This window comes from Puntigrus tetrazona, chromosome 6 (assembly GCF_018831695.1).
Source record: "Puntigrus tetrazona isolate hp1 chromosome 6, ASM1883169v1, whole genome shotgun sequence".
Lineage (NCBI taxonomy): Eukaryota > Metazoa > Chordata > Actinopteri > Cypriniformes > Cyprinidae > Puntigrus > Puntigrus tetrazona.
The window spans coordinates 1657982-1797981 of NC_056704.1; the positions used below are offsets into that span (position 1 = coordinate 1657982).

The window sequence follows — 140000 nt, forward strand, 5'->3', positions numbered from 1 at the left end:
GTTGAGACGAATCTGTTTCGGCTTGAGATGAGGATGCTGGAGCTGAGCAGGAGTTTTCACGTTTCTAATCACAGAGATTTTTGTCCTCCAGATAGCGACAAGATTGAGGGCTTCTCTTCAGCGAGGCAGGCGCGAGAAAAATACTTCCTTTAAACAAGATAACCATCGCACGCGCACAGCTTTAAATGAATGAGACCCGTCAGCGAGAAATGAATTGCTCAAAGGAAGTGAAAGATTTGGGATGGCGTGCAGGCCACTGATTATCTGAATTTATGGAGGAGAGTCGTGACAGTCGGAAAACGCCTCCCTCGGACTCTTTTTGCTTCTATCTATCTCCTTTGCACCCCGTAGCTTCCTCTATCCAGTGGTTAATGAGGGGTTCTCGCGTTCACGCTGTCTATGTTATGCGAAAGCCGCCAAGGTCAGGGAAAGAAACTAGTTTCCAGTTTTCAGCTCCGAGGTGCTGCACTATGTCTTCAGGGTTGGCCAGAAGCATCATATCGTTCAATTCATTTGGACTACAAAACAAAGTTGCCGTAACGAACCTCCTTATCTTCAACAGAAGCGTGTCTCCATCATTAGAGCCGGTCCCAGTCGAATTTATGCGCGGGGTTTAAACGAGCATGTTAAGTGCTGTAGTCTGCACCGGTATCCATCATCATTAGGTTGCCATGGCACTTACTATGAGGGATGAAAAGAGAGCAGTGCGTTAGTTTATCAGAACTCTATTAAAAGAGCATTACGCCCTAAGAGTTAAAAGAGAGTGCGGAGAAAACAAATGAACTAAGAGCCACTCAATGACTCAACGCGTTTCCACACGAGTCTCTGGAACGTGAGCGAGGGTTGTTTTCACACGATAATGAGCGCACTGCAACACACGAAGTGTACAACATCAGAGAACAAAACTCAAAACTCGTTTCTTGTCACTCTCGTTTCGATTGCGCTTTTCATAAGAGAAGGACGTTATAGTACCGTGTAAAGCGTCGATTTTGTGGTTTTTCGGTCAAAAGTTACAGTTAGGGCATTTCTAATGCTGCAAACGATTTCTAGCCATCTTTTTATGGATTAAAATGTAAAATTGTTTTCACCGTTGTTAATAACAGGAATGTTCCTCGAGCGGTAAATGATTTCTGAAGACCGCAGTCGCCACAGGAATAAAATACGATTCGTTTAGAAAAAACACGTGTTTTGAATTGTACAAATATTTCAGGATATTACTGTTTTTACTGTATTACTGTTAAAATGAATGCAGCCTGTGTGAGTAATTACTTGCAAACCGGCTCCAAACATATGATGCACTACACTAAAAATAAGGACGTTTTAAAAAGTTGAATAACCCTTCAATATTTTGCTGTTACACAAATATATCACATTATTCTCTGAATGCATGAAAAAATCTGTTTTTGGAAAGTTGTTTAAGAAACAGATGAATAACTTCTAAAGGAAAAGGTTGTGTTAAATGAGGATGGAAAGAGAGCTGCGAGTGCATCCTCTCTCTGTCAGAATGATCTATGATATATTGTTATATGTGATGTCTCTGTTACAGTGCTGCGAAAATAAGGGCAACTTTCAGCTCTCACTTGATATCTATATCGAATGAAATAAAATGACGTACTAAAGCGTAGATAGATAGCGCCTGAGCGCGCGTGTGTGTGTGGCATTAAATCACACGTGTCCAGATAAAGGATGTGTTCGCGGCGGGAAGAGAAACAGAGAAGGGAATGATGTGAGAGAGGGATGACAGATATTCAGCCTGAGGAATGATGGGATAGTCAGATCCCACCTGGGGCTCAGAGAGAGAGAGAGAGAGAGACAGAGAGACAGAGAGACAGAGAGAGAGAGAGAGCGACAGAGAGAGAGAGAGAGAGAGAGAGAGAGAGAGAGAGAGAGAGAGAGAGAGAGAGAGAGAGAGAGAGAGAGAGAGAGAGAGAGAGAGAGAGAGAGAGAGAGAGAGAGAGAGAGAGAGAGAGAGAGAGAGAGAGAGAGAGAGAGAGAGAGAGAGAGAGAGAGAGAGAGAGAGAGAGAGAGAGAGAGAGAGAGAGAGAGAGAGAGAGACAGAGAGAGAGAGAGACAGCTGGAGAAGAGATTTGTCAGCAGGGAAAAATACAGAGCGTGGTTATAGGTCTTCAGATTTGTATTCTGGTGAAGAACGAGAGAAAAAGACAAATGAGAGATGAGATGCTCTACTTCATTCATACTTACACACAGATCTGGATTTTTGTCTGTATCTGTGCCTGGTAAATATTTACAAAATATATGCAGTAAATTTGTTTTTAATGAAATTACCAATATATACTAATATACTAATATATGATTCGGTTAAAAAGTATTAAATACTAAGACAATATAAAGATGATAACATAATAAAAAAAAAAATTAAATAAGTTTTTTTAATCTGTTATCAGCTTTTGCAAACTCTTTATTCTTCATATATATATATATATATATATATATATATATATATATATATATATATATATATATATATATATATATATATATATATAGTAATTTTGTTTTTATTGTTGTTTTTTATATGTATAGTTTTACTCATATATTTATTTAAGTTTTTATTATTATTTTAAATGATCTTTTTATGTAAATTTATTTTGGTTAATTAAATATTTAATGTTTTGTTCCAAGTAATTAATTTATTTTATTTGTGGCTTTAGTTTTAGTAAATACCACTGCATGCTTTGAATAAAATATTAATCTGCTGCTAGTGTTGGATGTAGCATTACAGACATTGTGTTCAGACAATAAAAAAACAATTGACTTTTATTTTTCTTAAATATATCTGTCTCTCTCTCACACACACACACACACACACACACACACACTGGTTCGATAGCAGTAAAGCTCATTAACTCATTGATGCAGTGTCCTGGGGGAGATGTTGCTTTTAATTATAACAACAGTGAAATGTGTGTGTTCTCTGCATAACACACCCTGTGGATTCTATCACAAATTTATTATCTGTTAAACACTTCTAAGCACTAAAACACTTTTAGGATTCATCAAAGCCTTATTAAAAAAGATATTGTAACTTTTTGATCTGCCTTGACCAAATGTGGCTGCTATGAAAGAGTTATTTACTGTAATATTGCACTTCTGTGTGAAACCATTTGTCTTTGACATTGTATGACGTGTAAACGAATGTGACAGGAAATACAGATCAGAGAGATGGTGATTTGAGCACGTTGATAAATCTGTGTAGGTCTTTCAAGGTCAAAGAAATGTATATTTCAGCTCATGCTTCAGAGTAATGGGATGAATTTGCTATCATTAAAATGACAGAAATAGAGAATAGAGCCAGTTGTTACTGTTTTATCTGCAACATTTTGGGGTTGAAGTGATTTTTGTTGGTTTAAAATGTAATATTATAATTATAATTTTTTTGTTATTTGTGAACTGTTTATTAGGGCAAATTGTCACTTGCAATAATCTCTGTCAAAACGATGGTTTGAAATTTTTGTCCTTTCTCTTTTACAAGAGAACAATTGTTTTACTTTTTAAATTGTACTGTAAACCTGTTTAATATCAGTTTACGCCATTATTTTGTCCATAACTCCATATATTGTGACAACATGTCCTGCTATTGCATGTTTAGTGAACTGAATCCTGTTTTTTTTTCAATGCATTAAGTGTGGATAAGGGTGAAAATGTATATATATATACACTGTGTGCGTGTACTCGCTCTAAAAAGTGTGACAGTCTCTGTACATTGCATGTATAAATATATATTTTCAGGCTTGTGATGAAAACAAGCACAAATGAAAGGAAAAGAGCGACCCGTATTTTCTCCACACTTTGATTTGACCTGTTTTTAGTTGCTTACATCACATTTTGCCATCAGCGCATGTAGCAGAAGTCTTTTCTTTGGGCATGTTTAAATGAAACGCACCACATCATAAAGATTGTTGAGCGTGGAGGTCATAAAAAGCTCCTGTCTTGTGTGTTTGAGCCTCAGGCCGCTCTCACTGCTACGCTACTTTCTGGTTTTATGCAATAGTGTAAGCTCAAGGATCTATGATTTATACCTGATCTAATCCATGCAATTGACTTTGAATATTCAAATAATAATTTGGACTTGCATAAAATCATGTAAATGTTGCCACTTTTTTTTTTTTTAATTGCTAGAAAAAACACACTTTTTCCTTTTTAAATAAACATTTGATATGGTATTAGTTACATTTATTAGTGTGGTATGTTATGATATTGGAACATATTTAAAGTATACAGTATCTGCAGTGTATACAATATACACATAACAATGTGATTGAGAAACATGACATTTTTCAATTATTTTCTATTTTAATGCATTTTAAATTGTTTTATTAGCATACATTATGCACGAAATTTCCCATTTTATTTTATTTTCTGAATGTCTTAGTAGTTACTTATGTCTAGATTTGGTTTTGTTTCTTCCATTCCTTTTGGTCGATCCGCATTATCTGGTGATTGTTCAGTATTGAGTGGTGGAAAGACAATTCGCAAACTTTAATCACCTCTCGAAGCACAAATCAATGAGATGAAGACCCGTGCAAATATAACTGAGCTCTCTAACCTTCCCTGTTCGTGAAGGACTGATGTAGTTTGTCTTCGGTTGTTGGACTGAACTTTTAAACTTTGCTGAGTCAGCACTGGCTCTTCATTTGACAGATCCACATTCAGATGGGACGCTGTGCATCAAGTACATTGTCTGTGAGTTAGGACACTGTGTGCGGAGAGAAAAAAGAGAAGAAGAGTGAAGGAGATTGTAAACAAAGCAGAGTGGCGTTAAAAGGACTTGTTCGCCCAAAAATGTAAATAAGCTAAAATGTATTCATCCTCAGTCCATCTAAAGATGTTGATGAGTTTGTTTCTTCACTAGATTCGGAGAAATGTAGCACTTGCTCATCAATGGATGCTCTGCGGTGAATGGGTGCCGTCAGAATCCAAACATCACAATAATAACCCACACCACGAAACGCAATCCATCATCAAGGTATTTTAACATTAAACGATCCCATCCCTAAAACATTCATTATTATGCTTCCTTCTGTATGAATGTCTCCTTTGCCCTCTCAAATCAAAATCAAAAGAGCTGTTTTGGACTGTTTTCATTGATTTTCATTGAGATCGATCTGTGCGTATTTCTCTGCTTGATCAGGTGAGACAACCAGTCCAATATTATAGGACTAGTTTTAGAGCATTGGGTCATTGTGATGTTTTTTATCCGCTGTTTGGACTCTGACGGCACCCATTCACTACAGAGCATCCGTTGGCGAGCGAGTGATGTGATGATAAATTTCTCCAAATCTGTTCCCATGAAAAAATGAAGTCTCGGCCTGAAGGCAAGGAATTTCTTTAGCATTTTTTTCATATTCAGGTCAGCTATTAACTTGCCTTAAATAGCCATATTAAATTGTGGAATAGATGCACAAGTATCAAATGAAAAAGAAACTGGATAGCATCGTTACTTTGCCAGTAAAGAGTCCTGAAATGTTCTGTTTCAGAGGACACGAGATGCACACTTGAGATGCAGAAACCGCGGGCTGATGGGGGTAAAATAGTTTTGTTTCCATGACAACAAAACGGAGCCGTTGCACAGGCGTCGTAGCGAGGGGTATTTTGGTGTGGGGTTGGAGGGGGACAGACAGTGATTGCTGTAATCATGCTGGGAAAATATTAAGCTAATGAGTGGTGACTGAATAGCGTTTCTTTTTTCCCCGGGGCTGTATATCTTTAACCTTCCTCTCGTCACAGATGCCTTCTTTATGCTCTTTGGGTTTCTCTCTCACATGCTGACTGAAGCTGCTCTGTGCCAAAATCTGTGTGTGTCCATGTGTGTGATGAGCTCTCACTGTGGCAGTACCAGTGCATACGGAGCAGTATACATCACTCTCAAAAATAAAGGTACAAAAGCTGGCATGGGAGAGGTGCCTTTTACCAATTATGTACTTATATGTGCCATTAAGGATTCTAATATGCACCCTTAAGAGGTAAAACTAAATTAAATAAAAATTAAGTAAACTGTAAAATATTAGATCTTTTTATATATATATATATATATATATATATATATATATATATATATATATATATATATATATATAAAAAAAAAAATACATAAAAAAATATAAATGTTAGCAACTTTAAATGTTATTTTATAAAAAATTTTAAAAATAATAATTTATAATAATAATTGGTTACAGTTCATTTTAAGGCGTCCATGTTTTAAGCAAAGAAAGAAGGCGGAACTATTATTCTCGCTATAGTGTTGCTGTCAACATATTTAACACAAACTCACGACCAATTTGTGCGTATTTTAAACGAGATGGCTAATTTAAGCTAATTCATACAGATGCATGCATCTCTCTAAAACCCCAGTGACAGTAGGTTCAGGGGCGGTGTAAGGTCAACAAATTCATACAAATTGGCAACTCATAAAATACATACGATTTAGTAAAAATCATGAATTTGTACTAATTAGTCATTTCATAAAATATGTACAAAGTGCCTTGAGATCGAGCTCTGCAGGAACAGTCTGGCGCTTCTGACTCACAACCCTTAAGTAAGGTACATTTTCTTATTACAAAAACCTGCTACTTCAAACACAAAGGGTAGTGTTTGCTGATTTCTTCAATCACAAATGCAGACGGTGTTACGTTGACGAGGCACGGTGCAACTCAATGCTTTAAAAGACAGTACTAATCAGTCATTATAATCAGTAATTATGTCTCCACTGGATGTAATTTGTAATGTGTTTTATTGTGTTTATGTCGTAGCGCCCGGGACATTGCATTACGTGATGATAACTGGCATAATATTTCCGTCACACTTGAGGTATTCGGGCCAATTACAATGTACTGGGCAGCTGGCCAATGAGAATAAAAATGACATTTCATTCAAAATATTAATAAATGTTAGAATAGTGTTTATATAGTTTAAATATGCTACATTCCTGCATTATGACATCACGTATTTAAAACTAAGTTGCCGAATTAATACTTTTTGCATTTTTATTAATCTGATATAATGTAAAAATGTCTCAACATCTTGCACCAAAATATATTTTGTGGCGCTGCAAGTTTGTTTACTTGATTATACAGCACTAGTCTAATGTAGGTAGCGACATTCTTTAAGCATTTGGAGATATTTATGCCGCAAAATTAGACAAATCCACTTCTTTGTTTTTGACTAATACTTTTTCTTAGCGCCGCACGACCTTGACAAGGCTTTAAAATGAACTGTGTAAATGCAAGTCTAATGAAGTGCATTGTGGTCTGAGTATATATGGCACACAGTAGCAAATACAGTCATCCGGAGAACCCATACAGAAAAATTCACTGTATATTTTCGAGTGTATTTCTCTGTACTGAAGTTGTAAGCGTTATGCTACTCCAAATGCACCCAGATATTGCGGTGTTTAAAGCAGCATTGTTTCTCTGACCGTAAACACCGGTATTGTTTCCCGTGCTAACGCTCTTCCTCTGGCTAAATCTGAACAATGTTCCTGTTTGCATAATAAGCAGAGTGCTGATTGCCTAAATGGCTCTGAGCGGCTCAGGGCGAACTTTAATTTTAGAGCACACAGGGAAAATCGAACCCCCGCTGAACAAACTAAATGTCATGATGTTTTATCCTGACAGGACTTACAATAGTGTTATTACCCCGACTTCATCATCGAATGCTTTACAGGCCTTTCTACGATCCTACGTTTTCAATAATCAATATTATGCAGAAGGTCTCAGCTTCGTTTGTCTTGTTCATCTCTATATAGAAAATTGTGAGAATAAGCTTTCGTGATTTAGGTTATTAGTGTTAGAATAATATAATGTTATAGGCTGTACTAGCATTATATTGTATGTACTTTACTATATGACAAATGGACAGACAGACAGATAGATAGAGGGATAACAAAGGGATGGATGAATAGACGAATGGATGGATGGACGGACACATAAACTGATAGATGTCATGCAAGAATATTTAACATTGTATAAAACAGCGGACGTTTATTGTATGTCCTTCTTTAGATAGTGTTATAAATCTCTGTACAGATGTAAACAGGCTGCACTTCATTATTTGGTATTCCTCTGCGCGCATAATCAAAAGTAGAGGTCAACTCAAGGTTAATAAGTGGGCGTGTCACTCGATGCACGCGCACACACACACACACACACACACACACACACACACACACACACACACTCTGTCCTTTATGTCTCTCTCTTGCTCTTTCTCTTTCTCTTTTTTCATACATACGATCACACTGGCTCTATGTTTGGACATTGTTTTATCACACACACACACACACACACACACACACACACACACACACACACACACACACACACGCACGTGCCCTCTAATGACATCACAGCACTCTTTTTCCTCCGGCCCGATCGCTGCTTCACACACATGTGCAGGAGAAAGCACTTGAACGTGACTCAGAGGAAGGAAATGTCTTCTGCACTAACTGATCTCCATTTATATGATAATAGGCAGCCCGAGGAAAGGCAATTAAAGTGACAGCAGCCTGGTTGTTTTAGGCACGCTTTGTCTCGTGGTGAATAATGGAAAATAAGGAATGGTTTTGTTTAACAGCTCTGTGGCCAGAGATAAGACACACACACACACAAACACACACTCATTAGGGTTTCACCACTCTAATTATATCGTCTAGCCGCTCTTAAAAGAGCATGTCAAGAGCTGTTTTTTATTATGAGGTGCGTGTGATCTTCTCTGAGCATGTCCAGTGTGAGTTATGTAAGCGTTGTTGGGAGACTCGGCTATGACTGACAGCTTTCGTTCGGTGTGGGTGGGATTTACCACAAGGTGGCGTGTTGCTCACACACTGAGTAATGAGAGCGTTTTCAGAGAGAAGCAACTGTATATGACTTTATTCATAAAAAGGTTTCGTTTAAAGGCTTCATTCATAAAAGTCTATGCAATGCACTTAAAAAATTATTTATAGACTACAACAGCAAGACAACGAACAGGACAGAAATCAAGAACAAAAATCAGTCATTGCTCAGATACTGAAAAACTAAACTTTTGAAAAGTCGATAGCCTTGTGCAGATTTTTTGTAGATGTGAAAAATAATAAAATTTGCTAATACTTGCTAATTTGCTAATACTGATGTTTGTGATTTTGAATTTCCTCCAAAAAGATGTCACTTCCTGGGAGATGTCATTTGAAACAGCCTTTTGGTCATTTTCACCAGGATGTTTAACAAGAGGGAATATATGGGAACGGCCACAGGATAAAGCATAAATGAAGTTTTAGGTTTTACGGTTTTAACTTAAATGTACAGTAAAATATTGTAATTTCATTAACTGATGTAATGTTAATATACCAACCTATTAAAGTCCTGAAATCTTTTGTACCTTTGAAATACGCTGATAATCACCAAAAGTAGGTGGTCACACGATGAACCAAAGCCCATAGCAAGCAGCTTTTAAATAATAACATATATAGAAGGTGCCCAGTATCATTCACACAAACACTAAACACCATCATGGTTGTTAACTGAAATATGCAATAAACATTAATGTAAAAAACATTAGATGTAACATACAACCCAAATACACATGACTGATAAAAAAAATTAAGATGAAACATAGTAATATTAAAGTAAAATTGTAAATTTTACAGTAATTTACCGTTAACCATTAACAGGTTTTTACTGTACCATATAAACGTCACCCTTATTTTCTTTTAATTCTCTACTATGATGCCTTAGTACGTATTTCAGATCAGTAGAAATGAACCTTTTAAGTCAATCTCTGTAAGTGCACTCAAGCCGAAACAGAACTTTATAGCAAACACATAAAGCTCAACCTGACCCTTTATGATGCAGGTCTGTGATGCATTCAGCATGACTTTAGCGGTATAAATGTTTGGCAAGTGCTTAAGGAAACGATCACATTGCATTTACATAACAGATGGCGCCTGATGGTAATTTTCACGTGCAATTAACTCCATTCATGAAGATGGCGAGCTCAAACACCGCATTACGAGACTGTTTGTGTGTATGTGTTTTATGGCGTTGGGTATAATCGAGAAACAAGAGGTCATAAGACAGATTATGTATGTTTGGATACATTTTTCGACATACTGTTGTTATTTTTATGTTCAGCGCTTTGATTCCGTCTCATCAGTAGTGGACGCTCTTTCTCCTCATGTTTTTATATGGATTGGAAAATGAAATAAATGGGAAGGAGAAAGGCGAAGGGAAAGTGAAAATCATTGTGTATGGGTGTGTTTGTGGGAGCAATCGGAACAGGCTCTGTCCCAAAACATAGTGAGTTCACTACATAGGAGTCTCCCTTAAAACAGCTCCCTATTTTATCTGACGTAAATGACATTATATTTGAGGCGTGCAATTTATGTCTCTGAGATTCAGACCCATGACCTTGATGTCGCGAGTCCACTAAGCTACAGGAACCACTAAAACATAATGTATTATAACAAACTCTGCATTGCATTGAAATTCAGTTTTACATCATATTGAATTGTGGATAACTCAGTGTTATTTTAGTGTGTGTGTTTAGCTGAAATTTTTGTCATTTAGTAATTAAAAGTCATTGTTTTTGACTCTCTTATTTTTAATTTATTTAATTTATTTTTATATATTTTTTATATTTATATTATTATTTCATCTTTAGTTATTTTACATTACTTTTAACTTTTATTTGAATAATATCTATTATATTATATATAATAACATTACATTATATTATATTATATTATATTATATTATATTATATATAAATTTTATTTTAAACAATGAATATGTTTTTTTGCAAGGTTTGAGTTAACTATATTCACCATGCTGTAGTCAGCTAACTAGGGTTTAGAACGGAGCCGGTCTGTGTGCGTGCACACACACACATCTGTGTGTCTGGGAGCGAGTGCAACCAAGCGTGAAATGATTCTGTTAGTGTCATTTCTATCACACACACACTTCCAGCATCCACGCGGCGGCTCTGCATGCTGCGTCTGAGAGGCTGTGACGGCTCCCCGCGGCCTCTCACATCGCAAGGTGTTTGCGTATCCTGACATTTTTTTGCAAGGCAAAAAGAAAAAGGTACCACTAGCTTTGACAGGGATTTGGAAGCAATAGCACCGTCCCCTTGGACTGCTTTTTTTAAATGAAGAGTAATGGATACAGCCTCGAACACAGATTTAGAAAATATACAATAATTGCTACTATTACTCACTCTCGGGATTCGAACAAATCTAATAATTAAACATCAGCAGGTAAAACATCCCAGCATTGTTTGTGCCGCAGACGTCAAATCGTGAAACTAATGTCACAGTTTCGAAAGGGCTCTTTGTGTTTCCTTTCTTTTGCTTTAGGTCAGAGTTTGTTGCTCCCAATTTTATTTTTGGAGTTAATCTAAAATGTGATCTGGTTTAAAGCACCCTCAGATTTTATCGCATAACAAACCGTTCTGCTGCAGACTCTTCACAGACTCCTGAGCAGCTGAAAAAAGGTTAATTACTCTATACTAAGACCACTTATGGATGATAATTGATGTGTGGGAGGCATTATTATAGCAGATGACGCTTCCATAACCCACTCTTATGCATAACCTACATCTATGCCAAAATACACACACGTTTGTTTTTGTGAATTGTGAGGACATTCCATAGGCATAATGGTTTTTATACTGTACTGTTTGTGATATTCCCTACACCAACCCTAAACCTCACTCTGTATGAATTATAAGCATTTTGAAAAGTGAGGACATGAATGTCCTCATAAGTTACCTTCTCTTTGTAATACCTATATCATACCCATGTCCTCATGCTAATTTGTGTTCTCATATATCACAAACATATGCGCGTGCACACACACACACACACACACACACACACACACACACACAGCATTGGAACAAGAGATTTGATACAGACAACAACTATGACTAAGTAAAAAGGTGTGTGTGTTAAAATATCTGTTTAAATCTATAATAAAATTTCACAATGTTACTGATTTTACTGGGTTTTTGATCACATGCATGCATATATATGTGTGTGTATATATATATATATATATGTGTGTATATATATATATATATATATGTGTATATAAAAATCTGTAAAATTGTGAAATTTTATTATAGATTTAAACTAACATTTTCTATTTTGATATATAATAAAATATAATTTATTCCTGTAATTAAAACTGATTTTTCAACATCATTACTCCAGTCTTCAGTGTTACATGATCTTTCAAAAATCGGAAACATTTCTTATTTTTACCAATGTTAAATATTTTTGCAAAATCTGTGATACGCTTTTTCAGGATTCTTTAATAAATAGAAATTTCAAAAGAACAGCATTTATTTGAAATAGAATACCACGCTCTTTTGGTCAATTTAATGCATCCTTGCTGAATTAATAAAGAAAAAAAAGACAACAAACGTTTAAACAGTAGTGTATATGTAATATGTTTTTAAAGTGCAATGGCATATATGTTGTATATGTTGAAACTCTCCTTCCCAGCTCTTTTAATGAGAGTCCTCTCAGCTCTGACATGCAGCTCTCTGCTGGTGTTACGGAGCTCCTTGACTTTTCCTGTCCCCTTCTCTAATGAGGGGTCAGGTTTATGACTGCGGCCGACAGAGACTAATTCTGACCCCTGTTAACAGCTTCTATCTGTCACCGCCACCGGAGTCCATATCATTTATCACTGCTCACTCTTTTACTTTTCCTCCCTCCAGAGAGAACTCTCTCTCTCTCTCTTTCTTGTGTGTGTGTGTGTGTGTGTGTGTGTGTGAGAATATGTATTGTTTCCAGAATCATGTTAAAAGCTAAAATTCTGCCAACATCTGCTTTCAAATCTCACTGACAGTCATATGCACAATATCTTTCAAAAGGATATGAAAACTTTATGTTTCTCAATCAGCAAATCAGCATATGATAATGATTTCTGAACGATCGCGTCACACTAAAGACTGAAGCAATGATGCTGAAAATGTAGCAATGGCTGCAGGAATAGATCGCATTTTAAAATAGATTAAAAAAGAAAACTCGTTTTTATTCAGAATGTTTTACAATATCGTAGTTTTTATCAAATAAATAAAACATTTGTGAGCAGAAGAGACTTGAAAAACATCTTATAGACTTTTCTCTATGGAAGTCATTTCAAGGCAACTGTTCCTTTCCAAATAAAATGAGGTTTTGTTTTCTCGTGATTGTCTTCTCTAAGCATCTAATGAAGGTCTAGACCTTTCTGTGCTTTTTCTTGTGTGTTTTGGAGAACTCAGAGCTCCGTCTGTCATGCTTTGCAGGTTTCATAATGCACATGAACAACCAGTCAAACTAATAATTGTCTAAGCTGTCACTCACCTGCCTGCGACGTATGAAGAGGAGGGAGAGAAATGATGTGTGTGTGGCCTAACAGAGCCTGACAGTTTCTTTACGTTTCCCAGCAGTCAGATTCACTCATATTTCTCAAACAGGATTTCTCTTTCTCCTCCTTTTTTATGCAGTTCTTTTATACAGAGATTCCATTCCTGGGGTTTTGTGTGTGTGTGTGTGTGTGTGTGTGTGTGTGTGTGTGTGTGTTGTTTTACATGTATATGCAATGATTTTTTTTACTTCATTCTAATTAATGAAATTACCTAAATTAAGAATTGTGCGTTTTGCTGAATGACATCAAACAAGAGTAAGCAAAAACCTTAAATGTACTTTCTATTTTTGTTTATTTTTTTAAATTAATTAAAATGGTTTAATAATAAATGCACTTTTGGATTTAAAATGACTTAGACTGGATTTACTGGATTTAAATTTGAATTTAAAATGACATTTTATATCGCAATTTATATTCTGAGGTATAAACTAAACTCCAGCCAGAATTAAAATGTTCTTTCTCACAGTTCTGGGTCTATTTCTCACAATTTAAACCTAACTGTTACTTTTTTATCTCACAATTCAGATTTTTTTTATTTTGATTTTTTCATCCTGCGGCAGAAGAAAGCTTCCATGCCCATCTCATTTGCACTTCTGCATATTCAAATGCGTGATATGTCAAAAACAAGATTTATTATGTGTTTTTCATGATGTCACGAAACTTTATGAGGTGCATCTTCTTGCAACATTTTTTTTTTTTTTTGTGCATTATGACTGAAATGTGTCTCTACAACAAGCTATCATTTTGGGAATACAGAATAGAGATCGATTTAAAATGCTTCATGACATGTTTTCTAGTTCTAGAGGCCACGGTCACTTGCTTTCATATAAAAAGCAACCCAGAGGTTCTCCTTTTGGAAGCTGTGCATGTACATGTCCCATCCTAATCAGTAAAACGCGACGCGGAGCATGCAGATAATAATTCCCGTAAAGGCTGGCAGCATGCCGCGATACAGTATGTACAACACTCTGTTTGCTTTCTCCGTTTCCAGGCTGTGTTTGTCATCAGGGCTGTAACACACTGAAAGACACAGGCTTGTTATTCCATTATTTATAATGAAAACATCAGGCAGGTGAAGCACAAGCGCACGGCGCGTCTCCTGTAATTGACTCATTTATTCCCGTTAGTCGCTCATTCGTCTGTGGCCTGTGATGAATTAAGCACCCAGGCCGTGTCCTGTCCATAACGTGTGTGTGTGTGTGTGTGTGTGTGTTATTATCAGTATGCCACACAACTCTCCACGAATGTGTTTCTTTCCAGAAATCCTCAGCATCCTCAGATGCCTGTAACCCGCCGTCCATCTCTCACCGTGGTAAACGACATCTCAGAGCCAATAAAACACCTTAATAAAGTCTGCGCCGTCAAGGTTTAAATCACATATAACACCCACACAAAACAAAATCGATGAAAACTCATTATTTTTGGGAAATTAGTATCTCAAAAATAACTCTAAGCCTCAGAGGGATATACTGGATTTCATTATTATTTAGTTTTAAGACTAAGAGCTATTTATAGTCTACAGGTTTTAATTTTAAGGAGATGTCTGAGACAGATTGAAGCTAACCCTCTCTTTGTTTTAACGTACATTTCCTCCACATGAAAAAATATCATTTTGATAATTAAATTAAGCAAATTCAATTAAATACTAAGTCAAACTTACATCCTGTTATAATTATTATGACGTATGTCAAAATGATGGCAATATTGCTGTAACTGTTTATTGTCGTAGTTGTCTTTTTCCCAGACTAAAATGCATGTTTAAGCTGTCTCAAACTTGCTCTGACATATCATATTTTACAAATCTCGTAAAAATTGCTTAGTTATCTTAATTTTACTAAGCCCTAGTCCTGGTTTAAACTAACCCGCGTTTGTGAAACCGGGCCATAATGTCACAATTGTCACAATTTATCTCTTATGATGTATATCAAAATTCGAGCTTTATCATACTCATTATGATTATAACATTAAAAGTCATATTTCTGACGTTTTATCTCATGTCACTTGGTATCTCAATTTTGACTTTTTATGCCATATGACTTTATCTAATAGTTATGACATCTAATGATTTTGACTTCACTTAATTTCTCAATTATGAATTCTGTCATAATCATATCTCATTAATTTTCATGATTCTCAGATTACTTTTACAGTATTTACAGTAATTTACAGTACATGCAAACAATGTAGACCAAATTTTGGGGAAGGAATCAGATTCGGAGTTCACCTGCATCTCTCTTCTTCCGATTTCAATCAGTTTATGATTCGATGCAGTTTAATTTTGTGCATAATTTTGTACGTTTATGACTGACGGTATTCAACGTCAAGGTGTTTCCGGTGTTCCCCCGAGGCAGACATGAAGTTACCTTGTGTTTCCCTTCTCCTTTTTAACAGCGAAAAAATATTACAAGTCCCTGAAGATGAAGTTTAGTGACATTTCTCTATTTCAGAAGCTAATGATCCATAGAGAACGAGGTAGAAAAAAAATGTGCGTTATTGATTCCATCGTTTCTCCGTTATCGCTGGGTGTATGTTCTGCCTCTTTTAGAAACGACTTTGACTTTTAGCCAAAACGAGCTCATCTCCGCGGCTTACAAATGATATTCAAATGCTACAGGGACAAAATAAAATAGACAATTGGCTGTCAATTCAGCAGCAGCTCCGTGATTGGCTGGAGGGCAGAAAACAAGCATCTCTCCCGAGAGACAGAAGATGAATAGAGAAGCTGATTCCCCAAGAGCCAGCTGCTCCAAGAGGCCCTCGGGAACCTTCACCTCTCGGTCTCCCGGGACAGTCAGGGTTAATAGATGATGAAGAGTAATCTCACGCTGGATTAGAGAGAGACTGTGCACATCGGAAAGGCAGAGTGCTGAATAACGGAGCTCCGATGTATTTCATCAGACTTTATTTGGCAGTTCAGTATCGCAAATGCTGTAAGAATGAACCTGAAAAATATTTTCAAGGACAAATTCCTCTTTAATATGTTCAGTTCACTTTGAAAATAAAACTGTTTGAAACGTGAGCTCATTTATTTTTGCAATTAGTAATTCATTTGTACACATTAAATCTAATTTTAATTTGATTTGGACGAATCAGCTCGTAAGTGGACGTTTTCATACGAGAGAATGTGGCTAATCGATCAAATGTAAACATTATTGCTATTAAACATTATTATTATTACAAAATATGTTATTAGATGCTAGGTTATAGCTATGAGATCAAATTTGAGGCTTGTGAGAGAAACGTAAATAATGCAAAGCTGAAATTGAAGGTCACGATTATGAAAATACAGCTCTAAATTATTAAATACGGCTGGAATCTCAAAAGAGACCGCGAGATGTTATACTTTAAAAGTAGAATTTTTTCTCATTATTGTAAGTGATTTGATAGTGCCATCATTTTGGCATTTTATTTAATAATTTTTCGTTATGTCATAATTATGTTTTCCCTTTATATGTAACAGCCTTCCATTTTCAAGTTTGAAACGTAAATTAAATAAACTGACTTAACTTAAATAAAATCCACATTTTGCACCTTAGTGTGCGTTATTTACATAATATGCATATAATCGTGATAGGTATGAAACTCGAAATTATTTCAAACAACAAATCCATCTTAGAAGGTTTTATACGCATTTGCCCTAGAAAACAAACGGGCTTATTTTGAGCTAGTTTGATGCATGCTGTCACACCAATAAAAGATGTTTTGAGATCATTAATGAATTATAAATCATTACGTGGAGTTATTTGTTTCTTCAGAACTTTTCTGCTTAATGTTGTTTCTGGATGAGAGCACACAATGTTTGATGAGGGTCGGGCAGCTGTTGTTGTGCCGCACTGTATTTTATTCAAAGGACGGTTCATTAGAAACATGCAAAATTCATATTTAGTCTGAAGTTGGTTATTTAAAGGAACGCTGGAACTGCACTTTCGTTATTTATAAGGGTTGTTTCTGGGCTGAGAGAGTTTTGTCTGGAGGTTTTCCGAGTTCAGAAGCTGTGAAGAGAGAGATACCTGACATGTTCGGTGCTGTCGTCAGTCATATTTTGGGGGGGTATTAAAAATATCACCTAGCCACCAGATGCTAAATGTGACATTTTGAGTCGTTGTAACCGTAGCAATAGTCTAAAAAAGTATTTTCTTTAGCTAATTATTTCAGAATGGCCAAACTAATGTGCAGGTGTCCTAGAGCACACCGATGAATGAAGCCTCATCAGAATCAGAAGTTTATTCTACTGAGTGAAAAAATCCTAAGTGTTTTATGATCCCCTAGTTTTTAAGTGAATTTATCAACACTCTAAAACACATAGTCTCTCAATTATTGGGTAAAATGTCCATTATCATTAGATAATGGCCTCTGAATGCTTTTGGCTGCTTTTATCAATACATTTCATCTAATTAAATCAATGTTTAATGTGTTATATATTTCACTGGCTTTGTCCACTATATTTTCACAATGCAAGCTGCTATGCTGCCTTCAAAAACAGACGATTTCTGGCACTTTAACATACATTCATGGGTGTGTAAGTTATGATGGTCACCCGTGCTTTTACTGCAATTTACTAGCAAATATCGTTCTTACAATAATTTTGTTAAATATGCAATTGTCTTAGAAACCAAAACTCTTTAAAGGTGAGCTTTATTAAATAAGATTTAGCTTAAATGAACATAGCACTCAACTAGTTTGGGATCAAGTGTTGGTTCAAACATGCAACAAGTTGTTTTTGTCAGACCTCCACCTGCTGTAAAGGCTTCGAAGGATTATTACATTTTTAAAAATGACATTTCGGGTAATCGAGTGAAAATCATGGTCTGTCTGTAGCATGGGTTACTAAACGGTTTGGCCAGCAGACAGCAGAAGAAGCTCTGCCCTTCTTGTTGAGTTTGCATGAACGTTATTAATCTGTAAAGCCGAAGTCCTGGATATCAGTCCTAGCTCATAATCACCCAGCATTCCTACAATTCAGTCTTTGGACAACTTTAAGGCTATTTGACCAAAGATGGCGACTAAATATCTAGCTCAGGGAAACAGATCTTAGAGACCAACTTAAAACGACATGAAAGGAAGCTCGGTCTTTGTCATTTGGGGAAATCTTCTTAGCATCACAGAGACGTGTTAACAGGATCCACTGCCCGAGTGCTTATCGTCAAACGCTGTCAGATTTGCTCTCAGGTAATCTGCTGCTAACACACGTCGTTCCTCTGAATGCCTCTCACCTGTCTGTGAGATAGCAGGGATATTCTCTCTGGTTTCGCTCGCTTCTGTAGCCATAAGCGTCTCTCTTTGACAGGAAGCGCAGATGCTGTTCCACAAGGTTTATCAGCGTCTGAATGCAGGAGCTGAAGTAAATCTTCAAGCAAATATGTTTAAACCAGCTGACAAAATTTCATCCAAGATGCCTTAAAAGTTACAGTTTGCCTTAAAAGTGACAGTTTAGTCCTGCGGTGCATGAATGGACTGCAACTTTGAAAGAAAGATTTGTAATCACGTTAATCATTTCTCTTCATTTTTTTTACTGTCGGTTGCTTTGGATAAGTGTCTACTAAATGACTCTTCACCGGTCTCGCACTGGAAGGTTTTTAAAGTTTTAATGTGTAAAGTTTGTTTTGTTGTTACATGCATTTTTGAAGCAATAGTTCCCCTAAAAATGAAAATTACCCTAGGTGCATAAGACTATTTTTTTGTTACCAAAACTCAGAAGACATCTGTTGACTCCCCGGAGGCGTATAGGTTAGTTTTACGGCACAAATATATATATTTTTACGAAGCTTTAAAATAAGAGCCACTATCCAAAAGCATTGGGATATTTTTTAAAAAAGCTCTAGCTATGTTCGTCTGAAAGAAGAACATCTCCTGTCTTAAAGTTACACACACATATATATGGTTTGGGGGTGATCATTCCCATATTTTGGGTGAACTATTCCTTTAAGATCTGACGTCAGTGAAAATAATCAAAGTGAAAAAATGTGAACCCACACAAATCTGATTGAAGGTTGCACTTTAAAGCTTTCAGCTTGTCTGTCGACTGATTGATTTAAGAGATTTAGATCAGAAAGAATGCATTTTGACCAATCGACCAAAAGCATCCTCAAGAATCCTCAAAAATGATATCAGTTTCCACAAAGATATTCAGCGGCACAACTGTTACGCTGATAGTAATAAGGAATAACCGGCATATTAGTTCTAAAGGACCATGTGACAATAAATAAATAAATTAGCATATATTTGCTTAGAAAACAGCTAGTTTAAATTGTAATGATATTTCGCAATATTGGTGTTTTTCCTGCATGTTCGTCCAGATAAAAGCAGCCTTGGTGAGCATGAGACTACTATAAAAAAAACACTTGCAAATTGCAATCTTGTTGAATCTAAATCTGCTGCTTTAAAATGTGTAGAATATCTCAAAATACCAAAAACAACAGTCCAGTCCCTAACTGATCCTGATTTGATTGCCGCCGTTCACAAAGCACTCCCTGTCTCTTTGATTATATCATTTCAGCTTGTTTGATTGGTTTCTATTACTACTAAACAAATCAGTGCTTTTTAGCATCTTGTAGCGTTTTAATGAACATCTCCCAGGTTTTCCTCTAAATTAAGAAAGGCCTTCAGATTTTGCCTGCACGCAGATATCAGCATGGTCTTTTCAGCGGCAGGTGTTTGCGTCAGAATACCATCTCAGCGAAGGCATTCAGAAACGCAGCATTGCGACTTAGTTCAAGGCCACGGCTGGTGCTGTAATTAACATTGATTGTGACTTTGATGTGCTTTCTGGGGAAATGGAAATGCGCTCATCAAATCAGGTTCAGACATCGTTAGCCGAGCAGCTCCGTCTTCTGTCAATTACTGAAGCGCCTCATTCACACGCCGCCTCTAATGGCGGCCGGCGCTCCTTTATCACTCGCTTTACGCTGATCTTCGGGGGAGAAAATCCCTTGTTTCGTCATTAAACAGGATTTATTGTAGTTCCTCAAGCCAGCGTTGTGGCACTCGTTTCATGCAGTTTTAGAAGCAAGTTTAGACTGTTATACTTTACACACAGAAGGTCAATTTGGCAAATGAAGCCATATACACATAAATATTAACAATCCACAAAAATGTCATAATGTTGGTAAATGTAAAGCACTGCAACTCTTCTGATTGGTCCGTGTCTGATCTGCTCTAATAACCAATAACACAGGAATAATTACAGACTAGACTAAATGCTATCATTCCTCTCTCTCTCTCTCTCTCTCTCTCTCTCTTTCCCTCTTTCGTGTTCGGTGTCCCTCGAAGGAAAGGTCTGATGTAAACTGGGTCACTCTCACACCCTGGAGCGCATGTTAAAAGCGTTCTGAATCTATTAACAGGCATCTTCCTCCCCAGGCTCTTCTGACCCCATAACGTGATTTTTTAATTGTCATGCGTAGTGAATTCCAACATTTGCCATAAAGAACTGCTTTTTGCTGAGAAGCCAGCCCTCCTATAAACCAGAGCTTTCTTCTAGCCTGTAAAGTTATTCATTAAATTTAGTTTTAAAGTCTTTATCACACGCGTAAAAAGAGGACGAATCTTTTTCAGTGAACTGTAAAAAATGGTGTTTTATGATTTAAACGAAGGTACATTTTACAAGGAAATACTAATTCAATCTGCTTTAAATATTAAAAGTGTTTATTTAATAACAGTAATTAATTGTGAAATTAACTAGCCATAGATTTGTTTTAAAGTACATTTTCACCAGACTGAGCACTTGGAGTCAAACTTTACTCATAATTGTGTTTTCTTTCTGCGCTGATTAATAAGTTATGGTAATGTATTGACAAACAGCCTAATATTTATTCATTTATGCACGCATAAAGTATTTGCCAAACAATGCATCAAATGTAAACAAGAGCGTGAAGAAGGGAAGTCTATTTTGAATTGCAGCATATCATTTCTCGAAGGATATTCTCTTTCAGGAGTTTAGGACCTTCTACTGAAGCTTCTTGTAAAAGGTCCTAAATGTTGTGATACATTACGACTATAGGGTTAAAAATAAATCAATAAATAATATGGGTTGCAAATCGTTCATCCAAAAGGTTTAAACAAAGTGACATAAAAAGGTTTTTTGGGGAAAAAGTACAAAGGCTGCAACTGGGGAAGCAGCTTATTTTAAAATGCCCGTTTATTAACAGTAACTCCTGAGTTATTACATGATCCCTGCATTCATCAGCCTATGCACTCTTATACCACACACACTTAAACCGGTTCAAACGGCCCCACAGTTCATGACCCAGGGCTAAAGTACTCGCCAGAACTCTGGCTTTTAAACACAAAACCAGGCTTCACCTCAAAGGTTCACCGAGGGAAGCAGGAGAGAAATATCACGTTACCGGGGGAAACTTTTAAATTAAAGAGACCCAAGTCGGAGGGCCTTCATGTAGGCCTGAGAGAACAATGGCCGCTTTCTGTCTTCATGAGACTTCAAAGCTGCGTGCCGTGAAGGAACAGAGTTCTGCTTTGTTGTGGAAAGCCACAGATGTTGCTCTAGTTCTAGACACTCTTGTAAGCACTTCAAGAGGTTTTCAATAGCCCAGCCTCCCACACGCTGCCTCTTAACCGTGTCCTTCTCTCTCGCTGCGTCACCGTGAATGGGCCGCCGGGTTACCATGCTGTTCTTTTTAAATCGATGTCATATTATTAAACTGTAAAATCTTTTAAAATGCTTCAAAGTTTCACAAAAAAAATAAATAAAACTAATTAAATATAGTTTTTACATTTTGTGTGCAATGTCATTTTGCATTTTATATATATATATATATATATATATATATATACACACACACACACACATATATATATATATATATACAGATTTATAAAGTGTATGATTTCTCAAAAATACAGAAGTTCTGCATTTGTCCTGTTTTGAAATCTGTTGTTAAATATATTATTAAAATAATAGTTTCTTTTTTAATCCCAATCTTGATGAAGCTATTTAAATTAAATCAAAACGATACATCCATAATGCTTCGTTATTTGTTTGTTTATTCCAAATGAAATATAGGCAAATAAATACTAAAACTAAAATGCTTTAAAACTAAAATCAGTCCAAAAAAGCAATTCAGTTTATATTTTGATACGCATATACATTCAAATTGTATTTCAAAAACTAAGCTGATGTTCTTGGGCATTCCTTTTAAACTCTTTGCATGTAATTGTATTCTTTGCTTTTATTTTTCTATATATATATATTCTTACTGTATATGTGTGTTTATTTATTTCTATTTTATGTGTTTGACGAAGCAGACCTGAAACTGTGTTGGTACCCCTTTATTTAATTTAAAGTTGCATCTTTTTTATATTTTGCCACATTATCCAACTAACATGCATTAGCCAAAGAAAATAATTCAATCACGACATAAGCCACAATTACTGTACGTTTAAATCTCTTCAGCGACATATACTCTACGTTTTTATTATTTCTTTGATCCCTTCAACTAATCCAGATTAATTAATTCATTAATTGCACCTCCTTCATCTCGTCCTCCGAATAATCAATTCTTTTATTATCCAAAGCAGCAAACACTCAAAGGATCTGAGCTCTTCCGTTATTCTTTGATGATTGGGCAGCGGCGAACTTCAAAGGGAAAACTCTTCCTTCTGACTGGCTGGAGTTCTGATCAAACTCAATGCAATGATGCCGGTGTGTTCACTTTGCTCCAGGATTCTCCCGTGAGTTGTTTGAGGTGCGCACTTAAAGGGTTCTGGCTCGACAAGGCTTCATCTGAGAGAGTCGTAATGCGCAATGACCCGCTACAAGCTTTCCTTCAGGTGCGTAAAGAGCATTCTCTGAGGCGAACTGTGTGGAACTTATCTTTTAACCGATTTAAAGCATGCATGTTGATTTAGGGGGGTTCGTTTTTCATGCATTAACTCACACTAGCATTTATTCACACAAAACAAGCGCCGGTGTGATTCAGAGCACTCTTATATTGGCTAGGCGTTAGAATAAAGAACATGATTGGAATGCCAATCAATCAAACGCCCGTTTTAAGTATTGATCGTTGATTTCTTAGGATCGGACGCCCAACTCCACCCCAGAATCCATTAAAGGATCCCCCTTGATGTTGCTGGAAGACACCTGTAATCGCATCGGCCGTTCCCGTGCATCCAGCACCATGGAGCACCACCAGCACGTCTCACACGATGGCTCTCCACCAAAGCTCTTCCATCCCTGGAGAAGTGATGCAACTTTCTCACAGCACCTCCAGACCCACTTAAATCCACACCACGAAATGCCACTCACACCCCCGGCGGAACACTACGAGTTCTCGCCCCTAAAGATGTTACCTTGCGCGTCAGCTTGCGCCGCGTCTTACGTACCCACGCACACCGGGCTTTTGGACCAATGGTGGAGCGCCAATCACTCCTCTACACATCAGTTTGAAATCCCCCGCGGGTGGGTTCTGGGCCACCCCGAGCTCGGCCAGTACCAGGCTCAAATCGCCACCCTGTTGCACTCCAAGTCTCGCAGGTGCCGGAGGTGCGCGTGCCCCAACTGCCAGAAGAGCAGCGACGCGCCGGGGAAGAGGAAGCAGCACGTGTGCCACGTGCCGGGCTGCGGGAAGGTGTACGGCAAGACGTCGCACCTGAAGGCGCACCTGAGGTGGCACGCGGGCGAGCGGCCGTTCGTCTGCAGCTGGATGTTCTGCGGGAAGAGCTTCACGCGCTCGGACGAGCTCCAGCGGCACCTGCGCACGCACACCGGCGAGAAGCGCTTCACCTGCCCGGACTGCGCCAAGCGCTTCACGCGCAGCGACCATCTGGCCAAACACCTGAAGACGCACCTGATGCGCAAGAGCAGACCGCTGTTCCCCGTGCTGGATCAAAAAACTCTTCAGCAGAAGTCTTAGATCGCGTTTTTTTCGTGAGCGCTTTTTGCGCGACGTAAAATGTTGCGCTTAGTTTTTTTTTTTTCAATTCGAGCACTCTTTAATTTGGGGCAAGTTGTCACGTTCGTTTGTAAATGTTATGCATATTGATTACAATATTCGTTGGACAAAACAATAATGTGTGTTTGCTGTTTCATTAATCGGTTTAAATATAACAGGAAAACACGTTGTTTGATGTCTTTGAGACGTATTAAGCCATATAGCGACAAAATGCCCAAAAGAGATGAGTTAAGCCAATCATATGTAATATAGAAAGACTTCTAAAAAACGGTAATTGACATTTACCTTCGTTTTCAAAAAGACATAATGCTACTTGGAGGCTATGTCAAAGTGTTTATTTATATTTAACCACCCCAAAAACAAGTGTTAATATTTTTTGTTGTTGTTGTTTAGTTTTTTTGATAACTCGAAAAGTAAAATACTTACGGACCAAAGAAGAGCACCGTTGTGCACAGTTTATTATTTAGAAGATTATTATGTATACTGTATATTATTATTATTATTATTATTATTAATAATAATATAATAATACAATTTTATTCTGTAACATATTGTGTAATACAAATATATTGTGTTTGCATTTTGTTTGGGACTGGGGCTAGTATCTTAAGTGTTAAAAGTGAGACGTTCCGTAAGGAGCATGTTGCACACGGATTATTTAGAGGTGACGCCCCCGGTTGCTATAGAAACGAGACGCGCTTTCAGCCGCAAGCTTCCAGCGCTCTCAAACTGCGACGAGGCTTGGGAGTCGAAGAAACTTCAGAAAAGTCTTACTTTAGGTTTGAAATTTGATGTCAGACTCAGTTCTGAAATACAGCCGATAGCCTAGAGCTTTATAAACAATAAATAAAGTTCGCACAGATGAACAGGTAAGAAAGTCATGTATGGCAGTTTAACGTTAAGTTATTAGCCGTTATGTTTTACACGACTAACGTTTTCTGCGTTATTTTACACCGTTTTTACCAGTTTCTTCTTCTTTGGTTTGCTGTGAATATGCAGTAGATTGTGACTGATAGCGATCAACGCTTAAAAAATTCAGCAGACTCTTGAGTTACAGTCAGTACTGTACATAGAGACCGATCTGACTTGGACTGTCAGCTATATATATTACAATAGCATCAGGGCCCTGGCCAGTTAACTGCATTTTAGACATTTGTATGATTCTGATCAATTCGTGTAACTTTATAAAATGGCTTTACCATTTCTTTAACACAAAAAGACCTGTTTATTATTGATGCAAAGCTTACAGTGTGTTGGAAGGCCCTCAGAAGTCTCATCCAAAGTCAGTGAAAAGGTCAGTGTTAGCCTGCATTTGTGTTTCAGTTCGATACTGATATTGTGTCTTCTTTTGTATTAGAAAAGTGTATGAAAGTTGTGCTATTTTAGTAATATGTATGCTTTATTTTAAAGCATTTTTTTTTACACATTTTGTCTTTTTGCTTAAGGAGGTTGCGCCGTTAAAACCAGCGTTTGGCAGCTCAGCAGGTAAAATAATATAACAATTAATAATATCTATTTATAATGACATTTAGCAGCTACATGCACGCGACAGTGGCTTCCTTAAGGCTTATTTCTCTCCTGAAAGAGTTAATGAAATCAACTGCTTTGTTCTGTAGATCCAGAGGCAAACGAATCAGTGGAATGGAAACCGAAGTAGGTTTAAAAGCGTGTTTCTTGGCGACTGCTGTTATATAGCGTGTTGTTTGAATGCTGAGCTCTGAACAATGAAGGTTTTTATAGGATTTGCTGATCTATCAGGTCTTTTCAGGTGTATCAAGCTAGACGATAAATGCGACACACTTTACTTGATGTAAAAAGTGTCCACGTCAAATGTATTAGGTGCTTTTGTTTGATTCTGCGTAGGCACCTCCAACCGAAACTCAGCGGAAAGACAGAAGGACAAGGGCCCTCTGTAAACTCTGAGAAAACAAATACGAAACTCAAAGTCCCGAGTTCCATAAGGTAAATGCAGAAAACGTAATGACCTCAGGCCGACCTTGATTTAGTTTAATCCTTCATTCGAACAGATTTGGAGAAATTTAGCATGCATCGCTTGCTTGCTTTCTTCAGTGAATGGGTGCCGTCAGAACGAGCATCCAAACATCAAAAGCAATTCACACCGTTCCAGTCCATCAGTGTCTTCTGAAACCAAATGTTGCATGTTTGTAAGGAAAAAAAATGTGCAGGGGGTGTTATTACTTATGTTACTTATTGTAATGTTTTTATCGGATGTTTGTGCTCTCATTCTGACGGCACCCATTCACTGCATTTACATTTCTCCAAATCTTATATGGGCTGAGGCTATAAGCTCTTTCTTTAAACCTATTTACTGGAAACAAGAATGCGTGTATACAACATTTTTATTGTTAGTGATCCAGTTTTGGTTTTGTGTGTATAGGCAAACGAAAGCAAATCCGGGTGAAAAGCCAGAGGCTCGCGATCCTTCTGTAAAGACAGAGGTCAATCCTTCATCAGATACCACACTCAAAGTGCACACTTCCAAGGGGTAAAAACAAAAGCAATAACTATTAGCAACAGGTTGTCTATACTAGAGAATTAGGATAGACGCTCAAAGCTGAAAGGAGCTTATTTTTAATTTTAGTATATCAGTTGCTTTTTGTATTCCGGTCAGCGTGCTCTTTGGGTCATGCATGGGATGGGGTTTATGGGCCGTACTTGCATAAAGCAGGGAAGCTGATGGCATTCATTCGCTCCAGTGATCACTAATAGTTTACCTTTTATCACCTATTTTTTTCAGCAGCGGAGGGTGTAATGCCTCTAAAGCTCCGTCCTTCAGAAATGTAACCACGCATGGACATAAACTACCTAAACAGGTTCCACCTATTATGACAGGTACTGAATCTGTTTTATCCTTTAGTCCTTTTCGGCACGTTTATTGTTCGCCCTATCTGTCACAGAGGATCTGAAGCATTTTGTGATACCCGTGGTGTTCAAAATGGATTTTTTTTTTCACTTTAAGCTTTAGAGAAACGAGAAGAATGCGATGTCCAGACGGAAAGTGTGCGTGAGGTACATACCCGGGCCCCTCAAGTAGAGCTGTCTGCGAGTGACCGGGATCCTCTTGAGGCACAGAGTGAAGAGGACGAAAATGAGAGCGCTGAAGGACACGTGCCGCTAGAATTGTTTGCAGAGGTGAGGCGTGTATATATATATATATATAGGACAAGTGATATACCTGATGTGTTAAAAATGATTACTGACTAAATGTTTTGTTTTTGTTCCTGTGAATCCAGTTTCTACAGGCCGTGATGACAAAGAATTACCAGCTTGCAAAGAAGCTCTGTCAGATGAGTGAGTGACCCTGTGAATTAGTGCTGTTTACTACTGACTTTTGTCTTATAAAAGATACTGATGTTTTCATCATTCTTTAAATTCAGTTTTAATTTATGAGCCTCAGAACTCAGAGGCCAAGAGCTTCCTGCCCCTCATTGAAGAGAAATTACTGATAGGTGAGATCTATCTGTCTATCTATCTATCATCTATCTATCTATCTATCCATCTATCTATCTATCTATCTATCTATCTATCTATCTATCTATCTATCCATCTATCTATCATCTCTCTATCTATCATCTATCTGTCTATCTATCTATCTATCTATCTGTCTATCCATCCATCTATCTATCAATCATCTATCTGTCTATCTATCTATCTATATATATATATATATCTGTCTATCTATATATCTATCTATCTATCTATATATCTATCTGTCTATCATCTATCCATCCATCCATCCATCCATCCATCCATCCATCTATCTATCTATCTATCTATCCATCTATCTATCCATCTATCCATCTATCTACTTATCTATCTATCTATCTATCTATCTATCTATCTATCTGTCTATCCATCTATCCATCTATCTATCTATCTTTGACCATAAATTTGTTTTAGAATTTTACAATTCTTATTACAAAAACATAAGCTTTACTATAATTTTTCCTCTTTAAATGAACTTTAAATTAACCCAGTGATATGTATTTCTAAATTGCTTTAACCACAAAATGTTTTCATAAGCACTGCAGACATTAGTGAAAATTAAATACCATTAATTAATTAAAAGCGGCGTTCCAAATGGCTAACTTTAATAGCGTGTGAGCAGAAGCTTGAAAAGTAAGTGCGTTGAATTCACCTTCTTCTTCGGGATATGATTATTAATTCCAGAAGCAGATGAGGAATCAGATGATGATGATGATGATGAATCTGATGAATCTGATACATCTGATGATGATGATGATGTTGAAAATGATGATGATGAGTCCTCAGATGATGAGTCCTCTGACACAGATGAAGGGTCCACTGACAGCACAGATGATACATTATCATCTTCATCATAAACAACACACACACAGACTCATCTAGTGCTCCTAATCACGTACAGTATTGTTTTAGTACTAACATATATAATGTGTGTCACATTTAGAACCTCATGCATGCTCAGTTATGTCTAATATTGACTGGACTTTAAATTATATTTTGCGTGATTTGTAATCTATATGTTTTAAGAGAATAAAGTAGCTGTTTATTACGTTCTGTTTAGTTGTTGAAAAGTGTAAGACATCGTAGCGCCATCTAACGGTGGGGAAAAACACTTTCACAGTTTGAACCGGGGTAAGTTGTCACACTGGAAAGTTGTCAAAAAGTTCCCCATCTAACAAGGAACGTTCTGGAAAGACGATCTTTTTTTTTCTTTATTGTAACGTTAATGTTTGCTCAAGGTTATCTGATCTTTAACAATGTTCTCAAAATCTCACACAAAACGTTTTAATTCGTCGTTCATTAATTCGAATGTTTCTTTAACGGCGTTTTGAACGTTAAGACAACTTTCAGAAATAACTTCTAAACTGAGTTGGAACGTTAGAAAATATTAGAAGATAATTCTGTTTATGTCGTTTCTATAATATAGGCCATAGTAAAATTTAGAGTAGTCCGATTATATATTTTTTTCTCTAGCAGTGGTTGTGTGAAATCTCGACGTCTTCAAATTAATTGCATCTTATTATCTTTAGTCAGTTTCAAGTGTAGTATTAATTTTGAATCAGACTAGCTGTTGCACGGGTGAACACAAAAGAGGAAATAGCTATTTTTGCGTTCGCTGATTTTTTTGTGACTGCAGTGTTTTGATTGTGAAAAAAAAACCACCCGGAAAAATACCGACTGACTGCGAATAAAAAATAGTGACAACTAGCCCCGGTGTGTTCTGATGCATGGAGCGAGCGGAGCTGTCCAGGTGCTGAAAAGGAGGTAAGGACATGCACCGCTCTTACAATGAACAACAACCAATGAAAAGTTGTCTCTGGCTCTGATAAACGTGATCAGCAGAGGTCATGATGTAAAGCGTGAACGCGGAGGTTCAAGTGATTTTCCAGGGCGCTGCCCCAAAATCCTTCACTCAAGTTCAAGTCGGTCTGTTCTCTGTTGCCACCTCGTGGATGTCGGTGTTCTTCCAGACTTCTCGTGCAGGGTATACTGGGGCTGATCCACAAGTCACGCAATTAACGACAAAATCAATTCAGAAATGCTGTTTCATTACAATACAGTAAAAATCGCTTATGGTTCCCCTCCAAAATAACAATGAAAGACCTGAGCTCGTCCTCGTGAGGTCTCTCTCTCTCTCTCTCTCTCTCTCTCTCTCTCTCTCTCTCTCTCTCTCTCTCTCTCTCTCTCTCTCTCTCTCTCTCTCTTTCTCTCACTCACCGGTTTCTCACTCCCACGTTATTTTGACGTGTGTGTATATATATATATTTTACTCGGGGAATTAAACTTCATGTGTCAGATGGCTCGAGTCCTTATAATAATCTCGAGACAAACCCGTGGATATTAACCGGTGGAAAAATACAGCAGAAGTGAATTTTGGGAGATAGTCCTGCGCGTCGCCTTTTGAAGGATAAACACCGACTCAAGAATTGGGCGCTGGATGGATTTTTATTTCCTTCTTCGATCTCCTGCTTTTCTGACATCGAGCGTCTCACGGAAACATCAGGCGGTGTGAAACATCCTCCCGTTTTCCCCTGGATTTTACTGTGACACCTGTGACTTCGCAAGGTAAGCGCTCACCTTCTGCGTTTCGATCTGAATTCAAGCCCTTTTTCTTTTTCGGAGGACAAGGACAGCCCGTTTGAAAGAGCGCCTCAAACTTAAGCGCGCGTTCTTTTTATAATCGATCATAACGAATTCATGTGCAGATGTAAACCAGTTTGAGCCGATATTGGGATCTTACAGAAACGGGTCTGGCAAAATAATGATCTAAAAACATGGTGTAATTTAACGCATGAGCGGCGCAATGATTTCTGGCCACATTTGACTAACCCCGACAGTGATTGATGCGCGTTATTTGAAGATATTTAAAGATCATCTTAATTGAGAAATCAATAAGTCGCTCTTTTTTTTCTATTTCTCTCTTTTTTTTGGGGAGGGGGGCGAGCATCGGTTAAACGGGCTGAGCTTCTGACCTTCTGTAAAATCATCTGACACAAAGAAACACATTTATCATCGTCACCTAATAATGCGTTCAGAACGATCGTTTCCGTCCCGACTTCGTCGCCTTCGTTACGCCGCGGTTGAAGTGAGCAGATTCTTCATTTCTGCGTTTTAAACGGTTGGATTTAAAGAGCTCGTTACAGAGCCAATTAAGTCAGACTTCACGGTCTGCTGCGCGCCGGAGCTCAGAGGCGCGTCTGGACCGCCGTCCGAAAGACCAACTTATATAGGTCGGGTTATTTTCGGAACTTACCTACAATTCTTTTCGTTATTTCTTGACGTGACAGAACACGAGACAAATCATCCTCGTGACGGGGGAGTGAATTACTGCCGTGGCGGATCACAGACGCGTGAAATCATGCCGGAGGTTCCTTGAAAACAAACCCGCTTGCTTTTATTTTTTTTACCAGCAGCCCGCGAGACGCAGCACGGCGTCATTTGGTCTTATTCGTGCCGTCACTTTGTTTTGTCCCGATTCTCTGTATTTTCCCGTGCAGCGTGGGGTGTTTTTTCTTCAGTCTGGAAGCTGTGAGGTGTCTCTGCTGGACCGATGGCGTCTTCTGCACCTTCTTCCTCGGCTCCTGATATGGACCCGAACGCGGCTAATTTACGACAGCCTGCCACAAGTAGGTCTCTCTGGATAACGCGTTTTTCACTTGGCTTGTTTACTCCGTGGGGTGGCGATGTTCATCACTGCCTTAAAAAACACACAGCGCCGTGTGAAATGTCTATTAGCTGACAGAGACAGCTGAAATGATAAATTAACTGATAGATAGATAGATAGATAGATAGATAGATAGATAGATAGATAGATAGATAGATAGATAGATAGATGTTAAAACGCAAACTCCTAATTTAGCTTTTTGTTAATAATTATTATTATTTCAGGATTAAACTGAAGGAACTGAGAAAGATGGATAAATATATGATGTGTGCAGATAATACTATTACTTATATATACGATTATTTTATCTCTTGTAAAAAAAAAAAAAATTATATCATTTTCTATCATGAATTCAGATACGGAGATAACAAATAAAATCATATTCTTAATTTTACTCTCGAATAAGAGCATCCTGCTTCTGGCTAATTGCGTGTAATTATGGTACCGAGCTCGTAACAATGGTCCCGCGTTTTTGCTACGTTTTTATGGCAGCTTTAATAACAGCAATCAACCATCGTCTGCTCTCAACAGTCCCACCTTAATGGCGTAATTACAAAAATTACCCGCCATCACGGTCCGGTTCACGGTTCCCTTTTTGATTTAAAAAAAAAATGCACGAACGAAAAGGGTTTGAACTGATTTGATAGGCTTTAATAGACCTTAGTTTGTATTTGTGCATATATGTAAAAAATAAATAAATAGAAATAAACGCAAATAAACGATGCAATAATATAACGACGTGGTATATATTTTATGTTATATGCATTTTGTTATTAATCCATGTTGTCAAGAGAATTATATGCTGTGCTGTTTTATTGTGTGTGTGTGTGTGTGTGTGTGTATGTTCTGCGTGTTTTGCTATTATCTCCCTGCCGAGCTCTATCTCACGCTCACTGACCTGAGGGGCGCGCGCTGTCTCTGCCTCGCGCTGACAGCGCGCGCCCGGGGCAGATAGAGCCAGATCTGCCTCCAGACACAACCCACCCCGGAGGATGAGATCGATTCATATCAAAACGATTGATAACAGGCCTAATGACAAATCTGCTTCGTTTCCTTACCTATGCGCATTTCATCCCAACGCGCTATTTTGTTTAAATAAAAAATGCAACGTTATGAATATCGTTGTGCGTGCTTTTCGATATATGAGAATGCTTAATGTTGCGTGTGTGTGCATTTTTGTTTCATCGGCATCTGCCTGGTCACTAATGCTGGAGGTCATTCGTGGTATATTTTCTCTACAGTCTCACTGTATGACGGCTGGCAAGTCAAACACAAGCGTCTCACTCAATTAATTCCGAGACCTCATTTCATGCCCGCTTATTTTAAACCGCCTCTTTGCCGGATGTGTGCCACCACCTATTAGCTGCCTGCCTCTCCGATAGCCTCTATTGATTCCTTTCAACAACAAAAAAGAAAAACCTGAAATAGACACAGAAGAAGAAATAAAGCCACAGAGCCGGCAAAGACCCAAATCTGTTGCGCACATTCATTGCCTTCTGCGTCAGTGCATGTTGACCCTGCTTTATCAGGCGCACGCATCCTCACCCACAGCATAAAAAAAAATAAAAGTGAATTATAGGATGTTGAACAGCTCTCCAAACGTCTCGTTTTAGCCTGCGACGCGTGGTACGGGGTTGCGCACGGATGCACGAGGAAACTGGGCATGAAGATCTGTGGTAAGTTTCAGCCAACATCATTTTCAGTCAGTGGGTCACTCGAGGTGCCAAAACCAAAGGCGCCTTTATCCATGCTGTCGTTGCTCTGTTGACCCAGGTGTGAATGCATTTGTGCCCTAGATAGGGAGCAAGTGACTGTCAGTGCGTCTTTCCATCACAACAAAGGTCAGCGAGCTGATATTTACCCTGTAGGCTACTGTGTGAACAGGGTCTTAGTCTTTTGTTCCTCCGTATCGCCCCTTGTTCGCTCGCGTTATTATATTCCTGACAAAGGAACAGAAATCAGCCCGAAAGGAGCGAGAGGAGAGGAACAACAGCCCAGAGAGCGCCGAGAATATCGTCAAGGTCTGGATGGAAATACTCCCTCGCGGTCAGTTAGATAGGTTTTCGTAACCGGATTTGTTCTACAGTGAAACTCTATACATCAGGAGAAAAAAAGGGCTGTCGGTGTTGCTCTCTAGTCTATTAGTTTCCTAGTGGGTGGTTCTCTGTCTGCCTCTCTCTCTCTCTCTCTCTCTCTCTCTCTCAACGTGTCTTTTTACGCTACGCTGCTTTTTATAGCCTGCTAAAAGATGTAAAGAGGATTGGGTGTTTTTAAGACGATGACGTCCGGGAGGATGTGGCCATTTCTCCTGGTCAACTTTAAAGCGTCTCATTCACGTTTCTAAAGGCGGATTTAATTTCTCCTTCCTTTTGACACGCAATGATATCACGCGCTGATTATCGCAGCTAATTAATAACAAAACGCACACGCGCAGGGAAACGCGTAATTATCAGTCTTAAACCAAATCGAGCGAATGCGTAAAGAGAGAGAGAGAAAAAAAACGTCTAATAAAAATATACTAATAAAATGCATTTTTTTTCCTTTGTGAGTTTTTTTTATTTATTATTTATTTCCTTGGTGAGAGTTCATGCAGGAACAGATTTTGGTTTAATCGGAAGAAACGGAGAGTCGCCGAGTGATCGTAAATAATCGTGCTATTTAATCAGAGTGTGTGTTTTATTTAAATCGCGTGCGCGATAAACACGCTTAGCGTGCTCGCGAAGACCAAAAAGCCTTTGGTCTTTAACTTGAGAGAAACAAGAAAAATCCATTTCGATAGGCGCAATAAAATCGTGTCGCCTATTGATGTTCGGCGCGTCGCCGAAGATTTACGGCATCGAATAGTCATTAGCTCTTATCAGAAGCGAGCCTGAATGAGAGAGACGGGCTGCACGGTGGGCAGATGGGAGTATTAACGGGGGCTGTTTTCTCTGATAATATTGTGTGATATCCCTCTCTCAAAATGAGAGAGATAACCTGCGGGCCCTCGTGACCGAAAGACGGATGCTCCGAGGAAAACCTGTTAAATATTGAGAAACATTCATTATAATCCATCCAACCATCTATGACCCATGTCCTACAAAATTTAGTGGCTCTACGCAGTTCTCCATAAATAAAACCATATAGCATATGAATTATGATTAGCTCTCTTTCACATAAAAAATGTTTTGATTATTTGGGTTCCTCAAGGAGTTCCTTGGTTCTAAAAAAAACATTTTTGGAATGCGAAGAACATCGAATGGATTCCTGAAGGTTATTCGTGGAACATCCGATGCCAAATAGAGAACCTTCATTTGTAATTATCTTCTAGTTTTGCCTAAAGCCGTCCGTCCGACCCTATCTCGTAGGGTTTGTCCATAAGATGCTGCGATAAACCCTCCTCGAGATACAGGAGCTCGGGGTGTACTGAACGTTAATGGCGTGGATCATCTAGTCAGTCGAGCAGGATCCGTGAAGGATGACAGACCCAGACTCAACAGTGTCTCGCATCTAAACACACACCCTTCATGTCCTCTGATGTCACGGCTACAGTAACACCCCTGAACCTCCACCAATCCATAAATAGCTCTGTCCTACTAAAAGTCCAACCGCCGGAATCACCCTTAGGTATAAATATCAGAGAGCGAGCCTGCTGTTGGTCGCTTGCGTTAGAGCAACCGGTTGGAGATACAACTTTCCCCCTCTGGCGTCCAGGATCGAGGCTGAGGATATGTTTTGCAATTCTTCCCCGTGTTGTAACGACGCAGGCTTCCTGCAGAAGAACAACAGCCTGGATGAGAAGAGCCGGATGGTGGGCGCCTTCAAGGAGAGCGCGAGGAACCAGATGTCGTGTGACAACAGCGAGCGCTTCACGCGCGCGGAGACAGACTTCTCCAACCTGTTCGCTCGAGGTAACCACAAACATCGCTCTGGAGCATTATACGCGCCAGAAAGTGTTCGGCTTCTGAATCGAATGCTTTGTGAATCAAACACTTGAAAGATAAAGAGAATAAATTTGATTCCTCGTATTTGTAAACTACAGCTATGAACACATATATCAGCAATACAGATAGATAGTATACAAGCACAAATGTTATCATTTACTGCTTATATTTTCGCTGTTCGTTACCTCAATAAATAATGAACATGAACAATATGAAGAATTTATATATTTTAATATGCATTGGTATTTTTTCTTTCCAACTTACATATCAATAAAACATTTAAATATTTGTTTTAATTAATTAATAATTATTTTTATTTTAGACATTTTTATTATTTTTATTATTGACACACAAATGATGCAGATTCTTGAAATCTCTTTATTTTAAATTATATTTTTCTTAACCATTTTAAAATGAGAACCAGGTTTTATTTTAAGATTAGATAAAAAAAAATCCAATGTGGGTTTTTAGACTTTTCACCTCCGCAATATTCTTCTTCTTATTAAAATTATTATTATTATTGCTTCACCTGTCAACGCGTTGTGCGTAAACCACAGACATGTCAAATATGCCGACTCGCTTCAATCCAGATCTGCTGCCCGCTAAAAATGGCGAGGAACCCACGATCCAGTTTCTCCTCGAGGTGGTGGAGATCCTCACCAACTACGTGCGCAAGACCTTCGATAGATCGACCAAAGTGCTGGATTTCCATCACCCTCACCAGCTCCTGGAGGGGATGGAGGGCTTTAACCTGGAGCTGTCTGACCAGCCGGAGTCGCTGGAGCAGATCCTGGTGGACTGCAGAGACACGCTCAAGTATGGAGTCAGAACAGGTACGGGCCCGTCCAGCCATCGCTTACTCCCAACATGAGCTTTAACTTACAGCTGATTTCTGATGACAGAGATTTGAGCCGATTATGAGATTAAACGGTGATTCATTTATGACAGGCCTTTCCTTTTTATGCACTAAGCTGTATCCTGATCAGTTTTGGACATTGTTTACAGTCGAGCAATTTAAATCCAACGAGTTTTTTTATTTTATAATTTTATTTATAGGCAATAGGAAAGCAAATAGAGAAGGCCAATGATATCTAATGATCACATTTATATATAGTACTGTACAAAAGTAAAAAAAAAAAAAAAAATTGTTATATAGAATATAATTCTTTTATTTAGCAGGGGTGCATTAAATTGACCAAAAAGGACAAAAATCCTTTTCACTATATATATATATATATATATATATATATATATATATATATATATATATATATATATATAAAGACAGAGAGAGAAAGAGGTTATTTATTGGTAATTATTTTAGATTATTTATTTTTGATATTATATATATATATATATATATATATATATATATATATATATATATATATATATTTAGTAGTGAAAAACATGATACATACACACACACATATATATATATATATATATATTTTTTTTTTTTTTTTTTTTTTTTTTTTTTTTTTTTTTTTTACAAAAGAAATGAGTTATATTAGGTAGTCTAAAAAAATTTCACAATATTACAGCATTTTTGATCAAATATATACAGCCTTGGTGATTTTCAACATCAGTCTTTTGGTGTGGTTGATTCATCTTACGATATTAAATAGTACGTGTTTGCAATGTGTACTTATAGTTTCTGTAAAACCTCTTGTTCTCAGGTCATCCCAGATTCTTCAACCAGCTCTCATCTGGTCTGGACATCATCGGTCTGGCCGGAGAATGGCTCACCTCTACCGCCAACACTAACATGTGAGTGACTCGAACCCCCCGACCTCTCGTCCTCTCTCTGGGGTCGTTCGGCAACAACAACACGTTGTCTGTGTTACGTATGTAAGTGTTTCCGTTGCTCAGAGGTTATGTAAAGGGTTTGTTTGAACGCTGCGGCTCGAGGCGCTGTCTTTGTCAAGGCTGTATCGAGTGCTGTGTCTGAATGCTGTAACCAGCGCGCTCGCCCTCGGGGCCTGTGAGATTGCATATTGATCAGCCCCGTAGAGTTACACATTTCACTGCCGATATAAAGAGCAAATTGAACGGTGCTGTTCTATTGGACATTTCTGTCTGATGAGTTGCTGATGCGATTTGCAAAGAAACGGTATAGATCGCACTGACACACTGAATATTTTCCTTTCCATGTAAATGGCAGAAAACACATTGATATTTTTTTCAGGGAATATTTCTTTTTTTTTATTTTTTTATGGCATTTTGTGTCCTTTAAATACACTTATAAATGTTCATAATGTTAATGCTAAAATACAGTGAACACTTTTGTACCTATTAGATTTAAATGTGCACACTTTAAGGACTAATATGGACCTTTAAGGTATCAAAATGGACCCTTTAGGTACAAACATGTCTGTTTTGAAAAAGTACTGCCCCGGTGACAGCTTTTGTACCTTTTTTTTTCTGAGAGTGCACTGTACAACTTCTACATTTTAAAATTTACCTCATCTTGTGCCAGTGTTACTTCAGCATCATTGAAATATTAGCGTTTATTTATATCACGAATAAGTTTTTACTTATGTGCATATATTTATATTATTACTATAATTTATATTTTTATATTAGTATATATTTATATTAGTTTTGCAATTTTCAGTAGCTCTTATTTATTTAATATATTACAATAAACATTTTTTCTTCTTCGAGTTTTTGTTTTAACCGTGAAATTATTATTATTATTAACTTTTTTTCAATTTTAATTTTGGTTTTAAATTTAGTCCACCAAAGCCAGGCGTTTCTGCTGAGAATTGATTCATCGTGCGTCTTTTTTTGTTAAAATGTCGTTGCGTTATTAGTTCATATTACCCTACTTTAGCAGGTTGCTATATATTAACTTTACAGTGGTTTTTGTTAAAGTAAATTTGAGTCAAATCCCTAAAACGTTGTTATAGTTTTTGGTAAAGCTCCGGCCATAAATGAACATAAATCACCCAAATTATTACTAAAAAGAACAAGCATTTGTGCAGCCGGACATTTGGACTAATATCCCTGTACTTAGCAAGCCTTAACCGTTCCCCAGATTAAAACTAGCCCCTTCTTCAACTACACAACAGAAGCTGATGGGTTTTCTCCTCAATCTTACGCTGCTGCTTTTAGTGCAGCACTGAGGAGTCTTACTAAAGCACTAAAGCACAGAATGGACTTGTACCAAATCTATTTAACAGCCCATTGATTGCGTGTGACTGTGGGCTGGTAGGAAGTGTGTGCCAGCTGGGACCAGCCAGTCGAAGAGCGTGTCCCTGCGGGCCGAGCAGTCTGGCCATCGCATTTCGCTCCCGGAGGCCATTTTGATCTCAGAGGACCGAGCACTTCATTACAGCTGTCTTTCTTAATATAAATAGAGAGCTTCTTATAATAGGAGTCAGTTAAGATGAAAAAAGCCTTGTTAAATTGCCGTAACTATGAACAATGGGTTCTGGCAAAAGGAAATTACTTTGATTAATATCCTCTTAAGCTAATTCATGCCACGTATGGAGAGGAAGAGCTGGGTTTTTCGCGTTCGTGCCGCGTTCGTATCATGTTCACGTATCACATTTGCAAACTTGCATTTCTGTAGCGCTTGTTTCTCAATGGTGTGACGTCGAACGTTCGGTCTGTTCCATCGTGAGCTGCCTACATAGGCAACCTTTTAAGGCGTCGTATATGAAATCTGTTTGAATAGATCAGCATAGATATGTTTATCAGCATAAATATGTTTCTCACAGACTTTCAAGGTCATGTGTAAACTTAAAACACAAAATTAGTTTAATATATATATATATATATATATATATATCATATATAATCATATATATATGATATATATATATATATATATACATCATATATATATCATATATATATATATATATATATATATATATATATATATATATATATATATATATATATATATATATATATATATATAATAATGATACTGTGCAATAATATTCTGCAGTTATTTTTAAAATTGAATTTCACCATTAAAAATGACACAGTAAATTTGTTTACTTATACATAATTTTTATGAATAAAGACAGAAATATTCTCAAAAAAAAAGATGGATCTTCTTTTCTCTTCCATACGAAGGAAAGTCATAAATTCTTGTCAGTGCGTGAATGTCAATCAAATAAATTGCAAATAATGACGTTGTTCCATTTTTCGGTTACATATACTTCAAATCTCTCTGATATCTATATCTAGCATCTCTGTATTGTAGCTCGGCGTTTCTGCGACGTTTCGTCTCGACCCGCTCCTTTAACAAACATCACAGCTCAACAAGTCATGTATCGTCTAACAATTCACTTTGAATTTGACTTTGCTTGGTCGTTCATGTACTTGGAACCCATAGTTACGATATTTCCTTCTCTGCTATTAAGGGCGCATATAAAAAGGTATTCCCAGAGAGCTGTCTAACAAGTTCAATGTAATATGGCAGACAAACCAAGAGCGTACGCTTATATAATCGTTGCCTATTTCACCCTGTGTGTGTTTGCAATGTATTTTAATGCCATTGTCTCTATAATCCGACGCATAAAAAGTCACCACGATATTCCTTTTGCACACGCAGCACAGATACTAAGTTTTCAGAACGGCTTGCAGTGCTGTTGTTGCTTTGGGTTATGTGATTTTTTTGCCACGTTATAAATAAAGGATGTCCTCGAGTGCCGCTGACATTTGAGAAGTCAAGAGGTGATCGATGTGTCGGCCGGTTTTTCTGCATCAAACCTTGAGTTTCGCCCCCTCTTCATGTCGCACAAAGCACCGATACGAGGTTAAAAAGCGCTGCATTTGTATCTGAAGGCGGATGGAGCCCGGCCGGCTCTCGTACATGAAGCGCTAATGGCAGAGGTGTGTTCGCTCGGCGGATGAGAGCGTGGGAGTCTCTCTGGGAGGAGGATGTTGATTGGTGCTTCACTCCGAAGCTGAAGCATTTTTTAGAGTCTCGGGATAAACATTTCTCCATCTCTCCCACGTGATCGTCGTCGTCTCGCTTCAGGGATAAAGCTGTTCTGTCGACCTCCCACCGCTCCATGCCCCGTTTTTGAAGGATTTCACCTGCAATGTTTGGAAACGTTTCATTTGATCGCTGCTGAGAGAGTCGCTTCTGCTGTTGCCACACACACACACACACACACACACACACACATTGAGAGAAGAGAAAGGGGAGTGTCCTCGTGTCTGAGTCAGTGAATGGACGGGATGCAAATGCTGCTTATTCTGTCATTATTCACCGTGACTAATTTAGACCCATTATTTCTCATCAGCAGTGACACACAATGACCGGCAGCTAATGGACTGACACACACACACACACACACACACACACACACAACTACCCCTACACCACTAAAATAGCTTCACATAAGAAGAAAAGATATTTGCATTATATTTCAGTCATATTTCCAGCTGGTTGCTAGACTTTAAGGTGGTTGTGTATGTTTCTACAGTGTTGCTAGGTGGTTGCCAAGGTGTTTCGGGGTGGATAATATAGGGACCTTTAGCTCTTTGACAAATGATTTTCAATGGTTGATATGGCAATAAAATTCTGATAATATTTAATGCATAATACAGTTAATAGAAATCATGCATCACACTTCAGAAAAGATTTTCTTACTCTATATTTGTATTGTTTCGCATCACGAATATCGAATAATTTTTTAATGAACCTTTATTTGAGAAGCAAAATTACATAAAAATAATTTTTGCTTAAAATAAGAATATTGCCGACGCAATTAATTTAAAGAAAACTAAATAAAAAAATCTCCCATCCCATTTTTATGCAACGGAAAACAATACAGAAATGATTTTTTGCTATGATATAATTGATAAGATAATCTAGACTGTGAATACAGTTTTTAAAAAAATTAAGATTTATAGTTCACTTGACCAGGGTGTCGTGTTTATGTTAAAACATTTGATTATGATTTTGTTATTCAAACGTATATCACGCGATGCATTTTAATTTCACAACATAGGTGAATATATAATGCATATATAATGCAATAACGCATTGTGCATTCAGGCAGATATTAAATTTCCTGTTGGTTTCTCCTCCTTTGTACACGAAAATGTAATTTGTCAAATCCAACACGTGTTGTAGGCCTACGCGAGAAACATTGTTCTATTTCTACGACATCGTGACAGCTGGAATCATGTTTTCTCCGCGTGTTATTGATGATTCCCCGTTATTTTACTGTCTCCAATCTTTGTTCCTTTTTGTGACGGGGCTGAACAATGAGTCCGCCCGAGGCTGTTCCGTGTCCTAGTTGTGCTCCATCACACGTTCGTCCACATTCGTCCATCCTTTTCTGTGAATGAGACGGATTCGTGCTGAAGCGCGCGCGGGTCTTATCTCGCGCGCGCAGCCGTTGCCTCGCCTGTCCCCCGTCAGCCCGAACTCCTCCGTTTAGACGGACAGATAGCCATCAGAGCACTGACTCCCTTCATTAAAACAGCCTGAAATGAGCCCTTATCTGGTCTATCGCGGCCGTCTTTTAATTAGCGATATTCAAAGCGGCCGAGAGGGACACAATGCGTCTCTGATGGAACAGCGCGCGATGTCTGCGGGGACTGCGATAATCTGAAGCAGCTGTTGGCAGATTTTGACAATTTGCAAAAGTGGAACGCTAATATAACGTTGCTTCAATGGCATGAATATGAACATCATAACCAGTGTCTAAATTTTCCATTTTCAGTCCAAAATCGAAGTAGAGTTATAAAAAATAAATAAACTAACAAGCAAATACACGTTGTCCGCCATATTTGCTAGACGCGATTAAGCTCTTGGTTAAGGCTGGAAGCAGCTGCGGCTACTGCGCATGCTCACATCAATTTCGTATGCAATTTCGTAAAACAATAACTGTTGTTGCATTATTTTAGGTTTAGGGTTGGGGTAGGTGTAGACCTTAATAGCTCTGCTGCAAAAAAACAAAAAAAAAAAAAAAAACAAACAAACATCAGACATCATTACAACATTTGTATTTATTTTTTTCTGGTTGCGACTTGGACTTGCATTGGTTTTAATGGAAACCGAAATGGACCCTGTGGGTTTTTGCTGATAATTGGTCGCCTTCTGTTGGTGTCTTGTTAAAATAAATGGATTATAAATGTCCTAATGGATTAATTCCTCAAAGCACTACAAAAAAAAAAAAATTAATGGTTTTAACGCTTAAAAGTTGATGGTAAATGTTTGAAATCGTTAGAAAACAAACATTTGTTTTTATTTAATTTCAATTTCCGGTTTTAGTTTATGAAAGTGCAATGTTTCGATTTGGCTTTACTTGCGCAAAAAAATTGGCGCAATTCGTAAAATTAGGGCATGCACATTATATGTACACGAAAACTGCGCCAAATAATTTCGTATCACGTGTACTGCATACGCCTATTGTATGCACGTTTGACGTATCATATGCACGCCAGAGTCATTTTTTTTGCTTATCAATACCACAATTTTGGGGGGAATGATCCACACTTCCGATTCATCAACCGCAATATAAATAAATAGCATAACTAAAAGTACAGTACTATTTGCTCTACTGGTGTTTATGAATACGATGATAAAGTTTTATGAAAATAAATAAATCTGCACAATTAAAAAGCAACGAGCATTTATTTGTACAGTTAAAACAACCAATAACACCGGAAGTCTCGCACATAAAATGTACAAACGGTTATATTAAAAACAAGGAGGATACGAGAACTAAACTTAGAGATAATTTTCTGCACTGTAAAAGATGATTGTGCCGCCAGTAGCCTAGCCTAAATAAACGTTTTACAAGAAAATATAAGTTTAGTCTTTATCGGCTTCAAGTCTCATGTGACCAAATATGGTCTTCCTGTGTGTCGCTCAGGTTCACGTACGAAATCGCTCCGGTGTTTGTTCTGATGGAGCAGCTGACCCTGAAGAAGATGAGAGAGATCATTGGCTGGCCTAATGGGGACGGCGATGGACTCTTCTCACCAGGTACACCGCTCCATAACAAACCCAAAAGACATGATTTGTTTTCTAATGCTGTGCTTTCTAAAAATAATCTTAATATTTTGACGCTATAATGTGAATCTGTTCGCAGGTGGTGCCATATCAAACATGTACAGTGTGATGGTCGCGCGGTATAAGTATTTCCCGGAAGTCAAAACCAAAGGCATGTCTGCAGCACCACGGCTCGTGCTTTTCACTTCTGAACATGTAAGTAGGCCTACGCGCTTTCACTGAAGGGAAGCAGAGGATTTGTCTCCCTCTGGGGTTCATATAGTACACAGACAGCACTGCATCTCGAAAAAAGCAGTCGTCTAATTTGCCAGGAACGCGTAAAATTACCTCATTTGATGCAGTGCTCCAAAATATATGAGATATTTTCTATTTCACATTTCGGATTTAATGCACTTACGACAAAAGCAGTCAAAAGTTTTGGTTTTAATGTCAAAAATAAATATTTCAATTGTATAATTTAATATGCAAAGGACTATAACAATTATTACATATTCTATTATATACATTATATATTCTATTTAATGTCTAAGAACTGCAAATTAAGTCCTCCCCCTTTCTAAAAAAACAACATCTGGCTCATGTTAACGTTTTCTTCTGTCTGCTGGCCATAATTCTAACCTCGAAAACCAACTCGAATTTCAATCGACAGGACTTACTGTACAACTGCATTAATTTCGTGCTATCTGATTGTTTTTTACAGAGTCACTATTCAATCAAAAAGGCAGGATCGGTGCTGGGATTTGGCAAAGAAAACGTAATCCTCCTGAAGACAGACGAGAGGTATCATCATCTTTTGAGCTCTTACTGCATTACTTTTTATTTCAAAGCTCAAGTTTTATGTCCCTAGCAAAATAGCTTAAACTTAATTGGCCGTCTCGTTTCAGAGGGCGTGTCATACCCGCTGACTTAGAGGCCAAGATCATTGATGCCAAACAGAAGGTAAGTAGATGCTCTGTTCTGCGTTGCTAAGACATGTGAGCGAGTGCATTTAACCTCAGTGCCTGAAGAGTTCAGTGGATCGATACTGGAGCAGGTATTCTCAAGCTGATGGATGATTTAAGCTCCAAGCACTAATACTAAGTCTCTCTGTTAATAAAGTGGGAAGTTGCTGTTAGGGCACTCCCTTAGGCCACGTACTATCCAGCGAATGTCATTTTGAACGTTTGTTTTAGGGTTACGTGCCACTGTTTGTGAACGCAACGGCTGGAACCACAGTATATGGAGCCTTCGATCCCATCAACGACATCGCTGACATCTGTGAGAAGTACAACCTGTGGTTGCATGTGGATGTAGGTTTGATTCAGATACAGTATATTACATTTATGCAAAATATGCATTTCCAGCTTTCGGTGCTTTGATGGATCAATATAATAAAAGGAGCATTGAATAAATGAACGAATGCGTCTTAAATTATTCGGTCAACTGTGTTTGTGCGTGTCTAGGGTGCTTGGGGAGGAGGACTGCTGATGTCCAGGAAACACCGTCACAAGTTAAGCGGCGTTGAGAGGTATGTGAAAATCACACGGGATGACTGAGTATTAAAATAAAGGTGCGGTTCGACCCGAAAACCCACATGTCTGTTTGTTTCAGAGCAAACTCAGTCACATGGAACCCCCATAAGATGATGGGCGTGCCACTGCAGTGCTCAGCCATCCTGGTTCGAGAGAAGGTGAGACGTCTATATACATGACTGTTAAGACCTTTGGGGTCAGTAAGATTTGTTTTGTTTGTTTTTAAAGATATTATTACGCTATTAAGACGCAGATTTGACCAGAAGACATTCGTAATCAACAATTTCAAACCAGCGCTGTTCTTTTGAATGTTTCTGTTCATCAAAGAAACAAACCAGGGGCATTAACAATAAGCGGAAAGGTCTCCTCAAATCAGCATGTTAGAATGATTTCTGGAGGATCATGTGACGCTGACAACTGGAGCGATGATGCGGAAAATTTAGCTTTGATCACGGGAATAAATTATGTTTTATATATGGTGGATTTAAATAGAAAACAGTTTTTAAAATGGTAATGTTTTTATTGTTCTTACTGTATTTTTAGTCAATTAAATGCAGCCTTTTCTTTCAAAAACAATAAAGTGCCTCTATTATCGGTTCTGAAAGGTTCATATTTTGCTTGCAACTATAGTGCACTTTAAAACTTTGCAGGATGTTTCCATTCACTTAGAGCTGCGTTACACACTGCATGGTGATTTTCAAAAATCCATAGTAGGGACACTTTATAAATCCTGTACTAAACAGATCAGTAATTTTAATATGCACGCACGCACCAAGCTCATTTGCGTAAATGTGTCTGCTAAATGAGTTTGTGTAGACTAAGTCGATTCAAATCCATTTAAAGTTTAGTTATACGGCTACTAATTACAGGAGATGTGTTTCTGTCGCAGGGCATTCTGCAGGGCTGCAACTCCATGTGCGCTGGATACCTCTTCCAGCCAGACAAACAGTACGACGTGACCTACGACACCGGCGACAAGGCCATCCAGTGCGGCAGACATGTAGACATCTTCAAATTCTGGCTCATGTGGAAGGCCAAGGTGGGTCACAACAGCTGCTGTTATGCCAATTCAAATCAATTAATATATAGCGCTACTCACAATACACATTGCTTCTAAAACAGCTTCACAATAAAATTGCGATGTTTCTTAATGCCCTCATGCCTTACGTTTGCATTTAGCAGTTAGAGCTGGGCAATAGTAAAGTTTACATTTAAATAAACAATCAACCAGGTATTTACAAGGATATTTGAGTACACTGTATGCATATGGATAAAGCTGGACACATTATTATGTCCAACATTATATATAGTACTTGGTGATATATTTAGCAACAACATAGAAAAAATTAGGTAGTTGAGAGTTGCTATGTATATGTTGCTTTATATATATATATATATATATATATATATATATATATATATATATATATATATATATGCACACAAAGAAAGTTGGATATCTGCAATAATAACAATTTTCGCAACAATATAAATAATCACCAACCCAAGATTTGCTATGCAGTATATTTCTTTATATATATTTCCTGTGTATACTGTTTGTATAATTATGCATTTAGGTGAAGTGTTATATATGCACTATATTTTTCAATAAAAAAAAAAAGCAATTATGTAGTTATAGCAATGAGTGTTTTGCTGAGAAACACAGGTTTTTATTCTGACTGGTGTATTTTACTGGTGTAGGGCACAATCGGGTTTGAGCAGCACATTGACAGATGTCTGGAGCTTTCTGAGTATCTCTACAATAAAATCAAGAACCGTGAGGGATATGAAATGGTCTTTGAGGGCCAGGTTTGTATCAGACACACGCATGAAAAATAGACCGAAAAAACTGCTTGCCTAATACTGAATATAATGACTTTTCTTATTACTTTCTTTTGTTCTCTGCAGCCCCAGCACACAAATGTTTGCTTCTGGTATATTCCTCCAAGCTTGCGTGGCATGCCACATGGAGACGAGCGAAGGGAGAAACTGCACAGGGTACTATTAAATAAAGTTCATTTTGCATATTTAGTTTTGAATCATTGGTTTTGAAGCTTATATCAAAGAGTCTGATTTCAGCAAATGCATTTTAGCTTCATTATGTAACACTTTTTTTTTAACTTTCTTTTTTTTACTTTTTACATTTCTAAGGATTCACCGCTACACTCTTAAAAATAAATTTCCCAAAAGAGGGTTAGCCGTACAAGAACCATTTAGGGTTTCCCAAAGAATCAGAATAGTTTTGAAAGAATACTTCATCTTAAAATGTACTCCCTTGAGCCATCCAAGATGTGCATGAGTTTGTTCCTTCATGGGAACAGATTTGGAGAAATATAGCATTACATCACTCGCTCAGCGTGAATGGGTGCCGTCAGAATGAGGGTCCAAACAGGCTAAAAACATCACAATAATCCAAAAATAAATCCAAAGCCATCATTAAGACGTTGCTTCTGGTTAAAATAAATTTCATAATCTATAATAGCACAGTCATCTCATCTGAATCAGGAGAGAAATATGCTCAGATCAAGTACCATTTACATCCGAAAACAGTCCTAAACAAATGTTTTCACTGAAGAAAGTTGATTATGGACCGGTATTTGGGCCAAAAGCAGTGGTTTAAGGTTAAAACGAGACTTTGATTAATGAACTAAAGTCATGTGGATTGCTTGTGGAAGTTTTTGTTTGCTGGTTGGACATTCTGACGGCACCCATTCACTACGTTCCTACGAAGAAACAAGTTCTTTCGCATCTTTTCTCTATAGAGGTCCCTGGATGTTCTTCGTGGAACCATCAATGCCAATAATAAGCTTGCTGTTGGTTTAATGGTAGTTGTACATTACATGTATGCAAACATTTGCAATTACTTTGTAGAAGACGCGTTTTGGTTGTCGTTTCATTCTATTCCAGCACGTGCCCCCGGTTTAAAGGGTTTCAGGCGCTTTTACGAAGAAGCTTGCTTCATTTCTCTGACTCCCCCGCAGGTGGCGCCGAAGATCAAAGCAATGATGATGGAGTGCGGTACAACCATGGTAGGATACCAGCCGCAGGGAGACAAGGTCAACTTCTTCCGAATGGTCGTCTCCAATCACGCCGTCACCAAGTCCGACATCGATTTCCTCATCGACGAGATCGAGAGGCTGGGTCACGACCTGTAAGAGCGGAGAGCTGCATCCGAGGCTCAGGCGTCTCGACGGGACGGTCATGCGGTCTGCGCATTTAATGGCTATGTTTTTCGTCGTACCGTGGTTCCGATATGTTCTGTCCGTCTTCTCAGTGTCTTTAGATCTTAAAGATTGCATAGCCCGTATAGCTACACGGTCACCTTATAGCATAGTTTAAATCCATTGGGATCATGTGCTTGGGATTGTAAATACAATATAAAGACAAGCAAAGACGCGCCACCCTTTTAACGAAGCTCGAACCCCTTTCTGTGTAGTAGTGGGGTCTGTGTGTAAACCAGTGGTTGATCTGTATTTCAGTGTCGTGTTTCCTAAACTAACCTTGTAGTAGGTCATGTAAAGTGTTTACTCAACACCTTTGTGAGGTGAAACGTAAGTATTACAATTTCAGTTTAAAAAGTACTGATATAAATCTATAAACAAAGACTTTATTTATATTGTGAGCCAGCGGTGTTAAAAGATATTTCTCTCATTTGTAACGGTTCCTCGTTTGTATTTTAAGACAAGTTATATATATATATATATATATATATATATACTCAAGCAAGTTTAGGCTAACGTTTATGGTCCAGTAGTGTACTTGTGAGCCAAAGACAGAACTAGTGCCATACATTTTACAATATACTCTTTGAAATAAGCAAGCGTATAAATTATAGTATAAATCTATACACATTTATATAAATATGAATATATTGTATATGTTTGTCGTCGAGGCCCTTAACTCTGTGCAATCAGTTAGTGTAATGTTATCGTGTGTATCTTTGACTGAATGTTATAAGCAATCCTATCAATTATATGACGGTCGTTAGCTACCAGATGTATATTACTGATTATTGATATTCAACTCAGGCGATTATAGCATCATATTAAAAAAAAAAGAAAAAAAAAAAGATAAGAAATAACAAAAGAAAACAAAGCACAAACGTAGAAGGAAGACTGGAAATGTCCTCAGGATGCTGGGAGATTGTGTTCATATTCATATTTATTAAAAGTTCATTGCTATGCTGTATTTAGATTCAGCCGTTGTCTTTGGAACATGTGAAAGATGTTCTCTATTTGTTCAAAGTGTATCGACAAATGCACAGTAATCTTTTTCCTCTCTTGCTGTAAATTGTTGACTGTACATGTTGAATGTGAGGAGGGCGATCTGGTCTCCTCAGTAAGGCTGGCACTTTAAAATGCAATCACATTATATGTAAACCGTTATTAGCACAATAAAAAAAAAAAACTATTAAAGTATTAGAATGTTCTGTTAGTCGTCTTTTTAAAATGTTAAAATATTGCACCTTTATTTTGAAGCATACAATAAACTTGAACTTCACACTGAGGATGTGTTTTTGCTTTTATTTCATTCTTATTTTAAACTGGCTCTTCTCAGGCTCAAAAATACGAACAAAAATATTTAAATATATCTTAAAATACACAGAAAAACGACAAAAATGTTTCTCAAATTTATTTTCAAAAATATAATTTTCTAGCATTATATTGGCCATTATTTGCCACTGAATATAAAAAAATAAATAAATAAAAATAATAATTATATATATATATATATATATATATATATATATATATATATATATATATATATATATATATATATATATATATATTTTTATTTAGTTAGGCTAAATGAATATATATATATATATATATATATATATATATATATATATATATATATATATATATATATATATTTTTTTTTTTTTTTTTTTTTTTTTTATCATAATGGTATCATAATGCTGCTATATATAAAAAGCCATATCTATTTAGATACTATAGTTCCCATAAAACATGACCTTGTTACTGTTTTTAAAAACGCTGTAAAATGTACCAGCTGGATTTCAATTAAATGTACAAATTATATAAAGATCGAAGAAAAGTTCAGCTATAAAATGTATGTTTACAGTCTAGTTAGCATGTTTTTTTTATTATCACATTTTATCATATGTTCTGTAGTTTCCTGCTCTGTGTGTTATCATTTATTTGCCACAAGAAGGCAGCACATCTATAGATGTACAAAGAAATGAAGCATTTGGAAGAATGTTGCACACATTTGTCTTCCTCCAGGGGGCGCTGTTTTATCTCTGCTGTTGGTCAGGAAATAAATTACATGGCAATATGTCCCCCAGTGCAAAACATAAAAAACCCTAAATTAACATTTAATACAAATTTACTGCTACTTAATCAAACCGGAAAACACTCCAAAATCATGATCTATATATATAATGTGTGTTGACGGAGTATATTCAAATAAACGCAGAAAAATAACTGTTTCTGTTAACTCGAGAGAACGGCTCGTGAACGAATCATTTAGATAGTTTGCTCACGGTTCGAGCGAATCGATTCACATGAACGATTCGTTCACGAATTCCACATCGTTACGGTTCCTTCTTTTGTCGTATATATTATCGTTCGCGTGTATTACACGTGCAAACTAGTAATAAACCGTGATTTTTTTTTTATTCATAATATGACAAATCCTCGCCGCAGTCTCACCTGCGCGCCACATAAGCACGAGCCCTCCTTCTCGCGCTGCCACGTCATTCGCCGCCGTCGAGACTCCGACGTGTCTGTCCACAGAAACCGGCTGGAGGGAGAGGAGCATTAAAACGGATAATATTCTCACCGGTGACACGGAGCGGGGATCATGGGGGGATCACAGAGTGTGGACATTCCCGGAGGCGGTTCCGAGGGCTATCACGTTCTCAGAGTGAGTGTGTTTTTAGAGAGGCGCCCGCTCTCTCGGTTGCGCTCGTGCAGTACGTCGCGAGTCGATAGCGGCGCAATGTTCAAATCGAGGCCGGGGATGTCGGTGCGGCCTGTTAAACGTGGCTAAACGCTAATGTGGCTAAGCGAAAACCCCTGCTGTTAAACGTAGATATAATGCATGGGAGTTTTAGGCATTTGACATGCAAAGACTGATACCCCTTGAGAAAAAAAAACATCTTTATTTGTCCTACTGTACAGCGTGTGTATTTTTTCTGTAATCGTTGTTGGATGAAGAGTTGAGGAAGCTTGCTACATATCATGATGCTTTACTGTTTAAATGCTCAGTTTCAATCTGTCATAACTCGAGTCGGCCCAATTTAACGTTAAATCACTTTGCTTCCAATCCTGTAGGAAATGACGTGCTGTTCCTACGTCCGTTTTTATTTATTTTTTATTTTTTTAATAATTAGACGCATGTATGCATGACTGTTCATTTTAATGATTGACATATCGGTCTGGAATCTGATAGAAAGGTTGTAAATGGTACACTTTTGCATTTACTTTTTGCAAAGCTTATTTCGTGATCTGTGGGATGTGGCAGATTGGAGTTTTGCTAGACTATTATAATGTTTGTGTTTTGTTTTAAGGGGTTATTCATTGGTTAAATTGGGTGTGTTGTGTGTTCTGCAGGTGCAGGAGAACTCTCCTGGTCATAGAGCAGGTCTCGAACCATTCTTTGACTTCATTGTGTCCATCAACAACACCAGACTGGTAGGTTTGTTGCACGTAGTGAGGATCTTCTATCACATATCTATTCGTCAAGTGAAGAAACAAGCTTGATTAACACGGGTTAGGGATATGTTTTGGGAAATCTGTTTATGTATTGAATAACTAGCAATGACGGTTATTACAATATAGATGGAAATCTGACATGCTTTAAAGATTCTAACCAGTAAAGCTGACCCTCTGACTCTAAAATCTGATTTTAGAACAAGGATAATGACACGCTGAAAGACATACTGAAGGCTAGTGTTGAAAAACCTGTGAAAATGCTGGTGTACAGCAGCAAGACCCTGGAGCTGCGGGAAGCCACTGTTACTCCCAGCAACATGTGGGGCGGTCAGGGCCTTCTGGGGGTCAGCATCCGCTTTTGCAGCTTTGAGGGAGCCAATGAGAACGTCTGGCATGTTCTGGTGAGTGAATCAAAGAGTGCTGAACGCGATCGGAGAAAGTTGAAGTTATTTACACTGCATATTTTTTATGGGTGTGGCGGCATTTGATTTTGAATAGTGTGTTTGCTTTGACCTCGTTTTGATTAACAGCCTCTGGTCAGTTAGTCGTAATTTAGAAATGGGTGTGTTCTTGTAAAACAGACTGGTCGGTCAGGCTGTAGGATGTTTTTTCATGCATAATTTACCTGTTTTTGTAGGAAGTGGAGCCAAATTCTCCAGCAGCATTAGCAGGTTTAAGACCACATACAGATTACATCATCGGAGCAGACACAGTCATGAACGAGGTATGATTCTCTCTTCATTTAATTAATTAATTAATTGATTTAAAAAAATATATATATATATATATATATATATTTTTTTAAATCAATTAAAACTAAATTAAAAAAATTAAAACTAATTGTTTTATATATATTAGAAATTTTATATCAGAAACATTTGTGTTGTTTAAATAATGTTATGCTTATTTTACAAATTTCTTTGTTTAAAAAAAAAAAAAAGCAATATAACAAGTTATAAATTAAATGAGTTAAATTTAATAAAAAAAATTGAACAGCACACATTTTCTGGAAAACGATGGTGTACAATGCCAAATTTGATTTGATTTTGAACACTTCTGATTTTAATACCACTTACATAGTGTTAGACGGGGAGATATCCTATTCCAAAGAAAAAATGGCAAAAATTGCACAATGAATATCACAAAGATAACAGAATAGCAAATGTTAAAGGTGCAAGGTTATGTTGCAAACATTTTAGTGGCACAGCAGCATTAACTCAAAACGGCAACTGATTGCTTCATCAACTGCCCCAAATCTCTCAGGCTTTTCATTTTGTGTGTGTTGTGCTCTTTCTCCAGTCAGAGGACTTATTCTCCCTGATAGAAACCCACGAGAGCAAAGGCCTGAAACTCTACGTCTACAACACTGATACAGACAACTGCAGAGAAGTGGTTATTACGCCCAACAGTGCCTGGGGTGGAGAGGGCAGGTGTGTGTGTGTGTGTGTGTGTGTGAGAGTGAAACTCTCTCGCTTTCCTGCCTCTGTGCGCATGTCTGACGTGATTGTTTTCTTCCTTCAGTCTCGGCTGCGGTATCGGATACGGTTACCTTCACAGAATCCCTACTCGGCCCTTCGAAGAAGGCAAGAAAATCAGCTTCCCGGGACACACCCCCAGTGAGCCCGCCAGCCCGCTGAAGGACGGCTTCACGGAGGTCCAGCTGTCTGCAGTAACTCCGCCCCCTGTGTCACAGCCTCTTCCCACGGGGCTTGAGGACAGTCTGTCTGGCCTGTCACTCGGCTCTGCCCCGCCCTCAATACCCAGCGAGCTCCACACAGGTGAATGGTTTGATTTCGGGCTTTTAGGTTTTTCCCACATTATGCATAATTCGTGCAGTCCAAGATTTAAAATGGTTCTCATTTCTGGCAGGTGTTCCCACAGTCCCCCTGCTGCCCACTCAGGTGACCCCTGGGCTGGGTCCCCTTCCCATTGTCAACCCCTCCACCACCGTACCAGGTAAAGAACATGCTCTCATCCCTGTTTTTAATAAGTGAATAAAATGCAACAGCAGGCATGTTATTCAAGACGATTCTGAACGATTTTGTTTTTGTGTGTTCAGGTTTGATGTCCTTACCGTCTGGCCTCCCTCCCCTCCCAAACCTGCCTAACCTCCCAAACCTCAATCTACCGTTACCGGACCTTAGCGCTGTATCGTTAGCTGGAATCAGTGGGTTACCTCCCACTACAGCAGGTACACACAACAGAACTGTTTTACAGCAGACCAAGAACCACCCACTTAAAACAGGGTTCCTGCACTTCCTTAAAGGAAAACACCACTGTTTCTGTTTGTTCTTCCTTCAACTTAGACGAGCTGATGCATATCTATCCCGTTTTAGTGCATTCACTTAATCACTCTAGCGCGGCGACATCATGTTAGCGTTTAGCTTATACTATACCTTCCCTCTGTACCAAACGGGCATGAATTTAGAAGCCACCAAATGTTTTATATGTCCCTATTTAATAATGGTTACACGAGTAGTTACACAAGTATGGTGACACAAAATAAACCTGGCGATTTTCCTTTTAAAGGGATAGTTCACCCAAAAATTTAAATTCTGTCATTTACTCTCGCTCATGTCGTTCCAAACCTGTGAGACCTTTGTTCTTCTTCAGAGCACAAATGAAGATGTTTTTGATAAAATCCGAGCGCTTTTTCTTAAATTGACTGATTTGGATAAAAATTCAGCTTGGATTCAAGCCCTTAAAGTGTTAAATATCTGTTATAATTTTAATAAAAATATAAGTTCTAACCACAATCAGCAGTGTCAGGTTATACAAAGTAATTGTTTACAAATTGACTGTTAATGAATTATGGCCATTTTTACTAGCTGTTCTTGTTCATATAATGTTGTAGATGGCTGTAATACCACACAGCTATCTCCTTCAATTTTCTGAAGCAACTGGAAGTAAAGCAGAGAGGTTTCAAGTCCTCATGTATTTCAGGCTTGTTTATGAATAAAGCTCCTGCATTGTGTAATTTTTTTTTTTTTTTAGGCCACACAACATTTAAGTATATATATATAAAAAAATAAAAAAAATCCTTTTTTTTTTCTTTTTCTTTTTTTTCCAGATAGTTACCATGCTAACATTTCTCATTCAATTCTAAAGTTGAAATAGTAACTAATACAAAAAACTATGTAGACATTAGGGAATAAAAAAAAAAATAAAAATATGATGAAGCAAAATGATTAAAGCGGCACGGTTTCTCTAGTTTTTGAGTATATTACTTTTTGCTAATAAGCAGTGTTAAAACCTTGTTGATTGTGTGTGTGATGGCCTGTTAAATCAAGTAAAAGAACCTAAAATTCCTAATAAAATTGTAAGGTAACCAGTCATGCTGAAAAACATGTTTTAATTTCTGTGACTTGAGCTGAATCTAGATGTGCTCTCTCTGCAGGTTTGCCTCCTCTGCCTCCTCTCCCTCCTCTGAACCTGCCCGGCATCTCTCCTCTGCCCATGCACACCGTTCTCCCTTCCGCGCTTCCCAGCATGCCCGGGGTCACGCTGCCGCCTTCCCTGGCACCGTCTGATCACATCCCGCCGGTCTCTTTATCCGCCGAGCAAACTCCAGCTCTCATACTGGATGCCACTCACAACCCGTCGGTCAAAGACATGCCTTCAGAGAAGCCTGCGGTGACGGAGACGCTCCTACAGCAGACAGCGGATGCTCAGGCGGCCCCAGAGTCCTCGTAACCGCCAGACCGGGGCCGGGGGGGGCGTCCCTCCGTACGTCTCTATTGTATTTATTCAGTACAAAAAGATACCAGTGTGTGTGTGTGAACATACACACACAGAGATAAAGCAGTTCTGTTGAGAGACGTTAGCGTCTGAGAGTAATGGACGGCTTATATTAAAAAAATACATTTAAAAATAACAGATGGCTGTATGTCTGGTTTGCGCTCTCCTCAGAATCTGTGCCGTCTCGTGCTTTTTCTTTCTGTATATCCTGTAATCAACTTTCAAATGTTAGTATAGCATTCCCTGTAATTATCAATTGCTATGTGATTTTACAATGTAATGTCTGACTTCTTTTTTTTTTTTTTTGTTTCGAATGCTTTGATTTCCTCAGAAGCAACTCTATTCGTGGTCAGGCTGGGCTCTGGGCCTCTTGTTTCTCTTTCGCGTGCTCTCACACACACTCTCTCTGTATGATAGCTCAGCCGTCGCTATGAACGGAAGCAGTTACAAATGCGCCGCAGGGCTGAATGTGCGCTTGTGCAGTTTGAAGATTGTGAAGGAATCTCTTATTCAAACACACACAAGCAATAAACTACCCAGTTTTACACTAGGGCTGTCTCCGTCTCTTTGATTTGGTCATTTTGGCACAAAGGTTAAATCACGTTGCAGTGCCTTGCTTTTACCTTAGTCGAGCGGTTTAAAGGTTTTCGGTGCCCGTTTTTAGACCGCAGGTTGGAAAAGGATGTTTGTGGGCGTACGGTAAGAAGGTCATCACAAAATAAACCCGTCGATGAACACTGCCGTGATATAAAGCAGAAATCTTTAAGCACTGCCACAACTGATATCAGAATCATGTGTTCTAGGAAGCATCATGGGATGAAAGATGAAACCCAGCAGCTTGTTTGATCAGACACGCGTGTTTTAGTTACTGAAAGTGATGAAAATGTCGGCTGGGTCAGCCTTTTGGACTTGGTAGCTAAGATTTTTCTTTGTAACAATTCACAATAAGATTCATTAGTTAACATGAACTAAGAATGAACAACACGTTATTCATCTTAATACTAATTTTAGCATTTACCAATGCGTTATTAAAATAAGTTGTTAATATTTGGTAATGCACCGAGCTAACAAAGAATTAGTATATTTTTATGAACTAGCGTTAACAAAGTGTGATAAGTGTATTGCTCAGAGTTTGTTCAAGTTAGTTAATACATTAACAAATGACACCTTTTTGTAAAAAGTTACTAACTTAATTTACAGCAATTGTAAGAGTAGCAATATATAACAGAGTCGTTAAAATTCCCTAGTTCTTTATCTTTCAAAAACTGAATGTTCAGAGTTCATTTTCAATTAAATGTTAATAAAGTAATTGTTACTAAATGTTAAATTTAAACATTTCCATGACTTTCCTGGTACACTCTCAAGGTTCTTTGGTTCACAGTTGTATAAGGGACACATAATAATAAGTATACGCGCATTAATTTGTAGCTATTTTAGTTTGTTTGCTCATCTTACGTTACGTTAGGTCATCTCGTGACCCAATGACTGAGAACCATGTATGCACTCTAAGGATTTCTGGTCCAGACACAAATAAATCGAGTATATAAAGGCTGTTCCTATTTCACATTTTAAAAAAAGCATGGAAAACTAACGTAAATCATTTTTGAAACATCATGCATTTAAAAAGATAAATATAAAACCACAGACATATCCATAGTATTTGCCTACCTATGTTCAGCTGTAAAATACTTGTCTTTTTCTTCATACTATATCTTTTAAATAGTCCTGAGAGCAAACAACCGCTCTGCTATTGATAAAGCCTACCGTGCAAGAAATTAGGGGAAAGAAAGCACAGGTATCCAAATATTTTCAAAAATGTTTATTTCTCTTTTGGCTACATTCTCTACAATTGCAGCAGCACTTGGAGACAGATCACCATATGTTGAGCTGAAAACTGCTTCTGGGGTTGAAAGGGTATTTAGAGAGAGGAAACAACAAAAGCTGAAAATCGTCCCCTGAAAACAGACTCTGGAAGCTTCGAGCGTTCAATCGCGGTCCGGTCCGTGTCATTCGGAGATGCTGGCCTGACTCAGGCTCCGGGATCAGCGAGGGTTGCTAAGCAACATGACAGCACTGGGTCTGGTCATAAAGGGGTTAATGATCAAGGGCGGGGTCCGGCCCACCTTCCGTCTGTTCTGTCAATCATCGCTCGCATCACACACACACACACCTCATTCACAACCACAATGGAGGTTTATTCATGCCGTTTCCTGGTAATTCAAATTCATATTTGGTCTGGATCATATTCTGAGTAAATCGTGAAACTAAATGCAACTTCATGCTGCATCAGACAACAGAAGTCACAGACAAACTGAGAAAATATGAAACCCTGCACAGGCTGGATTATTAATGTACTCGTATGTGATCTTTGAGAGCTGCTATAGGAGGTCTATTCTACTGAGATGATTTTACGGGTTCTCCTCCTACATGCAGGACAAACAGGTGAATCTCATAAAACTGGTCAACAACATGTCCAGGTCACTTTCCACTCCAAAATCGAAAGAAATAAAAGAACTATTTTATTTAAGAGAAAATTACTCACTGTAATATGAAAAAAATACATTCTACACACACTGTATGCGTTATATTGCCTTGAACTCATGCTGATATAAAGAAAAATACCTTTAAAAGCAGACACACACACACTTTTTTCAATTCCCTTACAGAACGTGTGTGTGCCGGGGGGTGATAAAACAATTTTCATGACTGTTAAACTATTACAGAAAACAAATGTCTAAAATTCACATGTATGCATGTATGTACGTACACACACACACACACACACACACACACACACAATAGATTTATACATTTATATAAAATGAAAAAATATAATTTACATCAGCATATATTTTGTTTGTGTGTTATTATGTGTGCATATATAAAGAGTTCTTTTGCAAAAACAGATATTTTTAAACAATTTTCAAAAATATTTTTTTCCGTGGTGCATTCCAATAAACCAATAACACCAAAAAATTATAACATAAAAAAACTAGTTTTTGGAAAAGTAAAAAAATTTTCATCTGTTTTTGAAAAAAAAAAAAAAAAAAATTATATATATATATATATATATATATATATATATCTCTGTCTGTGTGTGTGTGTGTGCTGATGTAAAAGTAAACATACATGTGTTCATTCACATACAGATTTTTAGAAAAAAAAAAATACTAATTATATATAATTAGTTTTTTTTTTTTATGTTTAACGGTCATGAAAACTGTAATCAAAATCAAAATCTGTATGTAAAAAAAAAAAAAAAAAAAAAAAAAAAAAAAAAAATAAACGTCATTTCTTTTACATAAACTAAATGATGTTTTCTCCTTGATTTTGGGGTGAAATATGACCTGGACACCTTTGATGAGATTCTCCCATCCACATTTTTCAAATATTAAGCCCATTTAAACATAAACTGACATTTTTACTTCGAAGTAAAATAGACACAGCATTTCTGTAACACACACACCTTGCAATCTGTGCCCAACACATGTATGTTATGAACAGCCAACATATAACGCTGTGGCATAAAACATCCATTTAGAGGCGCGCGCACACACGCAGTTTCTCTTACAGACACCGTTGTGTCACATTAAAACACTCATTCTTCTATTTCCAATCACACTACAATTAATTGTCTCTAAATTTCACACTTACACAAAACAAAACACCCCGTTACAGAGGCATAGCTCAGGGAGGATATCAACAAGAAGCTAAAACGTTAGCGCGACCCTCCCAAATCTACTCCACAAAATGCCTTTTGTAAAAAACAAATATCCATTTTCAAATGGTTCTAGCTCTGACTGACATCTGGATCCACGCAGGAAATGACATCAGCCATTCCTGCCCCAATATCAATGGCAGTCACTGTGGCCGCTGTGGGCGTGTCCTACAGCTGACATATAGCCCGGCCCCCTTCCTGTCCACCCCGAGGTGACGAAGGAGGGAACTCGCCATCAGAACCGTCAATCAAGATCGATCAGCCAATCAGTAGGAGATGATTCCTGAAGAGGCGGGGCTTGCGGGCGTGGCCTGCAAGTTGCCCGATGAATTGGATCGTCTCATGTGAGGAAGCAGGTACGAGTCGCTTCCCAGCTGGTGGACGTCAAAGCGATCCTCCTTCCTGTAAGCCAGACAGCGGCGGATAAACGCCTGCAGAAAACAAGAAAAAAAAGCATGGTTTCTACTAGTGGTCCACCAACATACTGTCAAGGACGATATTGGGCATTTTACAAAATATCGCCATTGGCCGATGTGTTCAAGGAGGGACTTTTATTATGTTTTTTCACTTGTTTGCTGCAGTTCTGTCTAATACTAATACAAGTCAGTCCATGGATAGTGGAACGAATGCAAACGAACGCACATTACCTATTATTTTGTTTGGTTGTACAATTTAATAAAATAATATAAATTTCACTTAATGTAAAATAGTAGAATAATAATCTAATTTACTCAGATATGGATTTTGGTTACATTTTTACCAGCGCTTAAAACTATCACCTTGAGCCTTATTCACAACGATTAAATTATAATAATGTTTTATAATTTGAGTCAGATTTTTAATGTGACATGAACTAACCGATCGTTACGCTTCATCAGCATTGGTCAGAACAAACATGGCAGACTTTTTGAAATCATCATAGAAAAAAATCTATTGACAAGACTTTTACTGCAATATCTAAATTCGATCTATAAAATCTTATCCCAATGCTTTTGTTATTATTTAATGTTTGCAATACAGAAACGAGATTATGATTTTAACAAAAGTACCCCCTGGTTTTGCGACCCTGACCCTGTAAAATTTATTTTACACACACACACACATAAGCTATTATAACAGTTGCTTTTATATTATTAGTACCAGAAAGGTCATCATTATAATACTTTGATGCAAATGTCATTCACTGTCAGCATTAAGCAAATCTACATTTCTACACACCTTGGCCTCGTTGCTCGCCACAGGTTTGGCAGGAAACTGCACCTCGGTGGCTTTCAGGATGGTGTTCTCTTGAAGGATGTCTTGCTGGGATTGATTGTGGCCAAACGGCTACAGAACAAGAACAAGATTCAATGCGGCGTCATTGCGTCAGTCAGAGTGCAGTCTGCAGTTAGAGAGCGGTTTCTAAACGTGCCTCACCTTTCGTCCATACAGGCACTGGAAGAAAATAACGCCCACGGACCACACGTCTACTTTATTAGAGATCTTTGGAGGTTCTTTACCGACGACAAAACACTCTGGTGGCAAATACCTGAAATGTCAGAACATTTAGTTAACATTACAACATTTAACCCTTTAACGCCCCATACAAACAGGCCCTGTTTACATCTGATATTAAGATCGATCGGATCACAAGTAGACGAGGAAGACGACATCTGTCCAATTTTGACTATTTCTGCCCAGATCTCTTTTGAGGAGAGGGTCTATGGGCCAGTGCATGTTTGTTTTTTTTATATAATATTATGAAATAGGCTTGCACAATTTACATACGAGCAGAATGCTGTATTTTTATTTATTTTTTTGTTACCCAAAGCTATAAGCTTTACTAGATAAATCAATTCTGATATAAAAAGTCAGAACTGTGCTTAGAGAAAATAAAAACCATTAGTTACCCATAAGTTGTCACCAAACCCTTTACATTTATCAGTATTTACAACAGAATAAGAAAAAAAAATGATAGTAAAAATTATATATACACAATTATACAAAAATAAAAAAATGCGCTGTTCATGTTCTATTCTATCGTTTTTTAAATTTATTATATAATTCAAATAAAAAAACCTAGGCTAATTGAGACTTTTACACATCATTGCACTTTTTGTCATTTTTATTGCTTCCATTGTCCTTAATTGTGAGTCGCTTTGAATAATAAAAATCTGATAAACGACTGTGCAAATCAGTATTAAAATAAAACAATATAATGGTATTCGTTATAAACAACTAAATGCTTTAAAAACAAATGTCACTGCCACAGCAGAAAAAAAAAATATCATCCAAAAATAACATTTTTGGTCAAAAAGAGTTAGGCAGCATTTTAAACTGCAAATGTGAAACTTGCTTTTATTTCTTTATGTATACTCACAATAAGAACAAAACTATGCCTTTGTAAAATAAACAGGATATGCTTTCAGCCGTCTGTTTCCTTCAAACGTTATTTAGTGCAGGCCTATTTATTCGTATTATGTGTCATCATATACTGTTATTGTATATAGAAGAGTTTATCAGCTCTTCGAATGTATTCGACGTCATGAGCGTGAACCCGATTAAATTCGTTTTTCCGATTACCTCCAGAAGTGGTCAAAACCGGACAAGCCCAAAGCTTGCTAACACAAGGTGGAAACGTTTTAAAAAGTACTTTTCTTCTTTTTGACGCTGTTGAACACCGTCTTATACTGAACTGACCAGTAGGTCCCGGCTCCCTGCGACGTCAGGTCCATCCCGTCCACGCCATAGCTGTCGTCATCCATGATTTTAGACAGGCCAAAGTCTGTGATCTTGATCTCCCCGCATGCTGTTCCGTCCACCAACAGGATGTTTCCTGAGCGACCGAAAACAAACTTTATATACCGTCTGCGTGACAAATAACCACCAAACATCCATAAAAAAGCATTTCTGCATCAGTTCAATGCCGTGCATGAATTGCACCAGCGAACGATACAACGGTTATGAGATGCAGATGTTTCCTCATGATTTGAAAGAATGCAGCACTGCATTACTTGCTCACCAATGGATGCAGCGAATGGGTGCCGCACAGTTTAAACAGCTGATAAAAGGCAGTGATTTAAAGTTAAAAATGTCTTAATAATGCATGTACTAACTAATGGAGGGGTGTGGATTAATGTGATGTTTTTATCAGCTGTTTGGACTCATTCTGACGGCACCCATTCACTGCAGATCATTCATTCCTGTTCAAATGATCTCATCAACTTTACTCTCCCTTTTGAGGTAGGTTTATCGTGTGCGCTGCGCTCACCTGGTTTCAGGTCGTAGTGGATGATGGGCGGTTTGATCTCATTGAGGTATCGGAGGGCGTTGACTATCTGCATGACGATGGAGCGAGCCTCTTTCTCGGACATCAGCTTGTGCTGCTTCAGATAGAAATCGAGATCATTCCCCTCACAGAACTCCAGAACAGTGCAGAATCTAGAAGAGAAAGACATCAAGTCAACCTCTATGGTTGCGAAAGGGTTCATCGGAACAAGTGACGGAGGCTTACGTGTCAGTGTCCAGGGAAAAGTAGTCGTAGAGTTTGACTATTCTGGGATGATCCAGTTGCTTGTGGATTCTATATTCTCTACAGGCATGTCTGGAAGTGGAAAAAAAAAAACACCATCTAACGAGCATGTCCATAAAAGACGGGATGCGGGGAGGAAAAGATGGCCGACGTACTTGTGGTAGTTCTCCTTCTTCTCTTCTCTCCAGTTCTTGTTGAGCTGGTGGATCTTCACAGCGGCGTATCGCTGCTCAAACAGGTCAAATGCCTTCACACGACAACATGAACAGGTTAAACAAGATCAAATAAACGGAGGTTAATAGTTGATCCCCACGGCTGTCTGTATACATTCTGTAAAATTTACGTTTTTTCCTAATAGTTTATTTTTACTTTAATCATTTGTGATATGGAATTTTTAGTGTGCAAGAATAAAAAACTTGGTATTGTTTAACAGAATATTATAACGCGATCCACCTTTAAAACAACCTTTTAAACTGTATACATGTTTCACGTTCAATTTCACTCGCAAATGTAATTTTACAAAAGTTAAATGGGCTTACAATATGTGTGTATATATGAACATAAAATACCTTATAAACTTCACTGAAACCTCCTCTTCCCAGCAAGTGTAAGAGAAGATACCTTTCATTTAGGGTTGGATGGTCTTTAAACCTATAGACACAGAATACAAGCACAGTGATTAGTCCATTTCAAAGTAAACATAATGGAGCAAACAGCAAAGAAAAATTAAAATACTCAAGTGTTTACAAATTATCCTCATATTTTTATTATGTGCATAGAAGGACACATACACGCATGATATATTTAGAAAATATTTACATATACACACACACACACATTTTTTTCTTTCTTTTTCCTCATAATTTATATTATATAGAAATATTTAATAACAATAACATTCTACTTAAATACATGTATGTGTGTACATTTATATATACACATAATAAATATACACAGTACACAACCACATACACACACACATATATACATATATATATACATATATATACACATATATATATATATATATATATATATATATATATATATACACATATATATACACACACATACACACACATTATATATATATATATATATATATATATATATATATATATATGCCCAGAAGCACTTATTTAAATATAATCTGAAGAGGGAGGGACTTACTGAGAACTGTCCTCATTGTTGATTCTTTTAAGTTCTCGAATGTGCAGATTCCTCACACGCTCCAAACGCTCCAGCTCCGCCTGGATCTCAGCCTCCTCCTGAACACACACACACACACACACACACACACACACGTGAGCACATACTAACATACTCCTGTATGAATGGCAGATTCCACCAAAAGGACAAAAAGACTATTTGAAACCGCATTTCTGCACGACCGCTTATTCATGCAGCACTAATGCTCCATCTTACCCTAACGCACATGAAAGAGTGTGTATTGTGCGTTTATTTACAGACTAACCTTTTTGAGATGACCCAGTCTCAGTTTGAAGATTTCTTCCTGCTCGTGATACTCTGCTACAGTCAGCCTGCACAGTCAACGCAGAAGCATTTCAACAACAAGTGTGCGTTTCTAGACCGTTTTCCAAGAGAAAATTGCAGAAAACACTTTGAACTTATTTAAATCGCAGCCTCTGGCGTTTAGATCACACATCCTTATATAACGATATAATGAAGCCCCGGTCTATTTTAATTCTAATTGTTAATACCATTAGAAGTCAACAGAAAGTCTCCATTTGGAAAGGAAGTAAACAAGTGTATTTGTGTGTGCTGATGTCTCACAGTGTGGGCAGGCTGGGTTTGAGGAAGGGGTCGTTGTCGGCTCCATTGACAGCTTTGGTCTTTCTCTGTTTGGACTCATTGGGGGTCGGGCTCTGGGAGGAGGGGGTGCTGGGAGGTTTGCGCTTCGCTAGAAGTTTCCGCTGCCTCTCGATCTCTTCCCGCTGCTGGTTTATCCACTCCTGCTGCCTATCAACACAGAAAAAATTAATTAGATGAGCATATGCAAATGCAGAATATAAAGCACTTGCCCTATTATTTACGATCTAAATTGCATAAAGTTCCTAACACTTCTTTTACATATGCAACAATTGTTTTTCTGCCATTGCTTGAGGATAATTGTAGTTACCAAAAAAATGAATAAATAAAAAAATACATTGCATATTTTACATTACTGTAAAGTTATATATTGCTATAGTAATTAAAATGTAAAAAAAATGTAACTATAGCTACATAAAAAAATAAAATGACAAGAACACACTACAAAATTACTAAAAATGTACCAAAACTTTAATAAAAATGTAATTAATTCTAATGAATAAAAATTATAATAGTGACTCAATTAGATTATAGATATGTAGGCATTTGTTAATGTTTGTACAAAATTATATACACATTAATCTGTATTTTATTTATAATAACAGCCCCAGAGTTCAAAACACATTTTAGTAACGTCAAACTAAATAAATGAAAATAAATAATAATAATAATAATAATAATAAACAACCTTACTGTATTTGAGCTAGTTACCAAGACAATATTTCTCATTTTCATATAGTAAATACATTAAAATAAAAATTGCTACATTTTTAAATAAAAATTAAAATAAATTAAAAATAAATAAATAAATAAATAAATAAATAAATCCTATAAACGTGATGCTGAAACGGCCTGGAGCAGAACATTGTTAAGTCCTGCATCCTGGATACTGAATATCGCAAAATGACGATATTATAAGATGGTCGATTTTTGCACTTTGCCCAGTATGGTACAAACACAGCTTTACACCCTTACTTGACCAGGTTCTGAAAGGCATATCCGTCTGTCCACTGCTCCGTGTAGGACGCTCCGTGCCTGACTGTGGTGAAATGCCCTAGACGCAGACGGTCCTGCATGCTCTTCTCACGGCAGGACTGCTTCTCTTGAGTGCTCTAGTGAGACCACAACACACTCGAGAGTCACTCCACCACCCCGACGCACGAGAAATAAGCAGCTGCCGAGCATCTCAAACACAGCTCACCTTCTCAATGAGCAGTTTTTTACTCATCGTAGTGCATTTGTTCAGACGCTCCTTGAAACGTTCCAGCAGCTTCTGCTGCTCATCTATCTGTCTGCGGAGGTCACAGTTCGCCTGGGGAGAAAACATTAAAACCACTCGATGTATGAATTCAAATGCCACAAAGAAAAAAAAAAACCTCAAGGACAGGTGACGCTCACCCTGAGTAGATCATCTATTCTGCCCTCCTTCTTCTCAAGGTCAAGATTCTTATTGCTCTCAAGTGCAGCCAGCTTCAACAGTGTCAAATCCGTCTGAAAGCAGAGAAGGAAAGAGAGTTAAACGTGGAGAGAATGCAAATAGCTATATCCATGACGGCATGCGCGATCAACAGACATAAACGGCGCATCACATACATTAGCAGTAAATACGTTTAACAATGCATAATGGGTCGGTTCTGCGCAATGCATAAACGTGCATGCAGTATATATATTAAAACGAGCATGCAGTGCGCGTGTTATAGCAGCGGTGTATGCACGCAAAGGTGGTTTAATAGCGTCAGAGCATGCAGCACACCCGTTAAAGTGTCACCGTGCAGTGAAAATGTCCCTGTAACAGTGTCGTAGTGTACAGTGTGCATGTGTAATACCATCGGGGTGCAAGCAAAAATGATACGATATTATCGGTCTTTGATGAACCAGTGAGGACATCTCACGACCCTGGCGTGCACCGACTACAGGGGCATTGAATTTCATTATCGTCGATTTGAGTGCACAGATAATACTTAAACCGAACCGAGCAGGACATTGACGTCTCTAAATTCAGTACTGCCTTTAACTGGACGGTGTTTACTCATCATTTCACTCCAGCTCTATTGATACTGTTAAGTGCTTTGACATATATATAAATAAAAGGTGATTGGCTCGAGCGTCAGTATGCAGTGCGTGTTTTGCAGCGTGATGCATGTTATCTAGTGCACTTTTCGCAGCGCGTGGATGTTTAAGTCGGCGAGCAACGCAAATAAAGCCTACACCCGCGAGCGCGTGACCAGTATTACCTGGACACTTCTGCTGCTCAGCTGTTTGGGATTCATCGTGTGATCCATGAAACACAGGCTGGTGGGCGAGGAGCTGTTCTGTCTGACCTGAAGAGTGAAAAACAGCAGCGTTTTAAACAGAGAAGCGCCACTGGCTCCTCAATCTCAAAGATGAGCGCTTACGATAGAGCCGGGTGCGGAGTGAGAGTTCTGCGGCGATCGCAGGACCGGAGGAAGCCCTCGGACCGGACTGGATCCGTTTCCTCCCTGGAACTTCAGGAAGCAGATACGAGTCGTTGGGGGTTTTTTTTAAACATACTAACAGGATGTGACATCATCACGACGTTACGCTCAAGCAATTTCGCAACTCTGCAAGTCAAAACACCTACCGGTGCGGCCATTAGAAAATGAAAAAGCAGCATTACTCTGACTAAAAGCTCTCTGACACATGACTGACATTTAATACAGAGCTGACTAAACGCGGAGTCATCCACACAAAGCTTCACTTACATCAAAATAATCGCTGATCTTGGGCCCTCGGCCGGAAGACTTTCCTGAGAGTTAAAAAAAAAACAGTCAAGGGGGACAATCACTTTTCTGTCACCGTACTGCATCATTTTTAAACATTTAATGCTCTACTTCGAAACAAAAAGGAAGCACGTGATTCTCAGCTTAAATGTAAGCCTATGCACTTCTCTCACGCACACAGGAAGTCAGCGTTACCTTGGCTGCTCTCTGACTGGTTGTCGACCTTCCTCTTTCTTCCTCTGGATGACTCGGAGTGCTTCTTCTCTGGAGTCTTGGGAAAACGGGAAAAAGCGTCACTTTTCTATTCAATCAATACTTTTGTTCGCTAGATCAATACAATCAATAGCAAACGCTTTAGGTAAGCTCCATTTGAGGCCGACTTCAGGAGCTGGAAAAAGGTTCAGAAATGCATTTGCACAAAACATCATTTACCATGCCATTCCACTCCTTTAACTTTTTTATTATTACGCCGGGTGATCTTTTGAGAATAATAAGAGTGAATCCGAGGTGCTTTCAAGCTCCAAAATGACAAAAATGCTCTAATTAAATTATAACAAAAGTGATTCATAAGAGTTTTGCCCTTAGCGGACATGAAATACAGCATTGTATGAATAAAGATGCTGAAACATAAGTTGTTATTCGCTGAAAATCTTCTCTCTGCAGCTTATAAGCTATGGAACATTCAATTTAACTGTATGCCTGTATTGTATAGACGAGCTTAATCACGCTTATGTAACATTTATTTTCATTATACACTAACCGAAATATTCTCCAAAAACATACATACACAAGAAAAGAAATCGCATTTCGTTTTTTTAAGCATCGTTCCTATTCAAGTTAGACGATAAATACGTTCTTGTCAAACTCACCGAATATGCAGGCGATCCTCCTTTCTTTATGTCAGAGTTCTTTAAGGGAACAAAAAAAAATATACACTTTATTTACTGAAAACACACGGATGAATTATTGAAACAGATCGGTTCAATAAAGATGAAGCTTCAATCAGTATGCATGAGTGTAATTCACCTCAGACTCCTTGTCACTGGATGACCCCAGGCTGCCAAAACTGTGACTGGAACATTCGTTATTGTTCAAACCCTAAATAGAAAAATCAAAGCACGTTTGGTGCGGGCTACGGCCATCACAGAGAGCATGCGACAGAACTCAGAAGACCTAAGCAACGTTATGAGGACAGTGTCATTGCACTGGTTTCATTTTGAATTTCTGTATCGCAAGAGAGTTGGGAAATACAATTATAACAGAGTCTCTGGTGTAAACAACAACAGTAAAAACTGCATTAGAGTTGGTACGTTTAGCTCATTTCTGTAAACTATTACAACCTGTCCATGTTAATTAATTAATGCACTCAATTATTTATGTTTTTAGTTATCAGTCCAAACGAAAAAGGTCCATGCATAATGTTTTTTTTCTTTCCTTTTATTTTTTCTTCATTCAAATATTTAAATATAATGTAAGTAAATTTAGCTTTGCAATCATTTGACAAATTCATGCATTAAAAAAATCTTTATTTTACAACTCACATTAAACGGATGATGCTTTTTCAGCATTAAAAATAAAAAAAACTATTGAGCCATTGTCTGGTAAATTAAAATTTACCTGGAGATTTGTTTTGCTCCTCACACCGCACATAGTGTGAACCATTAAATATAACTATAAAATATCAATTAATAACAGAGGATGATAATTAGTGATGATTATTGCATTTTTTTTTTTTCATAGAAAAAAAACAAAAAATAAAGTATAACAACAATTATATTTTAAAAATAAAAAATATTATATACAAATACTATACTTATAGTAACCTAAATAATAAAAAAATTTATATATACTTTTTTATATGAATTTCCTTCATTTTCAAACCTAAATCAGCAAGATTTTATTTTTATGAGAATTTAAATAATAAATATAATCCAGAACACCATCTAGCCCGAATGCGCACTAAGCATATGTGTGTTAGCTTACTTTAGGTCCTCCACTCGCGCTCCCTGTGCTTCCTCCTGTATTTCCACTAACTGCTCCGATGAAACGTGCCTCCAAAAGCTCCTGCCGGCGTGGATCCAGAGAATGCAGTTCATCCATACCTACACACACACACACACACACACACGTCAATCTCAACACGTTCACTCACAGGTACGCAGGGCAGAGGTTCGGGAGGGGTGTGATCACAGTGACACATCCTCCTGGAATCTCAAGAGACCATCCAGTCATTGTTTTCTGATCCTATGCCACCCTAAAGGAGCCAGAGGATCATACACCTACTCATATTACCGGTTTAAAGGCGAAGTGCCTAGAAAAGGTTTACAGGACTGCACTCGCATCAGACTTACAGGTGTATTCAAAACGGACAGACTCCGACGTTGACATTTTTCATCTGCTCTTTCATTCATTTTCATTTTTCACAGCAAACTCACTTCCTGTTGGAGTGAGAATTGCAAGCAGGAAGTACTTTGAGACGTTTCCTGCTTATTATCAGCTGATGCCGCTGACAGCATAGCTCCATCGCCTTATTTTAGTCTCAGTAAACACTGACGACACATTCGACCATTATGCGTAACAATTTGAGGTTCTAGGTAAACGCAATGCGCTTCCACACATCACCGCGACCTCAATATTACAGATAATACAGACTAAGATGCATACAGCGCTGTTTAAAAAATTGGGGTCAGTGAGACTTTTTTTTTAATTGGAATAAATGAATGCTTTCACTCATCAAGAATTGAGAAAAAGCGACATTAATGATGCTACAGAAGGTTTCCAAAGCTCTTTTGAACAATATATCATGCTTTAGAAAAATTTGAAAATGTATTCAACTTTGATAAAATTACAAATGTTTCTTTTTAATATATATATATATATATATATATATATACACACACATATACACATATATATATATATATATATATATATATATATATATATATATATATATATATATATATATATATATATATATATATATATATTATATAATACAATTATTTTCAAGATTTTATTGCACGATTCTCACCAAAATAAATGCAGCATAAGAGGCTTTACTCAAAAACATTTAAAATTCTAATAAATTTAAAAAATAAAATAAAATCAAACCGACCCCAAACTTTTGAACGTTACTGCAAATTTCGCCCGAGCGACGTAACTATATGCCAAGAATGCTGATTGAACAGTTTAACAATTACATTTTCGGTTCATCTATTCCTTCCATGTCTGACATGATCTGGCAGCAGATGCCCGAAGACAGAATTCATCATCATCATTGATGCAGCAGCCAAATGGCCCCGTTTCTTCAGCACATGAGACTAATACAGTATCAGCAGCCGATAAGAACAACCAGCTAATAACGGCATGAATCATCATGATAAAACCTGCCTAAAGAAATCATCTGGTCCGCAAACTCCATTACAGTGACTAGACAAAACAGCTCAGCTTCACTAGTGTTCTCCAGCCATAAACACCGGTGCAGCGGATGCGTCCGACACCACTGCCATGATAAGACTCGTGCCAGATAGAGCTCCAAGCCAAAGAGATCCCAAGATGGTGGATGGGTGGAAAATTATGAAGGTCAACAGGGCAGGAAGAGCACAGCTGCCCAGATAAAGGACACAGATGATAAATCAAAACACCGGGAATGAGCAAACATAAACCTAAGGCCACGTCTGCTTTGGCAAATAAGCCGAGCAGCAAAGAAAACAGCGCCGGGCTAAATAAGACACCTCCCGAACGCGCAGAAGGTGGAGTGGAAACGAGTGAGAGCGAATGACCAGGAAACACAAAAACCACATCCTAGTTTGAGCACCGATGCACAGGTGAGCCAGCGAGAGCTCACTGGATACGACTGAACTATAACGATACAGCTTCTTGTAGATTGAAAAGCCTACTTTTATGTTGTTAGGCACCGTGGCTAAAGCACGGCGATCTTGTGCATTTTTACAGCCGTTTTCGTATCTAATGTTAACGTAACTTAAATACAAACAATTGTTTAAAATTTAAATTTTCAGTTACGCAATCAATCGAATCACATTAAAAGAAAATCTAAAAAAGCCTGAAAATCAATATCTGGGGAAATATTAATGCCACTTAATTGTTAAAACCTCTATAATCATTATAAACAAAAAACAGATAATATATATATTACAAGAATTTAAAATACCATTTTTCACTAACAAATTTTTAAAAAAGTTAAACATTTTAAAACAATTTATTGAGCTGAATTTTCAGCACGATTACTCCAAGCGACACGTGATCATTCAGAAATCATTCTAATATGATGATATGCTTTTTTGTTTTTTTTATTATCAGTGCTGAAAATCAATTCATTGTTTCCGGGATTCTTGGATAGCTAGAAATTAAAAGAACGGCGTTCATTTTAAATAAACAAAACGTAAGGAAGAGCCTGCCGTTACGTGACTGAGAACTTATTCTTGGACATGAGAATCTGAGTAATGCATTAACGCACATATGATATTACACTCATCAGTGCACATACGAATGTTTGCAGCACATATCAACACATGCAGACCACTCGATAGATATCACAGGAATCAACCGGTGCAACTTAGGTTAAATAAAAACTAAAGACACTGTATGACCTAAATAATGTGCATCAAATGGTCTTTTGCAATTTAGATGATTCCAGGAAAAAAATACCTAATACACAAACTAAAATGACCATAAAGATGCAACACCTCTCCAATATTTTTATTTTGTTGAATAAATAATACACAACCACACCAATTCGTGTTTGTCATGCGTCTCCGAATGCGACATGCCTACCTAGAAAACATTTCTGAGCTGCTGCATTTCGCCCCGGCAAAACAAACGCTCAACTACCGTGTAACAAGTACTAGCTGTGGCTCGAGACCTAGACTGCTGCCTACCTAGACAGCATTTTTGAGCTATTGCATAACATGCATTGAGAGCTTGATAAATAATTCAATGCCTTCGACCACGAAAACACAAAAATCGTGTTTATCGGGTACTCTGCGTTTTATTAAAACCCGGTGATGCATCTACCCAAGCATCATGCTGCATGCATTGCCCACTGGATTCTCAAGCGTAAACATCAGCTTAGATACAGACCTGTCAACCTATACAGAATATTAGAATCACTGCATCGTATCATATAGCCGGCTGTGTCTCAAAATCCTTATAGGCAGGCGTTTGCAATGCAAGCAAGCATGCATGCATGAGAAAATACATATGAATATATCCGGGCATCCTTAAAATATCACTTAATCTGTCTACCTAGACAGGCACTGCACAGGCATGGAGTAACTCACTAGGTAAATAATTACCATTAAAAGCAGTAACTCGTGTTTATAAGACACTGCCAATGCCCCAAATCCCAGTTAGTTTCTATCTACCTAGCATTTCAGGCAGTTGCATTGCATGCACGGGTGATAAACATTTAAGCACACAGACAGCAACTCCTGTTTATCAGGTACAGACTCCGTTTCATTTTTGAGCCCTTGCTTTGCACACGAGTGATAAAAAACACATAGCCTACTCTAAACCTCAAACTCGTATTCGTCAAGTCAGATCCCGAGGAGATGCCTACCTAGACACAAAGACGGGGCATGCACAAAAACTACGCACCTACGATGCCCAAAAATGCTGTCTAGGTAGACATCTCGCAAGGGTTTGAGACGCGGCCAGCGACCGAGTCTCCTAATAGGCGACCACGGGCATCCTCGCGTCAAATTAAGCGTGCGACGGAGACGAAAAGCGACGGGATTCCGTCGCAAACAGTTTAAAACACAGCAGCTCGTGTCCAGGACTCGACGCTCGTTATAAAAACACAAGAGAGTCACAGTCAGCAGACGAGAGATCAGCGGCCTCCGACACGACCGCTTCGATTAAAGGCCAGATTTGCTCGAAATCGCACGTCAATCTAACACAATCCCGACCGATTTCACGCGAACAAACTTCAAATCGACGTCCGCTCCGGCTTTACCTCCCTTACGCCTCCGCGGAGCGCAGATATCGAGCGGAGAAACTGAGCCCGGGGTCGGAGATCCAGTCGAGAACTGAGAGCAAGATGGCGCTCCGTCCAAACTTCCACTGCTGTTGCTGTTACTTTGGACACTCATGAAGACACTTTCCCCCGCGAAGAGACGCTCGAGCGCATCGCGCGCATGATCCCCGTCAAATCGCACCTGTGTGTCTAATGCATCATGCACAAACCCTGCTGATCAATGCAACGCTGTTCATGTTTTCAGCTCCGCACTGCGCACTGAGATCCTCGCTCTCTCTCTCTCTCTCTCTCTCTCTCTCTCTCTCTCTCTGTGTGTGTGTGTGTGTGTTTAGCCGATGCGTGACGCCAGTTGCAAAGGTTACACACATGCACACGCTCACACACATCGGTGCACAACTTCTGATCACACCTCAGTCCTTCTAGCAGATCCCCAAAGCACGATCAGTCGGTTGAACGTTATTGCAAAACAAACAAGTTTGACATTAAGCGGTCATTGGCAGCTTTAAACTTTTATATAAGCGTAAAGTGTTTTTAAAAGTATCAAATATCTATTTTTTTAATTTTGCAATAATTGCCAACCGCCTGCATTGATTCGTTAATATTGCAACTTTTCACATTAATAGCTATGATGGTATGGATGTGTATTACATGAGATTAAATGATTTTCACGAGACCAAAGAGAGGTGCTTAGAGACAGTTTATTTAGAATTTAGAATTAGTATTATTTAGAAAGATTTGATGGCATTAATGTTCTATATAGAATTTCTAAATGAAATAGGCTAATATAAGATAACAATTGCTTATAATTACACATAAATTAATATAACAATACTTGATTTTACAGACATCCATCTATATATAATATAATACAATATAATATAGTAATTATTAATAAAAAATAGTAATAATATAATAATAGTAATAAATAATAAAATAATAATGTACATTATTTACAAACATCTTAAAAGATTATTAAGTTATTAAGTACTTATTAAGGTCATTAGTACTGATATATACTATAAATACTAAAAAGAGTCTCTCTCTGTCTCTCTGTCTCTCTCTCTCTCTCTCTCTCTGTCTCTCTGTCTCTCTCTCTCTCTCTCTCTCTCTCTCTCTCTCTCTCTCTCTCTCTCTCTCTCTCTCTCTGTCTCTGTCTCTCTCTCTCTCTCTCTCTCTCTCTCTCTCTCTCTCTGTCTCTCTCTCTCTCTCTGTCTCTCTCTCTCTCTCTCTCTCTCTCTCTCTCTCTCTCTCTCTCTCTCTCTCTCTCTCTCTCTCTCTCTCTCTCTCTCTCTCTCTCTCTCTCTCTCTCTCTCTCTCTCTCTCTCTCTCTCTCTCTCTCTCTCTCTCTCTCTCTCTCTCTCTCTCTCTCTCTCTCTCTCTCTCTCTCTCTCTCTCTCTCTCTCTCTCTCTCTCTCTCTCTCTCTCTCTCTCTCTCTCTCTCTCTCTCTCTCTCTCTCTCTCTCTCTCTCTCTCTCTCTCTCTCTCTCTCTCTCCGTGTGTGTGTGTGTGTGTAAACGGTTGTACATGCAGATTTATCTGCACCACAGACATCTTCATCTGTGATTTGCTGACTCAGAGATCTGCCCAGAGCTGAGCTTTACCCTCTGAACAGCTCCAGACATATTTCACAACATCACACTACAGTTATCTTCCTCTGAACTCACCACAGAGGAATTCAGCTCATGATTTCACTGGAATACGAACACTCGTTACATATTCTGCTGAAATGAAGGCATTTTTAAAATGCAAATATATGTTCTGCCTTTTCGTGTCAACAGATGACAGCTGTATCGGTTCACAGGGTTGATGAGTTTATAAAAAAAAGATGCCGCTGAATCACAGCAGCCTCTGAGGAACTGCTTTTTGCCATCTGACCGGAAATGTGTCAGGTTCCTCCTTCACAATCCGAAGGTGTTCGTGGAATATTCTCGGTCTACAATTTCCAGAGACATAATTTCTCCTCCACAGTCATAAAGTTATAAAAGGAAAATACAGCATAAAGAACTGTAGGCATATTCGCAAGAGTAGAAAAATATTTCTATCCTGAAGAGTAGTCTTGCTCAAGGATATTTTGCATTTATGAGTTCTGAACTTTAGTTATGACACATCAAACCCAAGTCCAGTGGAAAAACTTTGTAAGGGCTCATGGGTTACTTTATCAGTCCGATAGGATTTGAGGATTTTATTTATTGTGATGCCATCACTTATCAAACATGTTTGTCCTCTAGAACCGTCAGGTAACAAGAACATTCACATCAGTTAAGAGGAGATAAGAGACTTTCTCTTTATGAAGCATCCCGCTGATCTCTGACATGTCTTATCCTACAGTCCAGAGAGAGCAAACAGCCTTTTAATTAGTTCATTTTTATAGCCTTACTTTACATGTCAGGGCTAGATGGTCTGTAAAGTGAAAGAACAATATTTTAACAAATATGCTTAAAGGAACAGTTCACCCAAAATTAAAATTACCTGAAAATGTAGGCTACTCCACCGTTTCTTCATCACAGCACTCTCTTAAAAACAAAGGTGCTTCAAGAGGAAAACCTTTTTGCTTAAACGGAGTCATGTTGACGTCAACATGAAACACTGGCACATTGCCTGTCCACTTGCAAAATGCTAATTAATTTAGACCAATGTGGTAACTATATCTGTTTCCACGGTAACGCTGTACTCAAAGCAACAAAAATGCTGCTTCATCAGGCTTTACAGGCATTATGAGATCATGAGACCGATCAGCCAATCACTGCAGACTAGTGTCAAACAAAGGAAGGGTTTTGGAAAAACTTTGGTATAAATATTATAAGACAATTAATATTATAACAACCAAAATTCGAACCTTTCATTACCCATAATAGCCTATGGGGCACTTTAAGCACCTTTATATTTGGCATTACACCAATTAAATGACTTTTTTTTTGCTATTTTTTTAATGTCAATATTGATGAACTTCAAACTATTATTGATTTGAACTGAAACAAAACTGAACGGACTCAAGCTGAATAATTATCAATAACACTATTGATCTTACAGCAGAATCTGAATTGTCTCCATAGTTGAGATAGTTGAGGTTCATCATCAGGATGAGAGCTCAAACCGCTGATAAAAAGATGCATCTTTACAAGAAACAAATCTACAATAAAGACATGTTCCTGTTGTTTTTGGCTGAATTGGGAGAGAAACATGCACAGATCAAGCACCAAGTGAAAACAGTCCAAATGTGTGGGCGGATTTTGTTGCGATGTCATACTTAAAGTGAAGGTTTAATCTTTAAGGATGTATTTATTTCTTAGGCCACGCAGCTTTTTACTTCACAAGATGTTAATTGATTGACAGGTGTGGGTTACCGTGAGGTTTTTATCAGCTGTTCTGACGGCACCCATTCACTGAGCAAGTGGCAGAATGCAATTTTTTCCAAATCCGTTCCAGTGAAGAAACAAACTCATCTTCGTCTTGGATGGCCTGAGGGGGGGAAAATGTTCACCTAATTTGACTGCGTTATTGTGTTTTTAATTTAATTCATTGTTATTTGTGCAGGTTTTTTTAAATTATTTATTTATTTGTATTTTTGGTTCGAGATAAACATCTGCCTTTTCTTATTTTCAGCACCAGACCGTATTTGAACTAATTTGGTTGCGGTTACAGGTGACTTTTATGCCTGTTGCAGACATATTTCCTCAGATGCGGGGGGTGTGATTGATGTGGGGTGATAAAATATAGTGAAACATCTGCAGATATATAAAAACATGCATGTTCATGCACCTGCTAACCCATAACCTGATTTTTAGTCACAGACATGTTGCCATGGAAACTACAACGGCCTTTTACAGCCATTGTCATATGGCAAAAGACAAAGGAGATGTGGGTTACAGGGTTTTGCTCATCTCTTCCACACACACACACACACACACACACACACACACACACACACGCACACACAGAAATGACTTCACCGTGAAACAAGTCCCTGAATCACACACACAAGCACGAGCATGCACACTCACACACACACACTCATATTCAGGTTGTCATATTTCCCCTCGTATATCAAATTCACTACACTTCATGAATTAAATCACTAAATGCATTGGAAAACAGGGTGTGGTGGGAAAAGAAAAAGAAGTTTTATTTTTCACCTGCATTGTTTAGCCAGCTTTGGTATCATTTATGCAAAAATGCCATTGGTTCACATGCATCATAACAGTGAGTATTTTGAATATGCAGAACAGTGAACGTGCATTTTTTTTTGTTCGAACCCATAAAACTGAATGAATTAATGCATTTAAGTTTCAGTGCATTAAAAAATGTAGATGTACACGCCTATATGCTGTATATAACTTCAGAGAAGAGATGTGTTATGCAAACTAATTATGATTTTGTTGTTGTTATTGTTTTATAGCCTTAGTCACTATGAATTTTCATTCCATTTTGGTTCGTATGGAACCAAAAAAATGATTAGAAAGTTCATTATTGTTCGAATGATTGCTTTTGCTCTTTTTATTACCGGCAGTTTCCAGGTGAATAAATACGTGAATCATCAATGCATTTATATGTTTTGCACAAATGTTTGCACTCATGCTGACTGAAAATACTCTATTCAGACTTAAACAAGGACAATAACACCTGACGGAGCATGAACCACTGCCATAAATAGAGCTCTGCATCTACCGCCTACACATGTTCATCTTTCCCTTTATAACAGGAAAGTGCCAGTCTGGAGTGGCTGAACACAAATGTACAAAAATCTGTACTTACTCACTGCTCAAACGTCATGATCAGGTTCATGTGAACCCATTCCTCTGACACAGGTACATTACATATCACAAAAACTTCCTCTTCTCTTCACTTCTCTTCTCTTCTCTTCTCTTCTCTTCTCTTCTCTTCTCTTCTCTTCTCTTCTCTTCTCTTCTCTTCTCTTCTCTTCTCTTCTCTTCTCTTCTCTTCTCTTCTCACCTTCTCTTTTTTTCTCTTCCCTCCTCTTCTAAAACCAATACAGATCTTTTCCTGTCCAAAATATATATTTAAAGATATGATACTTTTAAACAGTGTAGCTCAACATTAATACCTATATATATATATATATATATATATATATATATATATATATATATATATATATATATATATATATATATTTAGTTTTAGCAATCCCATCCCAAAATAGATTTCAAAATGAAAAAGATATATATACGTATATATATAAGTATATAAACGCAGTGTCTAGTAAACACATTATTTATTTTACATTTATATTTATCTAATTTATTACTTAAAACTTAATTTATTACTTTATTGTTTATTTATTAATTATTTTATCTCTGGACCTTACTCCTAGAATGATAGAGCTCGTAAAAACCAAAAATCTTTTTCAAAACTTTTTCTGCCATTAATTTAGTGTCTAATTGTTATTTTATATATCGTTGATTTATATCTATTGTTATTTTATATAAATTTTTGTCAGTTTAAAAGGCCCGAAAAAGGCACAAAAAAAATCACTAATCAATTAAGTGAGAGCGCGCCATCTAGCGCTTTCTTTATGAAACGCCCCGTTTCCTGTTTGAGTTTGAGAAAAGCGCTTCTCGGCACCCGTAGCCGCATCCCAGCGCTGCCGCTGCCGCTGTCACAACAAGAGAAAGAGGATAATAAGTTATTAGTCAGCTGACAGAAGAATAATCCTCCCCGTAACGTCTACGAGCAGCTAGCATTTTATTTCAAGTAAGAATACTGTTTTTCTTTATTAATCAATAGTGTTTCCCGCGTTCGACTGCGTTATTGTGTTTTTAATGGCGATGCAGTGGTTCGCGCGAGGCCGTCTGACGTGTGCGCTTTAACTGTCATCTACATTATAACGCAGGCAGTAATACTGAAATAATTAAAAAATAAAGCGTGAAATAAATTCCTTACCCCGTCGTGTTTTTAAAACATCGATTTAAATGGTCAGGAGAAAAATAAAACATAAATGAACAGATGAGGAAACCAGACAGATGATGTATTTAACGCGCTAACAGTACTTAAATAAATCAATTAATTCTCATTAATGACCCCATGAGAAATTATGATGACAAACTGATGGTTTTATGGCAGTTTGCGAGCTTTCACCGGGTTCTTCGCGATGCAGCCATATTGACTGACCATCCGGGACTCTTACAGGAGTGTCCCGTGTGTGTGTGTGTGTGTGTGTGTGTGTGTGTGTGTGTGTGTGTGTGTGTGTCTGTCATTGAACCAACTCTTCTCAGGCTACATGGGCATGGAGCTGTCTTTTAGTAAACAGCAATGCAATTTATTTTATATTAGGCACCACGTTAATTATCATCAAGACTTCTTGTAAAAACTTATTTTTGTTCAAGTGTACTAAAAAAACAAGTATGTGTGCTATTCAGAATCGAACTTAACCGATTCCAGTTCTGTTTTGCTTAAATGTGAAGTAGCACAGATGTGCACAGTTAAAATGCAAATTTGAGTTTGTGAGAATTCAAATGCAATTAGATTTAAAGAAATTAATATAACTGTCGTAATGATGTTTCGTGTTTTAGAATTACCTAAACGCGTTATTTTACACACAAGAGACATTAGACAAACCTAATAACATTTATTATTATTTAATAACAAATACGTTATAATGTATTCTACATGTGAGCGACTGAATGAATTAAATGAATCAAAATTAGGAAAGCTGAAATTTCAAGGACATCCGAGGAATGGGCATCTAAAATTTAATCTGATATTGAATTTTCTATTAAACCGTTATTACGCTTCTTTAAATAACAAACAACCATAATCATCGTTCAACACAGACTCAATAAATCTAAGCAGCGTATATTGGAGACAAACACTATCAGTTGTATCAATGAAAATCAAATCCTGAAAATTCGTACTTTTCCCCAAGCTGAAACACTAAACCGTGCTAAAAGAACGCTTTTCATCAAAGCAGAGTTAAGCTGCTGAAGCAGTGCTGAGGTGTTTGTGATGATTGAGCTCATGGGTGTGGTGTGGACCAGAATGACCTCAGCGCCATCACATGTGTGTGAGATCCTCTGGATGACCACTAGAGACTGCTCATGTGATGTGATGAACAGATGAGATCAGGGTTATTATATGTGACCAAAAACCATAAAAATGACTCACACACACAAATGGACTTAAATTAAACTGATAAAAAAAAAAAAAAAAAAAAAAAAAAATATATATATATATATATATATATATATATATATATATATATACATACACACTGTATATGTATATGTATATATATATATATATATATATATATATATATATATATATATATATATATATATATAAACCAATTAAAAACATTAACAAATCTGTAACCAAAATATCACTGGTTATAATTATTTATAATTTTAATAATTATTTTAATAATTATAGTTGTAGCACTGAATCATAACCTATAATATCAAAATCACATAAATGTAAGCTGCTGTTTTGAAGAACTAATACAAATGACAAAAAAATAAAAAAATAAAAATAAAAATTGATAACAAAATATATATATATATATATATATATAAAAAGCTAATTTAAAAAAACTAATCTGTAATAGTATTTCAAAGGTAGTAAAATATCATTGGTTATAATTATTGATAATTTTAGTAATTATAGTTGTTACACTGAATCATTCGTACTTCGTATTAAAATAAACTGTCTTCTAATATGTTGTTTCAAAGTGGTACCTTTCAATTTTTTTAATTTTTCAATTAATACCTCTCTCTCTCTCTCTCTCTCTCTCTCTCTCTCTCTCTCTATATATATATATATATATATATATATATATATATATATATATATATATATATATATATATATATATATATATATATATATATATTTTTTTTTTTTTTTTTTTATTATTATTATTATTATTATTTATTTTTATTTTATTTTTACTTTTATTTTTATTGCAATAATGAACAACAAATGCTACAAAACATTTAAAACAAAACAGAACAATAAGTATATATAAAGAGTCTCACATAATAAAAAAAAAAGAAAATCTTAAATAAATCTTAAAAAAATATTAATACAGAAATAAATAAAATTAAAAAGGGGCACGTGAATAAAGACACAGTAGATTAAGGAGAAATGTTAAACCAAGTACAAATTTGACATGTTTTTATAGCATTCTTGTTAACAGATGTAGAAACTGTATTTAAATACAATTGCAGTTCTTGTTTGAAGATGTTAAAGTGGGGTTTACAATTAGTATACTTACATTTAACTTACATTTACTTACATTTATACTTACATCTGTCTGCAGAATGTCTGACAAAAGTGAGCTGAAGGCAGAGTTAGAGAGAAAGAAACAACGACTGGCTCAGATCAGAGAGGAGAAGAAGAGGAAAGAGGAAGAGCGCAAGAAGAAAGAGGTGAGCTGGGGTCTAAGCCGAAGTGATTGGACGTCTTTGTGTTTGTTACACTGAAACAGCCCGTCTCTCTCCTGCGGCTGTAGTTGGACGGACGGAAGGAGGGAGCGTCTCCTCCGCAGGATGACTCTGATCTGGAGAGGAAGAGGAGGGAGGCAGAGGCTCTGCTGCAGAGCATGGGGATAGTGGACGCCTCCATGGGTACGAAACATCGAAAATTAGGCTTGTGTCACTTATAAGCGTTAGCAGCAAGCATGCTTTTTTTAACACTGAAAAAAGGGGTCTTATCGGAAGAATGACTTTTTTTCCTTCAGTAAAATCTTTAAGCGCTTTGAAAACATCCTGTCACTTTTAACTTTAAACCCCCTTTCCGATGAGAGAAGACTCTTTCTTGAAACCGAACTGCAGAAAGGGGCCCTTTTCACAGACTGATGCAGTGTATTTTTCATTTTTAAGAAGTTCAATGTAGATTGATGACACTAGTTTGTGTTCTGTGTTAGATTGGCGTTACCTTACAGGAGACTGGTTAGCCCTGCTGCGTGAATGTTGAGTGTTTTTCTCTTTTGGAAAGTCACAGAAGTGCTATTGAGGAACTGGAAACGTGAAAAGGGTCCATTAACCTGTTCTGAACTTCTTTTTATGTTTTTCTGTACATCAAACATAATAACACACGTTACACGTTAAAAGCACAGTTCACCAAAAATGAATCATTTACTCGCCATCCGCTTGTTTCATACCTGTATGAGTATCTTTTTTTATTTGCCGAACACTAAAGACGTTTTTAAGAATGATGGGTAATAAACAGTCGACTGCAGCCATTGACTTCCATTGTATTTTTACACGTAATACAGAAGTGAGTGGCTACCGTCAGTTGTTCGGTTTCCAACATTCAGTAAATGACGACGGTGTCTTTTATTTTCGGGTGCACTATCCCTTTAATCATGCCTGAAAAACTCCAAGCTGTTTTAACCTGCCTAAGCTGGTTTAGCTGTCTGACCAGCTAACCTTAAAATAAAGCTAATTTATTTAGTATCTTCATAAAATAATTAGCTTTGGTTTGGAATGAGCACTGATGTCTTTTTAACGCATGTGGATCCCGCATGAATATTAACCACTGTCCTTTTTGTCTTCTCTTTTTGTTTTTTGGCTCAATCCTTTGGTTTTGCTGCTTCATCGTGGTTATCACACCGCCCTGCTCTCGCTTGATGTTGCTTACCTGCTTTTTATATTTCTCTTTTTTTATTTTTGTTCCGTCGCTCTTGTTTCTTTTCAAACATCCCCTTGCTTTGCTTGCGCGTGTGGATGTGTGTATGTAGTGCAACCTCTGCGTGTGGTAACAGAGGATACGTGTCTGTTTCACTATTTAGTCCCCCCTCCCATGTCCCCTTCTGCCAAATCAGTGGGCACACCGAGCGAAACGGGCAGCCAGGACTCAGGGGACGGCGGCACGGGGCCGAGGTGAGATGTACATGTGTGCACTGACATCAGAGATCTCATAACAGAGTACTTTATATCAGCCTGACTGTATATACAGTACCATATACAGCTAGTTTTATTCAACAAAGATGCATTAAACGGATCATAAGGACATTTTATTCAAATAAACACAGTTCTTTTGAACTTTCTACTTATCAAAGAATCCTGAATGTGCATCATACCACAGAAAATGAGCTGTTTTCACGTAATAGTATTTATAAATGTTTCTTGAGCGGCAAATCTGCATTTTAGAATGATTTCTGAAGGATCATGTGACGTTGAATGAAGCTGAAAATTCAGCTCTGATCACAGAAATAAATGACATTTTAAATATACTCACATAAAAAACAGTTCTACTGTATTCTTAATCAGATAAATGAAGGTTTGGTGGAACATTAGAAAATCTTAATGACCTCAGATGTATAGACGGTGATATTATATTTTAACATGTTTCCTGGCAAGCAAGCATAAGCTACTAGACTATGCTTCACGCTCTGTATTTCACATTTCTTCATGTTTCACTGTAGAAATGTTTTCATCATTGCTCTTTAACATTTAACACCTTTTCACCTTTTTTCTCCATTTTTATAGTTTGCCTTTTTTTTTTCATTTCCTACATTTTCAGTCATTTTTCAGAATGTTTTGAGTTTTTCTTCATCTGTAATTTCTTTTAAAGTGTTGGAAAAAAAGGGCATACACTTGTCACTGCGGACAACAATTTAAATGTGCGTTTTCAGTTTTAGTGAGTTTAATAAACACAAATGACACATTTAGAAAGTATTCACATACATCATACATTTCCACGTTTTGAATGCTTTAAAAAAGTGCTGTCAAATGATTAATAGCATCCAAACTAATATATGTTTGTGTACTGTGTATATTAATTATATTTGTATAAATACAGACATATGCATGTACAGTATATATTTAAGAAAATATTTAATGTTTATACATTAAATAAATGTACATATAATAGAAAGTATGACTATAAGTATATCAGTGAAGATTTTTATTATCTGTTTTTGCAAATAAACTCTTCATGTATATATTTATATTCATGTTTGTATATATACGTGTAAAATATACACAGTGCGTACATATTATGTAAACAAAAACTATTTTGGATACAAAAATGAAGCGCAGACATGCAGATGAGCTATTAAATTGCAAATGTGAGTTTCCCTGTTGTGCATTGTGCAGTGTGTGAGGTGTGTGTGTGCATGCACATGTATATTGGTGTATAACAGCGACTCTCTCTCGTGCAACCGTCTGCATGCGTGTCTGCCTCTGTGTGTGTGTGTGTGTGTGTGTGTGTGTGTGTCTCTAACAGGACTCTTCATTGGGACTCTGACCCTTCTACTCTACTGCTCCATTCAGACTCTCAGCTCGGGTACTGCTGTCTCTCTCTCTCTCTCTCTCTCTCATTAACACCACCCCTGCTGCGCTTCACCTGCATTCTCTCCTCCTTTTATTCCTCTGTCTCACATTTGTCAACTCATTCTTGCTGTTTTTTTTTCTTGTACAGTCACGATGAACCAGCATCAGTGTGAATTATATTTCCCTTCGCCACCCCTTGCATAGCTAGATAAATGCTCTTTAGCTATATTAAATATAGGTTCTCAACAGTTGTTTCCATCACACTCCCCCCACTTGTCATTAAACAGAGTCCAGGTCGAGTGACCCACGATTTGTCAATGAATTAAGACATCCTGCTGTTGCTATATTTACCTTTTCTGACCAACATGAAATGCTCCTTGTCTAACACACAGGCCTGGTTTCACAGACAGGGCTTAAATTAAACCAGGATTAGGCCGTAGTTCAGTTAGGACATTTAAGTGTTTTCTTTTCCTCTTTTTTTTTTTTTATAAAAAGGCACTGATACATTTTAAGTTTCTTTTAGCTCAGACTTACATTTTAGTCTGTGACTGGGCTTAAACTTTGTCTGTGAAACTGATGAACAGAATTAAATAGTATTTAGTTTAGAATTTGCTTCATGAGACTCAATAAACATTTTTGTTTTGACATCCTTTCACAGGTTCACATTAACCTGATGTTCAAATAAATTTTTTTTTTTTAATTTATTTGTTTGTTTTAAATGTAGTTATTAATTATATTAAATGTAATACATTTTTATTGTAACAAATTCATGTTAATTAATTGTCGTATTTGTTTTATTTTATTACACTTTATTAATTTTAATTTATGTATTTTTTCATTAATTCAATAATTTATTATTTTACTTTACTTTTTCTTTACTTTATTACTTTTTTAATTAATTTATTGCTTATGATTTATTTTTTATTCATTCATTCATTTATTTAATAATTGTTTTTATTTTTTACATTTCTGCTGTTTTACTTTTCAATTAAATTATTTACCATTTAATTATGCTATTTTTATGTAGTTTTTATTTAATTTAATTATTTATAGTTTATCATTATATTTACTATTATATACTATATTAATGTTTTTGGTCTAAACATGCACATCTGTATTTTCTGCAGACGTGGCCCGTTGAAACTGGGCATGTCAAAGGTCACACAGGTGGACTTCCCGCCAAAAGAGATGGTGTCGTACTCAAAAGAGACACAGACGCCCACACAGACTCATCACAAAGATGGTACGTCACACACACAGCGTTTCTTTAATGCGTCAGCGTCTTGTACGACACTAACCTCCTTCGCCGCTGCATGCAGATGAGGAGGAGGAGGAAGATTTGGCGGTGACCCAACCTGCTCTGGAGAATCAAGAGGAGAAAGACTCTCAGAAAGAGGAAGAAGAAGGTAGTGTTTGCAGTTAAACGTAGCATATAGCTGAGCTTGTCAACAGATGAAGGGACGTGTTTCTGTGTGTAGCGCCCCCTCATGAGCTGACAGAGGAAGAGAAGCAGCAGATTCTTCACTCGGAGGAGTTCGTGACTTTCTTTGACCACAGCTCTCGTATCATGGAGCGCGCTCTCTCTGAGCAGGTGGACGTGTTTTTCGACTACAGCGGACGAGACCTTCAGGAAAAAGAGGGGTGAGTGTGTTCGTCATTATAAAAGTAACTAATTACCAGGGAAAGTAACTCTTCAAATATGTCAAAGAACTTGGATGTATCCCCGATACAAATATGTTAAATTAATACTAAATAGAATAAATTATTACAAAACATTGTACACTGATCTACACTGTTTCAATGTTTCTGCGGGACAATGACAGACACCTATCAAATTTAATATATTATTGTAAATATTATCAACTCTCTGTGGACACTTTGGGAATAGAATCGCCATTGCATTTTTTATAGCATTATAATATAATATTGTGCTGATTTAGCATGATAAGATGATAGAGCTTGTTGACCGGAGCGTAAGATATTTTTTTGTTATGTAGCGCTTCTATAAAAACGAAAACAAAACTGTGATACTACTAATAACAACATAAACGAATAGAACTGTTGGGATCATAAATATGAATCACATTGTCTGCGTTCGCTCAAATTGATTTGCTGAAGTCAAAACGGTGACAATGTTAGATGAGCGCCAGCCAATGAGATTGCAGTTAGTGCATTAGCCCCGCCCACTAGCAGAGAAACCGGCGGTTCTTAAAAGCTGAAGAATTCCAAGGGAACTCAGGAAAATACCACAAAGAATAGCGTTTACTGTCAGTAACAGAAACGGCATTGCAACGGGGGAAACAGCAGTTACTGAAAAAAACAATGCCGTTTATTTCTAACGCCGGTTTTCATTTAACGCCGGATGTGTCATTTGTGCTTGTTTTCTTGTGTTTGTTCCAGAGAGTCTCAGGCCGGAGCCAAACTCTCCCTGAACAGACAGTTTGCGGACGAGCGCTGGTCCAAGCACAGAGTGGTCACGTGTCTGGACTGGTCGCCGCAGGTACGTGATCACGCTGGGAGCCTGTGACACTGCTTTTAAGACTTTTTCAGTGAAGTTGTGCTGTTTTCTGTCATTCTCTTCAGTACCCTGAGCTGCTGGTGGCGTCGTACAGCAGTAATGAAGACGCTCCACATGAGCCCGACGGTGTGGCTCTCGTCTGGAACATGAAGTATAAGAAAACCACACCGGAATATGTCTTCCACTGCCAGGTGATGAGCTGTCAAAGACATGCATTCATTTATATTTTTACTTTTTATTTTCTTAATAACCATAGGTAAAAAACATAGTGATGATGATAACAAATGCAGTAAAGTAAAATTAAATATATATAAACAATAAACCAGTTAATGATAGAATTATTGATATTGATAGAAAGATGGCGCCGTTGAGTTCGGCTGCCGTCACGACCGCTCCTGCAAAACTTTTTGTTTTTCTTTTAATTTTTAGTATTTTGGACAGTCTGCGCGGTTTTCTTTATATAAGATGGCTATTATTACATACGACCGAGCCACTCTTATATCTATTGGTGTACAATGCACCCAATTTTCGCCGTTTTTAAACCCGGACCCATGCTGGCCGAGCGAGATCCTGACGAAGACAAAAGGACGCGACCCGCACCGGCGTCCACGAGGGAAACGAGCCGGCGTCAGGAACAGGTTGAGGGCACGCTCACACCGCGCTCCCCTACCTAGTGTCCTGTTAGCCAACGTCCAGTCTCTGGAAAACAAGCTCGATGACCTCAGGGCAAGGATCAAGTTCCAGAGAGACATTCGGGACTGCAACCTCCTCTGCTTCACCGAGACATGGCTGAACCCAGCGGTACTGGACCACGCCATACAACCGGCGAGTTTTTTCTCCGTTTACCGCATGGACAGAACAATGGAGTCGGGGAAGACACGGGGAGGTGGAGTGTGTCTGATGGTGAACAACCGCTGGTGCGACAGCGCGAGCGTTGTTCTTCTCTCACGCTCCTGCACACCAAACCTGGAACTTCTGACCATCAAATGTCGCCCTTTCTATCTTCCACGGGAATTCAGCTCGGTCATAGTCAGCGCCGTTTATATTCCACCTCAAGCGGACACGGACGCTGCAATATGGGATTTACACGACCACCTCACAACACACCAGTCACAACACCGGGACGCCGCACTCATTGTGCTGGGGGATTTTAACAGTGCAAACCTCAAGCGCGCACTGCCGAACTTTCACCAGCACATCACCTGCCCCACCAGGGGCGAAAGGACACTGGATCACTGTTACACACCCTTCAGAGACAGCTACAAGGCAAAATCATGCCCACCGTTTGGTAAATCGGACCATGCCGCCATTTTCCTCGTACCTGTTTACAAACAGAGGCTGAAACAGGAAGCCCCGGTACAGAGGGAGGTGTCACGCTGGACTGACCATTCGGTGGCCGCCCTGCAGGACGCTTTGGATGACGCAGACTGGGCCATGTTCAGGTGTAGCTCCGAGGGCGTCAACGTGTTCACGGAAGCGGTGGTGGGATTCATCGAAACTAGCGGATGACACGGTAGAGAAAACCGTCATCAGGGCGTTTCCCAACCAGAAGCCGTGGGTAGACAAAACTATCCGCGACTCTCTGAGATCCCGCCCGCAGCCTATAATACGGGGATTGTCAACGGGGATATGTCTGAATACAAGGCTGCGTCATACGGCGTGCGCAGAGCGGTAAAGGAGGCAAAGAGGCGCTACGGGAGGAAACTTGAGTCACAGTTTCAACACAGTGACTCTAGGAGCCTTTGGCAGGGACTGAGAAACATCACGGACTATAAAACGCCAACCTCCAGAGTGGAGAGCGCGGATGCTTCTCTGGCAGACGAGCTAAACACCTTTTATGCTCGTTTCGAGGCTGCAGCTAATCACGCTAATCACGCTAGCGCCGCTAGCGGCATGATGAACAGCACGCACGCCGAGAGAGCCGGAGAGGAAATCGCGTTCACCATTTCGGAGCACGACGTAAGGAGGGCATTCAGGAAAGTGAACACCAGGAAGGCAGCAGGACCTGACGGCATCACAGGTCGGGTTCTGAGAGCCTGTGCTGACCAGCTAGCACCGGTGTTCACTGAGATATTTAATCTCTCCCTGAAACAGTCTGTAGTCCCCTCGTGTTTCAAAGAGTCCATCATTGTTCCTGTGCCAAGAAACCTCAACCATCTTGCCTTAATGATTACCGCCCTGTAGCTCTGACGTCTGTAGTGATGAAGTGCTTGAGAGACTCGTCAGAGACTTCATCACCGCATCACTACCGGACACACTCGACCCACTACAGTTTGCTTACCGCCAAAACCGGTCTCACGGAGGATGCCATCACACACCTCCTCCACACAACCACAAGCCACCTGGATTTTAGGAAAGGGAACTATGTGAAAATGCTGTTCGTGGACTATAGTTCAGCGTTCAACACCATAGTTCCCTCCACGCTCACCTCGAAGTTGGAGGTCCTGGGACTCAGCCCATCCCTGCGTCACTGGATCACCAACTTCCTGACCGACAGACCACAAGCCGTGCGGATGGGAAAACACACCTCATCCTCCCTCACTCTCAGCACTGGAGCCCTCAGGGTTGTGTTCTGAGCCCCCTGCTGTACTCGCTGTACACACATGACTGTGTGGCCACTACAAACTCCACCACCATCATTAAATTTGCTGACGACACTGTCGTGGTGGGCCTGATCTCCAACAACGATGAGATGGCCTACCTTCAGGAGATCAACAACCTGGAGAGATGGTGTCAGGAGAACAATCTTCTCCTGAACGTCAGCAAAACAAAGGAGTTAATAGTGGACTTCAGCACGAAGCAGGTGCGCTCTTACCATCCCATCAAGATCGACGGGACCCCAGTGGAGAGAGTGGACAGTTTCGGTACCTGGGTGTTCACATCACGCAGGACCTGTCTTGGTCCTGTCACATCAACACCCTGGTGAAGAAGGCCCGGCAGCGTCTATACCATCTGAGGCGCTTAAGGGACTTCAGACTCCCATCTCAGGTGCTCAGGAACTTTTACACCTGCACCATCGAGAGTGTCCTGACGGGAAACATCACCTCCTGGTTTGGAAACAGCACCGTGCAGGACAGGCGAGCCCTTCAGAAGGTGGTGCGGTCAGCTGAGCGCACCATCCGCACTGAGCTCCCTGTGCTGCAGCACATCTACAACAAGCGGTGCTGTACCAGGGCCAGGAAGATCGTGGAAGACCTCAGCCATCCCAACAATGGACTCTTTTCTCTGCTGCGTTCAGGAAAGCGCTTTCGTTCCCTGAAGGCAAACACAGAGAGAATGAGGAGGAGCTTCTTCCATGAGGCCATTCGAGTCTAAACCAGAGAACACCCAGCACCTAAATACCGGAATTCCCATGTTCACCCCTCTTTCCCCAGATACTCGCCACTTACATTTGGACAATTGCACTAGCCACTTTGCACTGGACATTGCACAGCCACTTTACACTTACACTTTATATCTTATACTTTATATTTATATTCTATTTTATTTTATTTTTTTATATTCTACTTTGCACACTTCTTTTTATATATATTTCTTAAATTTTATATTTATATATACTGTGACGGGAGGAGCCAACGACAGACACAGTGGGCGTGGCGTCAGGCCTCGGAGAGGCTTTTATTGACAAAATAATAATAATAATACAAAATAATAAAGTGTCCAGGGGAAAAGTGTCCAAATAAAAGGGGGGATCTGGTGTCCTCGTCGTGCCGCGGGAAAGTGAAGGTTGAGGCCGTGTTCCAGGGGAAGGGTCCAGGTAAGGGGCGGAGTCCGCGCGTCGCCGCGCGCCCCCTTTTTCTGGCCCGGGCGCGCGAGGGGCGGCGGCTTCTTCCGCGGCGTCTCCGTCGTTTCTTTGCTCGCGCAGAGTGGGATGAGCTGTGTGCTCACAGCCTGGACTACGGAGGTCCCACGACGCGCTTCTCGGACGGCGGGGTGAGGTCCATCACGCACCCTTCCTGGACCCACGAGGACACCAGCGTGCATGCACGGGAAGAGACGGTCTCCCGAGAGAGACGCGGGTCAGGTATTTAACGGCGACGGTGACAAGGCTAATCCCCTTCAGGTGCGCCTCGTCACACGCCGCCAGACCTGACCGATACCACGCCCCTCCTCTCGAACACACCCACTCCCGTCGGGAGCCTGGTGAAGGGCGGCGAATAAAGGACGGGGTGATGGTGACAATAAAGAGGAGGGGCAGCCGACTCGTCACAATACATTTAAATTTGTTTCTATTTTGATGCTGGACGGTTGTAAAGAACATTTCACTGCATGTCGCATTACCATGTATGTATGTGTATGTGACAAATAAAATTTGAATTTGAATTTGAATTTGAATTTAATGAATTAAAATTGAGGAGAAGTGTTTTAGAACATGGATGGATTGATTATTAAAAATTAATAAAGATCCCAAGTGGTTGGAAAATGCATGGATCACTAATTTAAAAAAAACATATCAATTAAAGATATTAAACTAAATTAGTTCTGTCAAAATATTAATTGTGATTAATCGCATCCAAAATAAAGGTTTTTGTTTGCATAATATATGTGTGTGTGCTGTGTATATTTATTATATATATATATATATATATATATATATATATATATATATATATATATATATATATATATAAATACACACATATGCATGTAAAAAATTTTTTTAAATATTTATGTCTAATATTAGTTATATTAATATAAATATATGCATGAAAATATTTTTAAAAATGTATACTGTATGGCTGTGTATTTAAAAATACATAATAATTATACACAAAGTATAAACACACATTTGTTATGTAAACAAAAACTTTTGTTTTGGATGTGATTAATCGCGATTAATCATTTGATAGATTTAAAATAAATAAAGATCACAAGGGGTATGGAGAATGAATGGATGTTTGTAATGATATAAAATTATTATTAAGTAATATACAGTAACTGGTTTAAAGAATGGATGGATGAGTAATTAAAATGAATCAAAATTAATTCATTAAGTACATACCAATACAATATCAGTCATTCAGTCAGTTTATTTTATAAAAATACATTTTAATTTCTCATTTATTTTTATGTGATGAAATAATATATCATTATGAAGAGGGTCATGTGTAATATGTGTGTTTGCTCAGTCTGCGGTGATGTCAGCAGCCTTTGCTCAGTTTCATCCTAACCTGGTGGTTGGAGGCACGTACTCGGGGCAGATCGTCCTGTGGGACAACCGCAGTAACAAACGCACCCCAGTGCAGAGGACGCCTCTCTCCGCCTCGGCTCACACGGTACTAACACACACACACATCATCAGCATCATCTGCATCATCTGCGTCTGCACTGTTCTCAGTCGTGTGTGTGTGTGTGTGTGTGTGTGTGTGTGTGTGTGTGTGCAGCACCCGGTGTACTGCGTGAATGTGGTGGGGACGCAGAACGCTCACAATCTCATCAGCATCTCCACCGACGGCAAGATGTGCTCCTGGAGCCTGGACATGCTCTCCACTCCACAGGTACAAACACAACCCTTCGACTCCCATAGCACAGAATTTGAAGAAAAAATGTTTCCAATACACTCCCCCTGCTGCTTAAAGACAGAGTTTAATATATTTCCTATCAAAAGGCATTCAGAAGCTCAACAAATTTTTATTATTTTTTTGAATGAATCATTTGTTGTTTTAATTATTTTTTTAATCTAACTATTATTTGTTTTTATAATAATTTTTATTAATTATTTTATATTATATGTATTATATATTATATATAAATATATTAGATATTTATTTATTTACTGCTGTCAAATGATTAATTGCGATTAATCATATCCAAAATAAAGGTTTTTGTTTACATAATATATATACAAAATACAGTATGTACTGTGTGTGTGTGTGTGTGTGTGTGTGTGTGTGTGTGTGTGTGTGTATATTTACACACAAATGCATGTATTTAATCAGGAAAAAGATTTGAAAAAATTTATTAAATATATTTGTAATATAAATATATAAAGAGCATACACAAGTGAATATTTAAAAAAATCAAAAATAAAATAAAATATATATATACACACACACACAAATTATTAATGATTAATCATTTGACAGGACTAATTTCTTATTTGTTTTTTTAATAGTTATAATTAACATAATTATATATATATATAATTAGGTAATAAATTCAAGGCCTCTAGATACACTACTGTTCAAAGGTTTGGGTTCAGGAAGTCACATTAAATTAATCAAAGTGTCAGTAAATATATTTATAATGTTACAGTCAATTATGGAAATTATTTGCTAAATACTTTATTATTAAAAAAAATCGATGATTTCTATCATTATGTCAACAAGGAACGGAAATTGAAACAGAGCCATTGTCTCTGGTTTATCATCTGGTTGTGTGTGTGTAGGACAGTCTGGAGCTCGTGTTCAAACAGTCCAAGTCAGTAGCCGTCACCTCCATGTCATTTCCTCTGGGAGACGTCAATAACTTTGTGGTGGGCAGCGAGGACGGCTCCGTCTACACCGCCTGCAGACACGGGAGGTGAGTGTGTGAGTGTGTTCACATCCGCGTAGCACTTTGATTTCTACTAGTGAATGTGTGTGTGTGTGTGTGTGTTGTAGTAAAGCGGGTATCAGTGAGATGTTTGAGGGTCATCATGGACCAATCACAGGCCTCGACTGCCACACAGCAGCAGGACCGGTCGACTTCTCTCACCTGTTTGTCACGTCCTCCTTTGACTGGACCGTCAAACTCTGGAGCACCAAGGTGCCAAGCACCACAAACATTATTTATATACTAGAATAGTATTCATTCATCTTTTTATTATTTAGTTGTTAGTTTATTTTTATATTCAAAAATGTGAAAAATGCATAACACAGTTTATATTTTTATTTAATTGTTAACCTATTATTTTTTATTATTAATTCTGTTATTATTTTTTATTTCAGTTTTAGTAAATTTAGTACTAAATTTTCTTTTTTCTTAATTTTTTTTTTGTACATTTCAAGTTTTTATTTAATGCTTGTAATGTATTTTATGTCACATTTTGTAACAAAAATGTTTTTCACCGGTTTAGTTTTAATTAATGAGAACGCTCCAGATTTAGTTATAGTTTTGTTCTTTTTATTTTATTTAACTATATTTTACTTTATTGTTAGGTTTATTGAATATTTACATTTACGGTTTATTTAAATTACTTTTTTAGCAAGTTCAATTATTTGAATACTTTAGTACTCAGTTTATATATATATATATATATATATATATATATATATATATATATATATATGTATTTTTTGTGTAAATTTGAATAAAATTAAAAATTAACAAAAAAAAAAATTAAAATAATTTGAGGTAAATCAATGTATTTCTTTTACATTTTTCATCAGATATTTATATATTATTTAAAAAATATATATTTTTAACAGTAAAAATAAAACTTTTTAAAATACAATAAAATAAAATAAAACAGGTTTGTTTGTATCTCTTTTAATTTGAGAAATTTTGGAACCTTAAACTTTAACCCGAGTTATTTTTACATTACGTAATATCTGCTTTATTTCAGTGAACAAAAGCGATGTTAAATATGTTCGGTCTGTCTGTGTCTCTCCTGACAGAACAATAAGCCCTTGTACTCTTTCGAGGATAATTCAGATTACGTGTATGACATCATGTGGTCTCCCACACACCCCGCTCTGTTCGCCTGCGTGGACGGGGTCGGACACTTGGACCTGTGGAACCTCAACAACGAAACCGAGGTATAAAAATCTCCCAGAAATATGATCTGCACGAATCCACGAGTCTCGACTGACTGATTGTCTTCAGGTTCCCACGGCGAGCGTGACGGTGGAGGGAAGCCCCGCTCTGAACCGAGTGCGCTGGGCTCAGTCGGGACGAGAGGTGGCCGTCGGAGACTCCGAGGGTCAGGTGCACATTTACGACGTCGGAGAGGTGAGGACCCAGTTAAACACAGATAGAGAGAGAGTCCGCCCAAAAATGAAAATGCCACGTCGTTCCAAACTAGTGCTGTCAAACAATTAGTAGTGACTAATCGCATCCAAAATAAATTTATGTATTATAAATATAAATATAAATAGATACACAGTATAGACGGTTTCAAGGCAACAACATGACAAAAAGTTGAATAAATTATAAACTATCTGAAGATGAACTAATATCGTATGGGTTTGGAGGAGCATGAGAAATGAATGACTAATAGTGATATTGTTTTTGGTGAATCTCTTTAAACGCTCAATGAAACACTTTTTTTTTTTTTTTCTCTGCAGCAAATCTCAGTGCCGCGGCAGGACGAGTGGACTCGCTTTGCGCTCACGCTGACCGAGATCAACGAGAACCGCGAGGACGTGGAGGAACTGGCCGCTCAGCGACTGGCTGCATGATCGCCATAGCAACCCCTGCTGACCAATGACGTCCCCCCCCTCCGCGTTTGCATATCTCCACCTCCTCTGAAGTTATTTTAGTGACAGTCTCTGGCTCTCTTTTTTTAATTCTAGAGACGAACGGATTATTTCAGAAAGCAAGATTTTGCTATTAATAATTGAAGCATTTAGCGTTACGCTCAGAGTAATAACGGTAGTGGGACTGGATGGAGAAAGTAGATTATATCAGGTGGGATTTTGAATGTTTTTATCTATTTGTAGGGCTAGAGGCTGATTCGGAGGAAAGGGAGGATTGAACACTTCCTATATGCAAACTACTGTACAGCAACTTTAGACACTGACTTAGCCTACAGTAACAGGAGAACTGTGCTTTTAAAGAGGTGGGATATTTGTAACATTCCCTTCCGGATTAACTTTCACATTATTGGATTATTTATAGCTTTTTAACAAATGCATTTTGTTTTTAGCTCATAAAGACTGAACGCGTGTTTGTAATAACCAAATCAGCACACTTTTCAACATGTAACTCAGTTCTTCTGATTGCCTTAAAGCTAATTTTATAACACACACACACACACACACACACACACGCACGTATCCACAATCTTCCATCAGAAAAAGCATTACCCTCTCGGTGCTTGTTTATTCCAGCGCTTATGATGGAAAAATCTTTTTTTTGTTGCCTTTGCAAATCGTTGGTAATCTCTAGATCACCGTTTAAAAAACCGTCCCATGATTTTATCATTTCAAAAGGAAACCATGGTCAATTAATTAGGGTTTAAAACTTTGAAACTTCCTTTTGGCACATATTTAGACTAGCAGTGTTATTATTTCACCATTAATTTGACTAATACATTTTTCCTTTAATGGATAACCAAATAGTTTAATAGCTAGCAGTTCATTGTCCTCGTCTGCATTGTTATATTTATGTATTTTTACCATTTTAATATGTAACTTTGCTTATTTTATTTGTAATCCGAATTTGATGACCTCCCAAAAAATGCAACTGCTTTTACAGAATTTTGGAAATATTTCAGTTTACTCATTATCTGTGGATTTTAATAGTATTTATGTAATTTATGTATGTTCTTAACGTTGTATGAGCAGCATTATTTATGACAAAATCTCAAGACCTAAAACAGTTTCCCTTTTACGGTCATATAAATTTTACTGTAAAACTCTATAAAAAATAATGGCAATTAGAAATGTTTTTAATGGATTTTATGTACGTTTAGCCTGCACTATATGTACAAATTTTGGGGCTTTAAATGGTTCAGAACACTAAAATGAAAATATAATAAAAACCCCTTATCAGTTAATCGGTCAAAAGTCAAGCCCGCTTTAATCTAGACAAAGTTTCTAGTTTCTTTTCAATGTCATTTTCTGGTGGAATGAAGGAAGCTCTGGGTACTCACCTCCATATCTGAACACATTCATCAGGGTCCCACCATCATCAAAACACAGAGCAGATCAGGGAATTTTTCAATCTTTATACTTTGACCTTCAGAAAATCGTCGACATTTCTATAGCTTGGGCTGTCATGGTTGTGAGCTTTCGGGCCGATGATTGATTGTTAAATAATTATGAAAAATTGTAATAGTAACAGATTAATACCCATGCACAGTTAATGGGCTGATTTATTCATAATGAATATGAAACATTTGTAACTACACATGACAATGACAATATTAAGAATTCCTAAAAGCAATTTTAAACAGTTAGGCATTTTTAATGCACATTTGCTCATATTTGGTGAGAATTCCCTAACGTGGACACAAATGTGATTGAACTTTAAAAAGCACAATTAGCAAAGACAAAAATATATATATATCAACAAGCCTAACCATACGCAAAATACTTCCTCAGCTAGAAGCATGCATTTTTGGTTTTGAATCCAGTCATTATGAATGTCATCACAGGAAATCTGATCCCTGATTAACATGACCAGGACAAGCGTGTTGATCTTGCGTGCGTCCTCCGACCACTAGTTCACTTTATCTGACCTCTCGACAAACTCAATAAAACCTTCACAAACTAGAAGTAAAATGTAACCGTATTGATTTATTTCCATAAAATACAAGAATGAAATGCATTTAAATTATTTTCTACATTTCCAATCAACCGTGATTGCTCTGATCAATCAATCAAGTTTCGAATCCCCTGTGCATCAGTCAGCGTGACGCAGAGAGAGAGAGAGAAACACGTCTCTGTGCATGAGATGTACATGTATATACAGTACATGTGCAAGCTACGCAAAGCCTATTGAGCAAATGAAGAGCGCTACAGCATGCTTCGGTCACATCAATACATCATAATCATGAGAGGAAAACTCAAAAGCAGCAAATGTGCGTCTCAGGGAGCGGAGGAACACAAAACCGACAGTACGTGTCATGGTTTCTCTTTCAGGAGTGTTTGGAGAAAAGCTCTATAGCTTTCTCTTCGGTGGCCGATGAACTTCTCTAGAGCCCTTGTTAGATATTTCACTGTGCGCGTCGCTTTAGGTCTCGATCAGTGTGGCAAACACCTACCCTGTGCTTCACAACACACACTAACTATGAGCTTTAACCAGTGTTCTTCATCAAAACTGAGGCACTGATATGGGTTAAAGCAACAAGACTCTAAAAACGAGTATAGTTTCCCATGTCCCCAACCTAAAAACTCAAACCAAATGAAACGGAAAATAAAAAATGTGAAAAATGTAGGCAAATGTACTGCGGGAGGGAGGCATGCAGCCATCGGAGGACAAGGCCGTGGTGGGCGGGGCATGACTTTACGAAGCGCCGGCGTGTTCCTTGGGCGTTTCGGAGTGAATGGACGTGACCCCGGAGGATTTAAACTTGGGCAGGTGCAGTCCGAACTTGTTCTCCACGCCAGCGAAGGTGGCGGCGGCCAGACGGTAACCACCCACGTGATCGGGACTGACAGGAGGAAGCTCAGAGATACGGGACTTGGGCGTTGGTTCGGAACCAACAGGGCGACTGGAAGGAGAAGAGAAGAAGAGGATTTAAAGAGTGACTCAACACGCCACAAAAAGTCTAATCTACGATGAGGCTGCATTTATTTGATCAAAAATAGAGCTACAGTAAAAATAGTAATATTATGAAATATCATTCCAAATGAAAAGAACCGTTTCTATTGCAATACGATGTAAAATGTAATTTATTCCTGTGATCAAAGCATTACTTCACTTTTCAGAGTCACATGATCCTTCAGAAATAATTCTAATATGCTGATTTACTACAAGAAACATTTCTGATTCTTATCAGTGCTGAGAACGGCTGTGCTGCTTCGTAGTTTTTCGATACGCTTAGAACATTTGAAAGAACAGCATTTATCTTTTCTAACATTAATTTTGTTTCATGTATTTTTTTTAACCAATTGAATTTTACCATTTTAACCAATTTTAACCATCCTTGCAGAATAAACGCATTCATTTATTTAAAAAAAAAAAAAAACTTTCCCTAAACTACAAACCTTTGCACAGTAGTGTATATTATCAAAATAATTAACATTTTAGCCATTTTAATTGTAGCTGGATTTTTGGCAAATTTTTACAGAATTCAAGTGACTTGAAAACGTGTGTACATCTAATTTATAACTACCACTAATGAAGCTCATCCACGCTAAAAAGCATGTGGATCCTCTAATGAGAGACATTTCTTAACATTTCCTGCCTTCATGCAGTAAAAAGTGTGCTCGACACGATCGATACTTACTGTCCCCCGAAGTCAACGTAGAACCATCGCTGCAGGAGCTCGTAGGTCACCAGGGTCACACCGAACTGAGGAGATGAACGGAACACACGAGCTACGGAGAACACAGAGAGAGCAGAGAGTGAGTACACATGTGACTGAAACTGTGTGTGTGTGTGTGTGTGTGTGTACCTCCAGCTCCCTTCCACAGAGCTCGGAAACCTTCCTCCTTTAAGATCTTCCTGAAGCAGTCGATCACTCCAGTGTAAGTCGTCTGACCGGCGCGAGCAGCCACCTGCAGTCGTGTTTTGATGACATCAGCAGGGGTGACAAGCGAAGCAGCCGGGATACCTGGAAAATAAAATCATCCGTTAATACATGATAGAAAATATCTGATCTTAAACAGAAAATCTAGTCTAGTCTATCATGCACGTTTCATTTATATACGTCACTTTAAGGGAAATAAGGATTTCAGAATTTTTCAAATCACGACTCAACAGAATTGTGAATAGACCTCAGTTCTGCATTATCTTTTAATAGTCAAAAAGTTTGCAAATATTTTTCTTACAATGTTAATGCACTTGGTGACTTTTTTTGGCACCAAAAATTATGGACATGATTCAAAATAGCATAAAAATAACTTGTACTCTTCATTTGTCAAAAATGCCATAGGAAATTAAGGGGAAATATGAAAAATACGTTTAGGGCCATTTTTGGGGCTACAATCTTCAAATCTGCCTTGATGCAGAACAGCGTTTGCACAGTTTTAAAGTGATAAACTCTAAAAGAAGCGTGAGGATCTGACCTGCGATGGCTCCAGCGGTCAGCAGCTGCAGAGGCCCCAGCCTCCCATCCTCATCTGCCATCGCTGACTTCGTATGGGCATACACTGGGAAATAGATGGCAGAGAAGGGGATGTCACGCAGGAAACAAGCCTTTGCACCCTGTCGAGGAAAACAGGAACATTTTGTTCACACAAAGCCCTCGACTGTATTTTAAATGCAATTCAAGAAAAAGCCCGCTTTCCTCACCTTGTAGAGGCCAAAAAAGCCAAGATCTCGGACTACGTTGAGAGCGCTCACTCTGGGGCCTGTAGTGATCTCACCGGCGACCTGAAGACGGATCTTAACGATTTCCAGAGGATTGGTGAAGATAACCTGTGACCCACCGGCCTGGAAAAATAAAAAAAAATAAAAATTGCCATTTTAGTACAACATAACCCAGTTTAACAGTTTCCAAATCTAAGGTTTAGAGTCATTTTGTGAATGCTTTTTGAAATATTCTCTAATACTCACACATCCACCAGCGAGAATCTCGGCGCTCAGAGGTATCGTACCGTCTTTTGTAGTAAATCTGTCTCTCACAAAGTCATTCACCTGGAAGACAGACACAGAGGGACTCGTGTAATTGGCTTTACTGTCATCTATGGCTTTCCACGGGACGTTTAATGACACTCACAGTGAGCTTGATGGCTTTTTCTGGAGCCACTCCGATGAGCTGGGGTAGAAGACCTGTGCGTGAAAAACACACAGACGCACAAAGAGAGGAGGAGGAAAAAAGAAAGTGAGGTCGAGGTTAAAAAACGCGAAGATGAAACCGAGCACAAGACGCATCCGACCTCTATAAAAGCCGAAGAAGCCCTCGTATCGCAGGACTTTCTTGGCGCAGTCAAAGCTGTTCTTGTACATGAGCTCTCCTACGAAGGAGCCGGTGGAGCGCTGGTTCTGCATACGGGTCTTCACCAGGTCTATGGGGTACACAGCTGTGGCGCCCGTGGCTACAAACACACAGATAAATGATTATTATTTCACTCAAGTGTAATTACACATGCACTTCTCCATTGAAAACACCCAAGTCTTGTGCACTTAAAAAGGCTATTCTTTTGAAATTAAAACACATGCACTAGAATAAAAAAAATGGAAAACTCCCTTATGGTCATCAAAGCTGCATTTAAAAGAGTAATATTTTGAAATGTCATTACAATTTAAAATATCTGTTTTTTGTTGGAACGTATCTTAATATCTAAATTATTTCTGAGACCAAAGCTGAATGTCTTTCAGCATCATTACCTCAGTCTTCAGTGTCACATGATCCTTCAAAAATCATTCTAATATGATTTGCTGGTCAATAAACATTTTCAATTATGAAAAAAAAAAAAAAAAAAAAAAGTAATTGTGCGTGCAGCTTAATATTTTTGTGAAAACAGTTAAACCAAACATATTTTTTTAAATATTAATTCAAAAGAAGAGTTGTTTTTTTTTATAGAAATCTCTCGCAACATTATAAATGTCTTTACTGTTACTTTTGACTGAATGAAAAAAAGAACAAATTTGAAATTGTTTTTAGTCAGTTTTCTCAGCAGTCACTCAAAAGATGACAATTAAATTAAATGCATATTTAAAACAGACAGTTTCTAAGAAAACATACCAAAAACGCCATCAACTCATCTTGTACGATGATAGTTGACAAATAAAAAAAAAACATTTTAATGTGTCCTACTGTATAATATAGGAAAAATGTAGAATAAAAACTTCATTCTTCGAGTCACAAATAAAACTTATTTTCACTCAGAGGCTGTATGATACGTCAACTACCCACATGCACGTCTCCTTAACACATCCTATTAACTTCCTTTGTCGTAATGAAATGCATAACAGAATGTAAAACTGTACTGATTTTGTGAGGTCTTTAATATAAGAAGCGAGCAGAAGTCATAAACCCGAACCTCCGGCGATGGAGCCCAGGGTGAACCTGTACGCCGACTCTGCCGCCTGCAGCCACACGGGCCGAGAAACATCCGCATGCGAATGCTGAAAAGACAGAGAGAGAGCAAGCAGTAACCATGTGAGGTACAAACCAAACACACAATGCTTTTGGGGCCAGCAGCAGCCTGAATGATTGTTTACGTGATCTGAAGATAAGGAGAGTTTGGTCGAAGTGTGTTTTGTGCCATAATTAGTGGTGTTTGCTCACAATATTCTCACAGCAATGTACACATTCATACAACCTCTTATCTGACCGCTCACACAGATGAACTCACCTGTCTCTGCACCTCAGCTAGATTATACGGCAGGGCTCCTTCCTCCAGGGGTGCTATCCTCTCTATATCAACCAGGTTTAACCGTCTGCATACCACAACATAAACAAACACACGATGAGCTGATGATGGTACGTGTGGATGAACTTGTTTTTAAAAGGAAAGGTACCCTGTTTGGGAGTGCAGTCCTGATAGCTGGAACAGGATGTCGATTTCCATAGGGGTTATCTGACCGAACTTATTTGCAGCATGAACAAACTCCTCTGCAGATAAAAAAAGAAAAAAGTTAGATGATACTTAAAAAGTTCACTTTGATGTGCAGAAGCATTAAAGATAGCACGCACCTTTAGTGACGAGTGTATCCTTGCGGGAACCAGCCAGAGTGCTGTAGATTTTCCGGATCAGCTCCATGTTGTTCAGGAGAGAGTTGAAGGCATTGAAGTAGGAGAAGCTCACCATGTGAGAGGTGCCGCCCCCTGCTGCCTAAGAGGACACGTAGATTTAAACCAGAGGTAACAAACACCCCAGGGGTATTCCTGGAGGGCCGCAAAGTTTATTTCCAACCCCGCTCCAACACACATAATTACCTAGTTTTCAAATAAGCCTGAAGGACCGTATTAGCTGGTCGAGGTGTTTATTTAGGGTTAGAGTTGAGCTGGCCCTCCAGAGTTTAACACCCTGTCACAGTAACTTCACAACATGCATCTCACCAGATGGAAAACAGAGCCGTGCACACTTACAGACACAAGGTTTTCCTCCACAAAGGGTGTGAGCATATGGTGTCTGATGGTGGACATGATGTCACTGAAGTCCAGGGCAGAAACAGCGCCGCTCTTGACCTTGTCTTTCTGTGCAAATGCCTGCCTCGCGTGCTCCAGCTGCAGCTCCTATCCGAACAAGTACAGACAGCAGAAATGAGGATTTTTTGCTAAAGGATGAAGTTGCATAGAAGTTTTGCCATGATTTGGCTGGTTAGAATGGGCCAGTTAAATCCTGCTTACCATTCTAGGGCCCTTATAATATAAACATTAGTGCTGCCAAATAATTAATCACAATTAGTTTTAGTTTCTTGTAAAGTTTTAGTTTACATTACATGTGTGTGTACTAATACATATATACATGTATTTATATACAATAAATAGGCATAGTACACAAACATATAACTTATTTTGCAATTAATCGTGATTAATCATTTGACAGCACTAATTAAATTATTATTCAAAAATTAAACATTATTAACATTAATATTACAAAAAAAATGTATAATTATTTTAATTGAATTATAAAATATAATTTGTCAAATTAAATCAGTGACATTAGTGTAGTAAAATATAATTCATTCTTTTTCTTAAATGTTATTGCACTAAAATGATTAATGTTATATTATAAGATAGCTATAATTAAATTTAATTGTATTAAAATGATAAAATATTGTATATTAAAGTGCATAGTTTAATATATTAAATAATATTTAATAATGTTGCTAAATTCCAAAATGCAACAAAGTAATAATAATAATATATATTTTGCTCAAAAATGTATTATGGCTAAAAGATAATAGTAATATTTTATTTTAAAATATACTGACATTATTATTTTTATAAATATGATTTAAAACATATTAAAAGGGATCAAATATTTTATACCAACAAGAAACATGTAATGTGATATTCACATATCTCTGAATGTGTGTAACTGCTTGGGTGTGGTACCTGCAGGAATTGGGTGAACTCCAGGTAGCTGAGACTTTTTTTTCTGTCATTCCCGAAATGCAAGTGGATGAACTCGCAGTCCCAGTTGAAGGGGATGTGGTGGTGCACGGTGGTCTGGCTGAAGATGTCACGCACATTCTCTGTAAACACACAGACAGGCTCAGATTTACGCCCCTGCAGAACATAACGGGCGTTGAAACATTACTGACAGTGTTTTAAAGGTCCTCTGAACACGTGAACGTGTGCATGAATGAACGCCTCTGTGTTCAAGGTTAAGCTGTTTGTTTGTTTAGCATAACTACATTACAATCAGCTGACTCTGTAAAAGGGAATAAAACATTACGGTTCAAAACACCATGAGCTGCCTAGCCGTCTACATACTGTGGGCGCAATTAAATAGAAGGTGAACGAACTGGAATGGCCTACATAGGAATCTCTATACAACACACGAATTCTAAACTCCTGAACTGATTTAAATTGAGTTTGACGTCAGCGCGCACAACTACAGAAGTCCATTTTAAATAAGGTATACAGCTGTAAACGGTCAGTACTGTTCTTACCGAAAGACACGCATCCAGTGCCCGTCTTGTCAAACAGCTGGAAGGCCACGATGAAGAGGGCATCAGGCACACATAGCACCGACTCGAAGGCCAGAAACTCTTGAAACGAGATCAGTCTAAATAGGGGGAGAAAAAAAACCACATTGCTCTTAAGCAGCAAATCAATGATTACACAACACTGAAGACAAGAGTAATGACGCTGAAATTATAGAAAATAAAAAATATTTTTATTGCACTTTAAATTTTACTTAATTAGTTTAACTTTAAACTAGAATGATAAACTTCATCTCACCCATCTTTTGTAGTATCTGCCACACCGGCGAGCAGCTGCACGGTTTTAGGGTTGTGGTGGAGCTGCGTGTGGAGGCCCAAAAACCTCTGCACGAAATCATTGGGTGTCATGTACCGCTCTCCATCCTTATCCGCCACGCTGGCATACTGAGGAAAACAACACACACACACACACACACACACAGTAACGACACCTGCGTTGGATATAAAGCACGATTAAACGTGCACTCGTATTTTCCTCATCTGCATCTACTACGATTAATTTCCGTAAAAAATAGAGGAACCTGAAAAATCGAGATTTTTATTATGCAGGCAGACATTTTAGAAAATAAAACGGTAGTGGGTTGTGTAACATAACAACGGCTTTTTCCACATAACCGCATTGGCGATGTGCAATCTGAAACTCTATTTAATCACCAAGTACCAACCTCTGCCTAGTTGGACAAACGGGCAAAGGTGACTATCAATATCCATGTGCCACGTGAGCCGCGCATTCTCCCAGTTTCCATCGGCAGCGGCTAAACAGGAGTCACAAAAATATAAAGCGGCATGCCCTCTGACCTTATGGAGACATTCTTCACTCAATCCATCTATTGCCCTGACATTCAGGTCTTCCTCCAAATACCCATCTCACACACTTGAGTCCTATTAATAGAGTCACCAGACACCAAAGCAACCCAACTCAGCCAAAGAAACAAGTACTCTCAGCCGACAGACGGACAAGATCTCACCGGCGGTAGAGATCACAAATCACTACACCAATATAAAAGCCATGGCGGACATGTACCGAGGAAGGGAGATGAGTTTTTCCCTTCTCACGCTTGAAAATTAAACACACACACGCACGCGTGCGCAATAAACTGTTTTCCCACAAACACACAACCGCCCAAACTTTCCCAAGCATGCCAGTTTCTCTTCGAGTTGCTTTGGAAAAAAAGGTGACAATTAAAAATGCAGCGTCACTAAGGAAATAAAGATTTAATGACAGGCCAAAGTCATGACACTATCTACGCTGGAGTGTAAAGTTGCAGACCCAGTTTCTCACTGGAATTAACCGCAGCGTAAAGGATCATATGCTGATTTTAAACCAAAATTAGTTTAAACTTACCTTTTGAAAGATGACCTTCAGCTCATTAGGGTCGGCCCTTTTGGTTAACTGCACCTGCAAAACAACAGCAGCACAGAATAACAGTAAGTTAATTGTGAATCTTAAGAGCTATGACCTACACGGGCACAAAACCACAATACATGGTGAAAGGCATCGCAAGTGTTAGAGCTCTTTTAAAGGTTTTACTGAGAGACGAGGCCTAGACTAATGTTCAAAACAACATTGTCATTTAAATATCAAACGATCTTTGCTGTTTGAGAGCGCATTTAACGTGACTTTCTGGCACACAAATCTCGCAAAAAACAACCGAACGTAGTTTTTACAAAAACACCAACATTAAACGACAAGTCAGTAATTGCTCCAGACAAACACACAGGAAGTCACAGGAGTCTCTGTAGAATAAAATAAGCACAATTTCGCCCACACAGCACGATCCTCGCACGCCTGAGTAGGTTATAAACAAACGGCGATCTCCAATGACACGGGAGCCCTCTAAAAGGCTGATTAATGCCGTTTAACACACAATTCCGATATTTTTTTATGGATTTATGATCTCCACAGACACTAAATTCAGTCAAAGTCTCAGCGCGAGAGCAGTGATAAGCTCAGTGATGCTCGAGCCGGTCTGTTAGAAACGTTTATCGGTGTCTCTGCTCCACCCATTTAAGCATCTGTTAGCCTTCCTGCCCTTGAAAACCAGCAGCCGTGATTAAAAGCCGACAGCTAAGAAAACAAAAACAGAATTTTTCAGTGAAATGCGGTGTCGCCGGAGTCACCTTGGCCGCCATGCTGCTGTCTGACGTCACGAGTGGTAGTGGGGTCGCGCAGGCGCGTGGCCGAGAAGAACCGGGAACCAGGGAGGTGCGCGCGCACCTGTGATGTCACACCTAACAACCTAACAAAGTCTAACGGGACACGATTACCAAACGATTCTCCTTTAGTCTACAATTTTTTTAATTATAACAACCATAAAAATAACCCTCCAGAACATACTATATACATATTATAATTTTTTTTTAATTCTCATAGTTTCCCAGCCTAAACGTAACCAAAGTTATTATACATAAGTATTTAAAAAGAACTAATTTCTGTCTTCCTTCCTTAAAAAAAAAAAAAAAATATATACACACACACACACACACACATATATATATATATATATATATATATATATATATATATATATATATATATATATATATATATATATATATATATACACATGCATACATTTCTTTATGTAGCTACTATCATATCCTATTTATTTACATTGTATGAGGAACATCTTGAGAAACTACTCATATGCTTGGTATTTTAGAATTCAATTAACAAAAATAAATAAGAAAAAAATTAAGAATTTCCCTTATAAATGAAATAAACACCTGAATGTTACTATACATGCAGATGCTTTGATCAAAACCATATGTGTGCATTTAAATTTCATTTCTTAATCTCAAAATATATTACAGTAGAACACTGAATGAACTAAAAATCAGTTTCTTTAAAAATATCTTTATTGTACACGTTTTCGCAAGTAAAAAGTGCAGCGTCCTAGCAGATATTTTATGCACTTTTCCGCACATTTGCATTTTTCAAAACCACACCACGACATTAAATGAAGGCCGAGTATCAAATTAAGAAAAAGAAAAGGGTCATGACACCATAAACAATTGAAACTCTTTTCCTCTACAACCAAACTAATATTTACAGATTATACAAAAAAAAAATCATGAAGTCCCAAGAGCGACAACACGCTTTCCTTCCGTCTTTAAGAGCACATGCGCTCTGAAGCAATGTCCTTCATGTGTTCTGCTGTCCTTTATTGGACCCTTTGCTTGTAAAACCAGCAGAGACCTTTAGTGAAGTTCCAGCCAAGTGAAATGGAGAGAACATACAGGAGTCCGAGCAAAGCAAAGGGATACAGAAGCACCACAGTGTTCTTTAAAAATGGAAGTGCTAAAGAAACAAGGAGAAGAAATTAGACGACATTGAGCTTGTGGATGGCAAAAATACCCAGTCATAACAAGCGATCGCATCACTCACCACTGTAGCCCAGGAATGTGATGTAAACATAGTAACCGATGGCAATAAGCCACAAGGTGTTTCCCACAAAATAACCCAGGAACCAGTCTGAACTTATAACCACCACATCTGTCAAAAGAGTGCAAAAGATACGTTCACGAAGGTCTTCATTCAAAACAGTACAGTATCACACTCATGCACGCACAGGTTTACTTACGGTTGATGAAGAATAGCTGCAGAAAGTGCAGAATGACCAGGAGAGGGTAGAAGGCGTTCAGATGGACGTCAAACGCGTAGCCCCACTCCACGTCGTAATCTCTGCTAGGGTGTTTCAGTAGATATTTGTTTGTGACAAACCTGGAGAAGAAAGACAGGGATTACCGTACAGTTTTACAGTCACAACTCTTCATGATATATGCCAGTAAAATTAGGCATAATTCTAGGACTTCTTTCTGATATGTCAGTCACAGCTTATTGTGCAATAACCACTAAACTGTACAATCTGGCAACTCCAGGCAAATGATTTCCTGATTATTAAAATACATAATAAAAAGCCAGACCAGTATATCATGTCCATTTATTTATTTGGTAATGAAATTATGCATTATACAAGACAATGTCAAAGTCAAATGTCTTATAGTATTCAGGTTTTCAGCATACATATATATATATATATATATATATATATATATATATATATACATATGTATTTATTTAAAAAAATTCTTTTCATTTGAATTTTACTTTTACTAATTTTATTGTTTTGCCAATTTTTATTAGTTTAATTTTTAGTATTTGTTGAATTTTTCTATTTATCTAATACCTATTTATATATCTATTTATTCCAATGTAATTACCAGTTTTATGATTTTTTTTTATTTCAGTTATCAGGCATTTTTTGAGCTTTACCGTGTAATATTTAGATTCTATTTTATTTCACATTTATTTCAATTTGCCCAAATTTTCTGGGGTTATTTCATAATAATGTTAAACTTTTAAAAATTTACATTCCTCTTTGCAAATAAGGTCTTATTCCGAAATGAACAATACAAACAACACAAAAAAGAAACTGAACCGTTATGGTCAACGTTAAGGTCATGCCCACATTTCTTTGCGACTCCTTACCACATGAGTGTAGATATGAGCAATCCGACTCCGATACAATCGATGAAAACCACCCACAGCAACAGCTTCAACGTCTCCACAAAACCCATTTCCAGGACCAGACCGAAGCCCACAGTCGACACTGCAGAGAAAACGTGATCAGTGAGCCCATGTACGTTTCATTTCCAAACCCTTCCCAAGCTCCCGTCAAAGCTGCTCACCGCACAGCCAGATGCTGAGCAGCACCAGGAACGCAGGGTCGTCCCGGGCCCACTGGTCTTTGGTCTGTTTGCGGTAGTGGAAGTTGCGGTACACTTTCTGCGGCGATGTGAACAGGTAGAGCATCTGCCACATGGCAAACTCAAAATCCATCTGTCTGAAATGCAGGAGTCGCCGCAGGTATTTGTAGCGCTTGGCTCCGGCCGTGTGCCGCGCTGCATCCCGAGCGTTCAGGCTGCCGTTCCGCTGGATCTGCGGGGAACTCGTCGGCAACATGCTGTCGTGGGATGAGAGAGAGAAACATAGCAAACCAAATAAAGATTTATTAATTCCTGAAATTGTCAAAACAGTTGTACAAATACGATACAAACCGAAAAAAAAAAAAAAATCTGTGGCTGGGTCACTACCAACAATTATAGGCTAGTCTGCTTTGACAAAACTATTTCATTTCAGTAAGTGCTGAAGTAGGCAGTGCAATAGATCTGCCTCTTTCTGAAAACTTCTAGAAAACTACATCTATTGTCTGTCCATTAAAATAGTTTGAAAGAAACCTGCGCTGTAGTCTCTGATCAAGCGTTAAGCTTTATAATCAAATGTATTGTCAGTTCATCAGTTCTTCTGCTTCCTATGCATAAGATACTCTGCTGTGTTAACATGTAGATCTGATCCGAGATCAGTCCTGCTATTACTTCTGTTTGCTTTACACAGAACAACTGACAGCGATGCTACATTAGCTCCAACATGGCAGCGAACTCAAAACTCAACACTTTTTTAAAAAGTAAACCTGTTATTGTTAATGTATCCGTAAAATGTCATGTTTTATGAACAACAGACTATGTAAAATCCAAAGCATTATAGTGATTGTGCTGTTACACGGGCCTCGATCCTACATAGTGACCTGGTAAACAAGTTATCTATCGTGTCGCTTCTGCTCGGTGTGTATAAATACGACACTCACCTGCTCCACAGCAGTATCGGCAACTAATGAAGAAAAGCTCTTTTTAATCAGCGTGTAGAAAACAAGGCAACAACCGTGACATGTCAACTTCCTGCCTCGTCCGAACACGTAGCAGCGTACCCGGTTCAGCGACGCCACTTCCTTTTTCAGAGACTTCTGGGAAATGTAGTTCTGAGGTGGAGAGAAACGTTGCCATTGCTAGTTCATTCCTAAAATACATGCGACAAGTTTCCTTATCTGTATAATATGTATATTTCTTTATACGTTTCTTTATGACATATGTCATATTATATGTCCGCACTGTGTCTGTACTTTTAGTTTGCATGCATCTAAATGCGATTCTGACGAGATGTTTGCTGCATGTTCAGAAACAACAGGTGGCGCTAAAGTACTTTATTCCTTCCTTTGTCACGTTGATATGACTTATTTCACGAATTATCATAACTTTTTAACAGACCCATCAAAGCAAAAAATGATGAAATCGGTTCACAATTATAAAAAAGCAATTCAGATAATTTTGTAAAATCGAATTTAGAATTTGAATAGTTCTTTTATAATACCATGCTACTGTGAGTTAAAAGCAATAAGTTGAAAATTTTTTATTGAGCATTGTCTTCACTTTGCTAAAAAACACAATAAATAAAAAATAAAAGATAAGTACCTTTCCCCTGCAACAGTGTTGTGGGTTTTTTTTAACTCTCTATTTTAAGCAAAAACTAAAGCAAGCAAGCGGAGGACAGTTTTTATTTTTCCCTCCACATTTCTTGTTGGTCAATGGAGCAGAACTCACCTGAGAGAAGAGCCCATCTCAGGTGCTATTTGGAGCCCTTCTTCTTTGAGAGGAGTTTAAAAGCACAGTTTGATGCTTGCCTCATATTTATTTAACAAGCACCTACCACCTCATCTTTCTTTTATCTCTTCGTTCTGCTATCCACTCCCAGACCGTTCATGTGGTGGACTGTAAAACACTTTGCACATCACTTCAGAAACAAGGTTTATTCATGTCATTGTGGAACACTGACACAGTTTTGGTGCACGGCTTGTCATCACAATAAATGAAAAATTCATTATTTCCCTCTTTTAAGTGTTTAGTTTAAACCTCCACATTTTAAATCATTTAACAAAAAAAAAGACTTATAACATAATTAGTCGTGTTAAACGATTGCATCCAAAATCAGTGTTTTCTTTACATAATAAATGTGTACTGTATATATAAATACAAAAACATGCATGCATATATTCAAGAAAATATTGTATGTTTATATATTAAATATATTTATTATAATATAAAATATAATAATATAAATATATTAATTCATACACATATAAATAATTTCAAAATGTATGTGTGCATATTTAAATATAAATAATATGTATACAGAGTGCACACAAATATATAATGTAAACAAAAACCTTTTAATCGTTTGACAGCGCTAAATATAATATATAATAGTTTTTACAATTACGTATTGCGTAATTACACAGAATGTTGTAAAAATCAGTTTTATATGCATGAAGGGACATTTATTTATTAGTTTACACATACAAAGCATCATAATGATTAGGATTACTTTAACAAAGTCAGTCAAAAAGAGAGCGTTGTGCTTTAAAAGGCTCGCGCTTTCAAAGCAGCTCTGCGCAGTGAGAAATGATGAATGGGAAATCAAGTGAGGGATTCCAGAAAGAGCAATTAAAATGAAAGAGGTTCAAATGCTTCTCCTGATGTTGTTTGCGTTGCTAATGAAGACCAGCCTCTTGGACTGATCGAGCTTTAACATGTTTCTATTCGGTTTACTGAAACCATGACACTCTTTCTTGGCTGAACAGCTTGTTTTAAAAAAGTGCTGCAGCCTGATGTCTTCAATAAAATAATGAAAAAATATATGTGTGTGTTTATTTTATTTATTTATTTTTACGAAAGATGAGTTCAATGTTGCTCATATAAAGCGAATTGCCCTTAATCTGACGGGAAAGAGCGGTGAATGACTTCATTGTCACTGAGACGTCAACAAGTCAGTTATTTTAGATTGTGCTAAATTTACGGCGCATTTCAGCTCCAAAAATACAGTCTAGACTAAAAAAGCCCTTTTATTCGTTCCTGGCTCTTACGACTTTTGTAATCAGGAGCAGAATGCCATCACAGCTTAAGAGTTAGCAAACCACGAAACAACACAGAGAAACAAAACTAGACGGATGAAGTTGGATGTTGTTTCGGCCAAAGGTTTAAAGTGACTTTAAGCTCGGAATCTAAAGGTTTCACTCAAAGTCAGTGAAAATGTTGACTTGTTCTCCGTAGAACACGCCGCTGTTTGGTCTCAGAGCAAAAATAATCGCTTTAAGTAGTAGATCGGTGTATATTTACACGTGCCTAACTGGGGCAGACGTAAATCTTCCCGTTTCTGGAATCTGAACTTGAGAGGGTTCACCGCTTTTCTACTTTTAGTGATGTTAATGTCAACGCACGTTAAGAGCCTGTTTGATCACACAAATCCATTAAGAACGTGGCCTTTCATAGTGCTAGGTGACTGAAGTACAGAGAGGTGAAGATTAACCTGTTTCGCTCCGTTTAATTCCCATGTTGACAGCAGTGTTGTGTCGCATTATGATTCACATTCGCATGAAACGGCTCTCTTTCGGTGGATCTCAAACGGGTCAGACGCCGAAGCGGATGAAATCTGGGCACGACACGCTCGAGAAAATCGACAAGAGGTGCTTTTGAAGTCAAAGAGGTTCGCTTGAACTGGAACTATCCCTCTAGAAATCGGACCATCAGCTTATATTTTCATAACGCCGCTCTCTTAATTTTCCTCAGAATTACTTTCTAAACCGACAGGCTCAGAACACTGACATTAGTTACGAATATGAATAACAGAATATATAACTTTATTGGCTAATTAATCACCTGTCCAACCAGAACCAGAGGGATATTTGATGGATAATACACTATTTGACTGAAAAAGAATGACTGATATATATATATAATATATATATATATATATATATATATATATATATATATATATATATATATATAAGCACTGCTCAACATGGCTAATGTTATTAATCACGGTCTGTGTTGTACTGTCAGTCTGGCTTGCTTTTATATAAGACTAGACTTATACTCTTCTCCTAAAACACTGTTGGTTTGACTAGAAACACAGGTAGGCAAGTTTTACATTTTAATGAAAGCTTACAAAAACTAACAGTACGATCAGAAATGTATTACCATTCAAGTTTAGAGCCAGAGATATATATTTTTTTTAAAGAAATGAACACTTGAAAAAGCTAGAAATCATTATACTGGTGTAAAGCAGAGGTGCGCAAACTTTTAAAACGCGAAGCAATTGCTGTTCTTTTGTCATTTTAAAGAAACCTGCAGAAATGCATCACGGTTCCCACGAGAAATACGAAGCAGCATATTTTGTTTATATATCAGATTGAGATCTGAAGGATCATGTGACACCGAAGACTGAAGTAATAATTGCATATTGCAATAAATTGCATGTAAGCAAGTGATTATAAGCAATCTTTCTGCTCTCATACGTATTACATTCTAACTTCATGCTCACATTAACCCCGGTGACCTGGTTTCTTATCCACAGCACGTGCATTATGTAAATGCCTGAATAATCCATAATTCAATGCAGACATCTTGAAGACGACAGACACACAGAAGAGCTTTTGATTTGCTGACCACAGCATCTTGAGCGTGAGCAGCTGACAGGGATGATTTTATTGCTGCAACAGAGAAACAGGAAAAAGTAAGTGCAAGATCAAAAATCGGAAAAACAGGAAATCTGACAAAACAACAAACATAAACAAAAAGTACCGTTCAAAAGTTAGAGGTAATTTTTGAGAGAATTCTCATATACTCACCAAGACTACATTGCATGTATATATATAGTGCTGACAATGTGTGTGTATTGTGTTTATATATTAAATATGTAAATGTACATGAATGCTTTGAAGATGTTACACAACAGAGATAACAGAGTTGACTAGAACACAGGGACCAGCACATTCTTTTTTTTTTCTAAACTATTATCATCCCTTAAACTAAATCAAAAAATGACAAAAAAAATGAATAAATACATTCGTACGCAATCTTTCATACTCATGTAATATTAATGCCTGCGAGCGCAGAGGAGGAGAGAATGAAAAGAGAAAGAGTGCTGACCTCCTAATGACGCCGGCTGTGCTGTACTTCTGAACGCTGTCGGATCTAAACACCAACACATCTCCACTCAACACAACGATTTAATCAAACGCATCCCAGGAGAGCAATCAGAAAACCATCACGCTCATATTTGGGAGATGCGGCCCAAGAAATAGCGAAGAAGGAGGAGAGGAAGACGGTGGACTTACATCATTTCTCTTTAGTTGCAGAGAGTTTGTGTGTGTGTGTGTGTGTGTGTGTGTGTGTGTGAAAGAGAGAGCGAGAGAGAGAGAGAGATGGTGAGATCACGATATTCGCCCTGACTCTAGTAAATTATACTTTTTTCTTCTCTACTGGCAGTGAACGAGTGACTGGAAATGACACACCCACATAATCACACACACACACACACACACACACACACACACACACACACACACTCCTACACGCCTCTGTCACTCATAAACACACTCCGGCTCCAATTCATGCATGCAGTATTCCAATACGACATCTCTCTTTGGCTCTCGCTGTCAGCTCTGATTAAAGAGGCTAATCACTGCGACTCTGAAAATAGAAGGGCATCAGTGCTGTGTGTGGGTACAGAGACGGACGTCCTATAATAACCATCCGTCAGAATTTCTCAGCCAACGCAATTATCGCCGAATATCTGCTCCTGTGCGCGCGAAAGCGCTTAGATCTCCATTGACTACATCAGTGATTTTCAACCGGTGGGTTACAATCAAAAAAATGGGCCGCGGGTCTCGCGAAACGCAAGCAATATAACTAACCGTGTAATCATGCACGGTTAGGACCGAAAACACTCCTCAGTCGAAGCTGGTGCAAATGCGTGTCATTTGGTAGAAGCTGTGGTCCAAACACGGAGAGGCTAAATAGACAGGTTGCCCAAAAGCTGAAAACAGTTTTCAAGGTAATAGAAAATGCAACTGAGAATACAATAAATACGAGTTGAGGGTTTGGTATTGTGTTGGGATTACATGATGTCTAAAAATACAACATAAAGCATATAGTAAATAGCATTTAAGTGCATGGCATTAAACTGAAGCTGTCCTCGTTTTTTATTTGCTCTTTTTGTAATTCTGGAAGGTCATTGGATGAAAACGTTCATTCATTTTTACATAATACGTTTGACCTCATGATGATTCTTCTTAAGTGCACTATGATGTTATTTTCCTGACCGCCAATTTGCATGAGCCTGTGTTAAACAGATTTGGAGACGTTTAGTATTGTACCTCTTGCTCACCAACCTCTTGCTCCTCTGCAGCGAATGGGTGCCGTCAGACTCCAAACGGCTGATAAAACCATCACAATAATCCACAAGCAATCCACACGATTAATCCTTTGATAAGCAAGCGATGGAATGCTACATTTTTCCAAATCTAATGAAGAAACAAACTCACACATGTCTCGGATGGCCTGACAACGAGTCAGCTTTCAGCAAATAGTTTTTTTGTATTAACTATGACTTTAATCATAAAAAGCCCTTCACTTAGGCCTTACTTTAAGTAAATATTGTTACCGAAGCGCATTTCTTTTGATTTTGGGGCGAAATGTGACCCGAGCGTGCTTTTGATGTTAGATGTTTTCTTTAGATGTGTAAATAGCTGAAGTGAAAGTCTTTGTCTTTCTGTTTCTTTGTGTCTACGAGCGCGCACACATCAACCAGCAGAGATCATCAATCAGATATGAAAGATGAGCTTCAAAGCAACTTCAGATCTGTGATGAACTGTGGTTAATGTAATGTGTCCATTGATTGACAGAGATCTGCTTTTAATGCTAAAGGCTCATGCAGAGGGCGCTCAGGACTTCATGCGATTTCCAGGCGTTTCGGTAAACTCCATTAGATTTGCAGCAGAAATTAACGGTGAGTTTCAATACACCTGTGGCAGCGTATAATAGGCTATGACTGACAGCTCAATCGGTATATTCCACCGGCACAATACTTCTCATTCAACCTGACATAAGTGCCTGTACTTATTGTGATGGACAGTTGCTGATTTCTAATTTCCATTTTCTCGGATCTCAGGACGATATCTGACATATTGCGGCGCCTGCAGTTCAAATTCGAATGTATCATTTTTCTGATTAATGACATTTCTCTGTTGATTGGCAGGTTTGAGAGACGCGGACAAGAGCACAATACCTTCCCTCAGCGGCGCTTAATGCCTTTGAGAATATCACACAGAATTTTTGTTCAAGTAATCCTTTAAAAACATCTGATTAGACGGGAGGAAAGGGCCTTGATGGCTTTCCAGTTGGCAAATTTCCCCGCAATAGCGTTTGAACCCCAATACCTGCCTCAGTTCCTTTGCCAAATACCACATTATCCAACCTCACATGATCTCTCGGCCTTTGAACCGGCTCTTTCCTCGTCAAAACATTTTTTTCATCACTAAAGGGTAAAATTTGCTTTATGTAGTATTAACGCTGTTCGTCGAATACGCGCATGAACATTTGAGGATAAAATTATGAATGTTTATCCACTTTTGGGCACTTTGATTAGTGTTACTTTTCTAATAAGGAGACAAAAGCATCAGTGAAGAGCAGGCTTGAGATGAACACATTTGAGACAATTAAAAAAAAAACGTAAAAATTCAAAGTCAATATAAACAGGCTTATTAGCTAGTAAGTCTAGTAGTCAGAGTTCTCTAGAATAATTTATTAGTGATTCATCGTTGTTTGTAAAGCTCTCCCAGGGGCGAATTCATTTTTTATTTATTTGTTAATTAATGGTAATGAGCCAAACCGTACTCAGTAGAAAACCACGAAGCAGCGTCAGCACGAGCTCATTAATATTCACGAGCAAACCTTCCTCATAGGCGCGTTACGGAGCAGTGACAAGAGCGTTCTAGTTAATATTCATGAGCAAACCTTCCTCATAGGCGCGTTACGGAGCAATGACAAACGCGTCCTAATTAATATTCATGAGCCGAGCGGTAGCGGCGCTAGTAGGATTCGTCCCGGTGTGAGGCGGTGCTGTCGGCGATTGCACAGATGCCTTCACGGACCTCAGCAGAGACTCCTGAACACCTCTTGCGCTCAAATTACTCCTGGATTCACCTGACTGGAGAGGTAAGATCGTTATTACAAGATATAACCATGTTCACAAACAGAACTGCGAGTTAAGGTTGCACGCGATCGTGAGTGAGTTTGGCAAAGTTGTTGCAAGAGATTTTATTCAGACCGATGTCGATATTTTTGCGTGGTTTGGAAAAATTGTTTTCCCTTGACCTTGTGTGTTTTAAGGCTGTTTAGATACTTTACAATTAATGTAGTTGTTGTGGTGTAAATAGCAATGCTAGCACCGGCCAGTAGAGGGCGATAGTTATTATACAGTTATTATGATTCTGGGCTTTGTGGGGATGATTATTATTACCTGTTCTGATTCACAAATAGTCTGGCGTTATATCTTTTAGATTTTTCATGCTAATTCTCTATGCAGTGGAAACTGTAGTCTTATCAGCGTGTCTAGTCAGGAACAGAGCTTTTAAATCCTGCCTGGATGAGCAAATTTAAATCAGGAGTTTAGGTGATGCAGAGATTCAGCACTTAGAAATTATGTGAAACTGCGTTTTCTCATACATCTGAACAGACCGCCCTCACATTTCCAGTAATAACAGCCTAAACTCTGGCTTTGTCATAATTACCCCTGCCCGTGATTTCTTCTGGCTCTTTTCAGCACTTTGTGAAATTAGATTTTGTTGTGCATTCCATCATCAATGTTTATTACTTTACTTTTTGTGTTAACTATTAAAACAGGAATTTGTGTCTGGACGCAAAATAGCATAAAATAATGCGATTTTTGTTTGCATTGCATGCTTTCCAGAGGTGCTTTCTAGAGGTTTTTTTATTAGACGGTTTGTATATGCACATTCGATATTTATTGCCTGTTTTGTACATTTTTAATGCAAGTATTTACAAAGTTATAATGGTGTCATGGTCAAATCAGGTAGCAAAAGACACAAATGGGATAATTGTTGACATACAGCTTTAAGTTATAATTGCGGTAGTCGTATTGAGATTTGATTGCAGACTTCGGTCTCTTGGTGAATCTGAGCATAGTTTGAAATATTGTTAGGATCTGTTCTGAAATGCTAATGGAGACACATGCAATGTTAGTGTTTTTCACACAATGTTTTTCATATGCTAATCAGCAGTCGTGGTTTAAAATGAATATGTCTCATTGGCCCTAATCGGCTGTAATCTGGGTTAGTCCTGGGGTTACAGGACAACGAAATACCCCAGTTACCATATTCCCCGATGGCCACGAGCACCGTTTCAGCAGTTATCAAACATTTAAAAGTGCATTTTAAAAGTCTGTTACATGAATTATTGCTGCGGCAAGAACAAAATCATTAATGTTTCATGTAGGGGTGAATGAACAGAACTGACCCAATAGTCATGTTGTCGAACGATGACAACAAACCTAATTTCACCCGCGTAAATATCTTTAAAAATGCAGTTCGTTATAGACTATATCCAATTTTCCAAATCTCATTTACTTTTTCATTTTTTGGGCAAACCATTCCTTTAACAGAGCTAAGTTTGGCTCTGTAAGAACCATTACATTTAAACGTTTACTCAAAAAGAGTCGCCGCCGTCAGAAAGTGGCCCTAGTAGAGTCTCAGCGATTCTGACGGGTCACTATTGAAATGTGATACCAAAGTAGAGACTTCCCTCTGTCAGCTCCATTAGTCTCCTCGACATGACCCTTCAACCCCATTCTGTCAGCCCTCGCTCTGTTTCTCTCATATCTAGCATCGGTAAGTCACTGGAGTGGAGACAGCGTGCAATTTGAGAAACGCCAACCTTGCAGAGTTGGACAAGGACACGGTGGAAAACTTGCTCTCTGAAAGTGTTTGTGACCTCGAGGTTTTTTCAGAGAGCCAGTCAAACTCGGTGTCTTGATTTAAATCACCATTCAGTAGCCGCTGGTCCATTAGATGTCCCAGACTCCCTTATTTCAGGTGGAATCTATCAGAAATGTTGGGTGCTCATGACACAAGAATTTTACTGGAGGAAAAACTTTGAGTCTTTCCTTGAAGTGGATGTTTGCTCATATATATATATATATATATATATATATATATATATATATATATATATATATATATATATATATATAGTGATAATGAAAAGTATTCAAACCCAGTTAAATTATATTTCAGCCATTTGCTAAAATCATTTAAGTTCAGTTTTTTCTCATTGAGGTAAACACAGCACCCCATATTGACAGAAAAGCACAGAATTTTTGACATTTTTGCTGATTTATTAAAAAAGAAAAACTGAAATATCACATGGTCCTAAGTATTCAGACCCTTTGCTGTGACACTCATATATTTAACTCAGGTGCTGTCCATTTCTTCTGATCATCCCTGAGATGGTTCTACACCTTCATTTGAGTCCAGCTGTGTTTGATTATACTGATTGGACTTGATTAGGAAAGCCACACACCTGTCTGTAAGACCTTACAGTGCATGTCAGAGCAAATGAGAATCATGAGGTCAAAGGAACTGCCTGAAGAGCTCAGAGACAGAACTGTGGCAAGGCACACATCTGGCCAAGGTTACAAAAGAATTCTGCACAGTGGCCTCCATAATCCTTAAAAGGAAGACGTTTGGGATGACCAGAACCCTTCCTAGAGCTGGCCGTCCGGCCAAACTGAGCTATCAGGGGGGAAAGAGCCTCGGTGAGAGAGGTGAGGAACCCAAAGATCACTGTGGCTGAGCTTCAGAGATGCAGTCGGGAGATGGGAGAAAGTACAGGGAGGTCCTGGACGAAAACCTTCTCCAGAGTGCTCAGGACCTCAGACTGGGCCGAAGGTTCACCTTCCAACAAGACAATGACCCTAAGCGCACAGCTAAAATAACGAAGGAGTGGCTTCACAAGGAATGGTCCGGCCATAGCCCCGACCTAAACCCAATTGAGCATCTCCGGAGAGACCTGAAAATGGCTGTCCACCAACGTTTACCAGCCAACCTGACAGAACTGGAGAAGATGGCTGCAACATAACAAAGAGTGAAACATTTAAGGGGGTCTGAATACTTTCCGTACCCACTGAATACTAATGTTATACACTACACATGGTTTTCGCTCTGTCATGTGTTTTAAAAGAGGACTGCTCACCAAGGCTGCATTTGTTTAATCTAAAATATAGGAAATACTGTAATATTTAGAAATATTATTACATAACAGTACTGCTACGTATATTTGTGGAAACTCTAATACATTTGTTCAAGATTTTCTGATGAATAGAAAGCATTTATTAGAAATAAAGTAATAAATATTTTGTAACATTATACATATTTAACTGTTTAATTTTTGATTGGTTTAATGCATCCTTTATTTTTTAGTATTCAACAACATTTGTCTTTTTATGCACTCCCTTCATCAGGCTGGGAAGTATTCCCTCTTCAACATTTTTCTAAAGGAAAAAAAAATGTTAAAATTAGTTCATAATTTTTTTTTAATTGCTCAGGGGTCAGCTGATGGGGAAGTCATCACATCACACAGTGCAGATTATATATATATATATATATATATATATATATATATATATATATATATATATATATATATATAATGTTGATTATAATGGGAGTGTCTCGTTTTTTAGAAATGTTCCACACGCATCCAGACATATAAGGAATATCTTGATGTTGTGATTCACACCAAATAAGTCATTTTGGAGATACGGGGGCCTGTGGTGCTGCGCTCATCTTTTGTAGCATGAAGTTTCAGCATCATTCATGTGTCCTGCAGTCATACGTTTGATAAATGTGAAGTTCTTCAGGCCTAAATGAAAAATGTCTGATAAAGACTCGAGCGTTAGTTTCCTCAGGGTCCTCAAAGAGCTCGTCTGGAGAAGCTGTTTTATCAGAAACATAGTTAATGCTATTTTAATAGTAATATGTTTGGTAAAATTGGACTTTTGGGACGGTCAAGCTTTAAATAGGACAAAAAAAGCACTGTAAGTATAAATTCTATCTAAATGAATCGTTTATTCACACAGAACTAAAGAAAAGCTACTAAAGGTTTTTTATATTATACTATTAAGGTGTTTTACTATGCATTAAAACATAAAGGTAATCAATATGCGTCCTGCAATATGCATATGGCTAAATTAAATATTAATTTAGAACAATGTAGAAATTTACCAGAGGCTTACGCTTAAAATGTATTTTTTTAGACATATGTATTGTGCCACATATCAAATTGTTTATAAAAATATAGTTTTTTATTAATGGATGTATTGGACCGTATTTGCGAGTTTTGATAGAACTATCTCTGAATTGAACAGCTTATGTGTGCGTTTAACACTCCAGCAGGTATTTTTAAAGTTAATGTTAAGTGCATAATTGGGTCTAAAGTGAAGCTGCCGCAGTAAAGGTCAAGTTCACTGCTGCTTTGAGGTCGTGTTAATCACGTCGGTGAAAATAGAACCAAATTAGACCCCGCTTCTCCTAGAAATGGTAATTTTTGTTGATTACAATGGAAATAATTGCAGCAATTCCAACATTTAGCGAGATTTGCGCTTAAAACAACTGAAAGTGTCTGCCTAGAACAAGACGAAACGTGCTTGTGAAGATTCGATTTTAGTGGCTGTCACTTTATCATTATTAAATATGGAAAATGCTAATGTTGAATGAATAGATAGTGCCTAATCTGCCTTCTCTCTCCTCTGTTTCCTCCTCACCTGCCCGTCTTCCTTCCAACCAGAAACCTCTTCTTAAACCTCAGCACTCTTTTACGGTAATCTAAACCACCAGCGGAGCGCTAAACCTCAGGTTAGCCCCGTAACACATCACCCTATACTAGCCCCACTGTTCTCCACTTCAGCCTGCGACGCTCGTGGTCAGGAAGCGGAGGAAAGATAGATGAGGGAGAAACTGGGCGGAGAGCCACACCTGGGATGAGAAACCGTGGGTTCCTCAGATCGGTTCTCCTCACGTCGGGGACGGTGGATGGATGAATCGGGGGCCGGAGGAGCCGCATGTGGACGCTGATTGTAGTAGAGCGCGAGACCCGAGGGGCTGCAGGACAACACTGCAAAGCTTGTGTGAAATGGGTCAAGCTAAACGTTTTAAATATTAAAGCAAATATTGCTGTTCCCGAGGCCCGGCCGCACAGTGACGCGCTCTGTCAGGCACAAGAGAGTCATTGATGCTTGTGGGTGTGCTGTGTTTTAAGGGGGGTCTCTCAACCTCGGAGGGTCCGTGCACCTCCAGACTGGGCTAGTCAAACAAGCAGGTCTTTTTAAAGAGAAATGCTTTATATAAGGCGCGATAGGTATCTGTCCGTCCATTCTTCAGGGGTTTTAACAATACTGACCTCTATTAATGGAAACTTAAGCATGCTATCCTTGGGGGTTCCAGCTGTTTGCATTTTTCATGCGACGCTTTAGTTAAGTATTTTTGAAACATTTGTTTTTAAAGCTGCTTTTTAAAATAAAGTTTTACTTGCATACCAGACTTTCTTTTTATAGTCAAAATTTCGCTTGAAATAAGTGTTACAGGAAATACAATATAAAGAGCGTATCATAAAGAAAAATAATAATCGCAAACTTTAACTGCAGTTGTACCTAAATAGAATTCAAATTATTAATAAAATCAATAATAGTATCTTGATACTCAAATAATAGAAATGACAAGCTTTAACTGAAATTAAACAGAAAATCTACGTTTGAAATATTAATATAATGAATGATGGTGAACCAATTTAAACATCCCTAAAATTTAAAAGTTAGATTTAAGTGTAACTCATTCTGAATTGATGGACCCGTCAAATATATTTTCTCCAAGTAAGGTTGCATTAATTTATTTTTTTTTTATCTCGTTCATTCATTTCCAGTTATTAAGCCACACAAAAACAACCAATTACGCTGCTTGATAATGCACACTGGTTTGTTATCATATTGTTTTAATTCGTTAACGTAATCATAAACACATTAGCAGGCACCAAGAAATATGCTAATAAGCATTCGCAACACCTTCTGTCGAGCAGAAACACACCGGCATTATGTTTGCGTGTGTTATAGAGCTATAGATTGAACTCTGAATGTGTTTAATGCATTCCTTACGGAAATCATCGACTGCCGTCGAAGTGTGAATTGCAGTGAAACGTACAACTCTGCGGTCGAGATTCACACTTTTGACGTCGGTATTCCCAAGTTAATTCACAAGTAGCTTGACTTTGTGCTGCGTGATGAGTGATGAAGTCACACTGATGAGTTGTGGCATGTTTTCTAACAACGTGAAATAAGACTAAATGTTTCTTACAGAGGATTTCTTAATTCTTATGTGAAACAGAAAAAGGGAGTGTTATTTTAGTTTCAGAAATACTAATGCAGTTTTTAGTAATATTGTGAAGCTGTTTTATATATAAAAATAAATAAATAACTATATATATAATACAAAGGTATTAGTCATAATATATATATAAAAAAAATATATATATATATATATATATATATATATATATAAAAAAATATATATATATATATATATATATATATATATATATATATATATATATATATATTATGACTAATATTTTTGTTTTTATTTCAGTTTTACTTGCAATTATTTTGGTATATTAAAAAGAGAAATGTCAGTTAATGTTAATTTTCTTTTAGCTAACAAATATTTTAATCTTTTTAATTTTAGTTTTTTTAAAAACCATGTCAGAAGCTTTGTGGAATGTCCGAGCTACTATTTTCCTGTCATGCGAGAACCATTGCAGTTTGAGGTTGTTGATGTCACGTCTTGCATTTCTCGTCCACGCAGATGTACAGTTTAGTCTGTTTTATATATAATATTTCAGAAGACGCAGAACACAGGGCTGAAGTCATATGGACTGCTTTTAGAGAAATTCTATGGAGTCCTTCGTGGAGCTTGACAGATCAGTGTGGATATTATTATATCTCCTTTAGCATTCAGTGAAAGTCCTACAGATTTTGAATGACACGAGGGCGAGCAAACGATGACAGAATCTTCACTTTGGGTGAACTGTTATTTTAAATTAGACGTGAATCATTCCTCATGGCAGTGACTTGTCAAAAGTTGCGGACGAGGCCATTTTTTCCCCTTCCAAATGTGACATAAAGTTTCCTGTGTGCGCAGGAACAGTACGTTTAGTGTGTGATTTCACAGGAAAACTGCATCTGTTTTCGCAGGGGAGGAAAAACTGCGCCGCATTCATGACGTCTAAATAGCCGGTCCCAAAAGTCGTAAGTTCGATCCCAAATCGTGTGACCCATGTACCGTAGTGTTTCTGAGTTTTCCAGTCATCGCTGCTCTTGATTGAGGCACTTAACCCCTTATTGCCCCAGGAGGGGGACGTCCCTACTATTAGCGTAACGCAAATCGCCTTCGAATGAATAGTATCTAAATACTCGACGTTCTTCAGCTTTCTCTTCACCGCACGTTCACCTTCCCAGACCACATTTGTCTCAATCTGACTGAAATTGGTTTAACATAACTCTTTCTGCCGGGGCGTCCCACTGTTTTGTCTGTTTTTGGAGCGTTGCAAAGGAAGATGAATGGCGCTCTCGCTGATGGCTTTAAAGGTTAAGAAAATGTCAGAACAGCAGAGCTATTAGTCTCCTGTGCTCGGACGGACCCTTGAAGGGGCCATTGGCTTCCTCCTGAGGTTTGGGATATGATCTGTGTTTGCGGGTAATTGCTGTCGTGTTTGTTGTGTCCGACAGGTCAGGCTGGGCCATGTGCTCTCGTCTCCCATCAGCCATCTGGTTTCAGGACTGACATTTAATTCTGTCGCTTAGTTGCTCAAAGTCGGGCAGGAACACTTCGGAGTGCAGAGCTGCATACAATGTACATTTAGGAAAATGTTACTCTCTAGAGTTTGTTTGTAGCTAACTGTCCAGCTTATGGAAATGTTACATGACTAATGTGAAATGTTACATGAATAAAAATTTGCAATTCATAATTAAATTGCCAGAATTTCATATCAAAAGGTTTTATATCAGAAGTACATTTTAAGTAATCTGTTGGTTGAATCATGTGAGTTTGGATTGGAAAAAAAAGTACAAAATAATTAATAAAAGAAATTGTAAGCTTAACTAAAAAAATAATAAAAATGTATATATATATATATATATATATATATATATATATGTACATATATATATATACAAAAAAGAAAAAATAATATCATATATATATATATATATATATATATATATATATATGATATTATTTTTATTATTATTATTATTTTTTTTTTGTGAACATTTTTGAAAATCTGAAATATTTGCATTATCCAGACATGAGTGGAGAATATAGATTATATGCACTTTGCAAATTAAATTATGCTTTCTAAGTTAATCATGTTATTTTATTTCTGGCCCTCTTTCTGGCTCTTCTCTTTCTTCCTGTTTGGATTTAATTTGCTTTATTAATACTTTTGTGAAGAGATCACTTACTAGTTTTCCTGCAGTGGGGGACTCTTGTTATTTTTTCTTATCTTTTTCCTCTCTCTCCTGTCTCTCTGTCAGTCTCTGAGGAACCGTACACTGTGTAGTTGCTGTGTGAACATCTCTGAGTCTCAGGAGAGTTTTTCCTCTCTGGCAGAGCACTCAAACCTGACTGAATCCCACCTGAGCCAGAGGAAATCTCTAAATCATTCACTCTCACCTCCTGTTTTTGTTTCGCTTGTTCTCCAGAGGAGGATTTCATTGCTCAGCAGTTGCTCTTTCACAGCTCAGGAGACTTCAGGGAGTTCAAAGTTACATTTTCTTTACGTATCATCTTTATTTGCAGTGTTTTACCTTAGGGGAAATAAAAATAGATGCAAATTAAGCAATCATTGTCATACAGTGCGATTATAGAGTTATAAAATGAATGCCCTACAAAATCTGTAATACGGTCTTGAAAAGAATTTTTTTTGCAAGTAGCCTACTTTTTATAAAATTCAATGAGAAGCGTATTTATAGTTCTGTAGTTTATGCTTGTCATTTGCAGTTTTTTTTTTGACTAAATATTTGAAATCTCAGATTTTAAGTTAATATTTCATACATATTTGCTTTTTCAGTTATGTGATTTTGCATAATGGTCAGGTAAAACAAATAAAATATTTAGAGCAGTAATATAAATTATACAATATATTTTATTAAGTGTTTAATTTGAAAATTCTTATTGTACATTTTTCATTTCATTTCATATTAAATTATAAGTTATTCCTGAATCCCAGTTTGGGGGGAAAAAAAGTAAAAAATAAATAAAGTGAAAAAAGTAAAAATTTATGCAATGGATTTTATGAGTACATTTTTTTCTTTTTGCTGGAAATTAAAGCAAAAAATACTAATTAGAGAATAATTCTTAATTGCAAAATGTTGATACATGAATGCATATTGATCTTTTTGGCGCTCTTAGTTGTAACATGCAAGATTACATGCAGGAAACTTCAGAAAACATCTTTTCATCTCCCAGTGCAAGTTTGAGTTTGGTTGAAAGATCACTTTTTCCACACCTTGCTCTTCATGATTCTCTCACATAGAAGATGGACTAAATCACCTGGTCTCCTGATGCTGTTCTGTCTGGTGATCATCAGACTGACCACAGGAGCTCGGAAATGAAGCGGCAGCACTGTGAGGCGTGCATAAAACGAGTTCAAATAACCCAAAATACGTACCAAAACACCTCTGTGCTCTTGTCCCTGAAATACTGCGTGCTCAAACACCGAGACTTTACATTTGACAGAAATAATCTTTTTATTTTTAATTCGGTCTGAGTTAGCTTTCCAAAAGTTTTACCTTACCCCCATCTATTTCAATCCGGCGTTCTTTCACAAACACCCACATCCAGTGCCCGCGGAGAAGAGTACGGCACGGATCCAGCATACTGCTTGCGTTTATAAAGAGTGATTGTGAGGAATTAAGTCAAATCAGTGAGAGAAATGGCGAGTTGGAACGAATGAAGTGTCTAAAAATGTGTGCTGAATTGCGATGATTACCGCATAAGTCATGTATTTCACAGTGAGATCATGTTGGCTAAATCTGTTTTGTGTTTCTTCATCCTGTGCTCCAGCATGACTTATGGTACTGGCATCTGTTCAGACATGACATGTTCATAGTGAACCCCTCGAGAGGGAACACACCCGTGAGGGGCGGAGCCAAGATTAATTAACACCAGACTACCTCAACACTGAACGCTAACATACTGTACAGCTCTTTTGTTTTACAACTTTCTTTTGTTTTTGTAGTATTCCTCTTCTTTGTGATTAAATTGATGTTTTCAATGCAAACTCGAGCTATTCTATTTTACTCTATTCTGTTCTGTTTCTTTTTTTTATGTGAGACATGAATTTTCATGCAGGTCTTGGCAGTTTTATACTGCTTAGTTTTGGCTCAGTGCTGGTTAGAACTGGTCTGATGCTTGTCTAACTGGTGCTAACCAGTAACCGGTAAACATCAACCTTTTAAACCATCATGGTTGGCTAAAATGCTTTACTGGCAAAAAACGACAGGTTCTTGCTGGTAAGCTATTGTGATTTTGCTGGTTTGGTACTAGTTATGGCTGGTTAGTGCTGGTCAAGCTGGAGGATGAGTAAAGCTGTGATGTTCAAAGTAAAACAGTATGGTCTTCCTCATCAAGCTGGTTGATTTTCTGTTTAAAATCAGTAAGGCAAATGTTCTCTGGTTTAGCTGATCAATTAATGTAATTTTTCTGGTTTGAAAATTCGATTTGATTTATGCTCGTTAGAGCTAATCTGGAGCTGGTTAATGATTTTGGTGCTTGGTGACTGGTTTATGCTGAGTAGTACTAAGCATTAGCTGGTTTATTCTGGTTAAAGGTTAAGTAATACTAGTTTGGTGTTGTTTACGGCTAGTTGGTGCTGGTCAAGCTTGCTGATTTTCTTGTTTAAATCAGTAAAAGAAGGTTTTTGCTTAGTAAGCTGGTCAGCTAATGAGATTTTGGGGACTGGTTTATGCTGGTTATTTCCAAACTGGAACTAGTGCTGGTCAAGATAGAGGACAAACAAAATCATGTTGACTTTAAAGAAAAAGATGATTGCTGGTTAAACTGATTAGTTAATGATTTTGCTGGCTTAGAAGTTTGGTGATTGGTTTATGCTGGTTAGTGCCAATCTTGAGCTGGTTAATTGTGATTTAGAGTTAGTAGTACTGGTTTGTTGCTATTTATCAATGGTTAGTGCTAGTCAAGCTAGAGGAGAAGCTAAACAGTCCCACAGCAAAACAGTTTAAATGTTTGGTGGATGGTTTATGCTGGTTTGTAATGTTGACCTGGTTAAGTTAAGTGCTGATTTAGTGCTGTAGTGCTGGTTATGGCTGGTTGATCTGGTGGACGAGCAACGCCGTTCTGTCCCAACAGCAAAAATTATGGTCTTTCTGTTCAAGCCTGTTGACTTGCTTGTTAAGTCAGTAAAGCAGTTCATGCTGGTTAAGCTAGAAAAATAGTTCTTCTTGACAAAGAAGTTTGAGCATACCCATTGTCTGGGTTTACAAAGCAAGACGGGACAATATTAATAATTTAACCTAAGCTTTTAGCTCAGCCTAACTAACCACATTTTCCCTGGTATAGTCATGAGATTTTTTGACTCTTAGCGGACCTTGTTACGTTGTGAATCTAACACAACTCTTTCATTAAATATCATCCTTTCCCTCATTCACCTCAGAGCATAAATGAATGAATAACTAATTTCATTCTGCTGAATTAAGCGACTCAGTTGAATGGAGCCACAAACGAAAGGATGAATGAGTGAGTGAACTGATTGATCTCAAGAGAAAGTCGTACAAAAGTTGAACTCGAAATCAACCGCCCCGTTGCGTATTGTGTTTTTGTGTGCGACGGGGGCCTAGAGACGGAGGGAACTGGAATAATGACAGAGGGGATTGAACAAGTTTCTTGATCTCTTTTCACCTATTCTCACTGTGAAATGTCAAATTTGAATTGATTGAAAGGCAAATTATAGCTGTATTATGGGATATCTTGGGGGAAGAGAGGTGCTGTTGCCATAGAAACTAGATAGTTGCTTCTCAAAGTGCTCTTCTCAGCTAATGAGTAAGCAAAGGTCTCATGTCGAATTTACAGTGGCCCCAAAAAGTATTTGGACACTTAAAAATGCCAAATGCAAAATCCAAAAATGCATTAAATAACAAAATATATATCCAAATGGCAAGTTTTAAGTGATACAAGAGCGGAGCTCAGTCAGGGTAGATGTATCCGTAACTTGACATGAACAGAAATATGAACGATATTCAATCAGTTATATAGTTTTTAGGTCATGTTTAGGCATATTGACTTTGTCAAGAAATTTCACAAAATTCAAAACTCATTAAACAGACATAAATGTCGCATTAAAGATTATCACATTAAGGCCGACCAATTATATATTCCCAAAATATTCAAAGTGATTTCGTTGGCCAATATTGTGGTGACTGAAAGGTTGTTTGACTTTATTGTTAAACCCATATCACTTAAACTTCTGCCAGTAACAAAAATGTGATTGCAGTACAGTTTGAATTGGTTTAAAAAATGTACATTTCAGTGATATAAACTGATTTATTAATTAATCTCTTAAATATTCACAGCAGTGCTGGAAATACATGTGCACTACTGTTTAAACGTTTAGAAATTATGATATTGTTTTTTTAGCAAGGATGCATTAAAATTAGTACATAGATTATTTCATAAAGGATTCTATTTCAAATTAATTCTGTTTGTTCTCGTCATCAAATAAACTTGAACAAACTTTCATCAGTTTTAATAAAATTATGAATCAGATGCTTTTTGAACATTGATAATCATAAATGTTTCTCGAGCAGCAAATTCACATGAAATTATTTCTGAAGGATGGAATAAATTATATTTGAAAATATATTCAAGAGTTAATTTAAATTGAAAAAAAAAATTATATTCTAAAAAAAAAAAAAAAAAAATGACCCCAGACTTTTAAACTATTAAAAGTCTATTGCAATATTAATTAGAATTCATGTTAATTAAGACAAAGTGACACTTGTGAAATGTGAGTGAATCTTTTTGATCTATGAATGCCATCTGTGGTTACTCTGCTAGGAGTGTAGAGAAGAGAAAACCTACAGCAGTGTTGCAGCACAGATTATACTTGTGTTCTTATTTTTTATCCTGTGTTTTTAAGCATAGCATCATTGTCGAAATACTGGAGCTGAGGTGCACCAGTCTCAGTTTGGGAACAATTAGAGGAATTTTAACCCTTTTGTTCCTGCGTGAGCTCGTCACACATGATCCCCACACACACACACACACACACACACACCGCCGTCGTGCCCCCAGCAGCCTCCCTCCATTGAGAAAGTTAACAGTTTGTTTTTCACAGGGCTGAATGCTTCACTGCACACATTACTGAAGCCCCTTCATCACCCCCCTTTCCTCAGGACGCTCTCCATCCGCGAGAGGCTGACTAAAATGATTTCTCTCTCTCTCTGTCTGTCTGTAAGGATTGCATGAAACAGATCTGAAGTCTATCGGATGCGCTCCTCTGGAATGAGCCCTTGCTGACACCTTCCTGCTGGTGAGTACACTCTTTCTGTCCTCCTCGGTCCATCCGTGGACAAAACTATCCACTTCCCGTGAGTCTTTTCATCTTGTTGCGCTGTGCTTTCCTTTTCTTCTTTTTGTCCTGGGAGCAATTTTGCCCACATGTCTTCCCTCCCCTCGTGTCCATCCCGTATCTTTTCCAATTTCGTCCTCTCTCTCTGCGCTCCATCCCGTCTTCCCTCTCTCTCTCTCTGTCCCCTCCCTCTCTCCGTGTCTTTGTTGAGGTATGCTGATAAACAGTTTGGCCGTCATCTCCAGACCTCCCCCATTGTGTGTCCAATTTTCTTTGTTCTCTCAGCCTGTGGCGCTGGCCTGTGTGTGTGTGTGTGTGTGTGTGTGTGCGCGACTGACCACTTCAAGTGTGTCTGTGCTTGTCTGAATAGACGGAGCTACCATGCAAGAATTTAGCCATATTGTCCACAGTGTTGCAGCGTTTTGATTGTTTTTGTGTCTTTTTCTCAGTTCTTAATCTGTTATTGTTGTCATTAGGGGTTAATCGTGTTATTTCTGGCTGTTTGTTTATTTCTCATAACTGATTTTTAGATTAATTTTTTTTTTGTTTCAATACAATTAAATTATCCTTTGTTGTCACGACAGTTCATTTTGTTGTTCTGTTCCGTTTTCATCTCAACTCTCATTTTAATTTAGTTTTATTTTTAATTGAATCATATTCATGTTCATTTTTTTTGCCTTGACAGTAATTTGCACTGCACAGATGGAGAAATAAAATTTAAATCCAGCGTATACTGTATAATGGGGATTGCTACGACCTAATATATGTTAAAGTTTGGGGTCAGTATTTTTTTAAATTATTATTTTTTTATTTATTTCATTTTAAATTAAATTGAATAGATTGTTAGTAACAGTAAAGACTATATATTTCAAATATGCAAAATATTTTTTTGTTTCAAATAATTGCTATTATTTTCAACTTTCCATTTATCTTTAAAAAAATGTACAACAGTTTCCACAGATAATGTGGGAAGAGTAATGATGCTAAAAAAAATCAGCTTTGATCACAGAAATAAATTACATTTTACAATATATTCAAATAGAAAACATTTATTTTAAATTGTAATACTATTTAACAATATTTTTATTTTTATTGCATTTTTGATCAAATAAATGCAGGCATGGGGAACATAAGAAACCTCCTTTAAAAAACATTTTGAATGGTGCAGTTTTATTATATGACTTAAAAAAGCCTTTATATAACTTCAAAATCTGTAATTAATTTTACAGCATTTATTAACTTTTGATTAATGGTCATTTCTACATTATACATTATTGTTTAATAATTTATTAATTCTTTTAATGTTAGCATATGACAAAACCTATTGTTAAAAAGTTAACTGTTAGTATTTGTAGAAATTAACCACTGCTCATTAAATGCTGTGAAAGAAATGTTTATTGCTGAATAAAACCCACTATTGCACAAACAAACATGAAATAATGTAGAAAGTTTCTACAGAGAAAAAAAAGTCAAGTTTTTCATTTTAAAAAATCCTATGAAATTCTAAAAATACAAATAGGGTGGCTGTTGGATGCATAACAGAATTAATTGCTAACAGAAAACCTAAACAACCACGATAATGAAAATTCACGGATCTGCAACTTTGAGTCTAAGTGCATGTTGTCCGTTATTCAGGGCCAGCCGTCGATGTGCAACGATTCATAAGCAAATATGCAAATATACAGCTGTGAGCTGTGTTTTGCACCAAGCTCGTGTTAATAGAAACATTCTTTTCTCTTTTATATCTGCTTGAATATATTAAATTATTAATACACGGCCAAGACAGATGCTTCTGTCACAAACCTGACGTTGTCAGTGACACAAAGAGAAAGAGAGATGGACAGAGAAAGGGAGAGTGAGAGAATGAGCGAAACGTGAATGGCGTGAGGATGGACACAATAAAAGGCCGGTCTTGTTGCCGTGCTGTTTAAGATTCTGCCTGGTGTCGGGTCCGTGGTCAGGGCTGAGTGAAAGTGCTCAGCTTTGGCGGATGACCACGTGCTCGCTCAGAGCGCCCGTAAAGCTCAACGGACTTCATTCACGTGCTAAAGAGCCTCTGCTTTGACAGATAGTTGGCCGCTCGCACAGAGAAGGCTTTCACGCAGAGACAGTGAAGGAGTGGAAGGTTTAGGGGGGAAAAAAATAGCAAACAAGGACGCATCTGAAAAGGCAAACACTTTCGGAGATACAACAAATATCCGTGGAACTGCTAATTTATTGGCTGCGTCTCACTGTACGTCTATCTCAGGACGCTCAGGTTGGCGTTGGCTGGGCTTGCTGGCCCGTTTTAGTGCCCTAACCAGGGTAGTGCGCGGACCTCCAGCTGCGTGAATGGGAATACAGTTCATTCGGGGTCTCTTTTAGGGGATAAATGTTTCGGTTGTGTGACCCCTTTCAGCGTTTAGAGAAATGCTGTGGGGATTGAGGCTGGCCGGGCTCCCATGAGCAGAAACTTCTCTGTAGGCAACGTTCGTTTGAAACGTTTACTGTTCTTCTGCCTGGCATTTTTGTCTAGCTGCGAGAATTAGCTCGAATTACACGCACTCTGCGAATAATCACGTCTAGAGCATTTACAAGCGGAAGCTCTTCGTTCCGTGTGCATTTGAAGGCCTTTTTCTGATTTGCGTCTTTTCGACGATGCCTTACGCGACTTCTTTCGTGAAATGCACACCGAACGAATTTCTCTGCAAATCATTCGTAATGCATTCTTTGAGAATTCTTTGCACTAAGTGGAATGCGACAATGTAAGAAAGGATGGTTTTGCAGACGATTTGTACGGAAAATTGTGCTTGCATTTCACGAATGAGGCTGTAGATGCATTGATTAGAAGATCGGCAAGGCGGCATCATTTTGAAGCCGTTTTAAAGCAGACAATTTCGAGGCTCTTCGGATGATAAATCATGCACACATTTACTCCCACAATATTATTGAGCGTATCTCCTGCAATTTGCAATAAAACGATTCTAAATAAGTATTTGTTTTTCCTGTATTTTTGAAAAAAGCGAATGCAGCCTTCGTGATAAGAGTATGTAAGAGTATGTAATATGCAGTACACTGAACAAAATGATAAAAAAACAACACTGTTGTTTTTGCCCCCATTTTTTATGAGCTGAACTCAAAGATCTAAAACTCTTTCTACGTACACAAGAGGCCGGTTTCTTTCAAATATTGTTCACAAATCTGTCTGAATCTGTCAGCTGTGGCATATCAAGATGCTGGTTAGAAAGCATGATTATTGCACAGGTGTGCCCTAGGCTAAATGTGCAGTTTTATCACGCAGCTCAATGCCATAGATGTGGCAAGGAACACGCAATCGGCATGCTTACTGCAGCAATGTCCACCAGAGCTGTCGCCCGTGAATTGAACCCTCATTTCTCTATCGTAAACCTTTGCCGATTCAACTGGAGGATGTCTCCAGTACTGCCCCGTGAGAGCGAGCGCGGACAGACAAGCAGCTGTCCCTCACTAACTGACACATGAGCAAAGTTCGTCTGTTGCACTTTTTTGTTTGTTGTAGTGCATGGGACAAAATAGTTATGGTTATAGCCAAAACCAACGCGTAGTGGTTGGTTAACGTGTATTAACGGGTTGGATTTTTCCACAATATTCACTCATCGATACAGTAAAACGTGGCATGCATGGCAATATTGACAATATTGATCTGAAGCGAAACTTAAAATTGCGAATCAACTTGCTATCGCAATATCTGTCAAAAAACAAATGGCAATGAGATATTTTCCCTAAGTCGCACAGCCCTACTTTAGATGATATATGACATAGAGATGTTTTCTCCTTCAGTGATATTTGCTGCAACTGTGCTTAGACCTTGTGATATTTGCTAAAACAATTCCAAAACAGCTATTTGTCTCTTGCTTAATATTGTCTGGTTATTAATGATTCTTTTTAATGAAAGAGTATGAAAACAACAAAGATTATTCGATTTGACATTCATAATAAGACTCGAAATGTGCATTAGAAAGTCTCTTGAAGAAAAGTCCAAGAAGTAGGGTCCAAATAATTGTTGTGTTATATGGTAAATGAAGGAGGTGGCAAGAAAATCTTTTCCCGCTTCTTTTTCTCACGGTGCAAATGAGTTCAGTTGAAATATTTGTTTCTTTGAAATGTTGTGTAGCAGTGACTCTCAGTGCAGGAGAGTGCAATAAATAGGGTCCATTTGATTTCATGCACTAATAAGAATAGTAATAGACTTTCTTGCTTAATTGTAAAGGTAATGTGACTAGCGCGGTTCTTCTGTAACATCTGGACTGAACGGATGGCTCCAGCCGTCTGGACTTTCCTGAGTTCATCTAGAAACTCTTCCTGCAATCCCAGCTGCTCATTATCACTTCTCTTGTCTTTCTTTATGACTTCCCTCCCTCTCGCTCTCTTCCTGATGGAGGACAATAAAAGATGAATAGAGTCCATAAAGGCCCTGTCTCAGCGTGCTGATGCTGCAGCGGCTGTAAAGCGGCGACAGCGAGACAGTGTTTATCCGAGAGCATCTACAGCGGATCAGCATTAATCCTTGTGTTTATTCCAGACTGTTTACGCTGGTCAGTCACGGGATGGTCGCCTTTCAGTAATGTGCTCGAGGAAAGCTGCGATCAAGATCGGACTTTTGGCGTGACTTTCCTTCAACGCCCTTCATATTTGCTCTCTCTCACTTACTGACCTCGTTACACGCGAAATTTAATATCCAAGGAACTCAGTTGTTTGTGCATTGCATAATCTGAGAGCGTTGAAGGAATGTTCCGGTTTGAATACGGCTACAACAACTCTTATCCACAGCATCTGCGGTCTGCTTCTGATTATCGAATCATTTTAAACTCGGCCCTAAGTTTGTAGAAACGAATGTTGCGTTTACTTTACATCACTTTCAGTGGAAGGCTGTGGGGCAAGGCAGGGTTTCAAAACAGAAATGGGAAAACATACACTTTCAGAACTTGACTCATTTAAAATATGCGTTGGTTACTTGTCTAGTACTTTTTTAAGGTAAATGAACATCTAGTTATGATGCATTGGAGAGTTTAATTCATTTAAACAGTAGTCTGTGGACAGATATTGTGGTTTGGGATTTTTGAAAGAAATTAGTACTTTAATTTAGCATGCATTTAAATTGAACAAAAGCGATGACGAAGACGTATGCTGGGGAAAAATAGGTATATTCTATATGTATGTGTCAGAGTTTCCTCTAAAATGTGAAGCAGCGCCAGTGTTTTAAACATTGATAATAATAGGAAATGTTTCTTGAGCAGCAAATCGGCAAATTAAAATGATTTTTGAAAGATCATGTGACACTAAAGACAGGAGAAATGATGCTGAAAATCACATCACATCATAAGTTAACATGTAATTGAAGTATTATTTAGCAATATCGCTGTCTTTTCTGCCTTGAGAGAAATCTTTGTAATTAACACCGTGCTGTCAGCTGATTTAATATCTTATTGACCATAACTCACCATAAAACAAATGTGGCTCTTTCTTACACACACACACACACACACACACACGTTCGTTTACCTATCTAAATGGGGACTCTCCATAGTTTTCATACTGTACAAACTGTACTAAACCTACCTTTTACAGGAAACTTTCTGCATTTTTACTTTCTCAAAAAAATATCTTTGTTTAGTTATTTTTAGACCTGTTCCCCAAAGGGAGTTTTTTTAAAGATTTTGTCAGGTTTACGTCACTTATGGGTACAAATTTATTTGGTCCCAAAAATATGGTAAAGTAGGTAAACACACACACACACACACACACACACAAGACACAGACACCTTAGCTGTCATTTTGAGCTCACAGCATGCTCTTTGAACCTTGTCTTGTGACACTGCTTTAGAGGGAACCATGGGAGTCCAGGGCTGCCAACGCAGTTTGTAATTCAACATAAAGGCCTTCAAATCTCTCCGTCTGGATTAGACTGGACCGCCGAGACGACAGCGTTTTACTGCAGAGAGCTGCAGGACGCCAAACACCTTCTGCCCTCGGAGTCACAACCTTTAAACAGACTCAGCGCAGGGCTTCACTTTTACTGAACCTGTTTACTGAGCTTCTGCGTGAGAGAGAAAGTGGTTGAGCCGTTTCGGTCTCTCATCAGGTATTAAAAAGATATTTTGGTGCAGAACCTACACGTAGGAGAAATGAAGTGAGAGGAGAGAAATTGAGGTGGAAAGCCTCTGTAAGAACGAGCGATGAAAAGTTTTATATGAGAGAGAATCGCAATCGAATAGTGTCTTTTTCAGTAAATTAATAGAAAGAGATACATTTTTTGCACAGCTAAATATAATGATATTAATTAATATTATATAATAATAATAATCAGCTATATGTGAAGTTTGTTTTAGCAGTGGTATTTAACATTAAAACGTTAAAATAATGTTTTATTGACTTGCACTCACCAAAAATACAGAAAAAAAGGTTATGAAATGTTATTACAATTTAAATGAACTGTTTTCTATTTGAATATGTATTAAACTTTAAATTATTTCTTGCATGCAAAGCTGAATTTTCAGCATCTTCAGTGTCACATGATCTTTCAGAAATCATTTTAATAAGCAGGTTTGCTGCTCAAGAAACATTTTTTAAATTATTAATGTTAAAAACTGCGCTGTTTCATATTTTTTGGAAATTGCGAAAAAAAACTAAATATTTGATGAATAGTAAAAGGTCTTTACTGTCACTTTTGATGCATTTTAATGCATCCTTTACTGATTTTTCTTTTCAATTCTACTGCATAGATCAGACAGACAAGTAGAAGTAAAACATTCTTACAGCAAAAGGGGAGACTGTTTAAATCGGATAATCTCGTAATAAGCCTTATGTTATGACTGGGAAATATTTACACTATGAAAAGTCTCTATTATATAATAACATTAGTTGATAATCTCACGCTCTCCTAAATCACTGATTGTTTTTGTGGATTTTGTACTGCTTTGCGAGCGCAAGAAACAAGCTGCCTCTAAACCAGGCATGACCTCGAGCAATGTCGCAATATTGTGTAGAAACAACCCATGAACGTTTGAGAGGAGTCTGAAAAAATGTAAGTTGCCTTGAGAGTTACCCATAAACATCCTTGGAAATCTTGAGTAACTTTAGCACGCATTGTTTGAATTGTTCACTCGTAGTCTAATCTGGTTAGAAAAGCTGTCAGCTCATTATTAACCTGTACCGACCTCGAGGATATCTGTGCATGATGCTGTGCGTTTGCGCCCGTCAGCCATCTTTGACCTTATTTATTCATCCCGCTCTTTCATATCTCCTCTATTAACCCAAAAGGAATCATCCCAGACGGGCCGTCAGTGGCCCACCTAGCCTGCTCATTGTCTGACACAGGCCTCCCCTCCGGTGCATTTGTCACTGCCATTATTAGCTTTCATGGTTCTCCATCTCGCTCTCCGTCATCCCTCCATCTCCGTGGCCTCTGATGAGTCTGAGAAGGTGGGCATGAATAGACTGAATGTGGGAGTGCTGAGGGTATTAAGGGGGATTTGGGGGATTGAGGGTCTTTTGCTATTGAGGTGCATTAGACATGGTCGGCGATGAAGTGTCTGCCGCACAGCGTCACGCTCCCGGAGCCAAGAATAAGAGCAGCAGTGCGCATGTGCTGCCCGCTGCCAGAGAATTCCACTGAAAACTCCACGCATTTCCAGAGAATTCAAATACGCACCATTCATAAAATTGTAAACCTCCTCCTCCTCTTCTTGCTGTGACTTTTTTCTTTAATGACTGGATTTTAAAAGAGGCGTATAAATGTTGAATAAATGTTAGCTCCGATAGCTGTGTCATTAAGTGGAAGCGTAAAAACAAATACAGTTTTCAAAGGGTTTTGTAAACACTCCCCCTGTCTGCTATTGGTGGGATGCACAGATAGTCCAACCCCCCAAACCGTGCCATTGGTTGAGCTAGTGTTGCCGTTTAGGATGGGGTTAGATCAACTTATACCAGTTTAACATGCAGAAAACACTGATATGATAAAGCGATAAGCCTCAAGAAGTTGTGGTTTACAGTGAATTTATAACAGCTAGCGGCGTTGTTAGGCGTTGTTAGGCCCGAAGCGGCTCAACCAATCAGAATCAAGGACCAGAACTATCCTTTCTTAAAAAATCAGATGTTACTATTTTTGTTTCTGCTAAAATTAAACTTTTAGTTGAAAATAGGTATCAAATAATAATTTTGTATTAAAACTTGTTTTTTTTTTAATTAAAATAAATTATGCTTTCAGCTCAGTGTTTATTTATATAGCACATTTCATACACAATGGTAATTCAAAGTGTTATTTAAAATTCATTTTTTAAATTTGTAATACTGTGTAAAATAAGCTTTTACTTAGATTTTTTTGTAGTTTTCATTTTAATTTTATTTTGGGGGTCATTTTTGTTATTTGCATCATTTGTATCATTTTCTTTTAAAATTAGTTTTCAATTTATTTTAAGTGTAGTTTTAGCAGTTGTAGTATTTATACTTCTCACAAGTAGTTTCCAAGTCAAATTCATTTTAAATGTATATTATAAAATAGATCGGGTTTTTGATTCTGATTGGTTGAACCGTGTTCGAATCTATCGTAAAATACTGTACAACTTAGAGATGTATAGATTCACCATTGGCAGCCATCTTGGAAAAAATGCCAAAAGGCCAATAGTTATTTTGATGGGGGCATTGGCTGTTATTTATAATGCTGAATTGTTAGGCTTTACTTTTTAAAGTAGTTTTTCTGTTTGGGGGTGTTTTTAAGATTACCCACGTGGGCTAACTGGACTCAAAGGAACTTATCTAGATGTTATTAAAGTATAAGAGTATCCACATTTGTTACTATAATATATATCAAGTTTAAGTGAATCAGTATAAAAAATGTGAAAAGTTTGGCCTGGTTACAGATACAGGACTCTCTACAGATTGGCCAGTGTTTGGTGTGTTTGCGTAAAACCAAGACAGATGCTGTAGTGGTTTCTCAATGACTCGTCAGGAAGTGTATGTTTAAGTGTGATTGAGCATGTGTTTGTGCATGCGTGTTGGTGTTTACTCGAGGACTAACGGGGAGGTTTATATTGAAGTGAAGCTGTGTGTTATATATGTATTTTGAGCTTATGTAAGGTCTCAGATGTGTGTTTACACGTTGGGTTTACCTGAGCCCTTATGCAGTGTCAAACACCTAATGGAAAATATACTGGGTGAACCGTTTTAAGCCGTAGGGAGGTCATTACAGAGACCCATTGATTCCTGTGACAGGCTGAAAATATATCAAAATCCCTTCTTCGAATTATAATTAAACTTTTA

At 37.9% G+C, this 140000-nt stretch overlaps 9 protein-coding genes and 1 long non-coding RNA gene across 25 annotated transcripts in view; 6 read left to right on the forward strand and 4 right to left on the reverse strand.

Moving 5' to 3' along the window:
• Nucleotides 1-23047: 23047 nt before the first annotated feature.
• On the forward strand, nucleotides 23048-24787 carry LOC122346573 (transcription factor Sp5). Its single transcript, XM_043241301.1, has 2 exons — nucleotides 23048-23198; nucleotides 23444-24787. Exons 1-2 carry the CDS (start codon nucleotides 23166-23168, stop codon nucleotides 24278-24280), a joined length of 870 nt encoding a protein of 289 aa, XP_043097236.1. The 5' UTR covers nucleotides 23048-23165; the 3' UTR covers nucleotides 24281-24787.
• A 49-nt stretch (nucleotides 24788-24836) lies between these two features.
• Nucleotides 24837-28874, forward strand: erich2 (glutamate-rich 2). Of its 8 annotated transcripts, none has more exons than XM_043241295.1 (11): nucleotides 24837-25188; nucleotides 25539-25613; nucleotides 25765-25804; nucleotides 25936-25972; nucleotides 26183-26281; nucleotides 26718-26825; nucleotides 27078-27172; nucleotides 27300-27472; nucleotides 27574-27631; nucleotides 27718-27789; nucleotides 28511-28874. In XM_043241295.1, the coding sequence occupies exons 2-11, from the start codon at nucleotides 25554-25556 to the stop codon at nucleotides 28681-28683; spliced, it is 915 nt and encodes a 304-aa protein (XP_043097230.1). In that variant the 5' UTR covers nucleotides 24837-25188; nucleotides 25539-25553; the 3' UTR covers nucleotides 28684-28874. The 8 variants fall into 8 exon arrangements, with proteins under 8 accessions (XP_043097230.1, XP_043097229.1, XP_043097233.1 ...); XM_043241294.1 differs by having other exon boundaries at nucleotides 25562-25613; XM_043241298.1 differs by having other exon boundaries at nucleotides 25562-25613; nucleotides 25768-25804.
• A 1174-nt stretch (nucleotides 28875-30048) lies between these two features.
• On the forward strand, nucleotides 30049-49426 carry gad1b (glutamate decarboxylase 1b). Of its 2 annotated transcripts, XM_043241795.1 has the most exons (17): nucleotides 30049-30391; nucleotides 31324-31452; nucleotides 33104-33166; nucleotides 35237-35380; nucleotides 36004-36246; nucleotides 37093-37183; nucleotides 43270-43382; nucleotides 43489-43604; nucleotides 44110-44189; nucleotides 44294-44348; nucleotides 44582-44698; nucleotides 44852-44916; nucleotides 45000-45078; nucleotides 45810-45959; nucleotides 46622-46729; nucleotides 46829-46918; nucleotides 47902-49426. In XM_043241795.1, the coding sequence occupies exons 2-17, from the start codon at nucleotides 31377-31379 to the stop codon at nucleotides 48073-48075; spliced, it is 1764 nt and encodes a 587-aa protein (XP_043097730.1). In that variant the 5' UTR covers nucleotides 30049-30391; nucleotides 31324-31376; the 3' UTR covers nucleotides 48076-49426. The 2 variants fall into 2 exon arrangements, with proteins under 2 accessions (XP_043097730.1, XP_043097731.1); XM_043241796.1 differs by lacking the exon at nucleotides 33104-33166.
• A 1203-nt stretch (nucleotides 49427-50629) lies between these two features.
• gorasp2 (golgi reassembly stacking protein 2) lies at nucleotides 50630-55894 on the forward strand. Its single transcript, XM_043241798.1, has 9 exons — nucleotides 50630-50815; nucleotides 51505-51585; nucleotides 51804-52007; nucleotides 52244-52330; nucleotides 52906-53036; nucleotides 53128-53384; nucleotides 53476-53562; nucleotides 53666-53797; nucleotides 55004-55894. The coding sequence occupies exons 1-9, from the start codon at nucleotides 50753-50755 to the stop codon at nucleotides 55297-55299; spliced, it is 1338 nt and encodes a 445-aa protein (XP_043097733.1). The 5' UTR covers nucleotides 50630-50752; the 3' UTR covers nucleotides 55300-55894.
• Nucleotides 55895-57148: 1254 nt separating this feature from the next.
• On the reverse strand, nucleotides 57149-58143 carry LOC122347396. 2 transcript variants are annotated; one of them, XR_006251218.1, is made up of 2 exons: nucleotides 58130-58143; nucleotides 57149-57514 (listed from the first exon to the last, which is right to left on the reverse strand). It is a non-coding gene; the product is annotated as an uncharacterized LOC122347396 (long non-coding RNA). The 2 variants fall into 2 exon arrangements; XR_006251217.1 differs by having other exon boundaries at nucleotides 58126-58142.
• A 604-nt stretch (nucleotides 58144-58747) lies between these two features.
• On the reverse strand, nucleotides 58748-73450 carry tlk1b (tousled-like kinase 1b). Of its 3 annotated transcripts, none has more exons than XM_043242622.1 (22): nucleotides 73122-73450; nucleotides 69128-69246; nucleotides 68171-68242; nucleotides 68014-68052; nucleotides 67340-67415; nucleotides 67127-67170; nucleotides 66800-66889; nucleotides 66638-66724; nucleotides 65802-65894; nucleotides 65605-65715; nucleotides 65379-65515; nucleotides 64368-64553; nucleotides 64048-64114; nucleotides 63744-63841; nucleotides 63143-63224; nucleotides 62729-62820; nucleotides 62556-62645; nucleotides 62313-62482; nucleotides 61742-61877; nucleotides 60479-60590; nucleotides 60281-60388; nucleotides 58748-59493 (listed from the first exon to the last, which is right to left on the reverse strand). In XM_043242622.1, the coding sequence occupies exons 1-22, from the start codon at nucleotides 73255-73257 to the stop codon at nucleotides 59329-59331; spliced, it is 2310 nt and encodes a 769-aa protein (XP_043098557.1). In that variant the 5' UTR covers nucleotides 73258-73450; the 3' UTR covers nucleotides 58748-59328. The 3 variants fall into 3 exon arrangements, with proteins under 3 accessions (XP_043098557.1, XP_043098559.1, XP_043098558.1); XM_043242624.1 differs by having other exon boundaries at nucleotides 73126-73259; XM_043242623.1 differs by lacking the exon at nucleotides 66800-66889.
• Nucleotides 73451-78705: 5255 nt separating this feature from the next.
• Nucleotides 78706-95816, forward strand: dync1i2b (dynein, cytoplasmic 1, intermediate chain 2b). 4 transcript variants are annotated; one of them, XM_043242626.1, is made up of 17 exons: nucleotides 78706-78854; nucleotides 81421-81529; nucleotides 81613-81727; nucleotides 82843-82984; nucleotides 84333-84392; nucleotides 85507-85622; nucleotides 85699-85785; nucleotides 85858-86020; nucleotides 86780-86879; nucleotides 86963-87088; nucleotides 92027-92173; nucleotides 92282-92395; nucleotides 93286-93419; nucleotides 93500-93644; nucleotides 94496-94636; nucleotides 94704-94829; nucleotides 95165-95816. In XM_043242626.1, exons 2-17 carry the CDS (start codon nucleotides 81422-81424, stop codon nucleotides 95276-95278), a joined length of 1938 nt encoding a protein of 645 aa, XP_043098561.1. In that variant the 5' UTR covers nucleotides 78706-78854; nucleotide 81421; the 3' UTR covers nucleotides 95279-95816. The 4 variants fall into 4 exon arrangements, with proteins under 4 accessions (XP_043098561.1, XP_043098564.1, XP_043098562.1 ...); XM_043242627.1 differs by having other exon boundaries at nucleotides 78707-78854; nucleotides 82894-82984; XM_043242629.1 differs by lacking the exon at nucleotides 84333-84392.
• Nucleotides 95817-97319: 1503 nt separating this feature from the next.
• slc25a12 (solute carrier family 25 member 12) lies at nucleotides 97320-106549 on the reverse strand. The gene is made up of 18 exons (XM_043242625.1): nucleotides 106455-106549; nucleotides 105679-105732; nucleotides 104572-104717; nucleotides 104280-104395; nucleotides 103720-103859; nucleotides 102748-102894; nucleotides 102352-102490; nucleotides 102177-102270; nucleotides 102011-102095; nucleotides 101696-101780; nucleotides 100589-100747; nucleotides 100429-100481; nucleotides 100266-100346; nucleotides 100002-100142; nucleotides 99776-99914; nucleotides 99163-99321; nucleotides 98995-99085; nucleotides 97320-98256 (listed from the first exon to the last, which is right to left on the reverse strand). The coding sequence occupies exons 1-18, from the start codon at nucleotides 106464-106466 to the stop codon at nucleotides 98049-98051; spliced, it is 2049 nt and encodes a 682-aa protein (XP_043098560.1). The 5' UTR covers nucleotides 106467-106549; the 3' UTR covers nucleotides 97320-98048.
• Nucleotides 106550-107174: 625 nt separating this feature from the next.
• Nucleotides 107175-110119, reverse strand: unc50 (unc-50 homolog (C. elegans)). Its single transcript, XM_043241061.1, has 6 exons — nucleotides 109982-110119; nucleotides 109026-109300; nucleotides 108826-108946; nucleotides 107918-108057; nucleotides 107722-107829; nucleotides 107175-107634 (listed from the first exon to the last, which is right to left on the reverse strand). The coding sequence occupies exons 2-6, from the start codon at nucleotides 109297-109299 to the stop codon at nucleotides 107498-107500; spliced, it is 780 nt and encodes a 259-aa protein (XP_043096996.1). The 5' UTR covers nucleotide 109300; nucleotides 109982-110119; the 3' UTR covers nucleotides 107175-107497.
• A 6978-nt stretch (nucleotides 110120-117097) lies between these two features.
• Nucleotides 117098-140000, forward strand: part of sema5bb (sema domain, seven thrombospondin repeats (type 1 and type 1-like), transmembrane domain (TM) and short cytoplasmic domain, (semaphorin) 5Bb) — a 52384-nt gene continuing 29481 nt past the window's right edge. For both annotated transcript variants that reach the window (XM_043240945.1, XM_043240947.1), the window contains exons 1-2: nucleotides 117098-117227; nucleotides 130612-130685. The gene's annotated coding sequence lies outside the window, so the exon portion shown is untranslated. The remainder of the gene's footprint in view (nucleotides 117228-130611; nucleotides 130686-140000) is intronic.

Bases quoted from the DNA above. Each gene is read 5' to 3' on its own strand.
- LOC122346573 (XM_043241301.1), top strand. From the start codon at position 23,166: ATGCGCAATGACCCGCTACAAGCTTTCCTTCAG. The intron at 23,199-23,443 runs GTGCGTAAAGAG...TTGATTTCTTAG, and splicing joins CGCTACAAGCTTTCCTTCAG to GATCGGACGCCCAACTCCAC.
- erich2 (XM_043241293.1), top strand. From the start codon at position 25,554: ATGCAAAGCTTACAGTGTGTTGGAAGGCCCTCAGAAGTCTCATCCAAA. The intron at 25,973-26,182 runs GTAGGTTTAAAA...GATTCTGCGTAG, and splicing joins TCAGTGGAATGGAAACCGAA to GCACCTCCAACCGAAACTCA. The intron at 26,282-26,717 runs GTAAATGCAGAA...TTGTGTGTATAG, and splicing joins AAAGTCCCGAGTTCCATAAG to GCAAACGAAAGCAAATCCGG.
- gad1b (XM_043241795.1), top strand. From the start codon at position 31,377: ATGGCGTCTTCTGCACCTTCTTCCTCGGCTCCTGATATGGACCCGAAC. The intron at 37,184-43,269 runs GTGAGTGACTCG...TGTGTCGCTCAG, and splicing joins TCTACCGCCAACACTAACAT to GTTCACGTACGAAATCGCTC. The intron at 44,190-44,293 runs GTATCATCATCT...GTCTCGTTTCAG, and splicing joins CTCCTGAAGACAGACGAGAG to AGGGCGTGTCATACCCGCTG.
- gorasp2 (XM_043241798.1), top strand. From the start codon at position 50,753: ATGGGGGGATCACAGAGTGTGGACATTCCCGGAGGCGGTTCCGAGGGC. The intron at 50,816-51,504 runs GTGAGTGTGTTT...TGTGTTCTGCAG, and splicing joins AGGGCTATCACGTTCTCAGA to GTGCAGGAGAACTCTCCTGG. The intron at 53,563-53,665 runs GTAAAGAACATG...TTGTGTGTTCAG, and splicing joins CCCCTCCACCACCGTACCAG to GTTTGATGTCCTTACCGTCT.
- tlk1b (XM_043242622.1), bottom strand. From the start codon at position 73,257: ATGAGTGTCCAAAGTAACAGCAACAGCAGTGGAAGTTTGGACGGAGCG. The intron at 65,516-65,604 runs GTGAGCTGTGTT...TGGTCTCACTAG, and splicing joins AAAAACTGCTCATTGAGAAG to AGCACTCAAGAGAAGCAGTC. The intron at 63,225-63,743 runs GTAAGTCCCTCC...CTGTGTCTATAG, and splicing joins AACAATGAGGACAGTTCTCA to GTTTAAAGACCATCCAACCC.
- dync1i2b (XM_043242626.1), top strand. From the start codon at position 81,422: ATGTCTGACAAAAGTGAGCTGAAGGCAGAGTTAGAGAGAAAGAAACAA. The intron at 82,985-84,332 runs GTGAGATGTACA...TGTCTCTAACAG, and splicing joins GACGGCGGCACGGGGCCGAG to GACTCTTCATTGGGACTCTG. The intron at 87,089-92,026 runs GTGATGAGCTGT...GTGTTTGCTCAG, and splicing joins AATATGTCTTCCACTGCCAG to TCTGCGGTGATGTCAGCAGC.
- slc25a12 (XM_043242625.1), bottom strand. The intron at 104,718-105,678 runs GTAAGTTTAAAC...TGTTTTCCTCAG, and splicing joins TGAAGGTCATCTTTCAAAAG to TATGCCAGCGTGGCGGATAA. The intron at 100,748-101,695 runs GTTCGGGTTTAT...GTGTGTTTGTAG, and splicing joins CCTGGGCTCCATCGCCGGAG to CCACGGGCGCCACAGCTGTG.
- unc50 (XM_043241061.1), bottom strand. From the start codon at position 109,299: ATGTTGCCGACGAGTTCCCCGCAGATCCAGCGGAACGGCAGCCTGAAC. The intron at 108,947-109,025 runs GTGAGCAGCTTT...TTTTCTCTGCAG, and splicing joins GCTCAGCATCTGGCTGTGCG to TGTCGACTGTGGGCTTCGGT. The intron at 107,830-107,917 runs GTAAGTAAACCT...CTCTTTTGACAG, and splicing joins GCAGCTATTCTTCATCAACC to ATGTGGTGGTTATAAGTTCA.